Genomic DNA, 126,239 nt, shown 5'->3' with positions numbered 1-126,239 from the left:
GTGTCCCTCTGTATGGGAATCCCTTTTTATTTTCTAAAAAAAAGTCATTCGGGCCAGCGTTTGGCGGCTTTCCCTCGGGTTTTCTAGAAGCAGACGTAGTCTGCGTAAACGGGCGATAAGCACAGAAAGGCTTTCTCGGAACCGACCGGCAAGACACCGGTACACAGCTGGTACCTGATTAGCTAGTGTGTGCCACGCGGTCTTCCCCTCAGAGAGAAAGAGGTCAGGACAAGAGATAGAAAACGCGCCCCAGTCTGTGGCACGACGCAAACAGAAAAACAAGCCTGTTGAAAAAAGGCCACTCCGGCAATCAACGCCCGAGCAGGAGATCGAGATACGACAAAAAGCTTCCTTAATTGCGCGAAGCAGCGGGGCAAGAGGCACCGCCTCGTCCGCTAAAAAAGGCCAGCGACAGCCGCGCCTCGCTGCCGCAAGGTTCGATCTCGCATCGCGAGACTGGACTGGACGAGGTTGAAGGGCCTCGCATCCAGCGTCGCTGCTCGGCGACGATGCGGCTCATGTAGCCGATGCAAGCACCGAAGCCTTTTTCCGACAAAAAAGCCACGAACACAGAGACAAGAGAAGGCTTCTTCCCTGGCAGACGAGAGTGCCATATCTTCTCACCTTTCTAGAGCCGAAGAAACGAGGTGCGGGCGCGGCAAGAGCTGCTCGGAGGCTGCAATCGACGCTCGCTAGAAACGTAGTCTGGCGGACTGGCGAGACATATGGCGGAGATCCCCTAAAAGCTCTAAGTTGATTCGTACCTACTGCATTATTACGTAATGCTGGGTTGAAGCTGATCCATCCAAAAAAAAGGATTCCTATCTGCAGGAAACGGGGTATCCCTATGCTAAAACATACAAGGGCGTCAGCCTCCACATCCCTAGTGTGTGGCACTGCTGCTCCTTAGTTGTGGACCGACGGCATGCTCCTGTTACCAGCAGACAGCAACTGGTATTGCTGTGTCAAATGACGGTCCCGGAGAGCCAAAGGAAGACACGCGCAGTTCTAGAGAGAGTTAGCGGAACCGGGGGGAGGAGTGATAGCGTTGTTCGCGAGGGATACCTGAGAGCGACACAGAAAAGTCGATCGGTTCACGAGCTCGGTCTGAGAGAGACATCTGGCATGGTTAAGCGAACCCTCAGTGGTATAGACAGGGTAATCATAGATCACAAAACTTGTCGCAGGCACTTCGGGGTACGCAATGCAAAGATACGGAAGCAAAGCAGGCGTCGGGGGGCGTGCCTCAGGCTGGCGTCACAACAGTTGTAGACCCAGACTGCACGATGGGAACCCAGAGGCATGCGCACCTCACTGATGCTGAAGCAAAGAGGTTTGGAAGCCTGTGGGGATCGGGTTGGCTTATTACAGCGAATGAGAGTCTGTGTACAGGATCGGGCGTTCTGACTCGCGATCTACCCCTCTGCAAGTAAAACGCACAGGGGTCGACCAAGAGCTGCCGTCGTTATGTCGGCGGCAGGTTGGCCAGGGTGCTGGTTTTTTTCGCAGAGGCGTGGACAGGGAATTTGTCAGTTCTCTGTGGTCGGCGAAGTTGATACCCTTTACCTCGATGGAAACTACGCCGACGCCACACACCTCAGCCGGTGGCTGGCCCGTCCCACGAGCGGTTTCCGCACGAAGGAGGACGACAGTGTTTGTAGGAAAGGCCAGGCTTCTGAGCGCTTGAAAGGGCTGGAAAGGAATGAGAGGCAAGCAGCAGCTCGATGCCATCTACATCCATTCATTGCCCAGCGGCCGCGCTGCCTAGTCTTCAGTGCGGCGCTCCCAATGCAACCGAATACAGTAGGGGGGGGGGGGGGGGGGGCGGCACTCCAACATTCCGTAAGCCAGTCTTGCCGCTTGCCATGGAGGGGGTTGGTGGAGAATCGTGACGGACAACATGGCTACGCATGTGTGTTGCATTTACGAACGTTAACCAGAATAGTTTGTAAGCGTGCGCTCCCTGGCAACTAAAGAGCGGATCGACTGCTGCTGAGTTCTCACCACGTCGGTTGTCAACGGTGCGGCCCGACCAGCGGCGGCGTGACCAGCCCAAGTCACGCGTGAAACGGTAGAGTGCGGACACGTGAAAACAACGCGTTGGCCGTATCTGAGCGCCCCCAAGTGAAACGCGCACTTTTGAAGCGAAGCTATGTGTATTTGTGATAGCTGCGGATACTACCGTCTTCCCCGGTTAGAAGGCAGGTCGGTTTCAAAGAAGAGGGATATCGCTTAAATCATAAACAGGATCAACCCTTCCTAAGCGACTCGACAGGCACTATAAATAGCGTGAAAGCTCTTTTGATTTTCATGAACGGAGATATACAAGATATATTTCTATACTGCATGTTCAGTCTAATGTCCCATTACACAATATAGATCGCATGGCTACTGGATACGTTTCAATGCTAATTTACCAAATGCTGTCGGAGCGACGGTAATATGTAACGTCGTTCATGGAATCAAACGAGCTTTCACTGGTTGTATTCATGAAACGTGACTAGTTCGCCAAGCCAACACGATCCGGTTGTTTGCGAACAACCTGTAGATTTAAGGGATGAGTCGCAGATCATTTGAACAGAGACGATAGCTACTTATAATGTGATCATAAAGATACATGGCCTAGCGGTGAGCTTTATGTTCTTAACGCCTGTTTTGTACGGCGGATATGGCAACTTCTTTGTACATATATATATTGGTGGTTTTGAAGTCGTTTTCCCAAGAAGTGACGCGTTGTCCCAAGTGCAGAATCAAGATCGCCAGGATTACGAAAACCATTTAAATGTACATAGAAGATGTGTAGTTCAATTAGAATGCGACCTACAAAAGGTAATATACAGTGCAATACAAAGAATCCGTCCAATGTTACATAAGACACATAGTATGCACCGAATACGGTAGCCTGTCTCGGCGAACGGCGGAGGATGAGGATGCTCCTGCGGAGGATTGCGTTGCAGCAGAAGTGGTGACGCCCTATGGCCTTCATGAAGCTGAAAGACGCCCTGATGCCTCTGACCTCGAAAAATCGTTTCGGCGGGACCGACACTGTCATCTGTTGGGGTGTTCTGTCCACTGTGGCGGCTGTTTGCCGTGTGCATGTGAGCCGTGTAGTTCCTCCCGCGGCACGTGGTAAAGATTCTAAAGTGCCGTAGACAGGCGAAGGCGATTTCAATAGTTCAGGAAGGCTGTGCTTCCTCAACACTCACTGGTCCCTTACCGCCAGAATTCGGATCTCTCCATTGCGGCGGGAGCACGCACTGGTCTCAGTCGTTGTACTGGATGACTCGCCCGCCCCCCCTCCTTCTCCCCCAAGAGAGTGCTTTCCGCCGCCACCTACAGGAGAGCAACACGGACGGCGCGAGCCTGCATTTAACGCGTTCTCACCGCAAGATGCTGCTGTACTCTCCGTTGGTGTCTGATTTTCTGCCGATGCGTGACAGCAAACCTGACGCGATCAGTAGAGCGGAAGTAACGTGAACGTTCCATTACGCGCAACACCACTTGTCCCTCCGAGGCCAGAAGTAGTACTGCTCAGTGACAATTCTTGAGGCTGCGAGGTTTCTGTCCTACTTAAACCAAAGAAATGTGCATGTTTAACGGCCTCGTTGTATCATTGATGACTGCAGTTCTTCCATGCTAATACGATAAGGCCCGTTTTTCTACAGCGCATTGGAAACCGGCGCGATTCCAACTGTTAACGACCCGCCCCAGCATGCCGGGGGGTTTTCGAATATAAGGCGGGTTCCCTCCCGCCATTGACCAGTGTAGAAAGGCTGTCATCGATAGCTCGTCCTTTTCTGCGATTTTCTCTTGGCTTTTCTGTGGGGGTATGACACGGCACGTCACACCTTCGCCCCTTTCGTCTCACTATTTTCGGAGTTTTGTTATGTGTCCTTTCTTTTCCCCTCTGTGTTCCTTTGTCGGCCTTTCTTTCTTCCTTCTCCCCGCGACAAGATGAAGAGAGGTACGTTCTCGCTCCCATGTGGGGAAGGGGCCGACCGGCATCCCGTTTTTCACTTTTTTGGGGCGTTCGTTGCCTTCTGCGACCGGAAAGCAGCCTGTTTCGTTCCGGGTCTCTGAAGCTTGATTATTCGCCTCGGTGCCAGAGAGCAAAGTGTGGCGTGAGGTCCTCCTCCCAGATACCCTTCGCCCTTGCCGCAGTCTCCTGCGTCAAAATTCAACGGGCGCATGAGATTTTTCGAGAGCCCTAGGAAGCATGTTTCCATTTCCACTTCTCCGGCGCCACTTCAGAGTTGGCGCAGTTTTGTGACATTTTTTGTCCCCTAGAGAGGATGTAGTTTTACTGTGGTTTTCGTCTCTCCCGTGCGCCGTGTGCTTCGCGCCCGCGCGACGTTGGCGCGCCGAGAGGGGCGAACGAAGTACATCCCCGACTTTCGTGTGCAGAGCGAAGGATGGGGGTAGACCCTGCGGAGTCGGGCGAAAGCTTAAATGAAAGAGAGGCAACACATTTACCGTAGCTTGGACGTCTTACTCTCAAGTTTGTCGCTCCGTTAGGGGAGCGGGTCCGGGGCAGTCTCACACGAGAGGGCGGCCGCGTCGACCCCTTTCATGGTCTCTTGCGCGGAGGCACAGGACGAACTGGGCGTACACATCGTGGGATTTTGTGTTCGGCAGGGAGAGAGCCTCAGATTTCTGCTGCACGCTCACACCACCCGTGAGACTCTGTCCTATTCCTGTACGTCTTTGCCTGCGGTGTTGTTCTCTTTCAGGCAGAGGAGGTGCTGGTGGCAACAAAATGAGGGTGACCCTCGGTAAGTCGCACACCGGGAAAGTAAGATGGGATTCCGAGCACCTGGTTAGATGTTTGCTCACTCAGCTTCTCTATCGCTGGGCGGGCTGTCGCTCTGTCGGGCGTCCTCTCTTTTGCCTCGCTATCACAGCGTGTGTGTCTCGTGTGGCTCTTCTCCGCAGGTCTTCCCGTTGGCGCCCTGATCAACTGCTGCGACAACAGCGGTGCGAAGAACCTCTACATCATTGCCGTCAAGGTGCGTCCGGGAGAAGCGGCGGAGGCTGCCTTGCGGGCTTCATCCACCGCATGGAGAACTGAGCGGGACGCGGCCGTGGACCGGATGCTGCGTGGGAGGATGTAGCTCTCCGCCCCTGCAGATGCCTGGGGGATGCCTCGTAGCGCGTCTCGAGAGCCGAGACGATCATGGGGAGGAGCCTGGACTGCGCGTAACGCTGCTGTGTGTCGCGAGGAGTCGAGCCGCGAGGCCTGAGCACAGGCCCAGGCGCGGGGGGTCTCCGAGGCATTTGTGGCATTTGTGTGCCTTGTGCCTGCTTGCAGGGCTGGGGAAGCTGCCTCAACCGTCTGCCCGCGTGCTCGTTGGGCGATCTGGTTCTGGCGACCGTGAAGAAGGGAAAGCCCGACCTGAGAAAGAAGGTCCACATGGCGATCATCGTGCGTCAGAGGAGAGCCTGGCGCCGCGCAGAGGGCTACTTCATCTACTTCGAGGACAACGCCGGCGTCGTCGCCAACAACAAGGGAGAAATGAAGGGTTCCGCCGTCACCGGCCCCGTCGGCAAGGAGTGCGCTGAGCTCTGGCCCAAGATCTCTGCTGCAGCCACTGCCATTTGCTAAATAGCCTGCGTTGCATGCGTGTATATAGGCATTCTCGCGTGTGCGTATGTACATGGTTGTTTTGTCCCTTCTTCTGTCTTGTTCTTTCTCAACCAGGAGGTCACTTCTCTCGCGCGCCGCGCCTCCTGTGTGCTGTTCGCCTGCCGCTCTCTACGCCTACACTCGCTCTCTGGATGTCTGTACTCTGGGGCGTTCGTCATTCGCGCGAAGAGGGACGGAACGAGGGGCTTGGAGGTAGCAGTGAACAGCGCCCCGGGTGTGGCGACCTAGGGAGAATGAGGAAGTCTGGCGAGCGCTTTCCTTTTTTCTTCTGCTAAGAGAGAGACTTGAAGAGAGTGTATCCGATTAAATCTGTTACGAACTCCGAATCTTTATTGTTGACTCGTACCCCGTTCCCTCTCCTCTCCTTTGATGCGGGCTTCCTGCGAAGGAACGAAGGAAAACGCGAAACTTCTGACGCGTGTGGGCGCCCCTGCAGGTCGCGTCGCTTTCTTCGGCGTTTGAGCTGAGCCGCTCGACCCCCCGTGCGGCGAATTACGTGCGCATTGGCAGCTAGATTCCAGCACTGCGACTTGTTCGTTGACTCCACAGAATGAGAGACATGACGAGATGAGTTCGCCCGGTATGATGAGGCTGCTTGCCTACCTCTGCACTTGGTGGGGGGGGGGGAGGTGGGGGGGATGTTGCGGCGGTCGCTGGCTAGTGACCGGAGGCGTTGGAGGGCAATCACAAAACAAGTCCGCCGCGTGCACAGATGAAATAGTCTCAGGATTGCTCCGACTAGAGGCTGGGGACGAACGGGTCACGCAGTGACACCTTCTGCGGGAGGGAAGACCTTCGCACTCCCTCAGTGGTTTCCCCTGGTCAACGGCATTTGAGAACCTTCACTACGAAGCGGCCCGTGCAGCAAGTATCTGCATTCAGGCGCTTCCAGGGTTCTCTAGCAGCCCACACGTAGTTGCTTACGCTTTAGATTGGTGAAAGGTTAAGCGTGCACGCCGTCGCCATTTCTGAAATGTAGACGGAGGACCACGCTTGTGCCACCAAAGAGAAGAGAGGATTCTTTCCTGGACTTTGCAGTGACGACTCTCCACGGCGAGCCGAGAACATGTAGGGCCAGCGAGTGGAATTCGCGTCCAGTTCGGGCTGCGACATTCCAGGGGGGGAGACATGTAACGATGGAACTTCAGAAAATTTCCCGCATTCCCAAGTCATCTTTTACGCCAAACATCTATCCCAGAGACACTCTGCGCGGCGTTTGTTGGACCTTTCTACCTCTCCAGAGCTTCGGGTGACACTGTTTCTGCAGAGAAGCAGTCCCTCGAACGACACCATCATTGCTGACTTTCTACATATCTCTGTGTACGTACATTCCTCTACAGGCCAGCGTTACATTGAACCAGGTTGGTCGATATTTGATGCTCATTCCAGCTTCCGGGGGTCTGTCTCAGGGTCAGCCTTTCGTCGAGACGCATACCGATAACACTCGTTACCTAAGATGAGATACATTGCTGGCGGCCACGAATCGGTCGTTGGCTAGATGCGTATAAACAACTCTGATACGCGCGGCACGAATCTGTTACGCGGATATAGACAGCCACGAGTAAGGTACAGAGCAAGAGCAAGCTACGAGGTCTTCTCGCCAGCACGGGCTGGAGGCCGTTTTTCACGGAAATGACGCGCGCCACCGCTTTCCGTCGCGAATCTCACTGTTTGTGCGTATTCGGGGCTTGCTGCGTCCGGACGGTGCCCGCCGGTCGAGTCTCTTTGTCAAAGCGTCACTGAGCTGCATTTTAGGGGAGAGGCGGAGGAAAGGCGCCTCGGCCAGCGCATATCCTTCCTCCCTTTTCGAATTAAGGACGCGTGACGAAATTAGTTTTTCCGAGGAAGAAAGACATGAAAGACACAGCTCGCCCTCTCCTCGCCGGGTGTCTGCACACCCGCCCTCCTCCAGGTACCTGCTCCTCGTGCTACTTTTCTCCTCCCTCCCGTCCCGGTTTGTACCCCTCGGCCTCAATCGAGACTCTCTCTGTCGTCATTTGCCTGTCTTCTTTCTCTTTCGACACCTTCCGTCGCTCGCGAGGGAGACACGTTCTCACCTGAGCCGAAGAAGTGGGAAGACGAGCGTTTGCGGCCGTGAAGGCAGCACACTGTCCACAAGCCCTACGCACACATGGTCAGTTGCACATGCGGATGCATACACGAATCGAATGAGAAACAACGAATCTGCTTCTCTTTCGCTTCCCCTCCGACTCATCACAGGCGACACAAGGCTCGCTAAACTCACAAGCTCCGGAACCAGCTCTCAAATTCCTTTATTTACTTCCCTTTTGATTTGATCCAATCCATTGGACCCGGGGTCGCCTCGAGACCCTTCGCGGCGCCCAATAGAGAAAGCGTCTAATGTCTTGTGTTCATGCTCTTCTTCCGCCCCTTCCTTCTCCGCTGACTCCATCGAACGAGCTCTTTGTGCGCCGTATGATGCGTTTCGCTTTTTGTGCACCTCCGTGATTGCGGGTATGCTTCGTGAGGCTTCTTGCTCGCGCCTCCCGCTTTTCCCAAACTTTCTGTTCTCTCCTGCCGTGGCTGCCGGTCCTCGCGTAACTCACACCCGTCCTGCGCTCTTCTCCCTCGTTTTCTGAGCAGCGCCATAGGATGATTCGTCAGACGTCGCCCTTCCCTTGCGACCTCTGTCTCTTCCGCGCGCATTTCGCTTGTTTGCCACTGTACACCGCACGTGAGTTCTCAACTGCCCTCACATCTGCTTCTCCTGGAGCTGTTCGATTCTCTCCGCTCTTCCTCTCTGGCGGCTGGCTCAATTGCTGACGAAGGGGCTAATCATGCCAATGAGCAAACAACGCGAAGCGCCAGTAACTCCCGGTTCCAGTCGGCTTGTCTTCGCTCAGACTCGAGTTCTCTGCGTCGTGCTCTCTCGTCCAGCGCCAAACACACCTTTATCCTTTTCCCTTTCGCTCGCCCGCGCTTTGAGTCGCAGCCATGGCGGAGGAAGAGGATTTGTCGCTTCCCAAGAAGAAGACGTAGGTCGCTCTTGATGATTGAGGGGGGAAAGGGTGGGGGGGGAGGGGGGGGGGGAGGGCCTCGATTGGCGAGCTGCTGAGAATCGGCAGGTTCGCGCGGTAGGCGAAGCTCGGTTTGCGTGTTGATCCAGAGACTTTCCGCGTCGCCTTCTGTGCCCATAAAACGCGCTGGAAAGGTTGCATCGAGGTCTGCACTGAACCCTTGGGACGGTGCAGAGAGCGGGGAGGCGTAGACCACTTTCCATGTACCCATAGGACATGCAACAAAGGACCGCCCCCTCAATGCAGCAGCTCCACTTAGGCTGCCGTGCGTCCGTTTACAGGAGAGTCTGTATGTTCTGGTTCCTCCGTCAGTATGCGTGGAGGTGGTTAGCGGCGTAGACCGCTCTCCCCTGCGTCAACATGCGGCTCTCTTGCCTCCTTTGCCTTCGCAGCCGTCGCCTCCGACGTAGACTCACACTCCCCGACAGCAGCGACGAGGATGTCGACGCTCCTTCGAGCTCCACGGCGCGGGCGGCCGGCGAGGCATCCAGTGAAGAAGAGAGCGAGAGAGCGGACGCAGAAGGCGGCGCGCTGGGCAGCTCTGCGTCGAGCGCGGGGGACGTGCCGAAGGCGACAAGGCGACGCTGGCTGAAGCGGGGCTCGGGCGCGAGCGAGGAGGACCTGGAAAGCCGGAAGGGCGCGAGCGAGGACGAAGAGGCGCCGCACTCGCGTGTCGCCGCCGGCGCCAAGGAGGGCGCAGCCGACGCAGAGAGAGAAGACGACTCTGACGTGCGGCGGACGGAGACCCAGTCGAGAAAGAAGAAGAAGCGCGCACTCGCCAAGGAGGAAAAGAACAAGGACAATGAGAAGAAAAGCCGCCTGGACTCGCTGCGACGCAAGTTGCATGAGAAAGACAAGAAAAAGGAGAAGAAGGAACGCCAGCAGCGCGACTCAAGTGAAGAGGACTTCTCTGGAGGAGGGGGATCCGACTCGGACGAAGTAAGCACTCCCTCTCGCGTTTTCTCGTTGAGGTGCAGTTTCCCCGCGCCTTCTTTCACTCCACGAGGCTGATCTCAGTCTTGCGCCTCCTCGTCCCTCTCCGACTTCTTCGCTTTTTTTTGGCCTTTGGGTCTCGCTGCGACGTCTGCCTGTGCTCTGCGGTTCGATACTTGCCACCTCTCCGTGCCGGAGGTGGGACCTGTCGTTCACGCCGACCTTCTCTCCGCTTTGCTGCGTGCCAAGAGACTTGTTTCGGCTTCACGTACCACGTCCCGCCTGCATTTTCTGCGCCTCTCGCCGCTGCTTGTCTTTCCTCTCCAGTCTGCTGGGACAGACTCAAGCGACGAGCGGGCGGGCGCCTCCGAGGGCGCGCCGTCGTCGACCTCCTCACTCGCCTCTTCCGAAGACGAGAGCGACTCGGGCTCGCTCTCAGACGCCTCGGTTCCCCGTGGCCTCCAGCGGCGAGGCGTGCAGACCCGACGCAGCAGGCGCTCGCGAAAGACCTTCTGGCAAGAGACAGATGAGGAGGACGGCAGCGGCTCCGACGCAGGGGAGACGTTCCCAGACGACGACGTCGAAACCGCTGCCTGCACACTCGAAGACGCGCTCGCGTGGTGTCTGGACACCATCGAGAAGGAGGAAGAGGCAGGAAAGCTTCACGGCAAGAAACGCGCCACAGTCGAGAGTGCCCGGTTCCTCAGACGCGCCGAGCAGCTGCGCTGGGATGACGAGCTGACTTTAGGCGGAGCGGTGAGGGCACCCCGAAGCCAACGCGCAGGCTCCACACAGGCGCCTGCCCGGGCGATCTTTACGGATCTAGTGGCATATAGCTCGCGTGCAGGCAACCAAACGCGAACATCCTCGATGCGGCGATACAAGTCTGCTTCCACGAAGTTATGGTTTTGGGCTCGTGAGTGTCTCTCAATAACTATCTGAGTGCTTGTACGATAATTATATCAATGCAGTACACACCTCACCTGTCGGAGTGCATTCGAGCGCCTCTACCCCCTCGCTGCGCACCTTCGCGCCCGCTGTAGATATCGTATCGGTCTCTCAGAGGCTTGTCTTCTTCCTTGCACATGCGCTGTGGCACGCGACAGTTCCCGCTCCCGGGCTTAAAGGCTTTGCTGCGCTTGGCTTGAAGAGTTTTGTTCTGCTTTGTCGATTTTTTTCAGCGATCCATGCTAGAAGCCTTTGACTACCAGACCCCACGGCCCGTCACGACCCCGCAGCTGAGCGTCCTAACCAAGGAGCAGAAGGAGATCGTGTTCCTGGACTTTCCTAACGAAGTCTATAAGACGGAATACTTGCACTTGTAAGGCCCTGCCGTCTGGACACCGGCGTCCATCTCTTCGTGCTGTCTCCGTGCCGCGCAGTTGCGACGCCCTGCGCGGCCCCCTGGTGGCTTACCTTCGTTTCACCTGCCTCCGCTCGTTTTTTTTTCTTTCAGGCGCGTGTTCGACTGGCGCACTCGACGCGTCGTGGTGGCGAATCTGCTCAAGTGCGCGGCACAGCAGCAGACGGCCTGGCGGGACTTTGACCGCTGGACGCAGGAGTCGAAGCGATTCTGCGTGACGCGCGAGGAGAAGCTGAACAAGATGTTCCAGTGCAAAGTCGCGGAGCCCCGAGGCCTGAGAAAGGTACAGCAGTCTCGTGTGTTTCTCATTGCAGACTCGGGCGCATCTGATTTGCTCTACTTGCGCGTGGTGATTTTACCTCTCTCCTCGGCGGGGTTAGGCAAGGTGCAAGAACCCGCGCGCGATCGAGCGAGCCTGTGGGCTGGATGCGCGTTGTGTCTTCTCAGCTGCAGCATCTGCTCCTTCGCGCCGAGCAGTGTGGCTTGGTTGAGCGGTCTAAGTCGCTTCAAGTGAAGCGCTGTTTCGAAATCCCTGCGGCGCTCCTGGCGCCCGTCGACTGCAAGCGCACGACTCCTCGTAAGTCGAGCGGTTCCAGGGCCTGCCGCGCCGAGCGCAGGTCCAAGGCGGGCTGGAGGCTCTGGGCTGACACGAACACGCGCGTGCTTGAGTGCAGAGGGAGGCGGATAAGCGCAGCCGTGCACACGAACCCAGAGAGAGACGAGTGTAGGGAACTCTGCACCCCGGCAAAGGGACCATAGGCGAGTCTCGCGTTGGCTCCTCTGGGACGCTCCCATTTCTCTTCCTCCCGTTCTGCTGGCGTATCAGGCCACGTTCTCGTATGCTCTGCACGACCATCATGTTAGTGCAGCAAGGCACAGAGTTTTGATCACAGATACGTGTGTATGCGCGCTTCGTGTTCGATCGCAGAGAGCAACCTGCCTGCAGCGGCCTCCGGTCTCTGCCACGCGCGCTGCAGGATTGTTTTTTCGGCGTGCCTTTCGCTTCGTCTGGGTCTCTTCGGCGTAGCGGATCCGTATCAGTGCTCCGGCGGTCTGCAGTCTTGGCGTTTCCCGTGTGTTTTGTTTCGCGCCGCAGCGTCTCGGGTCAAGGGAGAAGTCAAAGACGAGCCGAAGCCCGGCGGGGCCTCCCTGTCGCAGCCTGCGGACCCTGTTGACGCAGCGTCGTCGCCGGCTGCGGCGTCGCTCACAGCCAGTTTGTCTTTGACCTCTCTGTCGCCGGATTTTTCCTCCTCGCTTTCGTCCGTCCCGCCCCCTTCGCTGCCTTCCTCGGTCCTCGACAGCTGCGGCGACTCGCTCGCCGCGACCCCGCCGCTGGGCGGTGACCGGCTTTTCGCGGCTGACGCTGAGGAGGGCCTGTTTGACACAGACGACGTGTTCGCAGAGAACGGCGAAGCAAGCTTCTTTGGCGACACATTCGATCTCTCCGCCAGCCGCTGGAACGCCTCATTCGACGGCAGCAAAGGCCCCAGCGGATGGGGCGCCCTCAAGCGCACAGTCAAGGGCGAGGGACAGACAGGCTCGGCGCCAAAGAGCGGCGACCAGGGTGAGGCGAAAACTGACAAAATACAGCGATGCCCCTCGACGGGAGGCGTGACGCGTAGAGGGCATCCTGCGACAGCGCAAGGAGTGGACCGCGCGCCGGAGAAAGGAGATTGCAGGGCTCCGCCTCGATATATATATATATATATATATATGCGCCTGCCGACCTTGCACATGCATATATATATATATATATATATATGTTTATATGTAGTAGTTGATGCGGCGGCGGTATCCGGTTCGGGAGCTCGTCATGTGAGCATTCGAGAGGTCTTTAGGCAGGGCGCTGCGGCTTCCTTCTAGAGTGTGCGTCTTTCTTCATGCCCATGGCTGATGGTTTTGGATTTGAGCACAGCGGGCTACCGCCTCTGCGCCGCAGGTCTGTGTGCGAGCTGGAGCCTCGGAAGAGGGAGACGTGTCGGCGTGAGGGGCTTCGCCAGTCGATTCGGGGTTCCGCGTGTGTGTCTGGGCTCGAGCAACGGTGCATGCGTCATTTTTCCAACTGCGCCAGCGGGCTTGTGTTTGTCTGTCTCAGTGGCCAGGGAGGTGGAGGACTTGAAGCTCCGAGAGAAGGAACTGAAGCGGCAGCGGCGGGAGAGGCGCGACGCGGAGAAGAAGGACGCGCGCAGAGAAGCCGTGAAGCACCAGTGGCGCGAGCTCCAGCGCACTGCCCGATGCACTCACGAAGGGTAGGCGACGGCGAGAGCGACTCGCAGTTCAAAGCGCTAGGGAATCCAGCAGACTCAAGGAGGCAGGCCCCCGGGTCCTTCAGAGAGAAGAGCTCGTCGCACAGGCAGAGGTGCGCCTCCGCCATCATGCGGGGGCCCAGCACAGGGGGGCGAGGCTCGCCACGGATCCTGCGGGAGCGCCGCACGCGAGCGATAGAGGAGATGCGAACGGGCGAAAAAGGGAAGAGTGCGAGATTGTGATGTGTGTGCAGGCCGCGGTTTCACCACCCGAGGCAGGAGGAACACGTCAAGGGCCAGGAGGAATACACGACCAAATTCAGGGTCTTCTCTCGAGAGGTGAGCGTGACGCAGACAGGCTATTTGCTCTAGGCGCGTGAAGCTAAATCGTTTGAACCTTTTGGAAGTCTTGGAGGGCGCCATGGTCGTTAGTTGCCAGGAAGGTTTAGTCAGCACACACGTCAAACATCACTGAGATTTTGCTGACACAAGCGTAAGAAACCGATTCATGCGCGTGCGTGGTGCTAAACCCTAAACCTGAAACCCTAAACCATAAACCTTAAATATATATATATATATATATATATATATATGCATACGCCTGCCGATCGGTGAATGTTCGCTGCTGAAGAACCTTGTCTTATTTTTGCCTAGTGCGAGTGCCGGTGCGTTCTGACCGGCATCTGTGAATGCCCGCCGAGTTCTTTCGGTATGTACATGCCTTCATACGTATTTATATGTAGTTTTGTATAAATATATTTGATGCACTTGCAGTGACGAGCTTTAAGGCAGCGCTGTGCTCGCCTTCTGCGGTGCGGCTCGCACTCTTCCTTGCGTGGCTCATGCCTGTCTGGTGTGCACAGGAACTGGTGTACATCCGCCCTCCGGAGGAGGTGCAGAACAAACCGAGAGAGGCGCTGGATCTTTATCTCGCTCAGCTGCGCCGCATGCAGCGGCTCCTCGAGGCTCCGCACAAGCTGGTGAGTTCCGTCGGTTTCTGGTGCACTCTGCGATCGGCGCGGGGCCGTGTAGTGCGCAGGTTCAAATACTCGATCTAAGCTAGGCTCTTGGACGCATCACCGGTTGTGAAGTGTTTGGCGTCTCTCAAATATCAAACTGCATTCGATTGCTTCCGGGCGTGGGCGCGCACCACTAGCTTCTCGCGCGCGGCTTCGTCGGTGTCTGGAGTCCTTCGTTAATAGACAGCGGGCAGCGGCTGGCTGCTTGCATCGCGTCGCACCCGTGTGTGCTGTCGCCGGCGTCTTTGCATGCGTTCGTGCCTCTTCTCTTTTCAGAAGCTTGCCGCGAAGTTCGGCCTGATCTCGACGCAGCCGAACGGCTCAGAGGATGGACTCGGAGCGCCGGCGGTGAAGCGGCTGAGGGCGAACGCCCCGTGGCTGTGCTCGTTCGAGAAAGAGAAAGCAGAGCAGGAGAGAGCCTGGAAGGACCTGGCGATGTCTTTCGGCCAAGAGCCCTGGAAGGTGCCTCTGCACTTCATCCCTGCGTCGATCCAGACGCAGTGGACCGAGAAGAGGAAACGCGAAGAAGCCGAGCAAAAGCGAGCGGAAAAACTGGAGGGCGAACGGCGGCGCCGCGAGCTAGCCGCGGATGCAGTATGTCCCAGCCGAACCAGCAGCCCTCTCAAGTCCAAACACCCCGCGGCGTCCTTCTCCGCGTCTGCACCGTCTTCCGAAGCCTCCTGTCCTTCTTCATCCTCTTCTTCAGCCTCTGTCTCTTCTCCACTTCGCGCTGCAAAGAGAGGCCGGGGAGGTGAGTCTGCAACCGAGTTGACGGCGACGCCTCAGAGCAGGAAGGAGAAACGAGTGAAGCACCTCGAGGACGACGCGGGAGCTCAGATGTCGTCCGCGGGTCCCCGCCCAGCCCGCGAGACAGGTGGCGCGACGGCGAACGAGGCCTCGACTCACTGTGCAAAGGGGGACGAACCACAGGGCCATGAGGCGAGCGCGAGAAAGGATAGTACAGGCGAGCAGGAGGGCGAGACGCGCACAGACGCGTTGGCGGACGCCGCGGCTGGGCAGCCCGAGGCACAGCTGGAGTCTCTCGAGCTTGAGGGAAGCTCTGCAGACGCGGCGAGCAGACAAGTTGGTGGAGAGGACTCTCCGCAGATGGCACGCAAGCCTACAGGCGCGGGGGGGGGGACGAAGGAGAGACAAACGACCCTGCAGAGAAGGCGGCGGAAGAGAAGCCAACGCCAGCATACGAGAGAGCTCGAGCGGAGCCCGAAACTCAAACGCAGTCGCCCTATCAGGCGGCGCCGTCGGAGCGATCGTGCCCACCTTCTGCACCTTCGTCTTCGGGCTCGGCGTACGTTCCAGTGTCCTACCAGCGACACCGCGGGCCCCGCCAGATGAAGCTGACCGAGCTGTTCCGATTGACTGTTGACAAAGCGAAGAAGAAGATGAATCTCGTGCTCCCCGCTCGTGTGCCGTCCAAGGTCGGGAAGAGGCTGAGCGCGCACGACGGCTCTCCTGCAGCGTCTGTACGTCCAGTCGTCGTGCTGGATGACGACGCCGATGAGCTCGCCAAGCAGCTAAAGGGAAAGAAGAGGCGCCGTCTCGTGACTGACGAGGGTGAAGAAGGACGCGACGAGCCGGACGTCGAAACGAACGACCCACGGGGGCCCTCAGGCAAAGAGGAGACCGAACTGCAGGCCATGCACATGCAGAAGAAATGCAGAGTCAACCCAGACGAGGAAGCGGAGCTGGTCGCCGAGGCAGAGGAGGCCGGGCATGACGCAGCCGCCAGAGAGGAAACACGAAACAGAAAGAAGACAGCGGCGGCAGCTCTCGGCGACCGCCTCAAAGAGGAGGCGCGGAAGGCGCGGCGGAAGGAAAGAAAGAGGTAAACTCCGTGCCCCAAGCTTTCCCGGTACTGGCTGAATGAAAGGGAGCTCCAGACCGTATCCGCCACTCCTTCGGAGTCTTGTTTGGTGTTGCACCGCGAGACTCTGGCTATCGCGGCGACGTCGACGCGCATGCACAGGCGACATGGACAGCGGCGGCCGCGCTGCAGGTGCCTTCAGCTGAACGTTCGAGAGCTTCGGCTCTCATGGTATGCTCAGCTTGCCGTGCCGCGTCGGTACCCGCCTTCTCTTCGCCGCTCTCTGTTCGACAGCCAAGGCTATGGACTCTGGCGCGTTTCCGCTTGTGGCTGCCGCAGTGCCGTTTGTCCCTCCGTCTCCGCGTCTTCGCGTTTGGTCTCTCCGCTTCTTGCGTTCGAGCGAGAGTGCGTTTGTCGATGCGTCTCGTCTCTGAGGCTTTGTCCGCTCGCTGTTCTCAGACAGATGCGGGAGTTAATCAGGCAGATGACCGAGTTTGAGGCGGAGGAAAACGAAGAAGAACTCGAAGGCGACGAAGAATACAAGTCTGCGCTCGCGGAGCTCCGCAGTCGGCTGATCGACCAGGAGGAGGAAGAAGATGAGTCCGACCTCGGTGACAGGTGAGAGGTGCCGGGAAACGAACCGAAGCAGAGGCCGCCAAGCCACTGGAAGAGCAAGGAGAAAGCCAGAGAAGCAGCGCGGTGAGACCGCGCCGCAAAAGGCACCGCGCGCCCCTTTCTCACTTGTGCGCCAGCACGGCAGAAAGGTGAAGGGAGAGTTGAAAGGAAGATCCTCCTGCCAGATCAAGCGGCGGAGGAGACGAAGACTGAAACGACTGCAGCGAGAGACGAAAGCCAAGGGTTAGTTTTCGGCGAAGGCGCCGCACGGCGAAGGCACTGCTGTGGGCGCAGGGCGATGCGGGCCTGGGAGCCCCATAGGAACCAGCGAGCCCGCAGAAGTGCCGGCGGCTACCAGGCAGCCCGCCGCCAGCGTGTGGGCGCGAGCATCCGCCTGCGCGAGCAGAGGGAGATGCGCCTTTGCCTGAGTGCCGTGCTTGCGGTTCGCGTGCCCAGTGGCCTCTCCGGTTGCTGTCTGCTGCCCTGTTTGACTCGCTGTGCTGTCTGGCGGCGTGTGCGCTTCGTTCAGTGACGAAGAGTTTCTCGAGGGTCTGTTCGCCGCTGCCGAGGACGAGGCGTTCGATGCGGAAGCTGAAGACACGGAGGCGATGCAGAGGAAACTCCAGCATGACCTGGAAGAGAGAGAAGACCAGATCTACGAGCGGCTCATTGGACGTAGGTTGACCGTGCGTTGCCCCGTTGTGTGTCCCTTCCACTACCTCTGTCGTCCATCGGCTTGCCTCCTTGGCCTCTCCTTTAATCGCCGTCTTGCTGTTGCGCCTCCGAGTCTTTTCAGTTGTTCGTGTCCGTCGCGTTCGCTCCTCCGCATCGCTCGCTGCTTCATTTTCCGGTAGCCTGTGAGCGCGCTCGCTCGCTTTCGCTGACCGCGTGGCTGGATCCCTGTCTCCGTGTCTCTGCCGGCCGCCTCGCTGCGTCTCAGGCTTCCAGAAGGGCGGAGAAAACGCGATGGAGCTGACCGAGGCGGAGCGCCGCGAGCTCCAGGAGGAGGAGAGACGACGACGCGAACGAATGCAGCGACGCAAGCGAGGCGACGAGCACTTGGAGGTATGCGGAGAAGTCAGGAGATCCCGAGATTTCAAACACCGTCACCAAAACTTCCACCTGTCGTGTTGCTTGCATGTCGGGTCGTCCCAGCATGCGAGGCATTGAGCGCCTCGCCTTGCCTATTTGCTTCGGATAGTTAGTTGTGCGTACGCTGAGCGGTGGTCACGACCTTCTTCTGCAACCCCATGCGCGCCATCTTCCTCGCAGGGGATTGAACTCGACGACTGGCTGTCGGACGACAGCGAGGCGTCTTCGTCTTCAGGCGAGGAGTCCGGCGAGGAGGAGGAGTCGATGACCTCGCTTTCCTCCGACCTCACCAAGTGGGCATCGTTGGACCAGCTTCCCGCAGCGTCGCTATCGGGCGCGGCTGTCTCTGCCGCCCCCTCTGCAGACGGCAACCCCTCGCTCCTGGTCGCGCAGTGCCGGCAGAATGCGGAGCGAAGAAGGAGGATTTTGGCAAGCCGGCAGCGGCGGAGGATGTGCGAGAGAGACCGGGAGGAAAGCAGTGAGGCCCGGAGCAATGCCTGCCCGAGTGTGCGCGCCAGCGGACGGACGGCAGCGAGGGAGCCGAGGCGAAGGAACGACGCGGAGCGAGAGCAGACAACTGAGCAGCGGCGAAGTCACCGAGGCGGCAGCGAGAAGACAGGCGCCCACAGTGGAGGCGAAAGACAGACTCACGACGGCAAAGACACCGAGAAAACGATGCGTGCGCATGGTGCATCCGCGCTTGATACAAATGAGGAGAAACGGAATGCTGAGGGCGCGTCGTCGACCATGTCTAAATCGTTGTCTGCGACTTCGGCGAAAGCGAAACTGTCTTTGGAAAAACGGAAGAGCCTTTCTTCGTCTTTTAAGTCTCGAATCCTAGGCCGGAGCGCAAGCAACTCCTTCCCGTCCTCGTCCTTTGGGATCTTCGGAACTTCGAGCCTGTCGTGCAGCGTGCGGTTCGCCGATGATGACAGTAGCTTTGGAATGCGGGGCGAGTTTGACAACAGCTTGGCGAGTGGAAGGTGAGTTGGCTCTGCGTCATTTCGGTATCCTGTTTCCGTGCGCTTTTCCGCGGCCGTTGAGACTCTCAGTTACGCTGTCATCGCGGGTTGCTTCTTCAAGCTGCACGCGTCCTGCGTGCGACCCTCTGTGCGTCTGTTTCGGCGCTTTTTCGCGGGCTTGACGGCGGCCGTGAGGACCCTCTCTGTGGGCTGTGTTCTTTCCTTTCGCTTCCCCGCTGGATGCTCGCACACTGGAGAGCACGCAGCAACGCGAATTCCTATCCGCCGCTTGCCATTCTGCGGCCTGTCGCGCGCGCGTGCGTTCCTCTGCCTTCAGCTTTCCGGCGGCTACGTTTCCGCCTCAGACAGGCTCCAGCGGGGGGGCGACAGGCGCTCGCAAGAAGAGTCAGGGATCCGCGGGCGAGAGACTTGACGGGTCCGAGGGCCGCCCAGCGAAGACCGGAATCGCAAAGGGGAAGTCCACAGGTGAGTTTTGAGCGACTCTTTGACAGTCGGCGGCAGCGGAGCCAGCGGAGGTAGCGAGGAAAAACAGGGTTCAAGGGCCGCGGAGAGGTTGTTTGAAAGGTGTCGCTTCAAAGTAGAAAGCGAACCTCAGGAAGGTGGCATGTGGCGAACGCAGCGAGAGGGAAGGAGCGGCAAGAGAAGACATGGACGGGATGGTGATGCAGAACTCTTGGGGGGACTGACCAGGGACGTTCGGAGTACGTTGTTGACGAGTCGACCGTAGTAGCACCCTGGGCGAGAGCAAGCGAAGAGGCGAGAAAGAGACAACAGCGAACAGCCGACTCGGTCGAACCATGTGCAGCTGCGCCCATGATGCGCTCAGGCTTCGCAGGGCTGCTCAAACGGTAGCAGCGAACTTGCACAGCAGAGACGCAGAAAAGAGGTCAGAAGGCAACTGAAGATGACGAACGCGAGAGGAAGCATGTGGCGGAAGCGGCGACCACGGCGCAAAGATGAGAGAAGATGCGCTGAAGGATGCGCAGCAGCCGACTTCAGCGTAGCGTGATTTCCACTGAGCATCCGCCTTCAGTTTCTCAGGGGAAGGCACCAGCATGCCTGCTTCGCCCATTTGCGTGGTCAAGCGATTCACTGATCTGAGGGGACCATACAGCAAAATTGAGGACGGTGACAAGACGAGTGGAGCGGGAAGTTAACGGGACGGACGCAGAGAGATGGAACAGGAGCCGCAAGCGTTGCCTGACGCAGGCTGTGGAAAAGCCTACCAACGTACTCGTGCTCATACAAAATCGATACACATTTGACTGCCCAAGGGGGGGGAAGGGAACAATCGCCGCCGCGGCTCTTTCAGATATGACTGTGGCGGAGGGAACGGGAGACGGAGCCCCCCGTTCTCGGCGACGTCGACCCCAAGCTCGGACCCCTTTCTCGCTTTGTCTCGTACCTCTCAGATGCCTCGTTCCTTCATACGCCTCGTTTGCATTCCCCTCTACTTCATCTGACACCGCTTCCCGCGGTGGTGTGTTGACGCTGTGTGGCGCACGCTTGGACGTGTTTCCTTTAATAATCTTGTTTGTGCACGTATGTAGATGTTACGCGTAATTCTTTCTTCAGCACGCGGATCGAGCAGCTTATTCCTATTGTGCCCCCGACCTTCGTCGCCTGTTTCCAATGCAGCAGTGTACGCGACAAGGGCTCCCGCCTGTTCCTGAGCCTGCATGTTGATAAATGCAAATATATTTGTGTGTTTGCGTATCGTGGGCCTTTCAAAAGACCGTGACGTCAGGATTCTGCTCGACTGCGAAGGGCTACTGAATGCCAGCTGGCTGTAACTCATCAGGAAAATCTGCAATTGTGGGCGCCCAGGGTCGGTACGGTCGGCATCGCCGTGTAGCCGGATGGTTGACTTGCACCCCGCGCTGACATCTGGCACGTTGTCCAGCGCGCGCCTGCAGCATATCTGAAAGTATAGTCTCTCATATAATTCCTTCTGTAGTGATAAAGCACAAAACTCAATCTTTAAAGCATCATCTGTCAAAGAACAGAAACGTAATTAACAGTGAGCTATGAGACGTTCATTTTCAGGCTCTCCACCTGTGCTACTGAGGCACCCACTACGACGATCAACATAAACCAGACTACATCGACGGCATAAAATGATAGGTGCCCGATTCCCTGTCAGACTCCGCCTCAGGGAGGAGGCCTGTTGTGGCTCGACGCCGCGTACCACGAACCGTCCATAGAGCGTCGCGCATTAGAGCGAGACGTTGTGACCAGTGATCCCCGTGCTCATTAAGCCGCATACAAGGTAACCGTTACCGCCTCTCTGGGAAAGCCCATGTACCACTACCGGAATCGCAGAGGGAAAGCGATTCCCTGCCCCCACCCCTAGGCCTTCACTCGCCCCGCTTGACCGTGGTGTCGCGAAGGGGCCGTTTTTTAAGCGACTGCAGTGGATAGAGCGATACCGATACACTCGGCGTCACGATAGACTGAAGCTTTAAGTCGGGTGGCATCACAGCTGGCGTGAGAGGAGTTTCCTGAGCCGACGCGAAACTTGACGACGCAGTCGCCTCGGAAACCGATGCGGGTTGGCGCACAGACGCTGAAACGGAGTCGAGAGAAACATCGTCTCGTGGCCGTCGTTTCTTTCCTCTGGATGCCAACATCACGCCAGATCCTGAAGTCTGCGAGTTTTCACACAGACTGCGAGGAGAGGGGGGTCGAGTGCGACACTGTTTCCGAGATCTCGGCCTGCCCGATCTGGTGGAGTGTGCTTTCAGCAGTGACACGAGAGTAACGGGCGAGAGCCAAAGCGGTAGCGGCGAATCCTCTGTAGCCTCATTTGAAGTTCTTCCTCCGGCATCCGCAATCTCTGTTGCAGACTGACGTGGCCCGGACAGATTCACCCTCTCTACAATAAGCTTTCTCCTACAGTCGGATTCTGCTCGTTACAGAGAGAGGGATCAAACACATGAAACTCTTGAAATCAGGCTCCTATGTTCTAGAACTGCGTCTTGAGAGAAACACAAGCACGAGTAAGAGCTTGCATGCGGTTTTCAGATGACAGATGTGCCGTGCCGCTCCCGCGGTGCCCAAATATGATGAAGAGGAGGACCAGGAGGTGGCAAGACTAGTCGGCGTCTGCGTTTGGAACGATACGGGGGCGCTACACAATTTTGACATCATATCCAATCGGAAGCGAAAAGTACTAGCAGACCAAGTTGCTAAGTTTGCAAAACGTCCCGCGCCGTTGTGCCTGAGGGGGCGAAGAGAGTCCTTTTCACACCTCGATCCCCTCGAGCGTGGACAAGCAAGCTCGTCCTCCATTCTGCTGGCTTCGTCCTCCACATGCCTCGCCTGCGCCTGCCTCCGGCCAGATTTTCTGTTGAACACGTCGGCGGATGCGTACACCCAGTACTTCAGTGCCCAGTCATTAGGGTTGGGTTGGCAGCTTCAGCATATTGAGCGCAACTCATCGACAGATATAGAACTCCTGTCTATGCCCCCACACCTGTTTTATAGTCCGAGCTTCGCTCCTCCGCTTGTTGATGGCTAGCGTCGCGAATGTGGTACTCGACGAAAATGCGTCGGACGGACGTATAACTCTAGACATTTGAGGTTGAGGGTAAGGCAGAGAGGACGTGCCCAGGAGACTATCTGGCGACTGATTGAGCAGGCTACTGCGCGCGTCGCCTCTTGACGCGTGGGTGTTCCACCCAGATGCTTGGCTGCTTCTGTATCAACTTGACGGGTGAAAGCCAAAGTGATAAAGCGCTGTGCTCTGGAACTAGGCGAGAGGGCCCTTCATCGGGGTCCTCCGGTCTCGGAGGGGCCTTTCGTCCGCCTGAAGAGGGCTCCCTCTCGGAGCTCTGTCTAACGTCGCCCTCAAACGGCACAGCACGTCACCATCACAGACACTGACAGGTTCAGGTTTTTCCTGATGACCGTGGCCAGCAATTCAGCAGCTGCAGGAGCGTAAACCTCCGTACCCGCACGGTTGTTGTCCTTGCAGTCGAAATTATGGAGGACATTCACCATACACAGAGACGAAAGAACCGCCTGTCCATGCCGTCACGACCATCCTGCGGTGTGCTGCAAATTCGCTAACCAACCGAGAAAGAGCGTCTTTTACCTTATAGGTGCAGAGATGCAGACACCAGCAGCTGAACCGGCTGGCTGTGCCTGCGGAGAAGACGTACCACCGGATAGGCGCGGGTCCAGCGATCCTTCTGCGTGCGCCCAAGTCTCCAGGACAGCGGTAGTTTCATTTTCAAGTTTGTTCGCTTGATCCTCCAATCTATGTGCGTGTTGCAGCCTTGAATGTGAACCTCGCCTGTACTTGCGCCGCCGCCAATCGGCGAGTGTTGAGGGGGTCGGACTGGGATTACCATCTCGCACCATTTTCCCCGCGATGCGCTGTGCAATGTAAGCGTCTAACCCACGGACCCAGTGCCTGCGTATACTGCTGGCCTCGTTCCTCAACTTGCTGACGCCGACATCAGCAAACGTCGTTGATTCACGAGTCCACCCCCTCGTTGGATCTGTATCACGGCAAGGGACACGTGGTGCATAAGGGCTATCGACCCGGGAACTCTCCGCGTCATTGTTGGATCGCGCCTGCTTTCCCGCATGCCCGAGCAACACATACAAAGTTTACCTTCGCTCAAGGATGCCTGCGACGCCCCTCTTCACAAGTATTCATGGAGACAACTGGTTTTCGTGACTACCGGCACAAATATGCGCTTGCCTCGATGGCAATGAGACATCTGCAAGATGGAACGACTGAGTGCTGGGCGATGTACACACCTGCTGGACGCGCACAAACACGCTCAAGAGCCGCCTGACTCAGATGGTTCTTTCCTGCTTTCGACGGTCCTCCAGTGTGTGAAAGCAGCACCCCGAGCGCAACCATCTGGGACTCAAGGGAATCCGCATACGCGATCAAGGTTGCCGCAGTTTGAAGTCTGAGCCTGCTGCGGTGTTCATATGTCTCTTTTGCCTGAACTTGCCACACGCCAATCTGCGCGGCTTCTGGATCCCTCGTACCCCCACTCAGCATACGAATCGCAATATGGTCTTCGATGTACGTCGCCTTGTAACCCCATGCTTTGAGTATATCGTCCGCCATCAGCCGCACTCCCTGGAGGACGAGCTCACAAAGTGTACTTCGCTAACGCCAGGGGTGTGAGTAGTGATGGCGAGAAGTGACCCACTAAAGTGGGTGTTCGGTGGACATGCCACTCGGAAGCTCTCTGTCGTGTCAGGTGGTGGACCACATCTGTTTCTAATAGGCCATCGGCATGGAGCTGGAGCACAGACACGCTGGAAACGCTTATGGCCAGCTGATATATAACTTGTCCTCACGGTTCTTATTAACGTTAGGGGCACTCGTCACTGCACCAAACCGACGCGCGCTGCGCCACGGTGCTTTGCGGTACTTGTGGACGGAGCCGCAAGTAAACGGAAACAAACTGACACCTCGGCGGAGAGAGCAAAGCGAGAACTACCGGAGGACACGTGAATTCGCCGGTGTCGCCCTGTTTTGGTTGGCCTGTTGAACACGAGATGCGCAGCCCCGCGCCCATGCAGCGGAAAAACGCACACTTCGCGCCTCGCTATGCTCATCTGTTCACCTTTTGTAAGAGAAATACCTTCAGAAGACGGCAAATGCCATGCTCCTTCTGCCAGGAATTGCTCAGCTTCCGCTATATGAGAGTCAATCTCTACGATACGCCTTTTCTTCGCAGGGGCCCGAACACGGTACTGCGCCCTCGCTCGGTTTCGCCACTCTGCCACGAGACGGTCACTCGGGTACTCGGTCTTAGAGTGGCTAATACTCTGCGCGACAGCGTATGCGGCAAGTAATTCTATCTCACCCCACCGTGACCTCTGGCGACAGTTGTTTTTTTTCATCCTTGCAATTCCACCCCGTACATATTCTATTACCGGCTCTCCATGGTCCTGCTCAGAGTTCTCCCCACACGCTGCACCAAGCTCATACACTCGACGCGGTGCAATTGAGGCCTTGAGATAGGGGTCTCTGTTTCTTGCTTTACCTCACGCTTGCAGCTACCAACAGTGAGTGATTTAGGCTCGGAATGCATCTCCAGTATATCGCCTGACTTTGGTGTGTATAGCCAAGGCCTGACGCGGTGGGCGTAGCGAAAGTCGGGGAGGCTCCAGCCTAGTGTTGGCTCCAGCTCGATACTTCCATTGCTGCAGTTGACGTGCCCTGTGCGGCGGCTCTGCGGGCTGCAACAGCGTATGGGAGATGACATTGGGTTGTGTGTGCGTCGGCTGTACCCCGACTTCAACTTGGCCCACTAAAGTGCTTGATTCTTCAGGTCCTTCTGCGACATGCGGTGCGCGCGGGGTCTCGCTGGGTGTCGCAACATGAATCCAGTTGCGTGCAGCCTCAGCTCCACCTCGGCTGCTTGTCTCTCCATCGTCGCAGCGGTACTGTGCCTCGAGCGCCACCGGAACTGAAACATCCTGCGTGCGGCGTCGATCCACCTTTCGAGCAGGTCGGTACTGGGAACTTTACGATACTTGATTATTTGGTAGCGGGTGTTCCACGGCACCTAGACCGCCTGGCCTGCCCAGTGACACCATATGTCGGCAGCCTCTTCCCTGAGCATCTCAAGTCCCAGCTCTCCGTACGTTTTGACCCCGAGACCTGGCACGTGAACGCTCAGAAAGAGAAACAGAGTCCCTGTCCGCGCCTGGTTCATAGTCTTTCACTCTATAGCGGCGACCAAACGACAACGGCAGGGGACGACACCGCAGTACCACATCAAGCGTGCGTGTGTGCCACAGCGAGTCTTTTTTTTTGGCGACCCGCTTGAAGGGTGCGCGGATCCAGCTATCTGATTGTCTGTGTGGGGGTAGCAAGAATCTTCCAAGGCCGGCGGCGCTTCAGGAATCTCCATTGTTCTGTTTTCGAGCGAGCTATGGCAAACAAAGCTCGCGTCAGCCGGTTAGAATGAATCGATCACGGCGTTTTCGGGGGTCTATGTTCCCCTCAGTGGCAACAGGCGCTTCAAGGCCCAGACAGGCGCTTCCGGGACGGTCTGCGTGAGGCGCGGGCACAAGGTCCAAGACGATGGGGGCGAGTGGGGTTTGTGGCCCAGATTCGCGGTATGCTTGATCACCGGGGTGCTCTTATCCCCGTCCGAAGCATCGGGTATATCGCTAGGAACACGAGACCCGAGTGCAGCCAGGAACAGTTGCAAAGCGACTCGGGGCGTGTGGTTCTCATGCAGGCGGCGTTCGGGCTTTGGGAAAGCTCGCCCGGGGCCGCCCAGTCCTCGGAGGACACCAAGCAGCTTGCTTGCCAAAGCAGCTGACGGCGGAGAGTCCAATCGCTAAGAGATGATGGCTGCGCACCATTTGTCAAAAGGCATTTCCCCCTGGAAGTGTGAATGCAGCCAGACAATGGGAATGTGCCACCGCGATTTCAGAAAGCGAACAGCGCGGCACATTTGCCAGCCGCCAGGCGTTTCCACTGCAGAGACACCCTGTCGGTAACACATGTGCACACAGAGAGGGCGTAAGGACACTCTTTTCCGGTACCGCCCCCAACATATTTCAATTCATAGAAGGAGGCCAACGCTGCGGAGCTCGAGATTTCCTGATATAAATTCAGCGTCAGCTGTACGCAAACTGTCAACGTGGAACTGACGGCATCCAAATCCCACACTCATGTGTCCCCATACGGCGATCCGTGCAATTGCGGCGGGGCGGCGGCGCTGCGGCGTGAAGCTGTATGGCAGCCCGGTTTGCAGCCGTTTGACGGCAAAATATAGTTTCGCCCGCAGCAGAGAAAATAAGGCCTCGCCTGTTGCTCGCTCCAGATGGGGCGCTACGGTGAAAGGAGTGACTGTTTGCATCTATCCTGGGTAGTTCGGGGGACGAATGGCCATGCCCTCCAGGCCATGCTTCGCAAGGCTACGAGGGGAACAACAACTCCGCCCGATCCGTCTCCAAGCTTCATCAGGGGGCATCGCTACACGATATCGTTGACGGCAGTGCCGGCGACACCACGGCAAGGAGCAGCGGACGATCATGCGAGATGGAAAAGCGGGCGGAGGCCGCAACTAAGCATCCGCCGGCTGAAACAGACGGCGACTATCATGTTTGGAGGTCGGAGTATATGCAAACACTTCACATGGCAGTCGCCTGAGGTAGCTCCTTCAACAAGAATGCGCCGCGTCTTCAAACATGATGATGAGCCTTGGTTCCTGGTATGATTCGTGAGTACCCATCGTACACTAACCAGATACGGGCCACCCGACTCCCGCGTCGACTGGTGAAAGGAAGTCCAGGGCCGCCATCAAGTACGTCGAAGGACCAGCTATATGAACTGACACTACCAGGGCAGAGGTGTATAGCCACAAAATGTTACGTGCGAATGGCACCGCGCTGCACAGCTCAAGTAGACTCTGCATGCCAGCGTAGTCACGCGAAACCTCAACCATGTCCTTTACGAATGCTTCAGTAGGTGCGGATCCACCTACAGACGTACAGCTGGAGAGGCAGTCGGAAAGGCGTCCTTTGAAGCAAGACGTACCGTTATCGAGAATATTTCTATGGCTTTGTGCCCCTGCGACTCGATGGAGATGGGGAGAGAAGCCATTTTACGAAAAAAGTCCCCGCCTCTCACGAATCCTAGCTATGCACGGTCCGTTACCGCTCGTTACCCTACGTGCCACGAAGATCATACAGACCGCCGCCGACACCCACGCTTTCCGTCAAGGTCTTACTGCTGAGGCTGATATGCCTGTTGGGGCCGGCTGACCTGATACGAGCGGCAATTAGCGCGCAGCCGTTTCAACAGCATACAGCGCAGACGCCTACGTTAGCCTGTTGCAAATATAACAGCGTACGCTTTGCCAAGCCTCCCCCCCTGCCCGAACGTTCGGAGAAACTGGACAGGTTAGACATCCCATCGGTAACGTCGTCTCTTCAAACGGAGGGAACAAAGTCGACGCCAGCTTGCTACACGTGCAACAGTCTGGGGTCGGCGCCTGACCCACCCAAGATACAAAACGAGTTTCAGCTTTTGGCGGGAGGATGTCACAGAGAGCCCGGAGACGCGCGATCTTCACTAGACGGCGTTTGCCACGGTGAAGGCCCGCATCGGTTTGCCGCGATGCCTCCTCTGCTTGGGGAAAAGGCCCTCCGTTGAGAATAGTGGTGACATATTCTGCCAGTAGCTCTGTTTAGCTGCGAATTGCAGGCACACTCCGTCTGTGATTAGCGGCCGAGGGTCTACGCTTCTGAGTCACTTAGAGTGGAACTGTGTGAGCCTTTACCCTGTGCTCTGCGTGCTACAACAACGTGTGACGAACGCTGTCCTGTGATTTCGTCCTGCTGCGGGATCGTTGTCGCCCGTGGCAGGACGAAACTTTTGTGGGCCTTGCAAGCGACCCCTTGATTTGAGGTCTGGCTGTCGAGAAACCATCTGCTAGACTTCAAGCGCGGTACCACTCAAAACTGTTGCTCGCTTGAGCGTCCACGGAGGCCAACACGAATTGCTCCGCGCCCCTCCGAACGCGTGGGACAGGCAACCGAGGCGGAGGAGTTGCACGTCCTTACCGGACTGCATCAGCGGCGCCAAAGCAAAGAAAAAAAACTTGCGATATGCAAGACATTACGTGCACACACAGACGACAGAAACGGGTGGTTCAGATAAACGCGGAGTCCACACAAGATCCCTCAGAAGACTACAAGACCTGGAAACTCTCCTGTGCAACGAGGCCACGCGATACATGACCCGCCTACAGAGGGATCCGTGCACGTTTCTCTTGTATGCGCCTCGCAGGCGAACAGAAGGCAGCGCGCAAGTCCCTACAGCGCTTGACTCCTCCAACGCGGTTCAGCAGGTACACACCGGAGAAGAACGAGAAAATACCGCAGGCGTGTCCCTGGCGGAAACCGAGACGCGCCAGAAGCCAATCAGCAAGCAACTGACGCAGTGTGCGTTTATGTGGATGAACCGCGCGGAACGAAGTGGGGGGAAAAGAGGGGGAGCGACCGGCAGGGAAAAGGAAGTGCAGTCCGGGAACCCCCTTGGTTGCGAGAAATGCCGCACAGGATCAGAATGCGAGACAAAGAACCAACGAGGGCACCTGCGTGAAGGACATCTGAGCAGGCGAAGACTACAAAAAAACAGGGAACAGAAACGGCCCCGAAAGAAGGAAACAGAGAAACAGTTAAACTGGATCGAGGGTCCTAGACAGTCAGAAAAACAGAGAACAGCGCCACGAACCCCCTCTGCGGCACCCTACGCCTCCACATACAACGCCACTCAAGCTTGCAAGGCGAGTGCGCCCTGTGAGACAGCTTGTTCCCTCCCCGGGTGTGCGTTGGAACCGCCAGCGAATGACACAAAACGGAAGAAACCGGGGACCAAAGATCCGGCGAAGCAGGCGGAAAAGCCCCACCGGACTCGCGCAGCATCACACGGGCGGGAGGACACCCGGGGCAAACCGCACCCTGTGCATAAGCACGCGGACGCGACCACGATTAAGCAAGAGACGCCTTGCCTCGCTCGTCGCCGTACGCCTCAGAAATGTGAATTAAAGGCCTCTGCGCATCCCCCAGACACTTGCCGGTCTACGAGCGCATGTCCCCGGCCCACTCCTCCCCCCGCGTCCTTGCTCACGCGCCTTCCCCGATTGGGGCCCCTCCAAAGTCTCGTCGCCATAAACGTCGGTTTCCATGCGAGAGTCCCCTTCACACGCCCTACGTGTGAAGCGCGTGCAAAGGCCCTCTTTCCTCGGAGTGCACGCCCGCGTCTGCCGCGGCGCACATGAAGCTGCTGCGCCTGAGCGGCTCACGCCGCCACCGTCGCGGCGGCTCCAGCGTCTGTCAGCAGCAACTCGCAGATCGTTGCTCAGCCAGCGCGCGGTGCTGCTCTGAGAACGCAACGCACGGGGCCTGAAAGGCTCCATTCAACGGCGCCGAGACGCGGCGCACGCGCGCAGCAACCTCCGCAGAAGGAAACAGCGGAAACACAGCCCGCAAGAGAGACGGACTGCGCGTGCAAAACGCGAAAACCAGTCTCCACACCGCACAAACATGCACACGCTGCGCCGAAGGAGACCAAACGGGCTGTCAACACTCCCACCGCTCAAAAACGCGCAGGCCGCCACGCCTGCAAGGCGGCAAGCCTCCCACGGCACCAGAGAAAACACGTCCACGTCGACGCTCCAAACGCGCGCTGCAGCAGCATCCTCCGCGTGAGAGCGCCACAATGGAAAGCGCCCCTCGAAGAGCCCCGAGGGCGGCCGCCCCGCGCAAAATCTCCCTCCAGCGTAGAAAAAAGATATAACTATCCACCGACGGGCATGCGCACCCTCATATATCTATCCCTATCCATCTATCCACCTATATATATATATATATATATGCATATGTATAAGTTCACGAGAGCGCAGAGAGTCGAGACGCGGGCGCGTTGGGGTGCAAAGTGACACGTGTGTGTCGGCTGCCGTAGTGTCTGCTTGCTGTGTATGCAGAGTTCGTGGAGTTTGCGAGAGGCACTGCGCTTCTCACCTGAACTCGGGTGGCCGCCGTACGCGTTGATAGGCCCGCATTTGATGCCGTGAGCCTCGTTGCTGAGATCGTAGATGCCTCGCTGGATGTTTTCGTAGATCTTTCGAGCTGTCAAGATGAACGCCTACGCAGCAGAACAAACCGGCCGCGACTCGCTCACACAACTCCGAAAGAACCGAGCTCGATTCCCGACTTCCACCCGCTCACGAAAAGAAAAGACACACCGGAAGTGAGTACCTCAAGAGCCCCCCCTGGCAGCGTACAGTAATCCAGCACACAGGCGTCCACACCGGACTCTAAGTTCACTCACTTCGTCTACGTTCTGCGCAGTCTTCGCCGAGGTCTCAAGAAAAATCAAGCCGTGCTGACGAGCGAAGGCTGCACCTGCAACGCGCGGCCGCACATCCATACAGATGCACGGTGAACGGATTTACATGCATGCGCAGAGACATGCACATAAGAAGGATACCCAAATCGGTCACCTCGCTGCACGACGAACCCTGTCGCGAGCATATGCGGACGCGACTCCAGCAAAGCCCTTCCTTCCGCGTCGCCTGCGGGACGACGCAAAAACGCGTCCGCATGTATCCACGCGCAGGCCACGGAACGGAAGGATGCTCGGGCGAGCCCACGAGAAGCGAGGCCTCGCATCCCCCGGCAGCCGAGGACACCCCGCCGCAACCCTATCCGAATCTTTTCAGGTTTCTGCGTACCTTCCTCGAAGCTCACTTCCCGGCGCTCAAGGTCGCATTTGTTGCCGATCAGCATGATGGTCATGTGCGGGTTCGAGTTTTGTCGGACTTCATCCAGCCACCTGGTCAGGTGGATAAACGTGTCGCGCCTGCACCGACCACACACACAGTCTCCACACGGCTATAGGCAATCTTAAAAATGACCTCTGCGCCATACGGACGATACGTAGAGAAGTACCAGATGCAAAGAACTGCGCCGATCTCGAACCATATTCATGTGCGCGGTCGGCGCTCGCTTAGCGTAGCTTCGCCGCCACCGACTGGGTTCGAGGCACCAAGTCCTCACCCGGCGGCTCACAATTCCTTGACCGCTTGTGACATGGCGCCCTCATCGCGGAAACTAAAAAAACTTCACTACAGAAAACAGGATCGCGAAAGCGAGCGGCATATGTACGCTCAATGATGAAATATAGGTCTGTGCAGCACGAGCAAGACTGAGACAGCAGCACGAGTACATGCACGCCCGACATGCATGCATATACATACTTATATACATAGGCAGGCGTCACGTAAGGACACGAGTGTCCGTCCACAAGTCACAGACAGAATGCAACGGGCGATCGGAGAAGTACGGGAGCCCTCTTCTCTCTCCTTGCAAATTGTCGATGCACACAGCGCACGCGCACTCATGCAGATAAGCGCGCACATTCACATATATGCATATACATATATATACATATATGTATAGTGGTGGAGTGCCTATTTAGAGAAGGCCTGGGTCAGAGCAGAGCAACGACGCTACCTGGTGATATCGTAGACTAGGAGGGCGCCCGCAGCCCCGCGGTAGTACGAGCGCGTAATCGAGCGAAACGACTCTTGACCGGCCCTGGGCGCACGAGAAGGCGGAAACGCAGAAGAACATAAGAAGCAGCGATTGCTTACACGCAGAACTCGATGATGGTCAAACGTGACACGCGCGGCTTGCCCACATAGACTCGAAACACTTCCGCGCGTGCTCTACATACTGAGCGAGGTTCTGCGGAAAACCTCGCTGACGTCGTCTGCCTGCCGGTATTCGTCTGCTTGTCCTTCGGCATTTATACGCCCGACTGCGTCCCTCTCCCTCCTTTCTCTCTTCTCTTCTGGCTGCCGCAGGCGTTGGTCGCCGCTTGAGCTGCCCCCCGTCTCTGAGTGAGTCCTCTCCTCCCCCTCTCCCTTCCGCTTGTGACCAGTTGCTGCCCCTGTCGCTGACAGGCCGCTCTCTTCGGCGGCCGCCTCGTGAGGATGGAATTCCTCCGTCGTTCCTTTTTGCTCCTTCCGGTTGGCTCACGTGTCCCATATTTGCAGCTTGACTTGTCGGCCGCCGATGGATATGAGTCGCGCACCGAACTCGACGCCAATCGTAAGATCGTGGTCTGTGCGGAAACGCTTGTCCGTGAACTGCAAGAGCAAGCAGCTCTTGCCTACGCCTGGAACCACACGAAGCACAACACAACGGGCCTCAAAGTTTCCCCTCGACCTCACGAAGCACGTGCGACAGCCGCGCCTCCCGCCCAGGGACCGGAGACACGAGGCACGGAATTCCGGCCACGTGTGAACGGAGGAAATTCCTGGAGCGACGCCAAACACCTGCCTAAACGCACATGCGTGATTCACTAACTAGAGTCCTTTCCAGCTGCAGAGTCCACAGCGAGAAGGTGCGACGAGGGGTTCCTCGTGGCCTTGCTGGTCACAGGATCACCAGACGACTCCTCGAAGGAGCACCGTGAGAAACGCAAATCCGAGAGACACGAGACGGCTCACTGCCTTTCAGCAGCGCAGCTATAGACTTGCCTGTGTCTCCGATGATGATGTATTTGAAAAGGTACTGATACGGCGACATTGTCGTCAGCTTCTGCGCAGAGACGAGTGGGCGCACGGGAAAGAGCCAGAGGGCGGCCGGTCAGATGCGAACTCTGCAGCCTCACTTCAAAAGAAATTACTAAAGTGGGAACTGGGCCGCCGCCCGTTCTCTCAGAACCCAGAAACTTGCTCGCCAAAGATATACAACGCCGGAAGGTCGGGTAAGAACGTGCGGTTTCGTCCGCCGGATATTCGTTTTGAGATGATGATGGCAGCGGCACGAGTGAGGCCTTGCAGAAACCGAAGTGGAAGACGAGGAGGAAAGGACTGTTGACAGGAAACAGAGAGGCGGCTCATTCGACGCAGATGACGTCGCTCGCGCTGCTAAAAGGAGACATTACAGATTGTGCTGCGGCTCATCAACGAAAATTTGCACTGGACCAGGAAACTCAAGCCAGATGGACGCCGGCGTGGACTACGGCAGTCGCCCGAAAAGAGAAGGTCGGGTTTTCCCCTGAAAACCGAGACAACTATCAACAGGATCCTTTGTCTCAGTCACGAATCGCCGAAAAGACGGGAAACCACCGAGCAACCAATTGAAAACTGACATCGGCACAAAAATGTCGTTGCATGGAGCGAAAAGAGCCGAGCCGCCGGGAATGCGGCAGCACGCCGTAGATACACTGGACAGGCGGATGAACGTACGACACTCCAGAAAGAAAGTCCCGAAAAACCCAAGGAAACTCAGTAGTCACTTGTTCAGAGCCAGGGACCCTGCGCGGAAGCAGGGCGAAGTCGAAACACTGGAGTAGAAAAGGAGGTAAAAGAAAAATCACATAGGGAACGGGTTCTGCAACAAGCGAGCGTCGCTATCTAGAGACACGAGAGCTTTCTTGGGGGTTAGATGCGTAGCTTTGCTCCCGTAGATGTTGAACTTTTACTAGTTACTTCACAACTCCACGGAACTTCGCTTTTGGTAAACGTGAAAGCGAAGCATAAGTGATTCCAGAGAGACAAAGAAGTCCGTTTCCCCGGCTCCCGGCGGCGGAGCAGACGAAACCACCAAGGCATGCCGGAGGAGGGGGGCATACTGAACGTGGATGCGCTGCAGTTGTAACTTTCGCGTTGCTTCACCTATTGAGAAATCCGTTTCATCTCGTCCGTACTTCCGTCTTTAGCAAGCCTACTGGCTTGCTAGGAGACTTTGTTTGGACACGAACGAGGTTCTATTGAGGCGCAGGCAGTGGCTGGCCTCCGTGGGGTAGCAGTCCCTCGGCTACCACGGGACGGCAGGTGAAGCGTGCGGCGGAAGTTTGCAGACGCTGCAGCAGCGGCACAAGCACGGGAAGCCGAGTTGTTTACAGGGATAGAGGAGCTCTTTACGGGACAGCCACCGGGGCTGAACTCAAATCAGGAGCTTCTCGTGCGCAAGGCATGACGGCGCTCGATGGGCACCCTTACTCCGTATGTCCCTGCCGCGCGGCGTGGCTTGAGCAGTTGTCTTGGACCCTGCTTTGCTCAAAGACAGATATTCGGTACGGGGATATTTTACTGGCACGTCCGCATTTACATCGCCCAAATCGTGTCCATATGCATGATACGCGTCTACGGTAGACTATCTCCAGCCCGTGTGGATCGCGGTAAAACTGTGCCGCTGGATCAACGAGCCCGTGTTCGCGCTCGGCGCTCGTACAGCGGCTTTCTACTCAGACGTTGACGTCCTATGTCGCTTCGACTGCTGCTGCTTAGAGGGGACAGACGTGAACAACATGCCTCTGAGGCCGCCCTCGCGACACTTCCTGCTCTGCGTGGACGCAGCTGAACGAGGCCGGCGAGGCACGAGACGACTAGCATGGAAATTTTTAGAGTATATCGAACGGAGATATCAAGGGGATGATTAAAGGTTTCAGGCGGCGCCGCTCCTCCCCAAACACAGGCCAAGGGGAGCCGTAATGGTTCAGCCTGAGATTTTTTTTAACGCGGTGTAGGTGCATGCTAGTAGTCTTGAGACAATGAATTCTTTGAGCCCTACCTGTTTTGTAAGAGAACCGGGAGAGCCCGTGACACAACTCAAATGTAAGTTAGCTCGCTGCATATATCCCACCTCACGCATCGACCTAGTGCCTAGCGGGAATATCTAGTATCTCCCGGTGCCGGAATAGACTGTCACTGTCTCCCGTAGTTGACATTGATCGTAGCTTGCTTGAAGAGAAGTATACACGACACCATTTGATCCTTCGAAAATGACTCAAACCGTCGAGTGAGTAGGAGAAATCGGGTCATTTTTCAAAGGCGAATCGAAGTGTACGGAATTCTTCCTCTGGTGTCGCGCGGTGCGAGCCAAGCCAGCATGACGCAGGCATGAGGCCTGTACGCCTCTTCGAACGTAAAGTCGGAGGCTTCCACGGAAAAAATTACAAAGAGCGATCTCCTTCGCAAGAGCAGGGCAGAAGCCACGGGAGTGAGTTGGTAGCAGAAGCCGTAGAAAAGTGGTAGAACTCAGAAAAACACCACTCTCCTGCTGCGCGTGTCTATCGCGCTCCCCCCTTCAGTTCTCACGCAAACGAAGGACGTCGACCGAGCTTGTTGGAAAGACACAGCGGCGACAGGTCTGTCCACATACCGCACTGGCGGAGCCTCCAGTGCCATCCCAAAGACTGGGAACGCGAGAGCTCTTCTCACCTGTTTGGCGGCTCAACCGCAACTCTTGACACCATTTGTGACAAAAACGAATACACAGACTGCAAGACATCTGATTTGCCGAGCGACACGAAACCAAACACACGCGTTTGTCTGGGCCAGGATAGCGAGACCTCTCTTTCGCGTCGACACACGCACCCCAAAGAAGAAAACAGGAAAATAAAAACAATATATATATATATATATATATATATATATATATGCGCACCGGTATCGTACATAATGAGACCTTGCCGAGGATGCGCGTCCACGTGCAATACCGCATCGGCGAATGCGGGGTTGCCTCCGCGCCGATATGTGCGAAGTGTGTCTGCGCGCCTGTCGCCTCTCGCACATTCGGCGCGAACGGCTCCCCAGCGACCTCACGCGCCGCAGCCTACTGAAGCGAATTTCTGTCGGCGCTGGGAAAGGAGAGCTCTTCGGCATCCCGAAGGCAGTTCTCGAGTGCGGCGACGCGCCAGTAGAGGGCGCAAACGAGCAGCAGGAGGAGGCCTGAGGAAAAGCAGACGCATGGAACAACGCGGCGCCTGTGCATCGCCACGACCGCTGCATGGCACACGAGACCACCTCGCAAGCCAAGTGACACACAGAGGCCCCACGACGCCCCGGCGCTCTTCCGGCGCTTACCTTCGAATGGCGTTGAGGGCAGGAGCTTAGCAGCGAAAGCCAGGAGAGACGACAAGCTGAGCAGCGTGCGGCAAAGATGCATGAACTCCTCCCAGCGCGCCGAGCCCTGCTCGCGCGCCCGCACCAGCGAAGGCGAGGCCAGCAAAGACCGCAGCGGAGACGAAAACGCAGAGACAAGGGACGAGGGCAGTCGCCCCGCGCGACCGTCACGCACCGCCCCTGCCGTCCCCCCCGCGGACACCGCGACAGCTGCGGCGGACTGTAAAACGCGAAGAGAACGGCCGCCAGAAGCCTGCACAGGCACGTGGAGATAGCGACAAGGACGGGAAACAAGACGCATGAAACATCTCACACGAAAGGAAACAAAGATGCCAGTGCGTCGTCGTGTAAGGACTTTGCTTCTCCCTCTGCCCCTCCTCCGCCCCGTCCCCTCGCCCGGCTCGCTTGGAAAAGCGTAGCAGTTCCCCTGCCTCTCCACACGGGCGTCACCGAATCTCAAGCCGCTCAGTTGCGTCTTCGCTCGCGTTTGTCCGATTTTTCCAACTTGTTGTTCTCTCTTTGTTTTCAGACGCCTTGGATTTACAGGCTCTGTCGTCCTCACGTCTCGTGCGTCTTCTGTCGGTTCGCCTGGGAGAGCCAAGCTCGCCTTCGCCGCGTCCGCCTCGACGGCTGCCTGGAGAGCCTCGCGGCTGAACTGGAGGAACTGCGCGAGCGTGTCAGCGACCTGCGCCTCTCCTTGAGAAGTAATTTTCCCCTACACACACGTGAGAAAGACGAGGCACACACGCTACACACGCGCCGGTTGTGCGTTCACGGGCAAAACCGCCGAAAGTTGAGTTCAAATCGGAAATGCAATCATATTAGCCATAGCAGACACATGAACTCGCGTATCTACCTCTAGACCGCGCAGACGCGGAGGCGAAGAATAAAGACATCGTCGCCTAACAGACACGGACGACTATGAACGAAAAAAGATCAGAGTTGCGACACAGCACACCGGTGGGTTTGAGTATAATTCAACTATTTATTTCCTTACATACACTACACACACACTATATATATATATATATATGCACTTGTATGTTTACCGAGAGACTGAGCAGGATACACGATCTCTTGGGGGATAATGGAGAGTGTGCGGCAGAAAGGAACTGTATGTGGAGCTCTCGGTGTTTCCCTTTACCTGAAGAAACGTGCTCTTGACAAAGACGACTTCATACTCGAAGTCGAGTTGCGTCTCGGGCGTCTCCAGCGCAGCGTCACGCGCGGCAGGTTCCTCCTCCCTCTCCCCGTTCGCTCGCTCGCTGTCCTTCAGAGGGCCCCCGAAGAAGGAGAGCCGCGCAGCCGCGTTCAACGCAGTGAGGCGGTATCGCACCCTAGTGAAGAAGCAGTCCGACAGCGGCAGCCCGTGGAGGTAAGCGTCTTTCTCGATGACAACGCAGGCCTCGGACACCATGAACACCGCGTGGCGCTCCTCGATGTTGCCGCGGGAAGGCAGCCCCAGCAGCCGGTTCAAGGTCGTCACAGGCACTGCGAACGCAACAGAAACCGCAGACAAACGCACGGGCGATTCCACGGAGACGCGAAAACACGAGGGCGTCGGCGAGTCACGGGCCCTCGGCTGCCTACGCAGAAGTGGCTCTCAGCCGGCACACACACCGCGAAAAAGGCATTCACGAGGAAAGTGAAACCGCGGCGGCAGGCCCTAGGCCCACAGACATCCGCGCTGTTGAGTGCGGAGTCAGAGTCGAAACGACTCAGAGACGAAAGAGCGGTCTGCGAGTCTGCGCCGTGCATTTCGATTTGTAGGACCTACAGCTCATCTCGTAAGCCAGCTCGCGCGACGGGCGCCTTTTCGCGAGCTCCAGAATGTCGGCTTGCCAGCTCGCTTCCTCCTGACGCTCTGCTCGCGCTTCTGCGCGATCGCCGACCTCGGAGTCCTGTGTGGCACCGTCACTCCGCTCTCGAGAAGCCCCAGAGACGCGTGCGGCGAGAGGGAGCCGAGGCATCCACGAGGGAAACGGAGGCCCGATAGACGCTTGCTGTGCCTCCATGGATCTGAGAGAAACGCGAAAAAACGAAGCGCAAGAGTGCACTGAGTGGAAGCCTAGTCCTGAGACGGAAGAAGGCACGAGGCACAAACTCGCCGAATGAATCGCCCTTCCTCGGAAACATAATCCAGCTGGCTCGCTCCTCCCGCACATCATCTCTTATCCCCATGTTGCCTTCAAAATGCAGGAATGGCAAGGCGCAGAGTCCTTTCTTCTCTTGTGTTTCTTCGCGCGCGTCCCCCGTGTTGATTCGTACCGGAAGAAGGGGTTTTTCGGATTGTCTAAGTCCACAAAGAGGATGCTGAGAACTTCTTCGAGCTTCATGTTATACTTTTCGCCGGGCACGACATTGCGGAGGGGGGCAGACGGGCACGCCTGCTTCGCCTCCTCTGTCGGATCATCCCTTTCTGCTTCTTTGCCATTCTGTGAACATTCTTCGCGCACGCTTTCTCCAGATTCAGTCGGATTGCCACGCTCGTCGTTCGCTGCCTCTCTCAATGTGGCGTCTTCCGAGCGGGCAGTTTCCGCCTGCGCTTGTCTGCTCGCCAGGATTCGCCTCTTGGCCTCGTCTATAAGTCGATCTGCAGCTCCGGGGTCGGCAGGGAACGCAGCTGCACTCTCCGCCTGAAGAGGAAGAAAAACGCTTCAGACTACCGATGAGGGGCGCGGAGACACAACTACGTGAAGCCCGATGTGTTCACACGGAGTAAGCTATGCCCAGGTGACAGTGGAGAACAACCACGCTCGAAACAGCGAGACACGCGTGAAACGGCAAAACGGATCTCACAAACAAGAGAGGAGATATGCGCGTACATGCATGCACACACATGCAAATACATTTACAGATACACATGTACACATCTATATATCTAAACGTGTGTGTACATATAAATGTATAGAAATGCATAGGTGGAAGCGGCGGAGGGAAAGAGTTGCGCGACGGCCGGAGTCTGAGCCTCACGTGAAGCGAGACGAAACCGGAAAAGATAGAGAGAAAAGAAGAGCGATGTGATTAAGAATAAAACGAAGATGAAGACCGGACCAAAAGGCAGAGCCAAGGGAACCACGCGTGAACCAGCACCATGCTGGAAACTCATCGGCCGCGCACCAACCTCACCTTAACTGCGACGAAGCGGCGGACAGACTTGAACTCCGACGGCGCGCGATCACGCGACGACGCCTCCAGCCCGTCCTCTCTCTCCTCAGAGGGGCTTCCCTCGCAAAACGGCGTCTCGAGTCGATCTTGGAGCTGCGAAAAAAGACGCGTAATGTGAAAACAACTGTCAGCTTTTCTGAGACACCAACGTCTTATGGCCCCGTTGCATACACACTGACGACGCATTTTCTCTCACATATATACAAAAATATATATACACATATATAAATATGTGGACGAATGTATTCGTCTTCTTCGACTGAGGCGCGCGAACAGCAGATCGTTCATAAGCACACGTCACGAAGGTTTGCGAGCTGACAAATACTGCTACATCAGACTGGTAAAAATACATATGTGCACCAGCTACTCGAGAAGCATTTTTTCCACCAAAGCGCGTATTGATGGATAGATGCGCCTGCCTGGGGAGCTAGCTAAAACTATAAACTCTGCACTGGCCGGCTGTCGCCTACCCCGTGCTCAACCATGCGCTTATGGATCTCCCAAAGCGCGAGAATGAAATCGTAGGCCTGCAAAGAAATACACGGCGAGAGAAAGAGACTCGTGGTTTCCACTGAGGTGCATGCGACGCGGCAGAGAGCCAAAATGGAAACGAGAAAAAAGACGATGCTTCTACGAAAGGGGCCCTTCGTTCGGAGAGGTCGGGCGTCTGGAACGTTGCGGAGGCGAGTTTGTCGAGGCGGAAAAAAACGCCAACATGCGCCGGAGAAGAGCATTCAGCGAAGGCCCTTTGCGATCTCACATCCCCGCTGAAGCCCGTGTCCTGCTCGCATCCGCTTCTTCGCCCTTACATCTTGTTCACGTCTCGGTTTTCCTCGCTTCTCCTGATTTTCAAACGGGCTCGCTTCCACTCCTTTTCCCCCACCCCATTCGCTCAGCTGACTTCGGGTTTTGAGATCTCCCTCGCTTCCTCCTCGCCCCGTGGCGAGTCTTTCGCTGTCGCGACCGCGTGAGATTCCACGCAGGCTCTCTGTCTCTGTCGTCTCTGTCGTCTCTGTCGTGGAGTCAGCTGCGTCCGCGGCCTGAGACGCGAATGCGACAGACTCCGCGTGCCGCCCACTGACGGCCGTGCGAGCAGAAGCGCGACGATCTCCGTTCTTTTGAGGGGGTCGCCTTGAATAATCGGGAGCGGGACGCGATTCTAAGTCACCTGCTAACTCGGATGGCTGAAGCGCGTGGAGGCCAGACGGCCGTGGCGGCGCAGCGAACGGCGAGGAGAACTGACGCGCGCACGCGACCGCAGACACCTCGCCGTTCGTCGGCAGCAGAGCGGCGCGCGGGGCGGGAGGCGCACTGTGTCCGGGGACAGGCAGCGCGGACGAATCGGCCGTCGCGGCGGGCGCAGGGGGAGGCGAAGTCGCAGCGGCAAAGGAGCACGGAGAAGGCGGAGGCGAGCAGCGAGGCGAGGAGACAAGTGCGGGAGACGCGCATGCAGAAGAGAGGCCGCGCGAGGGGTGGCGCTGGCTGCCTATGGACGAAGACGAGAGATCCGAATACGCAGTGGCGACGCCGATCCGAGAGAAAAAGTGAGGAACCTTGGGCGAGAGCGCAGCCGCGTCTTTCACGTGCGACGGCCCCCAGGCCACGTCTCTCAGATTTGGAAATGAAAGAAGACCGGCAGTTTCTTCCTTTTCACCTGCCTGCGCCCGCGTCGTCTCCGTCCCTGTGTTCGACGGGTTTCCTTTGCGATCGATTCCAAAGCCCGCTTCGCTTTCTCCCTCCTGAGCTGATTCGCGCTGAATTTGCTGCGATCGCCCTTCGCCTGCGCCTTCCGTCGGCGATCTCCGATTCGCTATCCGCATCATTCTGAGCTCCGCGTCATCAGTTGGGTCCTTCACCGTATCCTCCTCTCGCCCGCGGGCGGTCGCCTGACCTTCCTCCCACAAGCTGTCAACTGGCGGCGTCCCGCGGCTCCGCAGCTTCTCCCCTGCCGGCTCGCTCTGCATCTTCGCTTCTTCACGCGCGCATGAGTCTGGCTGGGCTTCAGCTACTAAGCGAGCCTGAGGAAGCAGCACCTTGGCGAGTCCGCTCGCGAGCAGCCTGGAAGCGGGGGCGCCCGACTCTACAGCTGCCTCCTGTTCGGCTCTCTGCGGCGCCGCGTCTTCGTTCGCGAGACCGGGGGCAGCCGCAGGCGGCGGCGGCGCCGCGGCGAAGCACGCGGACGCGCTGAGGGCGGAGACTTCCGACCGTCTTTGGCGAGCGACGGCGACGGCGACGGCTGCTCTCCGGACCGCCAGCGCCACGGCCTCGCGCGTGCACAGCGCGGAGCCGGTGGCAGCCGACGCGACGAACGACGAGGGAAAGGGTGACGCGGAAAACGGTGAACGACGGGGCGGAGGGGTCGAAGCACAGGCGAGAGACCCCGAGCGAGAGGCAGAGACTTCTTTGCGCGAAGAAAAGACGCAAGGAGATGCAGAGGCGCGACGCTGAGCGCCGGCCTCAGAAGCGGACTCCTCAGGCGGCACGGGTGCACCTCGCTGATCTCCTGAACTCGCCGGAGGCGCCTGCACCCGTGGAAGTGTGGGACCGCTCGCGGCGGGAGAGGCAAATCGCCCGGAATCGAAGAGAGACGGCAAAGGGACGGATGCGTCCCGCGCTCCGAAGACCCCAGAGATCTCCTCCATCGTATCACACGCCTCGCTTTCCACGCCACGGGAAAACTCGCGAGAACTTGAGATCGAAAACGCGCGCTGGCCAGGACGCGGCGCTCAAGAATGCGGCACGGTGCACACACGTTGGCGCTCGCCTATCGCTTCAAGCAGCGAGCTCCAAAAAGACTAAACCTGAAGCTGGGGCCGCGCGTGCGTGTGCTGCGGCGGGCGGGATAACCAAAGAGCTTCCTCACGGACGAGGGAAGAGACACAGGGCGCAGAGCCCACGAGAGAGCATCCTCGCCCGGAAACGGAGACAGCGAGGGACAGGAGACACCGCCCCCGACTGGGCCCCACACCCCACACCCGCCGGGATTGCCGCAGGTTCCTCTTGTTCAAAGAAAGACTCGAAACGGAGGACGACAGAAGCCCCATCCGATGCCAATGGACCGACACGAAATGAAGAAATCCGCCTGGCAGACGCTCGTACGAGGCGCGGAATCGGCTTCAGCTCTCCCTCTAGAACTCGCGCGCATGCAGCCCCGATCTCGCCAAGCGACGCGAACACGAACCTAACGCGCAAGGCTTGGGGGCACCGCGGCTCCCGCTGGTCTGCGGGCGTCTCGCCTCATACTCGGCTTTTACGAAAGAAGAGCACCATGTGTGGCATTGCGTCTCTCGGCTCTTCACCGCAGAAAAACACTCAGAGGCAGGGAAAACGAGCTTGAGACAAAGCCGCACAGATGTCTAGGAGAGAACGCGTAGAAAACAGAACGCTTGAGACACTGAAGGCGGAGACGCCGCTCTAGACGGAACCCCAGCCTACAGACGCACGCGACTGCAATGCGGTGGCAGACGCACACAGGCAGTGCGGCGTCGCCGACATGCAGAAAAGAGTTGAGCATGCAAGGCGTCGTCGCAGTTGAAGAACGGAGCTTAGCGTAGAGGCCGTACCTTATCGCGGTTTAGGAAGGTTGCGAAGAAGTGTCGCCGGTCGCCAGTTAGCTCAATTTCGATAGAATTGTCGAAGAAAAACGCGTTTACTTTCTTCCTGGAGCCACGGGGACATGTACACAGAGAAAGGAGGCAGGAACGTGTCGCTCGGGCCTGCAATCCCCCGCTGACAGAGGCGAGAGGCTGGACGTCGCCATGTTGTAAGAGGCCACGTATGCATACGTGTTCCGCAACATGCTTTACAACGCAGATACACACAGATCTACACACAAAAAGGCGGCAGATCAGTACGAGCGTCGCGGCGCAAGTGCGAATTCGTGGACTGCCCCGTCCAGCAGCCGTGTTGGCCTCTGGACGTGAGGAAAAAAATCGCGTACCGAATTGCAACGATCTCCTTCATCTTCATGATGAGCACAGTCTCGAGGCCGAAGATCGTCGTTTCGTTGAAGAAGGAGAAAAACGCGAGCGTGTTTTGCGTCACGTACAACCGACCCTGAAGAGGAGCAGTGCCATACGTCACACACACGCCCCAACTGTGGGACCGCCTCCCCCGGAGAGACGCTCGCTGAGCGAAAAGCTCCCTCGCAAGCCGTATTGTTGCTACGTTTCCTAACCACGGACATACACACTCGTGCTTCCAATAAAAACATATATATGTAGGATGTATGAGTACTTAAGAGCTCAGGTTTGCAGGGAGAGAATACCTGGAGCAGAATCCGCTTCGAGAGCGCGCAGCTGTACGACTGCAGAACGAACTCCGTCAAGCCAATTCTGAGGAAAAACATTCACGACCAGCGCAGGAATCCAGCCGCGCAGACTGCTCACGCGTCTAGGCAAGCGACACAAGCTCACGGCTCTGCAATCAGTCTACCAGACGCATACACATTTATATACGTATATACATATATATATGCGTGTGTCATGTGGATACACACGTCACGCAGGGAGACACGGAAAGACAAATGGGCGCATGCACGCGCAGTCTCAGAAACGACTCATCCAGATACGCCGCGACAGCGCTTGGGGAAAGTAGAGAGGTAGATGAACAAAAAGCACGAGAGAGAGCGAAGACGGATTTACAGAGACTGTCGATGGTGAAATACTCGCGAATCGCAACAGAGATGGATACCCAGCAGATGATGAGTACGTGTGACGCTCGTCCGCGCGGCCGCATGTATAACGCGCACAGATCCGCCGCGCGTTGCTAGACAGGAAGACAGACGGCGGCTCTGAGAGACACGCGACCGATGAAGTGGAAGAGGCGAAAAGACTAGGCAGGCTTCATACCTCTGCTTGAACTCCTCCTGGTGAAGACGGTCGTAGCTGCTCAGCGAGGCCACGGCTGCAGCAGCCGTCGCAGAGTCGCCAGTGGGCAGACTCTCTGAGCCGGCAGCGACCCCGAGACTCATCGTCCGCTCGCCTCGAGAAAGCTGAAGCATCTCGAAAATTGCAGAGACAGACAACCCACCCTTAGACGCGAGATGCACCAGGGAACAGGAACCAGCGCGCGAAGAGAACGCGGGCGCCACGACTCGAACCAGCCGAATGAAGCCGCAACGTCGGCTGCATCTACACCTCTCTCTGCCTCACTGATGGACGGCTCATGCCTTTCCTCGTTTTTCGGGTTCAAAACGAACTTCGGAGCCGAGACTCCGCAGAGCCTCTCTTGCCGCGCAACGCGCTACCTATTCTCTTCTTTTTCTCCTTCCTTGTGCGTTTTTCGGCGTCACTGGTCTCATCAAGCCCACTCAGAACCCCGTCCTCCCTCGCACGCGTCCCTCGCTGGCGCAGACTTTCTCCCGTTCTCCAGCGCGGTTAGGATTCGATGCGACGCGCTTCGCCGCACTTCAGCTCGACAGGTACCCCGGGATTTGAGTCCAAGAGGTACGGCTTCCCCCGTCTGTATTCGTCTTGTCTGCTTCCTGGGACTGAATGCGATTTCGTCTCTGCAATTTATTTGCGCCCTCCGTCTTTAGCGTCTCCGGTTGTACGTCTCTGGACAGCTTACTCGGTCGGCGTCCTCGTCGCCTTCGAAGCGCGGTGCGAGGCCAGGCAAGAGTCCGTCGTGGGCAGCTTCGCGCTTGAGCATGTCGCAGCTGCTTTCGCTGAAACCCTTCCGGTACATGGCTTTCCTTCGTTCGTCGTCTTCTCGCTCTTGCTGTTGCTCCTGGAGCGTCTCCTCTGCCTTCTGGGCTCCTCCGTCCTCCACCTCCTCAGCGCTTCGCGCGAGCCCCGGCTCCGCGGCCGCCGCGTCCACCCCCGCGCGCACCTCCTCGCAGGCGCTCGCGTCTCTCTTGCCGTCGCCGGCGGCTTTGTCGCCCGGCTCGTCGGTCGCCTCGCGCTTTTTCCGCTGCGGCTGGAGGCGACCCTTGGGCAGGAACGACGGCGGCTGCATCGCGCGAGTGGAGGAAGTGCGCCGCGGCTCCGAGGAGGAGAGCGTCTCCTCCTCTGCGAACTCGCCCGTCGACTCCGACTCCGTGTCCAGCCGCGACCCGGGGCACACGCGCGAGACACGCGGCGAAAAGCAAGGAAGCGCTGCAGCAAAGAAGACCCGAAACCCGCACAGAGGATGCAACTGTCCCCTAGCGCCAAATCGAGAGACTCACGCCGTCGCAATCGCCGCACCCGCCACGCTCCTTGCGCGTGGCGACCCGCGGACGCCCAGCCAGCCCACTCGCGCGGCGCGGAAGCAGCAGCGGCAGTGTCTCGCAGGACACGCAGCGCCGAGTCTATTTGAAAAAACACTTCGCCGAGATCTCCCCGAAACCCGTGACCCGCTTGTCCACACGGGGACTGGTGCGAGTGCAGCTGGTGCGAGCCGTTCCCTCGAGCTAGATGCCATCTCTGTCGCAAGCCCCTCCTCTCACCTGGCCTCTGGCGCCGCTTCGCATCGCCGGCTTCGCCCTTCTTTTCCTCTCTCTGCGCTGTCGCCTCAGTGTCCGCCGCGCCGGACCCCACACTCGCGGAGGCCGCGGAGGCAGCCAAGCCTGGTCGCGTGGAAGAAAAGAAGTCGAAGACGAGGCGCTCCAGAGTGCCTCTGTCCTTCTCCTGAAGCGCCGGGCGAGCCGCCCAGACGCTGTCCGCCGGCACAAAGACGCAGCTGCGAGAGCGACACGTCGCAACGAGCGAACACGGGAACTTGCGTTAGAGGACGCGAAAACACATGCATCTGTCAGTCTGTGTCGCCCCGGCGAGCGGCCTCTCTCACTCAGACTCGCAGCCGCGGCGCAACTTGATTCGTCGCGCCTCAAAGGCATCCTCGCTTCCCGTTGGCGAGCAGGGCTTCTTCGCCGCTCGCCCGCGGAACGGGGGTGAACCGCCAAAGTGCACTCGAGCGGGGGCGCAACCACTCCCGGCGCGCAGGAGCTGGCGCACGACGATTCAGCTGCTGCGCCAACACAGCAGAGGCCGCGGAAATGCGCCGCGGTCCACGCACCGCAGGTCCCAACGTGGCGCGCTGCCAGACTCTCACCTCGCAGGAAAGACGCCCTTGACTCCTCGAGGGTCGAGCCCTTCCCAGAGAGGCCCCACGGGGACTGTGACCCGCACGATGTCGCCCCGGCGGAAGAAGAACGAGCGGCTGCGGGGGACGTGAGGCACGTGTGTCGCGGCAGACGAGGAGGCCGAAGTGAGCGCGTCGAACTCCGAGCCGTCAAAGTCGCAGAGCGCCGCGCACTCCTGCGAAGGAAACGCCAGCCACACAGGCGGCGCCGCACAAGCGCAGAACGAACGGTCTGCCGCTCAGGAGAGGGACGCTGTCGCCTTTTGAGCCCTGGCGAACAGCCTGCAGCACGTCGCTGCCGCTGCAAGCTCCGTCGAACGAAGCGCCGCCCTCCTTGGACACCGAAACGAGGCGCAGCTCCCAGAGTCCGCAGGAAGTTGCTGTCGACTTTCCCAAGTTTCGCCTCTGTTGCGGCCGCCGCGCACGCTTGGTCAGAGCAACTTTCCATCTTCCATGCGTACGTGCAGCCACCCCCGGCTGCTTCCTCCTCCTCCCGTAAATGTGTGGTTCCTACGCCGAGACGAGGCGCTATCTGTCACTGTTCCTCGCCTGGCTTCGAAGCTGTGTGTCGGGGCTTACGAGCTTGACGACCCCTTCCTCGAGTGTCATGACCGCCGAGACCGGGAGCTCCTTTTCGTAGTCCTCCGCCGTTTTCTTCTCGCGCTCGGCTTTCTCTTCTGCAGCCGCGCCCGACTCCGGCGCGCCTGCATTCGCCTTCGGCGGCCCGCTCTCGCCGCCCAAGGTCCCCGGCCGCTCCGAGGGACAGGTGGAGCCGCTCGCGAGCGTGCTGCAGGACGTCGACGACGAGGAGGCAGACGAGGGAGAGGAAGCGGGCGGCGAGAGCGGCAACGAAATCTGCACCACGTCGCGCCACCAGACTGCTGCGCCGCAAAACGCGCAGAGACAGAGAGACAAGAGGACTACTTGCCCCGGCAACCAGAAGCTCCGCATCCCACCTCGCTTAAGGAGCTCGAAAGGCAGGGGCGACACACGCATAGAGTTGGGGGAGACATCGATGCACGCAGCAAAACAAATCAAGAGAGGTTATCCACACAGAGCACAGACCTGCCTCATGGACAGCTGTGTGAATCCACCCGGAGTCTACACGCGAAAAAAACTGGAGACTCCGCAGGCAAGCCCTCCGGCGACGCTCGCCCTGCGTTGCGGTGTTTAGTCTAGCCCCTTGACTTCCTGTCTTCCTTTCCATTTCCTCACGGGTCTTACCTGCGCATTCAACGCGTTTCATTCGGGCTGCAGCAGCCACGAGGGCGCTCGGTTGTTTGTCTCCCTCGCGGCGTCTCTGTCTATCCCCTTCGTCCCCTCTGTGTCCTCTGGGCTCCTCGTCTGGTCGCGCGAGCGTCGTGCGGCTCGCGTCTTCCAGGCCCTCTTCTCGGCAGGCGCTCGCGTCCTTTTCGTCTTCACTGTCTCGAGTTTTTTCATCGCGAAGGGACGCAGAGGAGGGAGACTTTGCGAGAGGAGAGCAAAACGAGAAGACAGGCGACGAAGAAGGCGAAGGCGAGCCCAACTCGGCTGAGAAGCTCGACGACAGCGCGCGCACCGGGGGGCGGCCGCGCTCGCCGCCCGCGTCCCCCCGCGCGGAGTTGCGGCGCCGCTCCCCGGTAGACGGCGGAGGAGACAGCGAGAGCGCGGAAGACGAGGGCGAAGGGGCACGCAAGGAAGCGGAGTGCCTTGGACTGGGCGAGCGGCCAGCGCAGGGCAAAGAGACGGAGGACGCTGTCTCGTCGCCTGCAGGCGCATCGGCCTTTCTTGAGCGCCTCCTGTCGCGCACTCTCCTCCTGTCGCTGCGTAAGTCGTCGCCACTCTGGACCTGCGAGCGTGAGCGACGAGTGAGGCCACGGTCTCCGAGGCTCAGCTCCACAGGACACGACAGCGGCGACCTGGGCACCGTGGCGACGCTCGCCTCAGAGAACGTTCGCCGCGAGAGCGAAGGACACGATGGAGACTCAACAGGTCCTGCGCCTTCCCCGCGCCCTGCCTCTTTTCCGCCCTCGCCGACGCTCCGCGCGCGCTTCTCTCCGTCTCCGCGGTCGCGTCTCTCGCGGCTTCCCCTGCGCCTCTTCTTCTCCTTCTTCTTGTGTCGCTCCTCCGCGTCGCCAGACTCGAGTCGGCGACCCCCACTCCGCATGCTCCCCGGGTCCGCGCCGTCCCCTTTGTCCGCGCGTTCGCTCCGGTAGGTCTCCAGGCGCCGGAGGGCGCCACGCTGGACGTCGGGGAAGACATCGGCGAGCCAGCGCAGGAAGGCCCGCGTCTCCCGAGCGCGATCCGCAAGCTGTTTGGCTGCGCGACACTCCGCAGCCGCGCCGGCCGCGGCCTCGATGCTTGAGCGGTGAACAGCTTTCGACTGCAAGAGAAGCAGACTGCAGCGTTGCGCCTCGCCCGCGCAAATCGTCTTCATCAGCTTCTTCAGCCGACCCGCCGCGATCACCTCCTGATCCGCCACGTTTCCAGTCAACGCCTGCAGCAACTCGAGAGACGCTGACCGCGACAGACACGCCGCAGCAGACGACGCCGGCTGAGAGGCCGAGGCAGGTAGGGCAGTGTCGGGATCGCTGGCGCCAGGGGAGTCGACGCCTCCTCCCGAGTCTCGATTTCCGCGCTCTTTGTCGCCGCCCAGCGTCCCCGCATCCGCACGTGGCGGGGCTGTGTCCGCGGATGAGCGCGCGGAGGGGCTGCGGCCGTCGCAGTCCTTGCGAGGACTGCGTCGCTCGGCGCCCTCTGTCTCTGCTGCACCGACGCGTTCGGCGAGCGCCGCGATCTGGCTGAGCGTCTCGGCCTTTGCAGCTCGGGAAGAGCTCAGCAGCCGGCGCATGTCGTCCTCTGCGGCGGAGAGCTTTTGGATGGCGCTTCGCTGCTGGGCGATGCTTTCGCTGAGAAGGCAGAGAAGGTACTCGCCGCAGCACGTCTCCAGCGTGTGGCAAACCTCCGCGACCTCCGCGACGCAGGCCTGCAGAAGAGCCGAGCCGCAGCCCGCCATGAGGAGCGGCTCCGCGCGGCGCCCGCTGGGCCAGCCGGCGCCGGTGGTGGGGGCCGAAGCGGCTGCCGCGCCCTCCTCGGCTCGCCCGCCGCCAGCTGAAGACGCGCGCGCCCCGCGAGGGACGGCCTCTGGCGAAGACGCCGCGCGCCGAGGATCTGCTGCGGCCGCGACGAGCGACGGCGACTCGGAGAGCGAAGCGGAGGGGAGAGATCCCGCGGCGGCCCCCAGCGCCTTGTGGTAGCTGCTGAAGGCCTGCATGACCAGCCGGACGACCTCCAACATACTCTGCATGCGGCGATTACTCGAGCGGAGGGGCTCGCAGAAGCTCCGCGCGTCCGCGAAGAGAGATGACAGCTCTTCGCCTGAAAACCGCAGAGGCGAAACAACAAGGAGCCACTCTGCGTTCTTGGAAGCGGGGAATGCATTCACACTACGAGTTACGAAGACGTGCACGCCGGTGGATAGTGGGGGGACGACACCTTCATCGCCGGGGCCTGCCGCATCGATACATTTGCGACGCACGACACAATCCGCCCAACCTGTGCGCTCGTCTAACTGCGCTAGCTCCCCCTCTCACCTGCCGTTGTCTCTCTGTCTTTCCCGCTCTCTGGAGCACCGCTCGCCTTCCTTCCGTCTGCTGCAGAAGCGGGATCTGACTTAAGGTGCACCGGCCCCTGACGCTCCGCGAGTTGCGAAGGACCCGAATTCGCTTCCTCTCGTTTTTCGCCCTCCTTTTCAACTCCGTTCCACAGGCAGCTGTCTTCTTCTCGGCATCCCTCCTTTCCTCCTGCGTCTGGCGCCGGCTCACTTCTTCCATCGCCGCCTTGAGACGCTGCGCCCACTGTGCGTGTCACTTCACCCTCGATCCCCGGAGGGGGCGTCTCCGCGCTCCCTCTTATGAAGACCTGCGGCGCGAGTCTCTCGCTCTCGCTGACGAGGCAGCGCGTGACAGCAGGCAAAAGTTCCTTCTGCGCTTCGGAGAGCGCAGCCTCGAGCGCCCGCTCCGCCTTCTCTTCCGCAGCAGCGAGCCTCGCAATCGCGCGAAACAGCCCGACCAGCGTTGCCTTCTGCTTCCTGAGGAACTCGCGCTCGATGAAATCCTGCTCTTCTGCGCAGAGATGCGCCACGACCGCCTGCAGCGACGTCGCGGCCTTCGCAGTTGCCACGCTGGCGGCCCCGTACTCGCGCCTCGCCTGTATGTACAGCTGAAACAGGAGGCTCGCGCGCTGCTGCTGTCTCTGCAGCTGGGGGAGCAGCGGCGAGACCACTGCGTGGGAGAGTCTGTCGCGGGCCACTCGTGCGCCTCCATCGCCGCTCTTGCCTCGCGCTGAAGGGACAGCAGACGCCGGCGAAGACTCAGAGCGAGGCTCCGTGGCGTCGGCCCCAGACGCGTGAGCCGAGGCGTGTCGGCTCCCGGGGGGCGACGCAGACACGACTAGCGGGGCGAACGGCGACGCCGACGCAGCGAGCACGTGCGAGGAGGCCGCAGCCGAGGCGGGCGCGGCGGAGGAGGCGCTGTTGAGATTTTGGGTTTTCAGGCGCTCCCGCATGAGGACGGCGCCCTCCGCGTCGGCGACGGCCTTCGCGTACCGCGAGAAAGCGCGGGCCTTTCGCGTGCTCGCGAGGCGAAAGGAGGCCGTCAGCTTCGGAACGAGCTGCTCCAGCCGCGCCTTCTCCGCCAGCAGGAGCCGCTGCTGGCTGGCCGTCGCCTTGGCTAGCGAGAGGAACGCCGCGCGAGCCTCGGCGTGCTGCTGCAGACGGCCGCAGACGAGGAGAAAGAGCGAACGCCCCACGCGACAGAGGACCTCCTCGCACGGCGCGTGCGCCTCGAGCAAGCTCCACCCGAACTCCGACCCTGGGCACGCGGCGGTGGAGGCGGGAGACGCAGCGGGACGCGACGGCGACAAGGAGCGCGCCAGGCGCGGAGGCGCAGCGCGAAGCCCGAGCTGCGGCGCAGAGCAAGCTGCGAGCGGAAACGAGCCAGACAGAGAACACGCAGCACTGACAGCCGTGGCTTCCTCGTCGGCGGCACATGCAGAGGCGTCAAGGCTGTCTCCTCTCTCTACCCCGGAAGCCTCGTGAAGAAGGCGGGCGCGAGGCGCAGAGGGATCCGACGAGTCGCCCTCTCCGGCAACCCCTGTCCCTCTCGCTCCTCCCTCCGGAGTCTCCTCGCGGCCGACGTCGGGGGCGAGCCCTCGCCCTGCCCCTGCCGCGCCGCAGACAGCAGTCGCCGAGGCGTCAGCCGCCGACAGAGCGGCGCGCGCCCTCTCGCGTTCACTCCTGCTTTGCCTGGTTTCGCTCTCGTCTTCGTGGCGCTCGCGCTCTCCAGGTTCTTCCTCCAGCGCCTCGTCGCCTCGCTCGGCCCTTCCCTCCACGGCCGAGCTCGACGCCAGCCAGAGGGACGCGGAAGACGAGGACGAAAAAGACGATGCAGAGGGGAAAGACGACGAAGAAGGAAACGAGGCGGAGGAGGCAAACGACGCGCTCGACGGCGCATGCGCGACAGGCGCCTCGGGCGGGGGAGGCTCCTGAAAGAAGTCGAGCTCCTGGAGGTGCTTGCGCGCGTCTTCGCGGAAGTACGTGGGCGCGCAGCTGTCTGCGGCGATCCCCTTCGCCTTCGAGAGGGCACAGATCAGGTCTTCTTCAGCGATCGCCAAATCCTGGCAGAAGCGCTCCAGCGTCTTCGAAGCAGTTTTTTGCTCGTTTAGAAGCTGCAGAAAGGGCTGCAGTGGGTTCTCGCAGTCCAGCCAGACGGCAGAAGCCGAGGGCGAGCGACGCGGCACACACGGAGACGGAGGTACCGACGCGAGAGAGGACGGCGAGCAGACCGAGGTCGGCGACGACGCAGAGCAGGACGAAGGCGACGCGGGCGAGGAGGAGCCGAGCAAAGAAGAGAGCGAGGGCTGAACTACCGGCACGGACGGCCGCGACATCTTGGAAACGAGGCCTCGTCGAACGGAAGAGAAAAACGGAAACAGACGGACCTACCCCACGCTGCTGCTTACACACGAGGGGCCTCATGCCCCGCGACACTGCATGGTCTGAAACTGGGGAAGCAGAGAAACTTTCGCGGGCGGGGCGCAGACGGAGCGCTCTGATAGACCGCGGAACAAGAGTCTAGACGAGAAGAGCTTGATAATATCCTGTCTTCGTCGCGGCGTCTTCGGTACGTCGTGCGATCGTCATTCGTTGTGGCACGCCGTCCGTATCTCTATCTCCTTGCTCGCCTTTCGCTTCATCGCTTCATCTCCACTGGGGCACTCGCGTGGAAACTCATGGAACATGCGCACAAGCAAAACAAAGCAGAAGATCCTCCCTTCTCCGAACTGAACTGCAACCTGAGGCGCGCAATACCACCGAAAATCTGGTCATGCAGTTACCTTGTCCTTCGCAAGCGGGGTGAAAAAAGACAGAACACCTCGTGCCTTTAAGCTCAGTCCAGAAAAAGACACTCGATGGATACGGTGGCGTGGTCGCCGTCTCCTGCATGCTTTCCTTTTTCATTTGAAGGGGCTTGCTCTGTCCGCAAGCAGCGCACCCTTTTATCCAGGCACGTCCAGCGAGCTGCTATTGAGGTCGAGGGGAGGAAACCCGGCAATGGCAAGACGCTACCGACCGAGAAACGGGGCTTATCGGGGCCTCCCCTCTCGAGAAGTCAGAAGGCATTGTGCCTTTGTGGGTCCCGAAACCGACTACACGGAAGTCGTACTAGCAAATGAGGAATTAGAGCACCTGAGAGTGCGACGGAGACAAGACGGCGAAGAAAGCCACCGTCCGCCTAAATAAAAGAAAATTACGCGCGAAAAACAAGGGGAGAAGAGAAGCAAGCGCGGTTGGGATACGTGAACCACCTTTAGAGCGAAGAAAATGCGTTCATGCCGTTCGCGCTTGCGCAATGTCAGGTGTACATACACCGGGGACGGTGAGATACAGCAAGCGGATAGTGGAAAACAGGCAGACAGGCCGCGGAACTGATGTTCGACGGGACCTCTCGGAGTCCGATTTGTCAGGCGAAGAGCGCTATTGATGTGCCGACCGGTGAGAATTGCTCGGAGAAGCAATCGAGCAGCGGGTCTTGGCTCAAAGTTCACCTTCCGTGCGCAAAGAAGGGCATGGAAAATTGCTCCAAAGCATGTAAATCCGGTCACCAGCTAGCAGGCACGGAGGCAATCGGACGAGCAGCGGAATCATAACGAAGCTCCTTCTATCTTGGACAATGCCATATGCCGTTCATTTTTCAACAAAGCGACTGATGGAAGAGATGCGGTAGTTTTCCCTCATTTCTCAAACGCTCTGCCGCCGGAGAAGACACACGCCACCTGCTCGGTGCGGTACTAGCGAAGGCGCGATCAACTTTTAGGCGGTAGCGCGTGAGCAGCCGGTCGCATGTTAAAGGGGAGCGTTAGTTTGAACGCTCTCATTCGCGCCATATTCCTCAGCTCACTAGAAACACACGTTTGGTGTCGAGTGAATATTTAGAGGCGTTTGTGCTCGACCCGTTGGAGGATTCAGCAAGGAATGAGAAGGCGGCCGCCCTCGTGTATGCGCGTTTCCCTACTGGCCACGCGGCGCCCGGGGCTCCGGGCTTGCTCCCTTTCTTGTCCTTCTCGCTCTCCTGTCCCCCTGAACTCTCTGTGTCTTCCACTGTCTCTCTCTCTCTGCAGGAGACTCTATTTCACGCGCGTCGCTGAGCGAACTGTGTCAGTCTAGCTGGCGTGTGCCACGGGTCGTGCAGCGAGTGTGTAGGTTTTGAAGAATAGCGCTGCTTACTCCGAAGAAACATGTTTAGTTTGTCTATGCAGCAAACCACGGAGGGATTGGGGACGCGCGCTGCGTCTCCGTGGTCAGCACAAACCAACCGCGGCATCCACTCTGCACATTTTGTCGAGGCTTGTTCGCTCTTGCGAACCCCGAATCTGCGGCCTCGCAAGTTCCTCGCATGCGCACGAAGCCGAAGAGCGTAACACTTTGATAGACGTGCCGCCAGCGCCGCAGGCAGGCAGTCAAGGTGCAGATTCATTTCCCACAGCACTGCAAGTATCACTGACTGGCTGAGCTTCATAGGCAAGACCGTCCAGGGGCGTCGACTGGTCGTACACGCTCTCAAGCAAAATGACAGGTCGCATCGTTCCAGTCTATGAGCCTTGGTAGATTCTAAAAGCGAGGCATTCTCGAGTGTTCGGGGGAAATGCCGACCATAGGGGTAACGAACTGCGAGTTAAGGAGCTACGGAACCAAATTGCTCGCGGTTCTCACAAGCCGCCGAGTAAGTGGATGAAACGGCCAGCCAAACGCTTTGCTTCCAAGACGCCACAAATCGAGCTCTTTAGGATTCTTTCCGACTCGCTCTCTACTGATACTCAGACAAGCACCTGTGCCTTCAGCTACCCATGTCCGCGAACCCTTATGAGGCAGCAGCTTCGCTTCGTGCCCAACGCGCTCTTCACAGAAAATCCGAAAGAGCGTGCTACCATTGAGCTGAATTCGGTTCTATCTCGGTGGCGTCTGGAACCGACTCGTGACTCATGCCGATCGCCGCAGCGAACCCGCAGGGACACTCGGAATGGCGGTGCCTCATTGTGCCAGAGAGATGGGCACGAAATTCGCCCGCGGCCATGGTCAACTGCGCATAATCCAGCCTGTATCGTTCTGCGCGCGCTCAGGTTCCGCACGCATATGCTGAAGTCCAGTCGGTCAACTGCCTCGCTCTGTGCTGTGTGGAGTTTTGAGGAGCGCACGCACCGATCTCTACGTACTCAAAAAATACAAGGAATTCCGTATCGACGAAGAGACGCGTTTCGCTGAGATGCAGGCTTGTCAACGAACAGACTGATGTGGAGCTACGGCAGCAGAAGTGCCGCAGCCACTGCAGCACTCGCAGGGCCTGCAGCCGCAGCGCGGGTGCAAGGCAGACACAAGCGACCGCCTCTGAGCGATGAAGCGGCGCCCGTCGGCGACCGACCAGCGTCGAGAACCTGCAAGCACGCGAAAAGCAGATTCGGTGCCTTCGACGTGTCAAGCCACGTATGCAAATAGCGGAACAGCTGCACATAAACATATATATGTGTATTTATGTATATCCGCATGCATTTACATACAAAAGTGGAAATGGATTGCCACACACGGAATGCAGCTCTGCCGGTACAGTTCAGACGTGCACGAGCGTCTGATCGCAGAGTCTCGGATGCCTGCAGATGTACTGATAGACGAAACCTCCAGGCGTCCGCAGTGATGTGCCGCAGCAGAGACGCGAATTGCACCAGACGCATCGCGCCTTCTGCTGTTTACAGAAAACATGTAGACGATACATCGGCAGGCACGCGCTCATGCGGAGTGCCCGCCGCGGCGGAGATATTCTGTCGACTTACCGTCCGCTGACTCGCGTCCCATAGACTCGCATCGCTAAAGGCGGCCTTATCGCATGCGCCTTGGAGACAGACGCCGCAGAGCCGCGTGCGCGCGCTTTTTTCCTTCACCGAAAGCACCTCGCCGCGCGCTTCATTCTGTCCCCATGCAGCTTGCCGCGAGCCCTGCGCAGTTTCCATGCTTTCGCGCTTGCTGGCGTCTGCATTTGCAGCTGTCGGCTCTGTGCCGGAGGCGGCGGGGGACGCGAAAGGGTGCTCGTGGCCTGAGGCGAGCAGCGAAGACACGCAGGACGCGGGCGCCGCCTTCTGTGAGGTCTTCAGCACATTCGAAATCGTGGAGGGGAAGTTCGCTTGAAGATCAAGCAGGAATGACCGAATGAGAAAACTAAGCGGCAGCGGCCGGACGGCGAGCGCGGAGGCCCGGCAAGCAGAGGCCGCGGGCGACGCCGCATCTGGAGCCTCCCCAGCCGCTGTGACAGGTGCCGTAGACAGGAGCTGAAGGAGCGACGCGGACAGAGGTGCAGGAGGAGGCAGCCAGAGAGCCACGCTGTACGGATGCGCCGTGAGGAAAGGCACGCCGGTGTATCGGCAGTACAGAGCCGCTTCCTTGGCTGAAATCGACGTGGCAGGGCGCGAGAGTAAGAAATCTGGAAGAAACCTGAGCAGCGCAACGACACGCGCGCGGCCACAGAGAACGGTTCCGGTGAGGTTTGCAAGTTTAACGGTCGGCTAGTCACGAGCCAGGCTCCTCGCCTGGACGCCGAGAGCGAATTTCACACCCGACGCTACCGGCGAGGGTGCGTGCACAGCTGCTCGCGCTTCAGGCGGCTTTTGCGCCTTCCCACTGCCCCGCCAGGCTGCGCCCTGCGCTCGTCCCCTCGATGACCAACATGCATACACCGCTGACCTAACGTGCCGCCCTGTGTCTCCGTACCGCGTGTCGACAAGCTCAGCGTCTTGCTGCAGCGTCGCACCGTCGCCCTGGCACGCCTTCAGGAGGAGCCGCACCGCGAGGCGTGTGCTGCTGTCTCCGACGCAGAGGAGGCGAGGAAGACTCCAGTCGTCGATCTCCGTGCGGCTCGCTGGGTGCGCGTCAGCCTCGCAGCCTTCGCGACCGCTCTCAGGCGGCGTCTGGGTTTCAGGGGGGGCGCCGCCGCCGGCGTTAGAGGAGGCGCGCGCCGGCGCATGTCTACAGAATTGGGCGAGCGCTCGGAAGCTGCGGGACACACAGCAGGAACAACAAACACACGCAGGGAGAGACGAGATAGATAAGGCGTTCCCGCGCGCTGGGAGGGCGTGTGGTGCGAGTGTACACGCGCGCGGGCTCGGAGGGTGTGTGTGCGCCAAGCTCCCCATGCCCCTAAGCGCTCGCCAGAGTCGCGTGTAGAGAGCCAGGCGTAAGGGCGCATGCGCATCGGAGACGCGACGAGCAGGCGCCGGGGACCGAAGGAAGCTCAGCATCACAGAGATGACGCTCTCGATCGCGCGAAGACTCAGAGACAGAGAGGCACAGAGAGGGGGGTGGGAGAGGCTAGCTGTTTCCTCTGAGGTGCAACCGCGCACGAAGTGAAGCGAGCACCTACATGACGGCGCGGACGAGCGCTTCGAAGGCGTTGCTGTCCTCTGCGAGGACGCGATGCAAGTGGGCAACCAGAGCTTTCTCCAGTTCCAGCTCGCGTTCAGAGTCCAACGGCGAGAAGGCTCGAGCCGGAGGCGGCGGCCAGACAGACGCTGAGTCCGAAGAAGAAGACGACGCGCAGGGAAGCGCTGAAGAAGGCGAGGCAAAGAAGGCAGCCGTGGGGCGAATCACCCGAAGAGGAACTCCGATGGCGTCAAGCGCCGCACGCAGCTCCTGCGCGACAGCGTGCGGCCTTGCAGGCTCGCCGGTAGAGGCCGAGCTTGCACAGGGCGCGAGCGATTGAACGTCTACGTGGAGAGCAACAAGAGGCAGAGGCGAGGGCGGGGAGATGGCGGGCGAGGCTGCAGAGGACGTCGCGGATGAAGAAGCTGCGTCGTCCCGCGCGTCTCGCTCCCTTCGCCTCCGCTCCTCCTGCAGCTGCTTCCGCCGCTGGCCCTGCTGCTTCCTCTCCCACTTCCGCCGTCGCTCCTGGAGGAGATCTCGCAAGATGTGAATCAGAGCGAGCGACGAAGGGCCCCCGGAGACAGCCACGTACCAGATTCGCCGCTGGTCGCCTTCCTCTGCTTCCGCCTGAGTGTTTCTGTCGAAGCTCGGCTCCGCGCTCGCCCCGCTTCCGCGCGGCGGCTGCTGGCGTTGGGCCTCAGCCTCTCGCTCCAGCTTCCGCTGGCGCTCCTCGACTTTGCCGAGCTGCGCCACCGCCGTCGAGCGAACGAGGTTGAGGAAGCAGCTGCGGCAGGCCTTCTCTCTGTCGCCGCAGACCGCCAACGCCGACTTGCATTTGTAGCACAGAAAACGTCCGTTGTCGAGCGCCGTCCTCAGCGGCTTCTTCGGCAGCGAGGAGCCGCCGAGTCTGTGCTCGCCCACCGCGCTGGCGCCCGCGGAGGCCGCCGCCGAGGCCATTGTCGAAGCAGAGGGAGGACTGAAGCACGAGCGAAACGAGAGAGGCAAACGGGGCACTGAGGCCAAAGGAGGAGGAGGGAGGGAGGAAAATGACGGCGGATGCGCAGTGGACAGAGACGCGGATTGCCCATACAAAGTCAACTGCAGGGGAGACGCACCCACAGCGGACGAGGAAGACTCCACGCGAAATTCCCAGGAAGCGGGAAGGAGGGAGGAGGGCAAGGGAAAGCGAATAAGGCCAGAGCGCGAGAAAAAGACAACACAAACAGCATAGAATGCGCCGCGACGGCGCAGCACAAGGGCCTGAGCAATGCGCAAGGAATGGCGGCAGGAAGCAGACACGGAAAAGCTGAGAAATGTCGGAAAGAAACACACAGTAGAGGAGCAGTCCGCAGACTCGACCAAGTCCCTCTAAAAGGAGGGGAAACAGTCAAAAGAAATGAGTTCAGGAAACAAATCGACGTCGATCAATGCATGCGCTTGACGAAATCACGCGCGCATGCGCATGCACTGGCCACGGGCAGGTCGCGCCCTATCGAGGATCGCACTCTACACGCATATACATGTGCAGATATATGCAGGCGGCACTAAGCTACAATCGATACGCTGATGTGAACATCGGCCTCTAAGTGGCTGTATCAACTGTGCTGCGTCTCCGGTGCTGCAGGTAGTTTTCTCCACGATACGCGTGTGTGTATTAGGCTCTCTTGCCTGCGTTTTCTGCCTGTGCGTTAGTCTCGGGGGCAATGCCTCCGGAAGTCTCGAAAGGCCTCTCAAAAACTAAAAAGCAGCTCTGTCGCTTAAACTCACTTCGACCGAAAACGCTTGCCAGCAAGCCTGTGAGAGAGAAGAGTGCCTGTTGGTCGGCTGGATACGTGCACCGGAAGGCTCCGCTACTGCATCCGCGGGAGCGCCACGTAAAACCGGTTTGAGCCTGAGAGCGAGGCCTCTTCGCTTTGGTTGTCCGGCTTGTGGAGACGGCGCCTCCGTGAGACTGGGAGGAGTGGGGTGCGAGCCCGAAGCTGCTTGTTTAACGATGATGTCAAATACTTTGTAGAATTGTTCAAACGTAGATCCAAGAGCCTGGGGCGGTAGCCCTCGCGCAGGAGACAAGAGAGCGAGCTTCTCACGAGAAGGCGTTCAATACGTCACCCGAGCCAGAATCTAGACAATGAGCCGTCTGCTTAGAAGGCCAGAAGCGCTAGTTGCAGCCGACACAGATGCGTCACCCGATGCACACACCGAAAACTACCCCAATCAACGTCGCGAATCGCGGTCAGGGAAATCTGCAGCGAAATCTTGCGAAATCGTTTCTCCCTCTAGTCTGCTCTCCCAGACGTGTGTTAGGTCGCTACGCGTTTCTCGTGGGCAGTGGTGGTGCCGGCCGCGCCGCCTCCACGCCAAACACAAAGAACAACAGCCAGCGTCTCCCGACATCGCCCGAGGGTCTGGTTCTGTGACCCGCGGAGACCGAGCGCCGAAGGCATGAGGCGTTCAGCTTCTGCAGCACGTTTGCGAAGCTTCCCTGACGTTTTCTCGTGAAAACTGTTCATATGCTGCCCCCGAGTGTGAGCCCCTAGGTGCCTCGGGGGAGCTCCGTCCCGCACAAGCCACATCAGACGGGCGCGCGCTGCACACGCATCACGCCGCTGCCGCTTCCCTTGCCTTCTGCAACAAGACGCGCAGGAAGAAGACGAAGCCGTTCCGCTGCTCTTCTTGCCTGCACACACAGACACACATTCGTCCGCACGCATGTGGAGCGGACACACACTCACAGTTTGACTCGATGGCGCAGCTGACTCCACACGCCCCACGGCGACCGAAAGCGACGGGGGGGTCTCAGGACGGCGGCCCCCCAGACCACAAGCCAGCAGTGGGCGAAAACGTCTCTGTGCCTGGCGCGTGTCGTGCCCTGTCGGAACCGCTGTTCGTTGCTGCGTGTTCGCCAGCCCGCGGAGTCTCCGCAGCCGAGACGCACACAGCGAAACGCGAGGCTGCGGCGATTCCAAAGTGCTGCAGTCGGCAGACGTACACGAAGACGAGCGAGAGAGTCCGGCCGGCAGGAAGGTGAACGACCGTGCAGAGCTTGGGTGACGGGCTGCAGAAGGGGAACGTAGACAGACACCCCCTAAGAAACTAAGCGCTTCCGAAGGCAGCTTCGGAGAGGCGGCGTCTCTTGGCGAAAAAGAGCTAACCACATCCAGCGCCGGAAAGCGCGGCTATTTTCCAGCCGATATCCCAGACGGCTCAAATGTGCAGACGAGCGCTGAGGGGTATCACTCGCCTGAAGAGGGACACCTCGAGTACGGCCGCCTAGCTGAGTCAATCCGGGCGCGCGTGCGCCAGCCTCGCTTCTTCGCAGCCAGGCAGAGGTCGGCGTGTGGACTCCTCGCACCACGGGGCTGAGCAGGCGTGTCTGGCGATAGAATGCTAGAGTGCCAGGATGACGAGTTCGACTGACGGTAACAGGAGCTCGTGTCTCAATCTTACAAGTTTTCCTTCGCCTCCAGGCCGTCTTTGACGCGTTTCTCCATGGCTTGGAATTCCCGTGATGCCCTTCCGAGCTGGACGGATTCAATGGACGTGAGAGCGGCGGTTCGAGGGTTGATGCTCTTGTTGAGGAAGTTGTGGGGCTGCGAGATGGTCATGCGCTGAAAAAAAGAAAACATAGGACAGCCGCGCATACTTGGACCTGGATAACATGGGGCGCGCCTTGGTTTCTTGGCCGTCGACGCGTCCGCGAAGCCACAGCGCGAAGCAGAGAGAGCAGGAAGCTCGAAGCGCGACCCGCCGACATGTAGCAACCTCTGTCGAGGCTAGAAAAAGCGTGCCAAGACCCAGTCCTGACTAGAGTGCCGAACCACGTTTGACGCGTTAAAGTTTTTACACGACGGAGTACTGGACGGAACTCAGGGAGAGGTCTCTATCTATCTGCACCGTGATCTTCTTTTTCGGAACAGGAACCACTTCCTCCCCTACAGTGAGAGTCCGGTAACGACTGAAGTTTAGCGCTCGTTCGCTTACGAAATCCTTGATTGTAACGTTTCGAATGAAGCCCACTCCGAGAGCGTTGACCTTGACGAGGATCACGCCGTGCGCGTATCCAGCCTCCATGCTCGCCATCCAGGAAAGAAGGTTGTTTCCGACGAATTCGCGTTGCATATCGTTGAGAGCTGAGTAGACAGACGCAAGACGCAGAGGGGAATCTACACTGACGTGCTCCAACAAGCCCCCCGACCTCGCTTCCGGATACGCACACATGGGTGAGGTATGTGTGTGACGTAGGTCTTGGATGTACTCCGCGAGAGAGGAACTACAACTTTTCGCTCTCACAGCAAAGACACGATTCATGGTACACATTTCATGGCCTCTGTCCTACCAGATTGAGCATACGGAAAGCTTGAACAACCGCGAAAGGGTAGGCATTCTTTGTCAGAATCGGAGTGTTTCCGTGGGTACCTCGTCTTGCGTGGGAATTGTGTCTGCTGCTGCCTGAAAAGACATCGCCTGTTAAGGACGTCCGCAGTCTTCCCGAGGGGTCTACCTGAAGAGAGTCTAGGGCATTTTACGCTGTGTTTGTTCCGCTACGAACGGGCTCCAAGCGAAGGGTCACAGCCTACTGTTCACATCGTCGATAGTAAAATCATCGTCATCTTCGTCTTCGTCGTCATTCTCGTCGAAGTCGTCTCCGGCGGACTGGGCAGCGTGTTCGGCGATTTTGGCAAGCTGTTCGCGCTGCTGGGGATCTTGGAGCCCAGGGGCGACGCTGTATCGCTTAATGGCTTGATCAACGACTGCGGCGTCATCGAGTTGCTCGCGAGTGACGATATCCTCAGGCAGCTGCTCAGCCTCCGCCTCAATATTGGCTATTGCGTCCAAAAGCTGCTCGCGGTTCTGCTCAGCGAAGATGGACTTGCCTCTCTCAGTCCTTAGTGCATCAGGGACGTCTGCGAACTTATGTTCCCACCCTTCGTCTCCAGAGTCGTCGTTCTGTCCCTGGATGCCCGAAAAAACCTTCCGGAGGCGGCTTTCGCTCTCCTTCTCCGGCAAGGCCTCGAAATCCGGTCTCAGCTTGAACACCGAGTTACGGGCGTCCGCTCGTGGGCCTGCGCGAGCCTCCGACACGAAGTGAATCGCGCTTTCGTCCACATACACGCGCTGCTGTCTGAGGACTCGCATCAACTCCCCGCAGCCTTTTGTGCTCTTTCGACGACCCGCCCTCGCCTCTTGGAGTGCGCGCAGTTTGTTGAACGTTCGGGTCTGGTCTGACGTCGCCATCGTCGCCAACAGAGCGATCTGTAAAGCACACGAAGCACATCTCGAGCGAAACCAAGGGGAGCCTCTACGCAGCGACGAAGGCGCAGGGGTCGCTAGAGAGGGAAACCGCCAACTCGAGGACTACGACGCCGCAACGGCTAGGCGGGCCCTCCGGCGTGCAAGAGCAGCTGTGCAGGCCGTCCTCGCGACCCATCCAGACGGAACAGAATTCGAATCAGCACAGAGAAACAAGCAGCAGACATAAGGGCACCACACATTGGCTCTGCGCTTGCAGCAGCCATGTCGAAACCACAGCCGCGGATGTGTAGGGCACGTTGAGGGAAGCTGGTCCTTCAGCTGCACACATCACACCCACTGCGTCTCGAGGGAGCGCGGTCGGTGAAGGACTCATCTAAAACCCAGTCGCTCAAAGCTTGGAGACGAGTATGAAAGCTGGTCGGTGCGAGGTGGCCTCTGTCCCCAGGGAGACATTCTGAACTAATTCGAGTCCAGCTAGAGAATCCGCGGCCGCGCCCGGGGCCGGAAACGTGTTGCGGTGCACGCGGGTTCTTACCCGGGTCAGGGGCGGAGCAAATTGGAGGAAACAGATCCTGTGGGGGCACAGGGAGGCACCAGAAAACCACGCTGAACAGCAAAAAACTCGATCGAGCGTTTCTTCTCTCTGTTTTTGGACCGCAAGCAAGGGCTCGGTACGATCTGGAGGTGCCTCTCGCCGCTGCAGCAAGGATGCGATTCTCGCGAGCGCTGCGCGCCGGGGACCTCTCGCTAGCAGAGGGTCGATGAGACCCCCCGGAGTGATGGCGCAGGCGCGGGCGAAACCGCGGCACACCGTTCCTGCGTAGACCGCCTCCTTGGGATTCACACCCCTTTTACTTGCCCCGTTGCTTACTGCTTGCACTTTCATCGTTTCTCAGGGACTCTCCATTGCTTACTCGCTACCCTGGAGCACGGGAACTTGACCGGTCGAATCGACCGCGCTAGCCGCGGGTCGCCACCCACCCACTTGGATCCTCACAGAGTTTAATCCTTGTAACACCTGGTGTCAGTGCAGAAAACAAGGTACACCTTTCGGAGAGGCCCGTTGTACTCCGTGATGTCCCCTATTGATCCATTCTTGGGGTTCGCTTGCTCGGACGGACTGCCGAGTCCGCATGTGCGCGGTGCTGTGCTCCCCGCGGCGCCTGGGAGGGGCGGTGTCGCTCCCGCTGAAGAACCACGACTTTCATGTCCGAGGTAATGGAGCAACCGCAAGAGTCAGAACAGGGTACGTCCCCTCTACAGAAGAGGAATAGCAGCGACACGGAGCCTTTCCTAACAAGAGGTCTTGTCCCTGTGCAGTTGTTCGTGGTAAACGCTGTTAACGTCAGCAGTAAATGAAAGCTCTATGCACAGTGTGGCGTTTTCTCACCGCACCGATTCTAGAGGCACCCAAGAGGCCCTCGCAAGGTCTTCTCTCGCAGGAGGGTTTTACACCTTGATTCTCTGGCACAGAGACCAGAGTGCCAAGCGCTCTCGGGGTCAGCGGAAGACAATCACAGTACACGTGCAGGTGTGTGCATGGTGAAGAAGACCAGAGACCAAAAAAATCTTGGGGAGTCTCTAGTTGCCATGGAATTTCAGAAGGGTGAGACACGTGTCTGTATTATGACCTCACTTGGCACGGAGAGCCGGGACCGGGCTGTCAATCGAGAGACCGCCTAAACTGGGCGAAATCTACGCTTCGGGGCGCAATTGCCTTCCTGCTCTTGGTCCGCAGCAAACCTGTGTTCCTGCCTCGTCTGAGTTGCGGCGCATTGGTCTGCGACTTCGGCCTCAGCTGTGTAGCACAAATCGATAGTTTTAGATGTGCGCTGGTGTGCGAATCCGAGCTAGCGCATCAAACGAGACGGCGGCTCTCTGCCATGCGACTCACTCCTTTGAGCGGAGTGGAGCCCACCAGGGACGCATCTCTTAGCTCTGAACAAAGTAAACCTTGTGATACTCTTAATCGGTTTCTCCCTCCGACAATATTGTCATTCTGATTCTGTGGCGTGTAACGCGTTTCCCTGGTGTGCTGCGCTCCCGCTCGATCCACCGGAGAGGCGTAGTTCAGCGACACATATGCTCATTTTCACAGACTTAGTCTCTGGCGTGACTTATAAGACTAGTTCACAGATCTGCCTTTCCGGATGAATATATGCTACTGCACGTGTGATTGCATCGCGAGGACAACTCGCGTTTGCCAAGGACGCTAGTCCAGGGTACCTATATACAGCCTGAGCGAACCATGCGGTGTCGGGCTTGATCGCAAAACTTCCTGACAGCTGCGATTAAACGCATCGGCAGCAGCAAGCCAACGGAACGACCCGTGCATCCCGCGGCGATAGTAGACAGATCTGCAGTAGATGCTCAAACGTATAACCCGCGCCGCGCTCGTGTATTGCTGCCGTTCGAGCTTGGCCATACCGCACGCCGTATGAGCGGCGACAGGCACACGCCTGATTTCTGGTCGTACGCGTCTCTAGAAATACCCTGCACAAGTCCTCACGTTAGTACACACATTTCCTCCTCAGCGACCGCTAGCCGTGTGCAGCTGGAGTATTTTCGTCAGGACAAGAACCCCGGCGCCGGAAGAAAGACGGGCAAGCGTTGCACCCGTCTCCAGGCAGCCCTCTGCAGCTCTAGGAAGCGCCCCGCACAGAATGACATAGAGCTGGGGACACTATGTTCTCACGCAGATACACGCGGTTTCGTCCTTGTAAAATAGTGATAACGTTCATTTTTGCTGAAAGGCCACGGGCAGCATCGGACGACGTGCATGCAACTCGGCTGCAGTCAGCAAGCGAAGGGCTGGGCGGGCATGGCACGCGACAGCTGACAGACGGCTGACGGCTGCATATCGGTTGTCTTCTCTAGAAGAGATTCATATCGGTTGTATGTGCTCGGTGCGACGAAAGTGAGGTTTGGAGACGGCTATTTCTTCACTGAAAACTCCCCAGATAAGTCTACGTCAGCAGGTGTAGCTGACGAGACACAGGGGTTGCGTCCTACCGTGCCGCCCGATTTTTTCGTGGGCCTCATCTGCAATTCATCTGGTCTTGTGTGGTTTTCGTCTTGTTTTCTCAAACTTGCAGACTGCAAGACTCAGGCAGCGAGCTCTTCCGGTCAACAACGGCAACGGAGTTCCGCCAGCGCTGTGCGACCTAGGTGTAGCCGGTGTGTCTTGTACGCGCCGCTGTTGCCTTCTCAGTCGCACTTTCTCACGACAGAACTCTTCTTTACTTACTTACCGGCGGGATTCGTTCCATCCCTCCTGAAAATTGGCACCGAAGCTGCACAGACCCGCCGGACGGCTGTCTTTTCGAGACAGTCTCCTCTTCGCGCTGGCAGTGTTCCCGGGCTTGTCTTCTCAAGCACTCTGGGGAATTGCCGCGTGCTCACGCGGGCGCCACCCCAGCTTTGCTTCTTTTTCACCCTTCCTCGAGCAGGGCTCAGGAATTGCGTCGTCTCCGGCGCTGGCAGTTAGCCAGTTCCTTTGTCTTCTGCTATTCGAGCCGAAGTCGGTGCGCTTCTCTCGAAGATGTCATGGAGAGGGTGCCGGTCGCTCCTCATTGTATTCTGGTGGGAACGTGCGGGACTGACAAGGAAACACAGCTAGAGAAGCACTACATTGAGTGATGAAAAAGGGCACTTGTGCCTTTCTTCTTCCAATTTTTGAAAATTCTTTCCTGAGGCCGTACAACTCACGATTTCCTGCGAGCCTCCGAGCTCTCAGCAAAGCGTGCGCCTTCAGCTCCTTCTGCATCGCAGGCCAACCATTTTCCGCTTTCTCTTGAACACTGAGTTTTTTCTCTCTTCATCCGCTCACAGCTGCAGCGTCGCGGCGCTTTGTTGTCAACGGGTATCGGCTGCTCGCGCCCGTTCCTCTTTCTGCGTTGACGTCGCCGCTGGGTCGTTGCCAGTCTCTGCTTGAGCTTCTTCCTGGGTTTTCTTTTTTCCATCGCATCGCCTTCACGCCCCCCTCCTTCAATCGCTCTTCTGCGCACCTTCTCTTTTTTCTCGCTCGTCGTCCGCGCGCTCGAGGCAGCATGGAGGCCCTTCTGGAGCCCGTGACCCTGTCCTCGAATTTGGGCGAGGCGCGACCTCGGCGGGCGACCGCTGCCGCGATCAGCCAGGATTCCGATGCCGACGCGGCGCCTGACGCCGATGTCGCCGCGAGGGACGCGTCGCCAAAGAAGCCGACGCTCTGGTCAAAGGCGGGTCGACAGACCCGACTGAATCTGCTCGCGTATGAGCCCAAAAAATGGCAGTACACCGATGAGAAAGGCGTCACCCAGGTACAGAAAACCCCACATGCCCCCGCGCATTCGCGTCTCTCCGAGTTGCATTCTCGCCCATTCTGCGCTCACCTGTATATGCGTACCAGCGTGCATTCGCACAAGTATCCAGCTGCGAGTTTCCGCACTTTCACCCGCCGCGGGCGTCCGTACCGGTCAGGAACGCACGCCTCACTGCCGATCTCGTGCTGCGGTAGGAAAGAATAAACTTCCTCCTATGTATATGTATGTATGTTATATGTATGTAGATGCGTGTATGTAAGCACGCCCCTGTACGCGAGTTTCCTTGGTATGGGAGGAGTCTCCGCGGTTTGAGCACGAGTTCTTTGCGGGCAGGTTTTCTTTTGAGTACTCATTTCTTTCTGCTTCTGTCTGAGCCACACCAGGGCCCAGCGTCGGCACTGAAAATTCTCAAGTGGCTGGAGGCAGGGCTTTTCAACGGACGCGGCGACGAGATTTTCTTCAGTGCCGTTGGCTCAAAGGACAAGCCTGCGTGTCTAGCCGACGCACTCCCAGCGATTTTGGAAGGTATGCGGAAACAGCCGAAAACGCATGGAAAAGAGCTGCTGCAGACGCAGACTCTTTCGGAAAGCCCGAGAGGCCGCAAAACGCTCGCGTGGAGGTTGCTTGCGTTTTGCGGCCGAGGGGAGAACAGCGGGGCGGGACGCAACACGTGGAAGACAACGGACAGCGCACTGACGAGCAAAGCAGAGTCGCTCCTGGACAAACCGGCGCGGAAGATGCCTGGCAAAACTCGCTTTCTCCGTTCACTTTCGACGAACGCAACAGAGACAACCGAGGTCCCTGTGGACTCGAAGCTGACTGGCGCCTTCTTGTTCTGAGTTTTTTTGTCTGGGTGGTGCAGATGCCTACTTTTCCATGGAGAAACAGATCGCGCCTCGGACCTTCGCTGAGGAAAAGCCGGAGGAGCCGGAAATTGTTGAGGAGCCGCCGATGCAGTTTGCAGAAGACGTCTTTTCCACGGAAGCTGCCTTGGACATCCAGAAGTACGTGGGACGCGAGGGCGCAGGCACTCTCGCCCGTCGAATCCAGAAACAACACTCTTCGCGTCTCCAAGTTCAGCTGCATCTCTGGCTTCGGCGCAAGGAGTTATTTCAGTATCTTTTGTTTTTGTTTCAAGCGAGGTAGCTCGCGTAGCCTCGAGAAGCCTGCCGCTCCGCTCGTGAGCAAAAAGGCCACTACGGCGCTCGAGTGAAGCGAGGCGGGGATGCACGGCAGCGTCACGAAGTGGGCGGCGCTTGAGCACATAAAATCTTATACGCCAGGCTCGCGCATCGGGCATAGCCGTGACGCTGCAGCGAGAGGGAGGGACTCCCCAGGGCGACCTGATGTAGCCGCGTTGCATCGGAAGAGGCCGGCTCTGTTGCGTGCCTCTGTGTCTCAACAGATTGCACAAGAGCTTCGGGTCTTGCGATCTCATGGTGTGGCTGGTGCCGCACCAGAAGCACCGCCTCGATGACGACGACGGCGGAGGACGAGAGGTGGGACGTCGCTGTGTTTTTTCCTTTTTTGTCTGATGGCTCCGTCGTCCTCGAGTTTGCCTCGTACGCCTCTCACGCTTTGGAGGTTTTCATCCGAAGCCTGTCCCTAGCGGTCTCCTGTCTCTTCTCCCTTCGCGTCTCGGGGCTGCTTTCCCGCGTTCTCCTGGCTTTCTCTCTCTGGCTTTCCTCGCCTGCGTCCTCAGTTCGTAAAGCCCCTCCATCGTCTCGACATCTCACTCTGCTGTCGCCGCCTGCCAGGTGATTCCTTCGTAGTTGACACGCTGTACGTCCTTTTCGTTTCTTCCCGTGCTTCTGCCTTCAGTTCCGGCAGCCGCCGAAGATCTACAAGATTCCCGTCCACAGCGCGCTGCTGCGCATTTCGTCGCCGATCTGGTTAAGTGAACTGACCGTCATCGAAGAGAGAATGCGAACGCGAATGAAATACCAGCGTAAGCCTCTTTGTCTCGGCGTGCTGCGCAGGCTCTATCGAAATCCTCGCTAGCCTCATGGGACTGTGCGCGTAGACGCACATGGGCATGCATGTGAAGTTCAAGGCGTGAGGTGGCGGGGGGAGAGACACCGCACATGCAGACAAAGGAATGCCAGTCCGAACTGCCGTCGCTGTCAGTTCTTCAGACTCGTCTCTACTCTCTTCATATTTTTGATTTATAGTTGCGCTCGCACATGCCGGCGGAGTCTACGGCTCTGCGTCGCCTCGTCTTGTATATATATGTATATATATGTATACAGGCGTGCTCACGAGTTCTGTATGAATACCCGCATAATGTACGCGTGGACTGCGCGCGAGTTCATGGCCGAAGCGGGGCTCTGAAAGGTCTTTTATGTTAATTCTCTTTAATGTTTTTTCAGAACTCGACGAGTCTCAGGTCATGATGAAGTACGTGATCGAGACGTCTTACCCCGCAGCCATTCGCGCTGTGATTCAATATATCTACGGGTGAGTTGGTTATTGTCTCTCGTCAGCCGCTTTCTTCCGACGCTGACAGATGGCTCATTCTTTTCACAGAGGAATGATTAGGTGCATCCGATAGTTCCTCCGATACCACACCTGCTCTTCGCGGTCTGCTTGAAAAGCATCTCCGTTCCATATTTCGGCGTTGGAATATCCAGTATATCCAGTTTAGCGTTTAGACACCTGCTTAGGGGCCTGCGCGTTCGCCGTCTACTCGGTGCGTGGGCGCCGCGCCTGCTCCGGCTCCTGCGCCTCCGTGAAATTTTGCGGTTGTGTCGCTTGCACCCGTCTCGCCCCTTTGTCTGAATCTCGCAGCTTGCATTCGTTCACCCGCGACACACGCGGCTGTCCACTCGGCCGCGAAAATCATGAGTGTAGCCTTTTGCCTCTGCACAAGCATCTGCGTCTGCTTGCATACCCATACTCGAATGCACATACATACTGATATTTATATATATGTATATGTGTAAGAGAGAGACAGCGAGGAAGAGAATGGCGAGGGCAGCAGTGGAATGTCTCTCGGCTCGCCGTATGAGCCACGTGGCCGCCAGAGGCGCCGGCCTTGAGCACAAACATGGATTCTGGAGTCTGCTTCGCTTCAGCTATCGCCAGGAGCTTCTCCAAGGAGATCCGTTTTTGATGGTGTCGGTGTACAAGGAAGCCGACAAACTCGAGATGCGACGCCTGCAGGCGGAAGTCCTCCGCGCGCTCAGTGTCCCCATGAGCATTGGGCCTCTCGTCGCGCTCGCCAGAGCTGCCGAAGTTCTCAAAGTCTACCCCCTCCTTTCCGAAATCATTCGAATCCTCGCGGACAGCGCCTACGCGCTCTTCTCGGGTACGCCTCCATCTCTCCCTCCCCATGTGCGAAAGCGCAAGCGCGTCCCTATATATATATATATATATATATATATATATATATATATATATATATATATATATATATATATATATATATATATATATATGGGTGCAAGTGTGTTTGTAGATCGTCTTGCATGAACGCATATGTATGGCTACGCGTATGTGCCTGTCTCCATGCAAGCGTGCGTGTGATCTCAGTTTCGCCACGGTTCCCAGAGACAGCAGCCCCCTCTGCACGTTTTGGCGTTGACGTATTTATATATATATATATCTACGTGTATCAGGATACATGAGTCTTCGCTCCACTTCGTAGGAAGTGTCATTTGCAGGGGTCAGGCGAGGGGACTCCACTCTCTGAGTTGGGTAGGATATCCGAGTGATGCCGCGTCCATGCTTTCCAAGCGGGAAAAACCCTTCGTTGCATGGGTCCTGCCCGCGGCTGTCGTTGTGCGCGTATGGGCTGCATGAGTCAGGGAGCGCGTTTAGATGTGGCGGGGACGGGGTAGCCTCTAGTGTTGATTCGCTCCTTCCACGTGCATTTCAGGGTATTTGCATCGCGGCGTCAAGCGCGAATCTCCGTCACTGACGGGGGCGCTGTTCGCGAGTCTCTTCACTGCGTTGCTCAGGCATGCGGCATCTGCAGCTGGGGCCCCGCGGGCTGCAGCTCCTGCTGAATCAGGACAACATTCAACTCGACGAGTTGCAGATCTACATCTGCGCGAGCGCGTGGCTGTCGCAGCAGGACATCCCACAGACATCGTGGTTTTACACAGTCGACTCGCCGCGGCCGATGTCTTCCCGTCCGCTGTCGCCCACCTCCGTGGCTTTGTCTGACTCTGGGCACTCAAGGGGCGCGGGCAGAAGCACGTCCAAGTCGAAGAAGGACAAGAAAGACAACGGGCTCTTCGCCGACGGCACCGAGGACACGCGACACGACAAAAAAGAGGATCCCAAAAATCGCAGAGAGGAAGTCGTCATGGTGCGTGAACGGCGCGCTGAAAGCGGCACGCGCTCTCCAGTTGCGGTTTGGGGGGTTTAGGGCTGAGACCCCGGGGCGGATGCCTCTTTTCCCGGCCTTCCTGTGCACGTCGCTCTCGCTGCCGCGCTGTCGCCCCTCTTCTGCCGCTCCGTCGCGGCTTCGTCCTTCAGGACCTTTCCGCGTCTCCGGTCTTCTCGCGGGTGTCTCTTGTTTTGTCTTTTTCTCGTCGCTTGGTTGTCGCTCTATCTATCTCGCGACGTGTGTGCCGCCTTGTGGGACTTTGCCCCCAGGCGGTTTACCAGTCCATCCGATTCGACGCGATGTCACCGACCCAGATCAACGCCTGCAGAGATCCGCGGCTGGACTCTCTTCTCCTGGACGCCTGTCTTCGGAAATTCGTCCACGCTGAGAAAAAAGCCCGCGTCTTCCCGTGGACGGTAAGGCCTGCGCGGCTCGTGGATAAAATACACCCTGTCTGCTCTCTCTCGCCTGTCTCAGCCTTGCTCCTCGGCCTGCCTTGAGCGTCAGATTTCTCAAATTCTCCGAGAGACACGCTTCGCGAGTCGCACCTCGCACGCGGTCCTCTCGTTCTTCGCGCCCCTGAATTCGTTTTCTGTGCGTACCGACCCGTGCCCCCCCCTCTAACGGGGCGTTCCGCGTCCCTGTTTTCCGCAACGAAGTGAGTCGCGTTTCTCTTCCTCCTCTCTCTGCCCATGCCGCACGCCCCACCTGGTCTCTGGCGTCCTTGTGGGCGTCGCCGGCGCTTGAGGCTTCCGGCGTTTTCTCGCTGGGGAGGTCGACGGCGGGCTGGCTCTGGAGCGCTGCAGAGGCGCGCCGTCTTCGCGTCAGTCCGCCCCAGTGTCTCGCGCGAGGCTGCGGCATCCACGCGTCGCCTCGCGTGTCTGCGTGTCGTTGCCTCTAGGCTAACGACCAGTTCGCCGTCGAGTGCGACGGCAGCATGTTTCCGGTGCTGGTCACGCGCAAGTCGCAGCTGACTGCGTCGAACAAGCGCACGAATCAGGGCTCGGCGACCTGGGCATGGACCGTCGGCGACCCGCGGCTGGTGAACGAGGCGATGTGGGCTGTGGAGGTCGTCCACACCGCCAAGGGACGGCTCCACTTGGGCATTGCCATCGAAGATCGCGTCTCCCACACCCGTAAGCAAACGGCTCACAGCTCACCCACCGCGCGTGCCGGGGCACTGAGACAAGGAGAAGGAACTCGACGACTGGAACGCAGAGGAAGATGTCGGCGGTGAACACGCCTCAGCGCCATGATACATACAGGCAAAGATGCTCGGGGGGGGCGGCAGCCGTCCGCGACGGAGGGCGGAGGAAGCGCAGTCGAGGGGGACACAGTGTGGAGAGACTCGCGATGTGCGTCGCCTCGTGTGTGAGGCCTTTGTGCGTGGGCGACCTTCCGGCTCAGCGTGCACTCGCCGCAGCGCCCGCAGGAGGGGGAGGGCGGCGCCGCAGTCGCGGCGCCTGAATTTCGTCAAGAAGCACTCGAAGTCGATGCTCCTTCTACGGGTGTTTGTCCTCTCAAAAACAAGTCTGCTGAGTGCGGCCGCGCCCTGCGCTTGCAAAGAATTGGCTCTCGCTCTCGCGTGGCAGACTCGTACTGCCCAGATCGCGGATGAGGCGCAAAACGCAGGCCGCTCTCCGTGCTGCCGCTTTGCAGGAATTGTCTGCTACCTCGACCCTGTCGAGAAGATCTTTGTGACCGGGACGATCACGAGCGACCCATCGTAAGTGGCGGGCCTGAGGAAGGAGGCATATTATTTCTTTGCGAAAGTGCGTTAGGTCGCGACAGCGAGAGCGTGTGCCGCGTTTCAGGAATCCGTTTCTCTGTGGCGCGACGCGCGACGCGCATGCGAGGTGTCTGTTCACTGCACCTGGAGTCTGTGTGTTTCCTTCCACTCAGCGCGGTTTCGTATCGCACGGCGCAGGCGGGGGGCTGCGTGAAGTGGTCCAGGAGGCTCGCGAGGGGCGACATCGTGATTGTCCGCGTCTCCGTCGCGATCTCCGTGCTTCACCTCACCATCCAAGTGCTTCGCTGCAAAAACATGACCGCGTCCTTCATGCTTCCTCTGCGGTCGCCCGTGGTGAGCGACGCGGCCGTCATCAAAGGCGAAAAAGCGAGGAAAAAACACAAACGCTCCTCTGGGTTCTGGCCGGAGTGGTGTCGAGCGAAAGAGACTCATCAGGGCGGATTTGCGTGCGGCTTTCTTCCTTCAAAGGGAGTCTCTCGATGGATCTTCGCTCCGCCGCGCTGAAAACTGCTAGCGAGCAGACACGCAGCACGAAGCGAAGAGATCAATCCTCAACTTTGGTAAAGCGCTGACCTCGTAGACTTCCGCGAGCGTCAAACCGGCAGACCGGAGGCGCCGCCGACTCAGCATAGGTCTCAAGCAGCGCTTCGGGATGGGACATTCTCTATCGGCCTGTTTCGAGACGTCGCAGCCGCGATGCGCATGTTGTCTGCCTTGTTTTCTGCAGAGGTTCCCGGGGCAGTTTCTGCAGCGGCCCTTCGTAACTGTTTGGCCTTTCCTTGAGGCGTTCGACTTCGGCGACACCCTCGGCGTCGCGGAGATTCAGCCGAACTCGATCGACATTCAGTGACGCGCGCACATCAGTGGCCTCTCCGCCGCTGGCCAATCCCTTTTCGACTATGGAAGACGCGAATAAGAATATGTGTGTAGGGTGTGGATGCGAGTGCGCAAGTCGAGGCCCGACTGCCTTGTGAAGGCGGGGGTCGGGCGCGACGCGTGAGCTGCGACGGAGATCGAGTCGGGCTCCGTCGCGCCTCAGACGCACACGCTTGCGTGGGAGCACAGAGTGCTTAATATGTCCAGTGGGAATATACGTTTCGATCTTTTGAAGCCCTGTTTGGCATACGAATACGGCGAGGCGCCGCGAGGTCCGAGCCCGCACCGGTACGCGAGGCAGAGCTGAGCCTATAGTCGCTTGTGGATGTTGTCCTTCGTAGATAAGGTATCAGGAGCGTGCGTGGATTCCGGCTCTTTCAGAACGCAGAAGTCGCTGCATGCGCGTGCATGCGTAGATGCGTGTGCAAGCTGTGGGTGGGAGTTCACTCGCATGCTTTCTGGCTGAATCGCGGAAGGCTCCCAAGGCGCTTTTCGCGCCGGCTGAAGTCCTACGCCGACCGTTTGCAGACTGGAGAACGGCGCAGTCGCTCTGCTTTGCGCAGTAGTCTTTCTTAGGCAGCTGAGACTGCGTCTTAACGAAAACAGACGATTTTCTTTTCCAAGTGTCGTGATGAACAATAGTCCAGGGCGTCTGCCGCTCGCGCGCGTCGTGTGCGGATGAAGCCCTCATCGTTCACGCGCGCGCCCTGTTGTTTTGCCCTCCGAAAATCTCTCCCGCATGTACCAGCAAAGCGATGTTTCTCGCGGCCTCAGAGTCACCTGTGCCGGCGTGTCTGTCCCATTTTCCCTTTCGTCGCGGTGTGGATACAGCGGGAGGAGGGCCTGTATCTGTTTCGCCAGGTTTGAGCTCTTTTGAATGCGTATGGGGAAACGAACGAGGTCTGGTGTCAGCGCCGAAAGCTGTAAACGGCGAAACGCAACGTCTGTCAAGTTTTTGAGTCGTTCTCATTGATCCAGGTTCTCTTTGGACCAAGCGCGCCCTGGAGTGAAACACACTGCAGAGAACGAAGCAAATGGAAAGACGGCAGATTTCCGGTGAAGGTACTGAGACTAACCCAAGGTTCCGCCGAGCTCGGATATTCAAACTGAAAATCCACAAACTCTTCTCATAAATACTGATTGTTGGTCCCAGCTAGCTAGTATGCGTTGGTATGGTCTACGAGATCGCTGAGTCCGAGTGCGGTAAAGACCGGTGTGACACAAATGACGGAGAACGCAGTTTGAGCTGACGTGATGCGGCATGTAGGGAAAATGCGGTACTTTCACCGCAAGGCGCCGAGTCCTTTGCGGATTAAAGAATGTTCGCCTTCATGCAGACGTGCAAAAGGGGGTGGCTGAGCTGCAAGCCCGTCAAACCTAGTTGTAGAGAGAGATAGGTGTGATACGGGTAGATCTAAAACTGGCATTCGTACGCGACTTCAGTCTGCAGACGTGAGCTTGGTCCGTTCCCTCTAGCTCTTCCCCGAGCTCCTTCGGCTCTCCGCTCTTCGTCTTCCCCCTGTATACGCGTGCCGTTTTATAACTTGGGCTTTATGAACAAAACTCCCAGCGTCTGCGCGGCATGCACTCTCTCGGCAATTTATGCAAGACGGAAATTCGCCTTTAACTGTTTCGCGAAAGAGGACTTGCTTAGGCATATTACCTAGCTTCGGCACCTGGCGGTCTGCCGTGACTTGCCAGTTAGGGCAGTTCCGCCTGTCGTAGAAAGTGAAAGAAATAAAGAAGTGACCAGTTGGTGTGGTGTGGATGTTTACTGGCAAAATCCCCCGTAGGACGGAAGGCAAACCCATTTTCTGCGTGTTCGCTTTTCCCGCAACGCTGTGCATGCAGCGCGCGTTTTCGCCGTGTGCGTAAAGAAGGTAGTCGCAGGCGGCGTGCGAGGAGCGCCTGGAAACAGAGAAGGCCAGAAAAAAGGAAAAGTAGGTGCTCTCTCTGAGTATCCAAGTCTTCACTTTTCTGCAGTCTTCTTCCAGGAGCTCCGCTGAGCGAAGGAGAAGAGAGAAGTCTTCGTCACCTGTGAATCGCGCTTTCTGGCCGCGCATCTTTTGTGGGGCCCGAAACGCGTTCCTACGGGTGTCTCCTTTTTTGTTGGTCTCCTTCTTGTCCCTTTCTTCCTTTTCTGTTCCCTTCCCCTTCTTTTCCTTTGCTGCCTCCCTCTTCTTGTTCGTTTTCTCGCCGTGGTTCCCCGCTCGGGTCTACGGGGGCTGTAGCAGCAGAAGCCATCGAACCTCGTCTCGCACCGCGTGTTCCAGTCCGGCTTGCCGTTCCCTTCATCTTCGCATCTGCCCCGTCTTCCATCGCCTTTGTGTGGAGCTCTAGCCTCTGGTCTTGCTCGCTTTTAGCTCTCTCATTCTTTCCAAGACCATGGGCAAACGCACCACCGACGAAAAGGTAAGCACGCGAAAGAAAGCACAGGATTGGGTTATCCTTCCGTTTATCGCCCTCTCCCGGTAGGTTGCCCTTGACACAGGCTGAAGGAGATCTCCCCGCGTGTGTCTGGACGAGCGCGATCATGCGTTTTTGGGCTGAACATAAATACATTTGCGTATTTGTGCAACATCTTTATTTTTGTTGGTAGTGGTATTCCACAAGCGACATATTTCCTATATGGTAGATTAGCTATCGTATATTCTTCCACCGGCTTGGTTCTATGCGTATCCTAAAGCAACAGTTATAATGCATCCAGCTTCCACGCAAACGTGGTTACCGTGATACTGAAATCTAACACCTCTAGCTGCATCTCATTCATCCTACATGGCGACCGTGCACGCGATTCGCCGTGGTGTTGCTGGATCGGATCTCTCTTTTCTCAGCACCTCTCCACAGAAAGTCACATTTATATATACATAGTGACAAATACGCTCTCTGGATACGCGTGTGTCCTTCTGCCTCTCATCAGCAGCCCCTTCAGTGTCTTTGAGTCTCTTCTGTCTTTCTTCCTGCGACTGCCTTGGCTGATTCGGGTTCTATTTGCGCAGCGCGACCGCGCCGTGGAGGGAGAAGACATCGAGCTCGACCTGGCCGCCTCGCCCGCTGGGCAGCCTGCGGAGAGAGAGCGGAAGCGGAAGATCAAGGAGGGTGAGACGCGTGCCGACGCGAAGGAAGAAGAAGAACTCGAGTTCGAGGATCCCTACGGCGACGAGTTTGATGAAGAGGAAGCTCTCGCGGCTGAGATGAACGACGCCGCAACATCGGAGAGCGACGAGGAAGAAGAAGACAACGACGGAGAAAAGGAAAAGGATGAGCTGGAAGTGAGCACGCGAGAGCCGCAGTCGAATCCTTTCTCCGCAGAACTTCCTCGCTCATAGGGCGCGTCGCCTGCTCGGGTCGACTTAAATCGTTTCCGCTCCTTGGAGTCTCCTGATTATTCGGATAGAGACATGGTCCTGATGCAGATGGACACAACTGCAAAGGAACGATGCGTATGCGCCGTGGTGACTCCGAGCGTCGCTTCTGCGAGCTAGTCGTCTTCGATGGCACCCGGTCATGCTCACCCGCGGTTGTGTCTTTTTTGTTCTCGCCGTCGTTTCGTTCCTCCGAGTCTTCCTCTCGTCCGTTTCGTGCTGGGCGGGGCGCCGTTCCTGCCTGCACGTGGCTCGGAGGCTGCATCGTTGCGTTTTATCGCCAGCCTGCTTTTTTCTCTCTCTCTCGCGACTCGCTGCTGCAGGTCGTCACGCGCGCTTGGCGACCAGGCGTCGACAGCCTCGCAGAAGGTGAGGAGCTTTCTCTCGATGTTTCTTCTTCACGTTCTGGGCTCACTGGCGTCCACGCGATTCGCCTTCTCTCTCCCCACGTCTTGCACGCCGTCTCTTGTCTCTTGCAAGTTTTTTTTGGAGGTATCCTTGGAGCTGCATGCGGGTATGCCGACACACGTGTGTCTCAGCGCTGCGGCGTCTCGAGGCGCACGTTGCTGTATGTGCGCGCGCTGCATGCGAGGAAGCGACGTCTGCTGGCGTAGGAGTATCCGTAGCCGACACGAATGGGTTGCGGCTGCAGTCGGGGGATGCGAGAAGGGCAGCGGACGCGCAGCGAGGATCCTTTTTCGGCGTTTAAAACGGCCTCGTGTTTGCGTTCTTGCCGTCGTCGTGCAGATGAAGAGCTCGACTTTGATCCTTCCGCCTACGAGATGCTGCATCGCGCCACCATGGAGTGGTCCTGTCTGTCCTTCGACATCATCCGCGATCCGCATGCAGCGGTACGGCCTCTCACAGAAGACGTGAAGCTCGCAGGGGGGAAGGGGGGGAGCAAAGCGTTCGGGGGAAGAAGGAAGACTGAGAGTTCGTCCTGGCGGTTAACCGCTCGGCAAGAAACCTGATGAGACACACAGCGTAGCGCTTGTGTCTAGGTTTCTGTCTGCGTCGCCGGCTTCTGGTGCCTCACGCATTCGTCTTCTGTGCGGATTTAGTGCTTTGGGGGTTTGCTCCGTGGGTGACGGACCACGGCCGCGAAGGGATGGGCCTTTCAGCGGTGTGATGTCTCTGCTACTGGAGGCACTGCTGTCGCTCTGCCTTCTACGAGAGTTCCTCTGATTCAGGGCGTTGACTCCCTACTTACCAGTCCGTTAGTGTCTGTCTCAGCTGTCTATCTACATATAAGTATATGTGTATATATACATTATCTGCTTCGCTGCATTCACACATTTGCGGTAGATTTCGGTTGTTCACGGCGTCTGGGTGCCTCGTTGTGTCGCGGTTCCACGTTCCCCTTCGAGCCTAGTTGCGACAGGTGTATCGTTTCCGTCCGTTTTGCGGTTTGAATTTCTCTTTTTTTGCAGCTGCGCACAAAGCCGCCGTACACCGCGTACGTAGTAGGCGGGACACAGGCAGAGACGGCCAGCGGCAACCGGCTGTTCATCATGAAGTGGAGCGACTTGCATAAGACGAACAAAGACGCCAAAGACAGCGACAACGACGACAGCGACGACGAAGTAGGTCCCCCCTTCTCTGTGAACCGCGGCGAATCCGGTCTCATCTTAACTGCCTCGCGAAGCAAGCAAACGATAGACATATACATACACATGTATATGTATATATACAGATATATGTGTATGTAGATGTGTGTGCGGCTCGTGGCTCGAGCGGTGCATCGAGTCCGTTTGGAGAGCTGCGGACGAGTCTCACGCGAGCGTGGAGCGGGTTTAGGGCTCAGGGCGACGCGTGAAAGGCCTGCAGGCAATGGAGGAAGTCGAGCGCAGCGCTGCGTGGCAGAAATGGATGCCGAGGAGCCGTCTGCTTACTGTGGACGTGGTGCGTTGTCGAGTTTTTTTCCTTCTGCATCGGGCTTCCCGGGAGGCCGGGGCTCTTTCTTCATCTGGTCTTCGCGCGGCTGGCGTGTTTGATGCAGAGCGATGATGAGGGGTCAGACGAGGACCCCAAGCTGGACTTCCGCATCATCGCGCATAGAGGCACGGTCAACCGCGTCAGGTGCTGCCCTCAGGTGAGAGATCCGAGGAGGCAGCCTGCGTTTGCGTGCGGCAAGACGGAGCTATTATGCGCATGCGTGCTAACATACGTGGACGCTGGGGCGTAACAACGGTGGCAGGTGGAGCGGACGGGCGTCGCGCGGCGGGCTCACGCGGCGCTAGAGCGGCTTCATGCAGCACTTGGTGTGACGGCAGACATCGCGGCTTGTATGTGCATCTGTTCGCCGAAACGTCGTCATAAGCTCTTTGCATGTCCTCTCATTCTGTTCCCGCGCGAAGCAGGAACAAAAAACGCTATGTATCCATATATACATCTCTGCAGCGCCGCTGCGTGTGCGGCAGTTTGTTCCTCGGTTGCAAGTCAGAGGCGTGTCCTGCGTGCACGTGGGAACCTTCTGCACCTCTTCTCCTCAGATGAACCGCCTCGTGGCGACCTGGTCAGACCTGGGCGAAGTGAACGTGTGGGACATTGACAAGCAGATTAAGCGTCTCGACGACCCCGGCGCTGCGGGTGAGAAAACAGCCGACGCTTCAGGCGTTTCAGCACTTCGTCACTTCCCTAGGTTTGTCTCGCGGCGGTCTTGTTCGCTCCGACTGTGTGTGTCGTTCACTGCGCGCCTGGGCTGCTGCCTTCGCGGCACGCTAGGCGCGCAGGCGCACTCAGTGCGCGTCTCCGATGTACCCCTGCGGGTGTCAGTCTCCGCCGCTGCTCGGGCTGTTTGCCCTAACGAGTTGGTTTTCCGTCCGCCGTGGGCGATCTTGCACTGCAGACTGAGGTGCATGCGTTGCCCGCAGGCCCCCCGCCGACGCCGCACCAGCCTCCAAAGTTCACGTACAAGGGCAGCGGCGTCGAGGGATACGCGGTCGACTGGAACCCTGTGCACGTGAGTGACCGTCGGCTTTCCGCGCGATGCTGCAGCTTCGTTCCTTCAGCTCGGATCCGCGTAGACCAGCTGGTGTCTGTTTCGCCTCGCCGCAGCGAACTCCGGTCGCGGCCGACTGCGCACGCGCTGTGTCGGGTGTGTCTGTCTCTGCGTCGCTCTGGCGGTCGCGGCCTTCCGCCGCTTCATTGCTGGCGCCAGCAGGCCTCCCGGACCGCGCGTCTCTCCTCCCAGGGGCTCTGTCTGGTGTCGCGGCAGCGCGCGCCGTTTCGTTGAGTCGTGTCGAGCTCTTTCTTATGGTGCTGCGCCTATCTTCGCGGACTCGCTCGCAGGCTCACATCTCTGTCCTCGCGTGTGCTTCGCCTCAGTCATTCGTTCCGCGTCTGCGTTCCTGACGTCTTCGGCTTCTCCTCTTCTGTCATCGAGGCCACTGGAGCCCCCTCGTTTGAGGCCTCTCTGTATGCACCTTTCGGCGGCGACATCCTCGGTTCATTTGCCGCTTTTTGTGCTTCGTTCTCAGACTGGCAAGCTGTTGACAGGCGACGTCGAGGGCAGCGTGTGTCTGTGGGAGCCGCAGGAGGGCGGCTGGGGTGTCTCGCGAATCATCAATCCGGCGAACAAGAAGAGCAAGAAAATGCCGGCTGCGCGGTTTGCCGGCGTGTCTGACGGCGCGACCGTGGAGGAAACTCAGTGGAAAATTGGAGGGAGTGGCGCCGGTGACGTCTTCGCGACAGCTTCCAACGACGGAGGAATTCGGTGCGACGACAAATATCATTGTAATACGTTTATAGATAGATATAGGTAGATATCGATATAGATGTAGACTGCTCTAGATAAGGATATAGATAGTTAGACAGATAGATATAGATAACTATAGATACATGCATGTCTGCTGTTGTCTGTGTGCGCTGGCGCTGCTTGTGTGTGCCTGAGTGTAGAATCTGCGCACGCATGTGTGTGTCTCTGCCTGTCTCTGCGTGCTGCGCGTTGTGTTGGTTAACCTTACCGGAAGATGTTTCTCAGCACCCCGAGGCGTTCGCGGTGCTCGCGCTGTGTGGGCGGCGGAGGTTGGATACTCTTTACCCTGCGATCCCAGTCTCGCTCTTGCGTTGTCTGCGTCTGCAACATCAGCATGTACGACACTCGCAGCAGCGCCTCCGCGCCTTCGCTGGCGCTCGTGCATGCCCACAACAGCGACGTCAACGCCCTCCGGTGGTCGCCAGTGCACCACGACCTCCTCCTTTCCGGTGCGTCCGCGGGACGATACACACGTCCTCAGCCATTGTCAGAAAGCAGAACTGACCTCCGCACACACAGACTCGAGAATTGCGAAGGCAGGAACCACGTGTGCAGTGGTGCGCATCCCGAGCGTCGCCCATCCCGCCGCTAAAGGCACAGTGCCGGCGGCGCCCCCACGAATACCATGCATATTCATACATACATACATACATACATACATACATACGTACATACGTACATACATACGTACATACATACACTTACATACACATACGTATACATACATATATGTACATATATATATAAGTATGTATATATATAGGTATTTATATACACAGCGTTATGTATGAGAACTATGGCATTCGCACGTAGTCCGTTGTTTGGCGGGGCAGATCAGTACAGCGTTTGTCTGCCTGTTGCGGTCGGCACGTGGACGAGTGACGTGGGGGCTGGTTGAGTGTCTGTGTGGTGCAGGAGACGAAGATGGCTGCGTCAAGGTCTGGGACGAGCGCTACGGCGAGGTGCCTCTCGTCGTCATGCACTGGCACAAGAAGCCGATCACCGTAAGGCAGACGTGCGCGTACTCGCGCAGGGAAATCCGAGTTAATTGGGAAAACCGAGCGCACTTCAGCTAGGCAGTCAGACCAATATATATAAATATGTATGTATAGTATGTGTGTGTGTGCGGCTACACGTATTTGTGTATCCAGCCCTGCTCTGTGGCGGCGTTCACTGTATCTGGAGCGGCCGTGTTCTTTGTGCCAGGTGGAGTGGCGTCTTCGTCATTCGGTCTTTCCAGTGCTTGCGAGCTGTCTGCTGGTCACCAGTCTCCTCGGCTGCGAGCTCCCTGCACGAACCTGAGGTCGTGGTTCGCACATTCGAGCATGCATTCATAGATACGTATATATATATATATATATATGTGTATATATGTATATGTAAAAGTACGTATTTGGCTGTCTTTGCGCTGGCGCGGCTACTCTGCCGGAGGCTGTGATTTCGGCGTGTGGGACATTTCCTTTTTTCAGTCTGTGGACTGGCACCCCACCGACGAGGCGACGTTTGCGACGTCCGCTCTCGACGACAGCGTGGCGCTGTGGGACATGTCGGTTGAAGTCGACGAAGACGCGGTGGAGCGCGAGAGGGCCTCCACAGGCGCCGCGAAGAACGACAAAGGTCGGCCGAACCTGAGCCTCCCAGGGGGGGGGGGGGGGCGGGCGAGGGCGGGGGGGGCTTGTCCCACGTAGATAGGCGGGTCACAGTCGGAGAGAGACATCGGCGAAGGGAGCAGCGTTCGCGCGCGCCAGGGTCTCCGCGAGCAACCTTCGCCTACAGGGAGGCGCGGAGAAAGCCGAGTAGCTAGATGTCGCAGGAGGACAGACAGACCTTTTTCGGCCCGCGCGTGGGTGGAACCTGGTGGGCGTAGTCTGTGTCTACAGAGACATAGTAGACGGCAGACAGCCGCCACACGAAGTACCATGTGGGGCGTCTCCACTGTGGCCTTTTGTGTCGGTAGCCGACTGCACCGAGTCGCGCGAGCAGAAGGCGGGACGCGCAGGCACTTTTTTTCTAAATGCAGGGATTCAGTCTGAGGCCTCGCGAACAATCGTGCCGCGTGACTTAGGTGGCCCTGTGGTAAGGTATTTAACCTCTTCTTCGGTTCACCGTGTGTGTTTTGCAGAAGACGAGAACACGATGCCCGAGCAGCTCATGTTCCTTCACTTGGGACAGGAGCACATCTCTGAAATCAAATTCCATCCGCAGATCCACGGCGTTGTGATTTCGACCGCATGCGACGGCTTCAACTTCTTCAAAACGTGCAACATCTGAGCTGCGCCCTTTCTCTCTCCCTCTCTCGCTCTCTCCGCCGCGACGCTCTCTTGTCTTGTCGAGTGCGGCGCGCGTTGTGCGTTGGTGGTGAAGAGAGATGCAAACTCTCTTCTAACTCATCTCATTGAGCAGGTGTGTGGTGAGCAACGCATCTGTATGAATATCGAGGCGAATCTGTATCCGTGCACCTGTATCGTCCCCCTGTCTGTCTGTATTGGCTGCACGCTCTGCACTGAAGCTTCTGCCTCGTGCTTGACGTCTGTGTTGGACTGGCTTCCTCGAGTAGCTCTTGTCTTTGCTTGCGCGGCGCCGGCCATCTGCTGTGCCGTTAGAAGTCCGCAGCTTCGCGCGCCGGGACGCGGCAGCGTAGACCTACGCTGCGATGACGTACTCTCGAGTCTAAATTGCGAAGCGCCTCAGTTCTGCCAGACACGTGACCGCAGCAGCCTCTCAAGCCTTCAGATTGCCACGCAGGAAAGAATCAACGCACCTCGAACGACTGGAGCCAGGTTCCGGCGCGTCCACCTGAGTCGCACACTCGTAACCACTCCCGGATGCGATGAACGTTGACATGGATGCGCGTTTGGCGTATCTCTCTGGTATAACACGGTCACTTAAATCGCGTAGAGTCCTCAGGTGCAAATAGGCGTCGGAATACGCAGGTATCTTTGTATTCGCAATGACGCGCGTTCGCGTGCGAGTAGACGCACGCAGAGCGTGTGTGCAGCTGGGCTTGCAGATATCTTTGCAAAATGGGCCTCACTTGCGCTCTAAGAACTGTCTCGCCGCGTCTTGCTCTGTGGAGCTGCGACGGGCTCAGCCTGTCGGAATCTCTATATGTGGAGCGAAGAAGGGAAGGAAGCGAGCAGCAGAAGTATGCGCGGCTGATGCGATCACGTAAGACAGCGAACAGAGAGACGGTAACGCGGGACAGAGAGACAGAGACTGAGAAAACGACACACACATTCGCGAAGTTTGAGGTCTGAGTTGAGGCGGGGTGCAAACCGCAAAGACCAAAGGTACACCTGGTTCAAAGGGCCAAGCGGGTCGTGGAAAAAAGCGACTCTGAAAACACCGTGGGAAGCCGCTCTCGTCGCCAGACCATCCCACGAAACGGGCTGCAAGAAGGCACTGCGGAAGTCTCTGCACGTCTCACGAAGTTGATGAAACGGTAGTCCGACCCTGAATGCGCTTCCTAGCATCAGACATCAAACCGAGGCCAGCGATTCAACTCCCCTTTCCTCATTGTGAAACCGTTCCTTTCCCCGCCGCCGTCGCGAGGTATTTTGTTTCCGCTAAGACGCCGCGCGCGCCCATCCAGCGGGACGCACTCGAGTCCAGCTGCGCGCCCTGATGAATTCGCCAGTTCGAGTCCTCTGCAACTTCTTGCTCCTCTCCGCGCAGGGTTCCTTCGTCCCCTCCAAAAGGCGAAGAGGCTCCGAGAGCGACGACCTGCGATGCTCTGGCCCCTGCCTTCCCCAGCCCCCCCCCCCCCCCCTCCAGCCAAGTAGACAGCCCGTGCGCCACCGGCGTAAATGCTTCAAGTTGCGCAATGACGATTCTCAACTCTGCAGCGCTTTCCTCGCCGGTCATAGAGCACACAGACGCGTAGTGCGGACACAGTCAGAAATCCAGACAGATACACACACAAAAACGATCCGCACCGCGCCTCGCGACCAGCCAGCAGGTTTCCTCGCTTCTGATCCTTGCAGACTGGAGCGCAGCGAGTCTCAGCCGAAGCATGGCCTCTTGGTAGACATGACTTGCTTTAGGCTACCATCTGCAAGGCCATGGACGGCAAGCCCCTGACCCCGCTGGAGAGCTCGCGAGACCGTCCCACTCCGTCCCCTGAGGCGAGGCTCTCTCGCGCCCGTTGACCTTCCCGCCTTTGACTTCCTGCCTCCCTGGGGGCTCGTCGCGAGACTCCCGTCGGCTCCATTTGCTGCAGCCATGCTTCACTCTGCCGCTGCTCTTCGAATTTCGCCTGTAGCGTGTCGCAGTGCCGGCTGTTTGTTGTGAGCGTCGTCACGCCCGTCTCCGCGCTCACTGCCGCTTCCCCCCCTTCAATCCCCGCCACGGTCTCCACGCGCGCATCTGTCTGCGTGTTGCGTATGCATTTTTTTCTTGCACTTTTTCTTCGTCTTTCCTTGGCGTCACGTCACGCTCCGGGGCCTCTGGAGGGTGGCGGGAGCTTGCCGAGGCCTCTCGCCTTGATGTGCTCGAAGTCTGGGTGGTTAAGTCTCAGCTCGCGGAGCCACTCAGTCACTTTCGCGACTTCGTTTTCCATCTTGTTTGTGAACTCGGTTGCAGCCCGCTCTGCGCGATCCACCTCTTCTCGCTCCTCTCGCTCTCGGCGCTCGCCATTCGCCTCGTCGCGGTCTCCTTCCCGCGGGCCTCGAGCCGGGTCGACCCGGCTCGAGGCCTCTTCGTCTTCGCAGGATACGCGCTCCACAGAGGCCGCCTTGCCCGCGAGTTTCACCCGCTGCTCGGCGATCTCTCGAACGGACGAGGCCAGCGGGGACTTCTGCACCGTTTCGTCTTCGCCGGCAAACGACGACGCACGCAGAGGCGCGTGATTCTTTATCAGAAACGGGAGGTCCAGCCGCGAGGGGACCGTGGCGAAGCGACGCAACGTGAACCGCTCACCTCGGTGCTCCCGCGTCGCGCGCAGGCGGTAATACACCAAGTACGAGGGAGCCGGCGTCATGCTGAAGTCCCGCTGGACCGCTTGCCAGTAGATGCACAGCCTGCAAAAAAAAACAGGCGGGGACCCGGGAAAGTCACGAGCGCACTGCCAACGCACACCGCTGACGTAATCCGCGATGCGGGGGGCTACACCGGTGGCGCTGCTGAATGCTGCTCAGGAAAGCTCGGAAGGATCAAAAACAGAACGACCATCACAAAACGGAAATATCTAGCTCGTTCCGAATAATTGAAGATTCTTTCTTACCATGAAATGTCCTGGTTGAGCTCATGCGACTGGGCGACGAGGAGATTGAGCAACTGGCTCTGCATGACCTCTTCACCTTGCAGCAGTCTCTCGATTTGCTGGTACAGAGGCCGGCGCTGGTAGAGAAGTCGAACCTCCATATACTTGAAGCTCGGGGCGGTCGCAGGGCGCGGTGCGCCAGCAGGGGCTGTTCGCCGCACTTCGACGGGAAGACTCAGAGGCAAAGGATCGCTCTCCTTCTTCTTTGCTTCATTCTTCCTTGCGTCCTCCGCGCCCGTTTTCCGCTCCTTCCGGCTGTCGGAACCCTTCGCCCCTCCTGCTCCCGACGCAGCCGCCGCGGGCTCGCCCTGGACCTGCGTCCGGCTCCAGCCGCGCGAGGAGACAGGTGTCCCCTGCTCGGAGACAGCTGCGGGAGGCAGAGGCGGCACTTGAGCCTCAGGCAGCAGAGGAGTCAGCGAGGGCGAAGGCGGAGACGCGGCGGGGTACAGATGCAGCGCGGAGATATAGGGAATGTAAACGACGTAGGAGAGGTTGTCGTGTGCATCCAGGAACGGGATCTCGAGACCGTATACACTCGCGTCCTCGAACGATTGCCACAGCGCCTCAAGCGAGAAGCTAATTTCTTCCATCGTGTCCGGAGCTGCACTGGAACACAAACATGGCGAGGCAGGCGGAGAAGCAGGTGAAGGCGACGAAGAAAGAGAAGATGGGAGAGGAGAGCTAGGGAACGAGGACGGAGCCTGCTCTACGCCGTTTCCAGTACGCTCCTTGCCAACGTCTTGCTCATCTCCGGTCGCGACCTGCAAGCGGGCTGCGTCTTGTTCAGCACAGCTCCCTTCTCGCGTCGCTTGTGTCCCTGAGGCGCTGTGGGGACCTGCGCCTGAACCAGGCCCCTCGCCTTTGGCAGAAGGGACGGTTTCAGCTTCCTGCGGCGTTGTCAGTTCGCCGCTTGCCCTCTCCAAGGCGTCCTGCGTCTCAAGCTCCTCGCACGTGCTGTCGTTTCGGCTGCAGCCTTGCGTCCGTCCCCCTTTCACGTCTTCCTGGCTCTCTTCGTCGCCGAGTCGGCTGCTTCGTGTGTCTTCTCCTGAGGTTGCCGTCTCGGCCTTCCTGCGTTGCGCTCCTTCGTCAGGGTCTGCCCCCGCATCTTCGCCTTTGGCTCGCTTCCCTCCTCGACGCTTGCTGCCCTCCTCTTGGCGCACAGAGCTCTCTTCTGGGCCTCGAAACCTGTCTTCCTCATGTTCATCCCCTCCAGTCCACGGGAGAAGCCCCGTGGGGGTCGTGATGACGTGGAACGCGCGGAGATTCAGCTCCGCTCTCTCGCCTCTTCGCAGCAGCCTGGCTGTCGTCGGCGACAGCGACTGCCGTCTCATGGCCTGAAGGCGCAGCCCTTCGTCTAGAGAGGCGTCGATGAGTGCGAGAGAAAGCGAAGGCGAAGCAGAGTCTTGAGACACAGACGCAGAGGAGATGCCCGCTGTGGAGGACCCGCGCGCCTCGCTGCAGCAGGGACACGCTGAGAGAGGCGCCTGTTTCTGTTTCTCTTCTCCATTCTCTCCAAGGGACGCTGGCGCGCGCTCGGCGCAACTGTCTGCCTGTCGCTTGCCGCTCGCGACGCTGGCGCTCTTCTTCGCCCCCCTCCTTTTCTCTTGTACGGCCACTGAAGGCGCCGGAGGCGGTGAAGCGGGCGACGCTCGGGATTTCTTGCCATCCTTCTTTCCTTCTCTCGCCGCCGCTCTCGGAGACGTCGCAGCGAGTGTCGCGTCGTCTGACGTCTCGAGGTCGTCGCCATCCTTGAACGGGCGCGGCTCAGGAGACAAAGAAGGCAACTTCGGCGACGCACAGGGCTCCCGGCGACGAGCGCTGCCCCAGGGGGTTTCGCCGGAAGCCGGCGAGGGAGACGACGCCGACGCGGCCCGTGACGACGCGCTCGGCGATTGGCACCCGAACATCTCCCCAGAGAGCACCGCCTCCCGCTTGGTCTGATTTCTTGTTCCCTCTTTCTCGTGCAGCCCTTTCACCTGGCGCTGTGGCGCGTCTTCTCCCTCAGCCGCAGCGGCTTCGGGTGGCGGCGACCAATCCGCAACGGACGGGGAAGCCCCGCGGGCCTCTGCCGCCCCCGACGAGCATGCGGAAGAGCATGAAGAAGCCTCAGGCGACCGGCGAGCCGGCGCGAGCCTCGCGCATGCGCGGGCCTCCGCCTTTTCGCGCGAGACACAGCAGGACGCGGCCTCAGACGAAGAAGGGGGGACAATAGGGGGCCATGGGAAGGAGCAGATGACGGCGACTGAGAGGCGGCGCAGCCGGCCGACGTCGAGGAAAGACAAGAAGACGACGGAGGCGAGCGAGCTGAGCCCGCGTCCCCTTCTGCCTGGAGCGACGCCTGAACAGGCTGCCCGGTGTCTTGGGGCGTGGTGAGGGAGCAGGAAGCAGCAGGCGCGGAAAAGGACGAAGGACACGGCGCGGTAAAGCGCCTGGGTTTGTCGCGGACACCCGTGAACCCGTTTGCAGCACCGCTGGGGACGCCACCAGCCGAGATATCTGCACGCTCGACCTCGCAGGGGGCTGCGACAGGAGCTGCCTGGTACGGTTCCGGCGTTCCGCATTCATGTTGCTGCGTGACTGGGTGAGGCGAGCCGCGCGCTCGATGCGCGGCCTCGCGTTCTTCTCGCGCGTCTTCCGCGGTTCCTGCAGGTGTCCGTCCGTGGGGTCCCAGCGGCTGCGCCTGGGCGTGTATGTCCGGTCTGGAAGCCTCTAGTGGGCTGGCAGCCCTCCACTCACCGTCTTCTGGCGCACTCTGCCCTGGCGACTGGGGGTCCTCCGCGCGAGCGGGGGGCGCCTTGCACGGGGCGGCGAGAGAGGGAGCGGAAGGAGAGGATGCCAGCCCTGTGGGGGGGGCAGCGCGGGCGTGTGGCGCGTCTCCCGCGCCACTCCGTTCGTCTCTCGTCCCTTCTCCGTCGCCCCTCTGCAGCTCTCCACAGGCGCACGGAGCCTGTCGCGCGGCGCAGGCGGCGCCAGCTGCACGACACGCCTGCGTGGGGTCCGCCGCTCGCCCCGTTCTGCACGCCCCTGAGCTTTCTGGGGTCTCTTTGGACGGCGCCCCGGCCCCGCGACCCGCCTCTGATTCCGCGGGCGGGGGCAGCCACGCAGGCGGGGCCGCGGGGCCGGTGCGCCGTCCAACGAGGGCAGTGGCAGGAGTCCGCGCACCTTCTGCACCAGGGGGAAGGGGCTGCTGAGACCCCGCCCGCGGCCCCTCGCCCGCTCTGGCGTTCCCCCTCCCCTGTGGAGGCAAGGCGCCGCCCCACGCGGCAGAAGTGTCGGGAGCGGGCGTCGCAGACAGAGGCGAGAGTTGCTGCGCTGGCCGCTCGGCGCCCGAAGGAGGAGCACAGGGCGGACAGACCGCGAAGTCACGAGCCTCGCCGCTTGCCGCGATGGCCGTGGGGTGCACGGGAGACTGGCGGCTTTGCGGGTGCGGCGAGACGCTCGCTGCGTTATGCGCGAAGGCGCTGGAAACCCATGGCGAGACCGCGGCGACGGCAGGCGATGACTGCGGCCCTGTCTCGAACGCGCCCTCCTTTCCGGGGCCCGACGCCGACGGCTGCATGCCTCTCGGGTCTCCAGCCGCGGCCACCGCGGGCGCCGGCGCGGGCCTCACGAAGGCAGCTGCGGGCACGTAGGAGGCGACGAAGCTCGCTGGCGTCCACGCGGCATGTGGCGGCGGCGGCGCGACCGCCCCGGCGTAGGGCAGATGCCGCAGAAGCACATGGGGGAGCGTCAAAGGGCCAAAACTCGCAGCCGCGTCACTGACCGGAGAAAAATGAGAAAAGCGAGGAAGCAGGACTGGGGGGCCCAGCGCTGGATGCACCGCGCCGATGTGAGTGTGCGCCCCCGCTGCACCCGAGGGCAGCGTGAGACCCCGGTCAGTCGGAACGAGACCTGAGAGACAGGGTGGGAAGCCTTGCAGCTGCGCGTAGGGGACGCTTCCCGGCGCGGCGAACGACTGCGGAGAATGGGGCAGGAAAGCGGCGAGAGGCAGCAGATGACCGCTTGTGGCAGGCGTCTGGATGGCGGGGAACGCCGGCGCGACTCCGGGGATGGAGGGCGACAGCCCCTTTTTCGCCCGTCGAGCATTGGCGCTGTCCTCAGCCCTCTGGGACTGTGGCGCGGGCGGCAAAGGATATAGGACGGGCTGAGACCCCACAGAGCACACATTTGCCAAGAAAGGGAGAGTGTAGTAAATCCAGGGCCAAGCGGGAACGAACGCTGCGGGCGGCCCCTGGGGACCGCCGCCTTCAGGCGCCAAGGTCGCTCCGCCTGGCGAGCAAAGCCCACTGAAGAAAAAAGGGTCGACCGCCCCCCTGGATTGAGCGCTGGCGGGGTGTGCAGCTCTGAAGGGCGCTGCCGCGACAGCTCTCGTGGACGCCGCCAGCGAAAACGGTCCCCCGCTCGCGCACGACGCCGAGGCTGCGGGCGCCGTCTGGGTCGCAGGGAGAAGCCCGTTCGGGGACGCAAGGGGCGTCGCAGGAGTCGAGGACGACAGCCCGCCGCCGGCAGGGGCATCCAGAAGCAGGGTCTTGGGTCGAGTATGTGCGCCTTCCATTTTCCGTCTCCCCTGCTCCAGAGAGTGTGACCGCCGCCCACAGCCCTCGCTTGCGTTCTGCCGCCGCGAGCGTTCGCTGGGCTCGGCTTCGCTGCCTGCTGCATCGTTCGTCTCCGCGCTGGCTCCTGCGTCTCCGTCGCGTTCCTGTTTCGGCTCACACCTCGCCGGTGCATCCTTGGAGGTCTGCGGGGGCGCCTGTCGTGGACGGTCGCCACTCGCAGGCTGCTCGCCATCGTCTCCGGACGAAGCCCCGCTCGCCTCCGCGCCTTCTCCGCTACCCCGGCTCCTCCTCTGCGTTCCCCTCTCAACAGACGGAAGTGCGGACCTGCCAGCGGCGCAGCGGACGCCAGGCAGGCAAGGCGCAGGCGCCTCCTCTAGCCCGTGAGGCTGACAAGGGAGCACCGGCTGAGACCACAGGCCTGCGGGTAGCGCCGACAGCGCCGGGTCGCTCCAGCACCGGACGCGCTCGGCGCCCAGAGGGAGGGGTGCCGACGGGGAGCAGGGGTGCACCAGGTATCCGCGATGGCGGTCGTGCGTCGTCGAGGGGCCCGCGGGGGCCGCAGAGGCGCCTGCGGCTCGCTCCTCGGTCTCCTTCTTTCCAGGCATGCTTCCCGACACCTCGCCCGAGACGCCTTCCTCCTGCGCGACGACGTGGCGTTGTGAGGGAGACAGGGCTGTGGGAACGCGAGAGGGGGGTAGGTGCGATTGGAGATGCTGATAAAACCGCGTCCACCAGGGCGCGTATTGCATCTGAGAGGCGCGACGGAGGTGGCGATGGTACTGCTCGCCCTCAAAGCGCTGCAAAAGTACCTGGTGCCAGTAAAGCTGTTGCCCTTGCCACGTGGCGTACATTTGCCGAAAGCGGTAGTCGTACTCCTGGCCTGCGCCTGGCGCTCCCATCACGACAGTAGACGGCGGCGCCACACAGACAGGCGCCGGCGACTGCAGCGAAGCAAACGGAAAGACCGAACCCTTCCAGCCCAGAGGCGACGAATACGGCTGAAGCAGCATATTCAACCGCGAAGCCTCTTGGTCCGCTTCCGCCCCGGCCTCCGACAACTCCGCAGCAGCAGCAGCGGTCCCAGGCCCACTGGCTGCACTTCTCGTCTCTCCATCTTCTCTCCCCTCCTCCCCACTCCCTCGGCCTCTGCTCAGCTCTCCGTCAGGTTGCGCCTGCCTCTCCGGAGACACGGGCACGCCCTGAGGGGCGTCGCTCGCACCCCGACCATCCGTTGACTCCTGTATCAAGGGGCCGCCTTCTCGCCTTCCAGCCAGAGCTCGCGGCGGCTCCAGCTCGTCTACAAATTCGGGTAAAGGCGCTGGATCGCTCTCACTGAGTAGCCCCGTCTCTAAATTTCCTTCTGCGCTCTCCACGGATGCAGGATCGGCGCGGCAGCCAGCCGGCGCCGGGAGGCTGAGTCGCTCTTGGTGCCGGTCGAGTCTCGACGAACTCTGCCTCTTCACGTGCGCCAACTCGGTCTCAGATGAGCCGCCACGAATAGTGGGCGCCGGGCTGCGTTCCTCTGCGGCCCTAATTCCGTCCGCAGGAGGCGAAAAGAAGAGCGGGAACGACGCCTCGACGCTTCCCCCGTCTTCGCAGGAGGACGCACTTCGGCTCCGCCCCGAGCCCTTTCCAGCCGCATCTCCAGGAGCAGAAGCTGTCGCCGTTTGGCCGTCAAGGGAGGAAGAACGAACAGCAGAAGAAGTCCGCGAGCGCGGCGCAGCGGATGCATTCGCCCACGCACCTCCGTGGCCCTGTGCGCGCGGCAACGACGAAAAGACGCCAGGCGCCGAGTCCGCGGAGTCCCCCCCGGAGAGGGGACTGGGGACTTTCTGGACCCCGCGCCTGTCCGTGCTCCCGTCCCGACGTCGGAGCCAGAGAACGGGGAGGGGCTGTGCGCGACTGTCCCCTGCAGCAGCCTGTTTGGGCGGGAAGAAGTAAAAAACAGGAAAAACCACTGCCCCGAGAAACAAGTTGACACTGGCAGGGTCTGTCGTGTCCTTGCCGCGCAACAGTTTCCCGTAGAAGCTGTCATACTGGAACGGTTTCCTCGAAAAACTGCGGCCCCTTTGCGTTTCTCGAGTGGCGCTCTCGCTGCGGCTCTCTACTCCAGCCTCGGTTCGCTGACCGCCAGGACATACAGAAGCGTGCACATCCTCCTCGTCAACGAACGCCAGCTGAACGGGATTCCACGGAAAGAGTGAGGCGGGGCGGCCTCCCTCGTGGCGCGTCTCTGTGCCCCGGCCCTCTCGACCCTCGGCGCAGCCGCGGAGGGCCTCCACGCACTGAGGATCTCGGCTGTCTTCGGGGGAGTCCCTCGTCGCCTCTGCGCCTGGCTTGGAAAGCAGAGGCCAGGCACTCCCAAAAGGGAAAGGTGCAATCTTCCAGTCAACGATGCGGACAAGCACGACGCAAAAAACAAGTTCCTTAACAACCAGTTCCTCCTCTCGTTCGGACGCCTGAGCGCTGGCGCCTTCCTCTGGCCCATGCGGCTCGCCTCCTGACTCGGCTTCGTCCTGCGGAGCCGCAGCCCGGAGGCCGTCCCCCCCGCGCATCTCTTCTTCGGCCCCCAGGGCACTCACCGGTCGCCAGGAGACGCGCGCAAACGCGCTGCCGCACGCGCTGAGGGCGAGCCACTGATCTGTCTCAGACATACAGGAGGCGGCGTCCCGCTGCCTGCTTCTCCGCCGTCGCTCGAAGCTCAGCAGGCGCGCAGCCGCTGACCGGCTCACATGAAACGCAGCGACGCACTCTGGACCATCCGCGGCCGCAGTGCGCCGCGCCAACAGAGAGAACAAGACGCCTCTCGCCTCTTCCGCAGCAGGCGTCTCGGTCTCCCTTCCTCGACTCCCATCACCGCCCAATCCGTGCAGAGCGTCGCCTCTGTCCAGCCGTGGCCTGTTGCGCGTCCCCGTCCCTCCCCGAGGGCCCAGAAGCAAGTTCTCAAGCGTGATCCAAGGAGGGGCGGCCGCTGCGCCCTCGCAAGAGGAGGCGTTAGCGCTCGAAGAATCCGCGCGACCGGCACCCGCATCGCCTTCCGCGGGGTCACTGTGGGTCTTCTGGGCCTCCACGTGGTCCGGCGAAGAGCCGCGTGAGGCGTCATCGGCCCTGGTCGGTGCCTCTCTCTCACTGGAGGCGCCAGCCGCCGCGTCCGCTGTGCATGGTTGGGAAGAGATGCGGCTTTCCTGTCTTCTCCACCTCCGAGGAAACCGCTGGCGGGGGCAAAAGCGGAGAAGCAGAAGTTGGGACGGAGGGCCGGACCGCCGCAGTCTCGACACGCTGACCTCGAGTACCGTGAAGGCATCGGGCGCAACCGGGCGGCCGCAGCAGCACGAGGCGCGTTGCCCGGTCTCGCCCTCCACGTTCTCCGAAGTCTGGCAGCGATTCGCACTCCCACAAGACACCTGGAGCTCCCCATCCGCGCGGGGCCTGGAAGTGGAAGAATGCCTATCAGCCGCGGCGTCGCTGGCAGGCGATCTCGCTTCATCGCGCGGATCGCCTGAAACGTCCCCGCTTCGCCCCGACGCCTCTGCCGAGCCGAGCAGGCTCGCACACGATTCACAACAACGTTTGGGGGGTACAAACAGGATTTTCCGCAGCTCAGCAAAGCTCCCAGTCGGCACAAGAAGTTGCTGCGGGGTCCCCAGAGACAGCCACGGCTCTTCCGCCGTACAGACTTCCCTCAGTCTCCGACATCGCTCTCCATCCCGCGAGCTTCCGCTCGCCGCGCACGCGCGCAAGGCCTCCCTGTCTGGGCCCAGCACTCTGGTCCGTCCACCAGCAGCGCCGGCACCAGCAACATCCGACCGAGATGCCTCGGTTCGGAGAACAGCACACGCTGCTGCCGTTCGCGAGTCCCTGCTTTCCTCTTGCTGGTCACGCAACGCAGGAGTCGCAGGCGCTGAGGGTCTAGCCTGATGAGTCTCCTCGACCGCCACGCTCCGGCGCTCCCTCCCGCGATTTTCGCCGCCCGAGCACGATGGCGCGTCACGAATGTCTTGGTGGTGAAGTTCGGCGACCCGCGTACGGTCTGCGCTCGTGCAAACGTTTTCCTCCACGGTCGGAGGGGCGCACGACGCGCTCACGTCGCGGGCCTCCTCGAGCGGAGCCAGACGCTGCGCCGGGGCTTCAGGCCCCGGCGCTCCTTGGAGCACGGGTCCGTGACTGTCAGCATCTGAGGCCGTCGGAGAGGCGGGGGGGGAAGAACACGAGGAGACATCCACGGCGACGATGTTCCACGTGACCGCCTGAAGGGCTCTGCTGCAGGCGCCGGCGTACACTGCCGCCGCAGCCGCGGCGCGGCTGTGTGCGGAAAGGTGCTGCACGCATCGGTGGGTCGCCTGGAATGGTTGACCGACCGCTGAGAAGGAGGAGCGGGGCCACGGCGCTGAGCGCGACATGAGCTGGATCTCGCGTCCTCCGTGGTTTTCCGCGCCCAGGATCTGCTGACAGGCGAGGCATGAAGGACCCCCCGCCGCGAATCGGCGCCCCCGCTGACCTTGGAACGTCTTCGCGATTCACTCTTCCCGACCGTCGCTGTCGATGAGCCTCTCGTCGTCTCTTCTCTAGCGGGCTCACAGCCACCGCAGCGGAGAGATTGCGGCAACAGGGAAGCGATGAAAGAAGACGCGGGTCGACAGGAGACAAGGCCACGAGTTACCCGCGGCAGCGAGCCGAGGCCTGCAGCACAGACGCCGAGAGGATGCGACAGGCGCGGCCCGCCAGATACGAACGAACGCGTGGATGACGAAAAGAAGGGACAGGCGCGGAAGTCAAAGGCCCCGCCATTGCTTCCACCGCTGGCGCGGGCTGGCACCCTGGCGCTCTGCACACGCCGCAGAAAAGGCCTCTGTCTCCGCGGTCGGTCGCCTATGAAAGCCTGGCGCCTGCACAAGTCAAAAAGCGGTGGACCGAGACTCCCCGCGGACCCGCGAAGAAGAAGACAAGGAGCGGCACTCACTGCTCTCAGACGAAGACGCCCGGCGGCGACTTTCTCCTCCCCCCAGACACGGGATATGACCCTCACACACGGGAGGCTCAGCAGCGCCTCCCAGCAGACAAAACCAAAGAATGGGGAGCTCTCCAGTGCGGCGAGGGGAGGCGTCAAAAAGGTTCTCCAGATGGCAGTGAGGGCTTCGTGAACCAGTCTGCCGCACGCTCAGTCTAAAATCCCATTGTGAAACACCGCCCTGTAGGAAAAAGGTGGATTCACTTCCGGTCGGCGCAGCGCTCAACGCACGTCCTTCCTCCGCGGAGCTGTGCCAAGAAAAGCGTTGCGCGAAATTCAGCGGCCCCCGCCAGCTGGTTCCGGCTTTGGTCACCCGCCTGCTACCCCGCGAGAGACAATGGACCGAAGGCGCGTCAGTTCAGCCTGAGAGGCCAGACTCATTGAACGTATCCTTTTCTAGTTCGTCGAGAGGAAGCTACGGGCACAAGTCGCAGCGCAGAGAAGGCCATAGAGTGAGCACAACGTCGTCGTCGACAGCAAGAATTGGGCCACAAGAGAACAAGGGACGCAGCCACGCACACTCAAAGCAAAGGCAGCGGGAATACAAAACTGGGCGTGAGGCAAAGATCGCTTGCAGTGAATCAAGACAAAGAGGAAATATCCAAGGTAGCAGTCGGGAAAGAAATAGAAAATTAGAAAGCCACCGAAGAGCGTTTCAAAGGACGAGCAGGGAACGAATCTACAGCAATACAAACGGGGGGTCGCTACCGCGATGCGAAAGACAACAGGCGGCTACGGCACGACACAGAAGGTAAAGCCGCCCGGAGCATACCAAGAAGCCCAACGAATGGAAAGGCGATAAAATACGCGTCAGACATGTGCTAGAATGTACAAAGCTACTCCTACAAGGCACTAGTTTGCTCACTGTACACGAGAGAAATAGGCAATTCTGACCGGAAGAGCAAAGAGTGACCAACAGCGTATTTATGAGGCAGCTGCGCCGAACGACACAAAGAATGTCCGAGCCGACAGCGCATCATTTCGTTTTTGTGGCCAAAATGCTTTTTGTATCGCGAAGGCTCGTCGAACGAGAGTGGGCGCCGCCCTCCTTCGGGGTACGCTCATACGAAGAAAAGGATGAGATGTTGCAAAAGATATGAACATGCGACACCCCCGGCGAGAGGTTCCACCCCCCCTATGTTACCATCGACACTGGGACATCAACTCCTTTTCAGTTCTAGGGGTCAACGTAGGGAAATTTGAACAGTAGATGCGAAAACGCAGCGCAAATGACAGGGTAGTGGTACTAAGAATGTCTGAGTTCGCAAGGCGGAGCCCTACTAAGCCGCGGCGATTGACATTCGTTAAATCTCCCGCTGTTTCGTTTCGTCCTGTTGGCGGAGCTTGGGGTTTGCATGTTCGAAATCCTGACTTCTCGAAAACAAGCTAGGATGGGGGAGGCTCTGTCGGAAGCGTAACGAAGGGACTGGGAACGGCCTAAAAGCCTAGAGTTTCTCTGTGGGGCCGGGATGTCTCGTTCGCGCATCTTCGCTCTCACCTGTCCTCCGTCCGCCGCGTTTGGGTGCTTTCCACGGTGGCGACTATCGTACCATTATCGAAGCGGACCTGTGCAGAAGGGAAGGACGACGCTGCATGTCCTCTTGAAAACCACGCTTGCACCTTGCCCTGGTTCCTGCCCATGAGGGCGGATGCTTCGACAGGCTCAGTCAGAACGGAGCCGGCATATGGGTCTTTCAGCTGTCGAGAGAACTCGTGTCGTTCACTCCTGACATTGCTGGCTAGGGCCGTCATGTTCCTAGGTGGAGCCGCTTATGAAGTTGGGGAGTGTGCGGGGTATCGCCAACGGCGGGCTGGCGTCTACCGACACCACGGTCACCGGTAAGAAACGCAGAACTCATGTAGTATCTCTCTGTCAGTTAGTGTGCCTCATGCATCGCAAGGCGTAAAGGAAAGTGGCAGAATTGGGAGGCACGCGCGGAGCAAGCACCCGTTCTGCCGAGCGCTGTCAAGATCGTTAGCCTCACCACTTGTGTTCCATTGGGAGGCGCTCCTCTTACGAGTCCACCATTAGTGATTAACGCGCAGTAAAATATCCGACAAAGCAAACTGTATGCAGAAAGTGCGACGCCGTTCGGCACTGCATCAGAGGCCCACACGCGCTCGCGCTAATGGTCTTCCACGCGAACGTTTTCGCTGAAGTTTGCACGTTGCACCCGCGGCATTAGCAACGTCCGCCCGATGTGTGCGACCCACGTTTCTTTTGTATGGCACTACGAGGAAGGGCGGGCGGTGCGCGAGCAGCAGGTACATACGCATGTGTCGGATTTCCACTGATAGGGAGCGACGCGGAAGTGTTCACTCAGTCGTGCTTCAATAATCGATTACAAATGACCCCAACGCAGGCAGAACGGCTCGTAGTTTAGTGTGCGCTGCGTTGTGATGCTTGTCGTCCGTAGCTCATGATATATCTGTTTTAAGGTTGTGATGGTCCGAACGTAGATGCCTTCACAAGCGAGTTTCACGGGAAGCAACCAACATGCGAAGCAAGAGGGGGACCGAGCTGAGCGCGACCCAACTACACTGCTGCAAGCGGGCTAGCACGATGGCGGCTGAACACGTTTCATCGCCCCCGGAACTGCCAAGGCTGTCTGCTGTTGTTTGGTGCCAACTTCCAGTTCCCCCGCGCTAAGGGAATGCGGCAACGCTTTGTCAACTACTGTTCTGTTGGACTGTGGCAGGCAACGAACGTTTCAGCTTCCTGGGGGCCTCAAGACGGCAACAAAACACATGTGCCCTTCCACAGCGCGGGTTTACATTTGGTTAGCTGGTACGGGCAGAGAAAATTCCCACATTTTCCCTTGTATCGCAACGCTGCCCAGTCTTCTTCGGTTCTAGAGGCTGTGCGTACCGCGTTCTGCAGCTGCCCGTGTGGTCCTCCGTATTCACACGAAAAACCACATGACAACGCATTACATGCATGCATATCTCAGTGGACAACTGCTGCACCTCCTGTGCGTAGGCAGGCCAATAAGATTGTTGGATCGTGGCACATGTTTGGGGTCATTTGCAGTTGCAACGGTGAACCAGAGGTACTTTTCTTTACGAAGTTTATCGTGGGAAGGCACCAGGTTCGCGCGCCGTCAGCAGGTAGGACCTACGTCACGTTCGGCAGTGCGACGCGGGGTCGCGTTGTATGGCAACTCAGACGGGTTGACACAGCTAGCAGCGAATGTTACAGGAATTCGTTCCGCACAAATTCTATGAAGGTTAAGGATTCGTAAAGCGGCATATGGCTCTTCATCTTTGCTGTGAACCCCCGATTTTCGTGCTGAACATTTGACAGGCCGTGTGCCCGGAGAAATGTTACGCGGAGCAACAGCGAGCTGTGTTGCTTGGCCGCAAAACTGCAGTTTTATTGCTGTCGAAGTTCGTTGTGATGCTGGTTCTTCTGTGCATGCCTATTCGGGACTTCCGTACAGAGCAAACGCTTTGAACAGGGGGACGAACCTGCGCGGTGCGTGTTTATTTAGAGCTTCTCTCGTGACGTGCCTGCTGGTGATTCAAAAGGATCGCGGGACTACCGCCAGTTGCTTTCCTATGCATAGCTGCAAGCACCCTATCGCCGCGGTGCGTATAATCAAGCAGGTGCCGCAACGGCAACATGCTATCGACACTCTCCAGTCAGCTGCCGCTCAGGAACATGGTGACCGGCGTGCGGCGGATAGGCGCATTCTTGTGCGTGCTTGAGTCAGTCCTCGCACTCATTGGATTTTACTCCTTGATCTCTATCGTGGTGAGGGGCTGCGAGTACAGCGACGCGACAGGACAGCCCCCTGTGCTGTCAGCGCACATTTAGGGACGAGCAGGCAATGGCTGAGTGCGATACTCTCTCTGTCATGGTCCGCACCATGTGTGCTCGGCGTGCGTTTACCCGAAAGTTGTTGCTTTGTAAACTAGAAGCATGAACGAGTCATCATGGCTTCTTCACGACACCTTACCGTACGCGCGGCCTCTCGAGCCAGCTCAGGCTGTCGACCACACCCTCTGTCGAGACTCTCAGTCTGTTCTAGAGACTACAGCGTGACACGAATAACATATTGGCAAAACTGATGAGCATGAAAAATAGAAAAATAGCATGTGCTGCCTGACTTTCCAACTGAACTCAGATCTCCGGTCCACCCTTCGCTTCGTCTGTTGCACCAGCAATCGTGCGGGAGGCAGGTACAGGAGACTCTTCCGGGGAGCATTGGCGTCGTCCGTGGGGCGCTTTTATTCACCGCGAGTCACCCCTAACCAGTACTGGCGAAAGCGATCTGTCGGAATCGAGCTGGGAGACTGTGGTAGAGATCGCGTGTGCTGCAAATTTCTTTCTGCTCTTGGGATCCATTCTGACGCGGGGAACGGTCACTGCTGCAATACCGAAGGCCCGTGGGGATAAAGAACCTGATAATTCTAGTGCTGGCGCGTCAGGAGCATCACGGCTTGTTGCATTACACAGGTGAGATCCCTGAGTCCAAGGTTATTCCGTCTCTGCTGACCCTCGCGTACCCGTAGTCATATACCTATGATTGGATAGTTCTTGGGCCGAGCAGTCATCTTTAGACGCCATAGGGAGTTGACAGAAACCTTGGGGCAAACTCCACTCTAGGATCCGTCGTGCGTACGTCGACTGCGCTTTGTTTACAGATGGGCTGGAATGCTGGTCTTCGGCTTGTTCCTTGGCTCGTGGGTACAGCACCTGTGGCGACTCACTATTCTTTGCGCGAGTCATCTTGATGGTCGCGAAGATTGGGATTACTGCTATGCCTCCAGTACCACTCTCGCTGGACCTCATTCATTCTTTGTGACATTCGTCCACTGCGTGGTATTTCCGTTTGTCATCTGCAAGTTCCTACCTAGCGAGTTCCCTGGGAACTGATATAGTCGCTCGTGTTGGACAGGGATGCTTCGTTGTTTCCGCCGTGGCTGGAGATTTCGTCTCAGCAACGCCGACGCAGGCTATACGTCGTGCTTAAGCGGAAGCTGCACAAAGGCAGTGGTCTTTCGACGTGGTGCAACGTTGCGGGGCGAATGTCTCGGCGCCGGCTGCTCTGAGTCTACGAAACCAATCTGTGAAACCGCGTACATAACTGGCTGCAGTCTCGTAACAAACTTGTAGCGGCACCTACCCGCCCGGCGCCGTAGCTACAGGTTCGGCCTGTGACTGCTTTTGGTTCACTAGAGAGCCGGGAAACTGCAGGAGAACGATGGATAGCTTCCAAAACCAGGCGGATGCACACGCAGCCCCACCGGCAGGCCCCTCCAAACTGAGTTACGCCTGACAGCGCACGCAGCCCGAGACCGGTGGAACAGCGCCACTGCTCCCGTAAACGATTATGTATTCATGTAGGCCGACGCGTTACAGTTCAATCCAAAGCAGCACTTTAAAAAGTGAGAGCTACTGCTGTGATTCATGGATAAGAAGTGAGTGTCTGCACGATATTATCAGTCATCAACTGCCATGCTCTCGTCAGCGTCAACGCTATGAAGTGATTTACCAAGACCAAGTGCCTCTAGCTCTTCGTCGTGTCGTTTCCGCATTGAAGAAATCTTCGCCTTTATCAACTTTCCAATCTTTTTTCTCTCTTCCCGCTCTGCTACAACTTTCTTTCTCAGTTTCTGCCGCTGCTTCTTTAATTGGGCAACTTCGCTCTTCATCTTCCGCCACTCCGCCGCTTGTCGCTGCAAACACAATTGGTACGCCAAGATCGTGAGACTGAATCAGAAGAAGCAGCATACGATCTGTACACGTTCAACACTCAAGCGCGACTGGCCAACCAAATTATTAGCACTTCCACGTTCGACGCAGCAACCGTGGCAGGGCGACGCTCGGATTCATTTCGAAGCACAGATAATGTGGCGCTTCTCCGTTCCACTCGCCACATCAATCCACGCTGCCTTACCTTGTGGATTTGCCTGCCTCCTGTGCCGGGCTCCTCCGCCTTATCGCCAGCGCCGTTCGCCTACGACGCAAGAAACAGAGCATGGCATCGCAGAGCCGGTTGAAGCTTAAAGGTTCCGCAAATTGAACATCGCATGCAGACTCCTTTCATCGAATGGACGAGCCAAGAGTCCACGAAAACTGTCGAGTTTCCATGTGCTTCAGAGGTTCTGCTATGGGCATGGGCGGCCGGCCTCTCCCTCATCTTCGCTCTGCCGCCACCTGGAAATCCAACCTCTCCAGAAGATACCCTGTTTCTGAGCAGGTGACAAATCCTCAAAGAGCCCTAGAAAGTTCAGAACACAGGGTTAGGCGTTTACCTGCTCCTTGGGCTGGGAAGTCAGCGTCGGGTCATCGACAGCATCATCCGGACTCGGGCCAGTCTCCGCCATCATGTCGACATCTCCGGCTTCGTAGGGCGCCGAGCGGTTCCCTCTATTTTTGCGTTGTTTCTTTGCTTTCCCCATTTTGTCCTTCTTAGGCAGACAACCTGTGGGAGGGACGAATAGACGAATGCGTCGATAGTCGAAATCGTCAAAAAAAGTGTGGGGACCCAGTTTCGTTCTGCTTCAACGCAAATACGGCCCCTTCAAGGGAACGCATAAGACACAGGAGAAAAGGCAGGAAAATAGAGGGAACCAGATGAAAGAGGCTCAAAGGGAAGTGTCGTGCATATCCGAAGGGCTCGTTAAAGGGAACCACTGCAACTGCAGAAACGGTAGCACGTAAAGAACTCCGTGCATGCTGCGCTGCCCGAGCATGCAACGATCCTCGCTAGAAGGAGATTATAGCTTTTCACGGTCATGCGGTAAGGCGGTCTCGTTGTGGAAAGTAGGTATCAAGCTGAGTTCGGGGGGGTGAAAGGGTAAGTGGAAAAAAACTAGAGAAAACGGTGGGGGCTACTGATCATCTCGAAGCACCTGGACTGCAAGCTGGCGTCACAGCTAACGCGGCAGCAAACACCTGCTCCGTCGTGAAACTGTGCATGTAATTTAAAGGGGAAACAGGGCTCCCCCTGGAAAACATCATGGGTGCAGAGCGCGCACAATTCTCGAAGGTGCACACACAGTGCACGGGACTACATCGGAGCTCGCATGCTGCAGTGCGGCTGCCATGTTAAACAACGGGCATCTACGACAAGGCAAGAACTGATGGGGAGGATTCGTCGTCATGCCATATTAAGGTGCACGCATCTTTCCGTCTTGCTCCTCGAGCCGGTGACAGTCTGAAACTGTCCGCTTTTTTTCTCGTCAGGGGAACGGTGTTGCTTGTCTCGCGGCTCTGGAGCCACCATCTGGGTAGTGACTCATGCAACGGACACGTACGGCACGCATCCGACGACAAGGAAACGTCTAGGGAACTTTCCTGCCTTACCTCGAGGAGCTTGGCGTGGGCAGATGAGGCGCCTGCGTCCCGTTCATCCGACCCGCATCACCTACTGCCCTCGGATAATCACTCCTCGCTAGCCGCATACAAAACTGGCACAAACTCAATTTGCCGCTTTCTTCTCTCTGCCTCAAGGAGGCTTGCGGGGTTACCACTCACTACCTCAACTCACACGCGATATACATCTCCTTGTGGTGCTTGTGAAAACTCCCGCTGATGCCTCATTGTATCTGGGCGGCACTTAGGCATGACAGTGAAGTGGCAACCGTCGATTCGCCAAAAGCACTGGACCCCTCTCATACTGGCGAAGCTACTCATTTATGAATTGTATTTTTATTTTATTAGTTTTGTCTGCTTGCTTGCGACGCCCAGTGTAGATTTTTTACGGTTTCATTCCTCATCTAGTGTCTCGTATTCGCACGGCAGCAGCATGCTGCCGTTTTCCACGCTTCGGCGGCTGGACTTGGTGCTGACGGCCTCCCCAACGCACAGCGATGACCTCGTGCGCTAACTCACTACTCCACTATATTGTGTGCTGCCATGTGGACAGCCGAGGGAAGGCAAAGGTGTCGAAGCATCCAACGCACTGAGCAAAACAGTTCGTACCACGGAGGACACTCTGTCCTCATCCACTGCGTTCTGTGGCATCTGCAGTAGTTTTCACCTCCGTCATCTCTTGATACACATCGTGGATGCATCGGCTCCGGCTTAATCCAATGTGGAATCCCAGCCTTGGGACGGAGTGTGCCGCATGGCTGCATTGCGCAGGCCGAGTTCAATCCGCAGCTTTGGGAATGCTTCTTCGAGCCCACGATGCGGCGTGTGTAAAAGATCTCTGAATATTCACTGCTGCCGTCAGTAGTCCGCATGATAAGGGGAGTACAGTACTATGTTTGCGCGTTCAACGCGATGTCGTCTTTCGGGTTATCAGCACTCGTCCGTTGTGTGCATTCATGAATACAGTCGTGGCAAGATTTCTCGCTGTCGGGAATTCGGATTGTTCATCAGGGCCACCGATTATCTTCCACTGTCGAAGCCTGTCCGAGTGTTTACACATTTCAGCTTCTCGAAAAACACCACGATGAAGACCGCAGGCAGCGATAACGAACAGGCCCATTTGGGTCTGAATGTCGCCACTTTGTGTCTTCCTATTCTGAAAGGCTTTGCGTATTGGAGAGAAGCAAATTGCTGATGTCTTGCAGTCAGTGTACGCGCGGAAGCCGGTGGCACCGGCACTTGCATCGAGTATCGGGCATCAAACCTAGCAGGTAGCAAACGCGCCTGAACCGGTGAGCTTCGGAGCGCTGGCGGGCGTCGTAGACCGCTCGACAAAGGGACAGGATTTGTTGAGCAAGTTAGCGTGATTTCCCATGATGTGCTTTAGTAGAAACTCCACAGTCGGTTTCGTGATAAATACACAGTGAACGATATTGTACCGAATTGAAATGCCTATTCAACAGCCTGAGCAGTCAGAGCTTATCGTCAATATGCTCTGAATCTATGTTCGTCGGATACCTCTGGTTCTCTAGTTGTTGTTAGTTGTGTACTCCAGATAAAAACGGGCATCACTCACGTACGTTTGATGCTGCTCTTGCATTCGATAGTGCGACGTCTAGTAAGAGAAGCAGCAGCAGCGACGTGGCATGCAACAAACAACTGTTTCTGGAGCTCCAGTGCCTAAAGCTATCAAGGGGTTGTCCCCGCTGGGGTAGCTGGGAAGTATTGTGCACGAAAGCTAAAGCGGAGCTTTCACAACTTTTAACTAGCGTGTGATGCCGCTCTGTCTTTTCTGCAGGCAGGCTGTAAGTCGACATACCAGTGAAAGCGCCAGCGATGGGTGAGAGTAGATCATTTGCGTCTTTACCATTTCTGTACAATCCACGCGTAGCAAAAATGTGTTTCCTAGGCTGTGATACTAGTAATAGGTGCGGGCCTGATTTGCCAAAGGTCGATGACCTCAAATATGGAAGGACGTGCTAGCGTGGAGTGCGCCGCTTGAACATATGCCATCTTCCGCCTACTCTCTCCTTCAGTTTCCGTCCCTTCTTCACCCCCGTGCCTTCCGGGCGCCGCGCATCGGTATTCAATTTGCCCTCAATGGCAACGCCTATGAACGTGACAAAAGGAGGCGATGAAACCGCTTGCCTGTGAAAACTTGTTCGAGTCACACAATCTGCCGTTTTGTGTGGAACGGCGCAAATGGAAGTAGAGCGCGAGAGTCGTCCTCTACTTTGCCGCAGTGCAGCAAGTGTGTACATGCATACTCTGTGCTCCCCACAGCGCACAGCAAAAACACATTATTTTCGCCATGAACCGCCGAAATTCTTGTCAATTTTTCACATGGTTTGGAACACGCTCGACCTTGTACGTGCGGGAAGCAGCTCAAAAAAATCTCCACTTGGCTCTGTCTACCTCGTTCTCTAGTCTTGGTTTGTAATTGGGTTCGCACGGGTTGCGTGCTCCCCGAGCAACGAGATCCACGTTATCATGGTTTAGGTAATAAAGAAGATGCGACCCTGGAAATTGCACGCTCGCTAATCTGGGAGGCCTGCGTAGCGGGGGGTACGGTATAAGCGGAAGGGGATTCCCGAGTGGCAGTCGTCGAATATACCGAAGGAGGAAAAGCGTCCGTGATGCACGTGTCTTTTATTCAGCTTATTGCTTGGTCATAATTGGAAGCTCCAAATGCTGACATGATCATTTGTAAGATGTTAGTGACTACGCCGCCAGCTTCCGTTCTTTTGCTTTCTCTTGCGAAATTCTGTTTTAGTACACCAACAGAGGGACTCTCTTTACCCCTTTCTCTGATGTCAGGTGTAGCTGCGTAGATATCCGTCGTGTGGTGACTGTGGGATGCGCAACCCTTCAGACCACTCGGCTTTAGTTTGCGCCAGATCTCGAAAACCTCTTGGGGGCAATCAATGAACGGTTTCAGGGCTCTGTTGCGCACGGCAGAAGGAGCTGTTGAACGGTCTGTAGCACCGTCACAGCGTCACACTAAGCGGGTCGAAGTGCTTGGGCAGTCGTTCATCAACAACAATGAACAGCCACGTCGCCGACGATGAAGACGAAGCGCGGGTCTTTAGTGATTATTCCTCTGAAAGTGGGTCTTCGGACGCGTCTGGAGTTTTCAAGCCACAGACGCCGGGGAAGGCTCCCAGCACGGCGTCAACGGGTGGAGATAGAAGTTTGGGCGCCGTGACTCGGTTGCAGCTCTTCGAACAGGCCCCCAGCGAAGACAGCGAAACTGAGTCAGACTCTGATGATGACCAAGATGCGCGGCAGAGTGCCGCTCGTTGGTCGCCTGCCGCCGATCGTTCGGTGACGCACGGCGAAGAGAGTGACAAATATCGATCTAGAGGGTCAGAGGAGCGGAAGAAAAATGAAGATGCAAGCGAGCGCACACAGCTTTTGGAACAGGACTCTGCTACGGCGGAAATACAACCTGACGCATGCTTCCTCTGCGGGAGATGTCCATGTGCGCAAACTATGAAGCAAGAAGAGCGGACGTAAGAGCGGCAAAGAGATAAAAGTGGTCGCTGGCACGAAGATGGCAAGCCGGTCCGTGCTTGCATTCTGAGACAGGCTTTTGTATCTGAAGTTGCTCACAATCTTACACTATAAGGGGAAACTGCAGACACACTTCCGCCACAAGTCATGCCGAACATTTCTTCTAATAGGGAGGTACTGTCAAATAGGATCGTGGCGTTTCATCAAGACCTGAGTAGGGCGAAACCGGCGCCCACCGAGGAGAATAGGCGAAGAAGTCATGCGTTCTGGATGCACATGCGCTGTTGTTGTGCCTTCTGTTCCTGGAAGTTCACAATCGCTTTGTCATTAACGGTTCTGGCGCGATCTTTGGGCGGTCTCCCAGATCGCTGCCTGGTCGCTGTGCGGCGACCTTCTGTCGCGAGTCCCCTCCGGGACGCAGCCCCTCCGCGTGCTTTGTATGTATGGGGATTCTCGTGCGCTGCTTGTTTGTAGGATGCGTTGGCTCGTCCTTGCTGGATTCTGCTTCTGCATCCCTTGGGGAATAGGTCCGCGGCGTGGCAATCGATCATTATCTGCGACTGCGTTTAGACGAATGGCACACACAGGGCGGGGGGGGTGGGGGGAAGGGGTGGACTTTCTTAGACATATCTATTTCTCCTAACCCGACTGGCACAGGTGTCAGGTTTTCCTGGAATCATAAGTTAGCACCGGCTTTCCACTCCGAGTTTTCGGAGGCAACTCGGCGCTCAATGCGCACGAACTCTGAGAAAGAAGCTGTTGCTGGGTTATGTCTTCATCATGATCCTGGTCCCTACAGGAACGTATCTTGGCTTATGCACATATCGGAGGAACGACCGTGGTTTGAGGCTGGTAAGCCGCTTGGATCCTTGGAGTCATCTGCAATAAGCAGTTGCAAGCTGGCGTCCACACAAAGCCCCTGGCGGTGCGGCCTGCTGCGGCCTTTGTTTTAATGCAGCTGGGGAGGCTTTCCGCTATCCTTTGGATGGCCGCGTGGGCTGTTTTTATTGCGTTCTGCATTGCCGCTGGCATCCTCGTTATGAGAGGTACGAGAAGTACGGAATGGTACTATGGCCTACTGCCTCTACCCGTTTCTGCGAGTTCAGCAAGAGGGTACCCCAGGAGTCGGTAATACACACACGCAGAAGGGAGAAATACGTGTAGGCCCTCAGAAAACGAGTGCACTGCAGAGTTTTCCATGTGGACTCCTTATCCACGTGGATAATTATGCCGTTTGAAACTTTTACTTACCATGAATTCCGTACCTGCCTTGCAGTTTGCGCAGAGTGACCTACGTCATACTTCGTCGGAGAGAGCACCCACCGCGGGCAGCCAAACGCGTAGGCGCACCGCTTTCAAAGCTGCTCACACGTGTGAATCTGAACTCATCCAGGCACTGGCGCAGTGTTGTGTTGTTCTAGGGGACACGCAGGTCCTGATGCCATTGAGATGGGATACCCCTTACAGCATGCGCCAGACCACAAGCTGCGGGATGTCAGCAGCATCTATTCACGTGGAGCACGAGGCAAGTAAGCCTGCTCCAGTGGTCAGTTGAGGAGGTGAAGTGAGCTCCCGTGTGTCGAAGCCACTGAACCCCCTCGGCGGGATGGGGGTAACTAGTGAAGCAAATAGGGGAGGCATATTCTGTTTCTCTAGCCTAGTCGGCCAAGCCGCGTAGCGTCGCTAACGAGCATGTGTATCAGAGAAGCATGTGGTGCGGAAAACGAGCTGATGCCCTTGCTGTCTGCACGCAGTGACGCACGTTCTCAGTGAAAAAGCGTATGGGACAGTGGTCTTCATGGGCCTGATGCCAGCGAGAACCTGGGCGGACGCCGACCTTCTCCATCGTAAGTGACTGGAGAGTGTCTAGCAAGTGGTGATCCAGAACGGCGGTTCACGCGGATGCTTCCTACCAAGTTTCATCCCCGCATTGCTCATCTCAGCCATTCTTCAGTGCTAGCTTAATTTTACTTTTGTCACACCAGCCTATATGCTCCACAAGGTTGACCAGCGGAGGACAGTATGACGGATGCAAGGGTTCCAGTGAGTCAAGCATATGCTACTACCGAAACTGAAATTAAACGATGCACAACAAATCCAAGAACCGTGAGGCTGCGAATTCCTTTCGCCGGTAGCGGCCTGCTTTGGTGGAGGTTGAGTATTGATCTATTTGCATTCATCGCGAAGCGAGTGATCGCCAGGATGTGCCGCACCTGGGAGGATGGATAGTCTTCTCGCCCTAGGCAACCTGCGGTCTCCTGTTCGCAGACGCCTACAGGCTCGGGTTTGACGCTGTCTCCATTTCGCCCCCTGGGATCGGGGGCACGACCAATATTACTTCCCAGAAAGGAGGCTTTTATACGGATGAGAATTTCCTTAGCCAAGTCCTCGAATCTTGTCTTGACATTCAACTGAACAGTACCGTGTTCGTGGCCCACAGCAATATCATCACGCGTCAGTTCTTCTTTCCCCTCCTCATGGTACTGCCTAAGATCTTTCCGGGGCAGATCCTCTTGCTCACAGACTTGTTCATATTCATAGAGGAGGGGGTCTACCAGCACAAGCGTCGAGTGAGTAGAAACTTTGTGTGAATTACCGTACCGCAATTATTTACTGACAGCTGCCGCAGCCTACTACCCGCGGCATCTGTCGAGCCCGAGCCCGATACGAATTCTTGCAGGCGTCCAGATCTCCTTCGGCCTGTAGTAGCGCCAGTGCTAAACAATCCAACAGTGGGGTATCAAAGTCTGCCATCATAATGACTCGGATACAACAATGCAGGCCCGAGAAGACGCTGTCCAATCCTTTTTCTAGTGTTCCATACGCCTTGGCCCCAGTTGAGCACAGCAGTCATACCAGCATTTGCTCGTGCACCACAATCGTGGCGAGGTGGAAGGAAGCAAAGCCGCTCTTCATCTGAGATCAGGCAGTCTTACGAGTTCCATGCTGCATCCGTAGGCCCACAGGGGATCTCTTGTGCCGTCAAAGTCCACGACTAGCAGCCGGTCACACACATCTATTTCTCTTGCAGCGTCGACCCCTGTTCGGCTTTGTCCTCTTCGATACATACGCGGGGCACGAGTGGATAACAGAAGTAAACCCAATGATGAACGATCACGAATACTACCAACCAAAGACTCGCAACTACCGCGTAAGACAACGGTCGCAAGTGATCCAACGGGAGATCCTTGTTCGACCAAACAAATCGACCGCAGCTCCGCAGCAGGGTTATTTTTGGGTTTTCACTTATTCAGGTACACATGTCAATGATATACCGATATCTGCAGATCATATTCGGGATTGGCTTCGCGGCTGCACAGAATGCGAGCCTATTTTCTTGCTTTTCGTCTGTTTTCTGGTGTTTCAGTACGTCGGCAACCGCAGGCTCTCCCACAATCCCAGTTCTGAGCAGCAGGACAAAAAAGCCATTGTACGTTTAACTTGCAGAATTCCATCGCGTGGTTCATGGACATGGCGAGAGCGAACCCTCGACCTCCCTTGTGCCGGCGGATTCTTCGATTTTGCCCTGTCTCCGAAGTCCAAGAAGCAGCACCAGCCGAACCGAATGTGGAGGGCAGCTTCATACGCCTCCAACACGGAATTTGCGAATCATAACGTACCTTAGTTTAGCAGTATGCGTTGGGATGATTTGAGGCCGTTTCCTTCTGGAACTACCACGTACATCAGACTCGTGCTCTGCGCTGGGAACACTTCATACGCGTGCGAAATGTGACCGCAGCCTCAGCGCGACGGAAAGCACTTGCATCTGTAGTCTCGATGGCGCGCAAATGGACACAAGATAAGGTCACTCTGAATGCACCGGCTCATGGGGATACGTCTGGCTGTAACATTTTTCTGGATCGGCTGGATCGGTGCTCGCCCTTGAAGATGTCCTTTCAGGTACCTGCCGTGCTTGAGCCGTCCACAAACGGAATACGTTTTCGTTTTCCGTTCAATCTCACTCTTTCGTGGCCTGGCAAACCAACATCGAAGCCCGTATCTGTTCCTCGCGTGCTGCGGGCTAGTCAATGTATTGCTGCTCCCACGGATGAAACCACCCAAAACTGGGACAGTGCCGAGCCAGGCCTACTGGGCCCCTTCCAGTTCTTCAGCGGGAAGTATAAAGTGAGCCACAGTTGCGACTGGTTGTCTGGCAAACACAGAAGCGACCACCAGGCGAAAGATCGGTTGAAGTGCAGCGCAACGGCAGGCACAGCCTGAAAGCGCGCAGATACGCAGAAAAAAGAAGAATTGACCCAAGCGGGGACTCTACGCGCGTCCGCCGATCACTTACGCCTAGTAGCTGCCGGAGCGGAGTTTCCGGCATCCGTCGCATGCGGAAAAGCTGTGTTGCGGGTTTGTTATCGCTCCGATCCAGGTTGCCGGTTGGGCGACAAAGGAGCAGGAGCTTCTCAGGAGGCCGCTCGACCCCCCTCCAAGCAAAAAAAAGTCCCTGCTCTCGATGCTGTCTTCTGGAGACTTGAGGGGTACATCTGAAACAAGTACGGCAGAAGCTGCGCAGCCGGAGGGCGTGGCTCGTGTCCGGGAAATACCCATCGAATACTTCGACGAGCTGAAAACGGTATTGAGCGAGTTTTTGAAAGAGATCAAAGACCGTGTGGACATTGGGGATTACTACCCTGAACGATTGCCCGTCGTCTTCCGCGGAGACAGAAGACAAGCCTATATTCACGCCCGGGAAGAAACAACGCTCATTCCGGAAAGTCAGATCTACTGCCTGTCCCTGGAAGCCTCCGGGGTAGCACCTGAAGATCTCCCACGCCGACGAGACGTGGCCAGCCACAGGAGTCCGTGGACAGACCTCGGAAAAGCTGACTTTGAAAGCAAGCCATCGCGCCCATCCGGAAGTTGGCTGCATGCTCTCAACCGGCTCGACGCGAAGACAGGCCAAGACTTGCATCTCCCGCCGCGACTACGAGGGAAGCGCGCACCCCAGCACACCACTACCAGCCTCGCAGGAAGAAATTGGCAGGGGCTTCCCGCACCTCCTGTCCATCCTGAGAGATTCTCTTCTGCCCAGAAGATACGGTTAAAGGAATACTATGCAAGGCTTGATCGCAAAAGAGAACGCCAGCGTCCCCAGAAGCAGAGCGACGGTTGACATCCTACATAAAAAGTTGCTCGACGACGAAAGACGTAGCAGAGGACTGGAGTGGAAGATGTGATTCATAGGGCAGTAGTGAAGAGCCTGAGGGTCTGCCTCCGAAAACCTCTGTGAAGTTGCACCGCAGTACACCATCTAACCCCAAGGGCAGTTCCGTGCGTATGCGTGGTAGCTGACTATGGGAATGAGCTGTTATGCTTGCTCCAGTAACTGCCACAAGACTTCAAGTGTCTCAACTAGACTTCAAGGTTCTTTACATGAGATATCCACGTCACAACACATTTCTGAGTTTAGTTTCCGGCGAATGATGCAATGTACCGTCTCCAATATCCTGAGATCAGAGCGAGGTAAGGAGAAGGCACCGTCCCGGGCACTATGGGAACTTTCGCATCCCTCTAAAACAGCTTTGCGGATGCGTTTCTGGAATCCTGTCAGCCTGCAAAACTTAAAACTGGCATACTAACACTTGCCCTCAGCAACTCTCGCGACAAGCGAATCCGGTGACGTTCCTGCCATCGAGTGATCATTTCCGCTCGCTGGTGGTCCTTCACACTTCCTCTGTCCTGCTCCAAGACCCTCTGTACGAACGAATGGCTCCACAGCAGCTCGTCCCGAATCAGCGTTTGGACATGCTGCGAGAAGCTTTCGGAACCATCCAAGCACGCGGCAGATTCACATTCTTTGCAATGCGCAGCCTTCTCGGACGCGAACGCAGCACAAAAGGGCACATCACGGTCTGCCGGCCGAAGCTGCTGGTCTGCAAAAGAAAAGGGAGACTGGCTCCCTACGTCTGCAGCCGAGTCTGCTCTGACGCCTTCGTAGACGCCGTGGTGTCTGCGATTGCCATCGCAGTCTGGAGGGCCATCCGTATTCTCAAAAGAGAAATCCCCGGCACACACGAAGCATCTGCGGATGTACGCTGCGAAAAGCGCTGCCCGTCCACACCATGGAGCCTCCGCGTGAGGGAAAATGTTAATGACGTCTGCATTGAACTGGAGAAAGTCAGACAGCAGACTGCGGGCAGCGCGGAGTTTCTGCGTCGTAAGTGTCGTCAAGGATGCCACGGGAGCACCGTCGCTGGCTCCGCCGCGAGAAGACATGTCAGAAAGCTCCTTGCGCGTAACTGGCTTCGAATGTGCCAAAGACAAGGCAGACGCCAGTGTGCTGTCGAACATTTTTGAAATGTGGTGGAACGGGGCATGGGAGTGAGCCAGGAGGCCGCACTGCGTTTTAACGAAAGATAGAAATTGCACCCTAGTCCTGTCCTGTAGCTCCGCTACGAAGCTCTTCTCTGGGGCTTCATCTGTCAGCAGCATCCCTTCCCGCCCGCATATCTGGCCTATGAGAGCAGTTTTAGGAGTTTTCTCATGCGTCTGCCTCGCAGCGGCCTGACAACTACGCCAGAACGCCTTCATTTCGTGTTCAAGTTTCGCAAAGTGTTCCCACGCGTGGTAGCTATGAGGTCTCTGAGTGGCGTGATCTGCCACGATCCCGAGCTCAGCATCTACAAAGGCCGCCAGCTCTGCCGCCAACCATGGGTCTTTCTCGACGCGTTCTGTCTCACCCCCTACTTGGATCGCGATATCGTCCGCGCGCACTCTGTTTTCGTGTCCAGAGGGTAGGACCGAACACCCCGAACTAGTTCGCCAGTCTTCCGCGCCAGAGGGCCCTGTGACGCAGCGCGGCAGGACACCCTTCTCGTACGCGGGCGCCTCGCGAGACGTAGGAGGTGTCTTGAATCGATGCTTGCTCAATTCCTTCGAGGGGGGTGTGAAGACCCCTGCCGGAGGAGATAAGCCACGCACGCGACTCCTCGAGCGAATTGCATGCTCGAGCAGGCGGAGAACGTTGCGGCACACGAATCGACGTGAAGCCCATAGCTCTCCGCATTTGGGGTGCAGCTCAAGCAAGACTTTGCTGAAAGCAAGCTCTTCTTTGATTCCCTCAAAAAGTTGGCAAAATGCAGATCGACTGTTGGTTCCCGTGGCTTCTCCTCCAGTTCTCGTTACTACGCCACTGACGTCTACGGGAGGTGGTTGGCGCTTCTCCTGTGATTCAGAGGCGCACTGGCTCGGCCGGGGTGTTTTCCATCTTTCCCTCTTCTCCCTGAATTCGCCCATCTGCGCTCCCGTGGCGTGGCATGCCAATCTAGTTGTAGCTGAGACTGCTTCAGCGTCTTCCGCATCCGTCAGCTCGCATGAGCAGTCCACCTCTTTCTCACTGTCATGTGTTCCGCTCCTCAGTCTCTGGCTAGCGGCGCCGATGACGAGCTCGGCCACCTGGTCACCGCGTTCCTGTATCTCTTGTTGACGCATGCGCACGCACTCCTCAGCAACCGCTAGAGGCAAAGGGGCGCATCCGTTCATTAGCAGGGCCAGGCGTGCCCACCTGATCTGATCTCGCTCCAGGGAAGCTTGTTCGGCTGGGGGAAGGCGCCGTTTGTCGTGTGAAAGACAGCGCAGCTGCGACAAAGCGACGGCGTACATGCTCTTCTGCTTGCACTGGCACACAGCCAGGTGTCTGAAAAGATCGTCTAAGCTGACCCCAACCCATTCATTGCCGAGTCCTGTTTCTTCCTCCGCAGTGGATGCATGCAAAAACTCTCCACCACAGTCCGCTTGTTGGCTACACGCCCCCCCACTGTCACAAACGTGGAAAGCAACCTCTAGTCGAGTCTCTCCTGGTGGCAGCACTGTACCCCCTGATTCGCCTTGGCTGCGTTTTGTGTGAGAGCCACGCGGTGGACGCAAGGAGATCCACGAGCGAGCCTGAGAGGGGGGGAAGAAGGCGTCAAAGGCTTCACAAGGAAGCACCGCAGCCTCGAGCAAAGGGGAAGGTGGCGCGAGTATGTCCGCCACGGCCGATGCGTACCAAACAGCCTCTGCAGCCACGCTGAGCGCCTCCTCCCGACTAGCACCGGAAGAAGAGAAAAGACACGGCCGATCCATAGGAATCAGGCACCGTACAGTATCTACTCTGCAAAGGACTTGAGGGTAGAAAATCACCTGGTGCGACCAGCGAGCTGTAGTAACCCCCTTCCGGTCGTACAGTATTGGTAGGCCGTTCGAGGTCGTGTACAGACTCCATATAAATTTCACAAAGGGCTGCCTAGCAGGGGAAGACGAATTTCATCGTGTGAACTCGGAAGGCGTCGTGTATGTAGCAAGCTTGTCATGATGGAAAAGGCATGCACTCCTGGGGAATTTCATGCACCGCATGCAGGAGCATCAGCACAGCCTGTTAGCCATTCTGTATCCGTCGTTTCTGTAAGACACGGGCACGTAAAAGTTGTCTATAGTTCATGACAGTTTTTGGCTTAATGTGGGCAAGCGGGTGGCTGCATCATTGTGGCCAAAATAAAAGTGCCGCCGGCTTTGGAAGGCGTTTAGCATGCTGTGCTCGCTTAAAGCAGGGGAACACGGGAGTCAGCCATTCTCGGCTTAGCCGTGCGACCACTTGAGGCAGGGATTGAGATGACGCTAACATCGCGGCTACGAAAATAAATAAACTAAATGAGAAAGAAGGCACATCCTAGTTTTGGTTGGGTGGGCACACGGAGAGTTGGCTGTGGAGAAAGCTGTCTGCAGCAACCCCTGCTCGTGCTACACAACTGGCAGCTGTCGCCTGTTACCGTCCAGCAAGTCATTTCGCCCTTCATCGCCCTCGACCTTTGTGACTAGTTGTTGAGACTTATACTCAGTGGTACATCCAGAACTACCCGAAACACATTTATATGTCTTGGATTTGCTCCGGGTGACCTAAACTCGCTCTTAGGCCACGTATTGGGTTCTCAAGCCGGGGAGACCCTTCGCATCAATGGCACCACAAAACGCCTCAGAGCAAACTGTTCCATATATCTACCTTTCTGATGTACGTCCGCACTGTAACGCTCTCCAGGCAGCTCGGACCTCGAAGGGCGCAAGGAATAAGCTCTGCGCCCTTGGAAGTCCGAGCGCACTTACTGTCGCAGGCGCTTTGTGACAATGGGGGCCGGGGGCGGAGCAATGGCATTGCCTGAGCCGCCTGGCAAAAGTGACAATTCAGCGCGTTTAGATTTCCACTGCGACGTTCCGGCTTTCCTCGTCCCTGTTCTTGTGAGATAGCTTGTTACCAGTGTTGGTGGCCGTGGCGGAGATGAGTCAGACCTCTGGAGGGAAAAAAAGCTATGGCGGTATCTTTCTACGCGCGCACGTCCGGGCGGGCATGGGCACGTATACCGTCCCCAAAAGGCGAATTACGCGCCTACCCTCGGTTAGATAACCAGCACAGAAAGGAGACGAGTCGAGAGGGCATGATAGTCCTACCTTCGCGGCGATTCTGCGCTCTGGATAGAAGGCGGCGACGCAAACTCGGCCTGTGGCATCACGCGGCTGGCACCGTGCAGCAACATATCAACATGAGCGGTTCAACGCAAACCATCACTGGAACTGCCACTGTGTACTGGCTGACGTATCCACCCTGTTAGGTTCAACCCAGAATATCGGCTCAAAGGTGTCGGGAAACTCCATTGTCGAGCTAACGTACTCCACGCCAACTACTGGAGAAAGCATTAACGGACAGAAAACTCTCTCAGTGTTTTACCGTCGCACTTTAAGCGAGCAGAAAAACTTGATGTAGGGCAGGTGACTCACGAATGGCGATCAAAAGCGGGTCATATCAAGTCTTCGCTGGAAAACGGTCGTCAGGCCCTCTTGTCAACCTCGGTGGACACAGAGTTTTTCGACGCTTTCGGGCTCGAACACAACCGTTTTCTTCGCGTGTGCTTGTATGTCCGTATATTACAGTACATCGTCGGATCCGTGAAGCCTCCTCTCCCGCTATTTCGCGTAGAGATAAAAGGCACGGTGAGCGCCCGGCAACGGGAGAGAAGGCTCTGCTCATATCCGGTTGCTGCCTCCAGTTTGCGGAATCAACCAGTGCCACACGTCGGCTGGAGGGCGACGGCGAGAACCCCGCGCAAAATGCTGTGGGATAGTTGTTGAAGCGGGGCGCAGGTGAGGCATTCTCTGCGCCTTTCGCTACATTTCGGTTTGTGGAAGGTTTCTGCTACCGTTAGACGCATTCGGATGACACCATCTCTTCGGCGTACCACATGCCATATCCGAGGGCTCTTGGACATTCAGCAAACCCGCGCAATGGGGCGGTAATTGACAATGCTGCATTGGCGACCAGAAACGGAACTCCACGCTGATGCCTTTTAGGAACCGCACTGCGGAAATTCCAGGCACAGCCAAATTTCTGTAGATTAGGCGTCTAGTTGTGTTCGCGAACGCGTTGGCCGTCGTCCGGGGGGGGGAGTTCTTGTATTGTGAAATGGGAACGAAGATGAGCATGACGTTGTAGTACTTCGGCCGAAGCTTCTGTGTGATGCATGTGCCGTGCGTGAGAAAGGCTCTGGCTGGTTATCTATCGGAAACGTTCAACAACAGCTAAGAACTTCGTGGGAACCAAAGCGGCTCCAGAGACAGGCGACAACGGAAGTTGATTCTTGGCAGCATGTTCTGACTACACGCAGGAAATGTCGAAATCAAAAATAAGCCACACAATGGTGGCATTATTCGCGGAAGAGACTGTGATTCTGGTAGTGAAGACACAGAGGGGCAACGCGCGTCTCGAGGGCTTTGAGCCCAACTACTCGAAGGGTGGATACGGAACTGACATCCAGGCTACCGCGCATGCGCCGCTTTTCCTTAAAGCCAGCGAGCTTGTTCGCCACTGTGACCGTATAGGTACGGCGGCTAGTATGGCTTAAAAAGAAATAGACGAGCGCCACTATGTTTGCTCCTCCGCTATACGACACTACGAAGGATCGTGTGGATCCGACAGCAAGAGCATCGAGGCCAGAAGCCCCGTTTCCCTGATTTCTTCCCGCAACCTTTTTCGTTTCTTCACACGTCGCTTTACCAGAGCAGAATCTGTTGTGGATCGTCCAGCGTGCTGGCGCCCACAGTCCCCGCACAACGGTGGTGACCCGTGTATTCAAGATTTCAGAGATCGTGGACCGCCTGCATTGTATCAATAGATAGAGATGGCAGTCATCCTCCATCGACGAGTGAGGGGCGGCCTTCTTCTCCGATCAAAAGGCTGTTTCGGTATCTGATAGCGGCTCCCGTGCCGTACATATGATGACGAGCGAACGTTTTCGTGTATGATCTCTCCTCAGTACCTGCAAAAATTGGGGACTCTTCGCCAAGGGGCCTATTGTGTCAAACAACTAGCTTGCATTATTGGCATGTAGAAACAAAATGAGCGTTGTAGGTTTCCGTACCGACCGCTGCGGTGCGGAGGAACCTCGTGAGGAGGAAGACAGCGAAACACGTAGCAGCTACGCAAGGGACCCTGGGTGTAGATCCTCGGAAGCAATTTCTGGGCGGCAGCGCAGCGTCAGCACACCCCTGGGTTCGTCAAGTATCGATTCAAGGGGTCCAAGCGAAGCTCTGTACGGGGCAAATTTAAGAATTCTTTGCTTGAACGCGTATCTTGTGCCACCATCGATATCGTGGAACCCTTATCTTTGGGCGCCCTTCTGGTCGTGCAAACGGCCGTACCAGCGGGCTGAGGAGGTAAGGTTCCGCCGCCGAGCAGGCAGCTCATTGACCCAGGAAAAGATGCGCCAGCGACGAACGGGAGAGCGGGACGGTTGTAGTTATCCGGTTTCAGCGGCATAAACCTGCGCAGGATTGGATGGCAGGGCGGAGATAATGATGAGGGGCCTCACGAGAACCCTGCTGCTCCCCCTTTATTGCTCTGTGGGACAGGGCGGCAACACCACGTATTCCTGTGCATCTGGAAGGGAACTAAACTAGCGGAGCTCTGTCTTTGCTGCTTGCCGAGAGGTCGTATGCCCTGATCTGCGCTGTGAGGACGCCTTTGAGCTGTGTTACCAGGTCCACTATGCCAGTAGAAAACTGTCCTCTTATGGTGATCCTGTGGTGCGATTTGCCTTGGCTGTTTCTGTGTATGTCTTCGTAGATCGGACGCCTCTCCACGCAGTATGATGTGACCTGCCTACAGGAGGTATGGGGGGCAAACGTGGCAGCAATGAATGCATACGTTCTACCCACCCACAGTATTCTTCCGGAGACCCAGTCGGGAAGCAGGTTTTCCTGCGTAGGGGAACTGATTGATCCAGTTCGATTTTTTTTCAACAAAACGGGAGGCCTTTGGTTTTCGTGGCGTCGCAGCAAGTGCGCGTTGATCAGTATGGCCAGGCACTACTTCCCTTCCGGAAGCCAGGTCCCTTTTTCAAACCAGAACGTGACGGCGATCGAGCTCGATGTTAGCCCGGTGTTCCCGAACCATCGGCTTGTAGTGCTCAATACTCACTTTTCAGTCCTTGGGCTGGAGCCGCGACGCCAAAACCTGGATGCACTCAAAACGTTTATCAAGGAACTTGCTTGGAAGGCGTATCTTTTGTACCTGGGAAGGCAGCTTGATGCGGGAATTGACACAGCGAACAGTTTAGCAGGTCCGAAAGTTCCTCCTTCTTTTTTGAAGGACGTTTCTGTGCTTTTATGCGGGGACTTTAACATCGATCCCGACAGAACTCCACGGCAGTATCGTCGGCTGACGACGTTAGATGGAGACGCTGTCTTTCGAGATCTTTTCCTCCCAGAAAATAATCCAAATTATCCTCACCAGTACACATATTTCACTCAAGAAACCCTAATAGAAATGAAGAAGAAGCACTCAGTTTCACGGAAGGGCAACTCCCTGTATCCTTGGCCATTCAGAGGTACGTCTTCCCCCCGCAACTGTCACCGCTCGATTGTTTCTTCCTTTCCATCTCGAACATCCCAGCGAGGCAGAAACGGACAAAAACACCGCGGCACTTCGGACAGCTGCACTGTCTGCAACATGCCGCTTTGTTGTCATTGTGCCCTTGTTAGGCAGAGTCGACTACATGTTTGCCGTCGATGAAGTGCGACTGTCAGCGAAGGAGGTTATAAGTCTCGTTCGAAAATTCCCTCCAGAGGCTGTTGTCGGCGACGATTATGAGGAGATGGATATCCCAGTTCTCAAAGATGGCTCCTTGACCATATCATTCGAACGCATCTACTGTTTGGGTAAGTGTTCAGCGTATGTTTCAGAATGTAAAGATGTTCTGGCAGATGCCCGCTTGGGGAATGTGTATCTCTAGGCAGCGGCTGCGGACTGGTGACGATTACGTTTCCGTGCCGCAGGCCGCCGCGTGCGGTGGTCACGTACGCGGTGATACTTTGGCGCCTGTACAGCATCTGTACGCGGCTGGAAGTCACACTTCATTTGTTGTGGCTGCCCCGGAAGTACTTGCTCTTTCTCGCTGACCTGAGGAGCGAGGTGCACATTTGGTAGCCTGAGGGCAATGGCGAGGGAGAAGGGAGGAGGAGGGGGGGACGAGGAAGGAAGTGTGGAGCGGAACCAGCAGTCTTCAGTAGGGAACCACTAGCTTTTTTCATTAGGCAGACAACCAGTGCGAGCACCAGCTACTTTGATGTCCGAAGTCCATGGGCGCTCCAACGTGTTTGACGTGTCGTACTTCCTGTGTGTGAGTTTGTTTTGTCGCAGTACGAGTAGGGCGTGGCCAGTGTACAGCCAGCTGGAAGTGGATGTATTAATGCAGCATCTTGATTTCATTCATGAGCCTTAGGCATGTGTAGGCAATCATTAAGTCTTTGGTTTCCCGTTCCTCGCTTTCCGTTGCGCTCATTTCTATCGCTGTCGGTTGGTGTTTCCTTCAGGGATGGATATTGTCGCACAGAAGCAGGGCTCAGAGTTATCGGACCATTGGCCACTGAGCGCGCGTATCACAGTTGGTGCTCCAACAATTGAAGTAGAGCAGCTTCCAAGGCCGCGAAAGTGGCAACTGCTTCGAGGCGATTCTTTTTGTTTTGACAGCTCATATGTAGGGGCAAGCACGGAGGGCGAGTCGGCTAACTTAGCAGATCACAGCACGACAGCCGAAAACCGGTGGCGACGGCGCCATGTAACGTCACTGAGAGACGAGCATATGAGTCCAGTGGAGAGAGCACACCATGTCCAGAAAGTCGGTTATAAGGAACGTTTTTCTATCGGGACACAAAACAAGCATCGTGCGCGGCAGCAGCGTTTAAGAACTGAACGAACACGGGGCTCGACAACGACAACTGCAAGAATAACGACGATACCAGACGAAGTCGTAGAATCAGATGATGAGGAAAAACGTAGGTGGGGAGGCGCGGAGTTGGCCTTTTTCGAGGCCGATGTGCCAACCTCTTCGGCAGTCACCACGGACGGTGGCGTGCTTCTAACAGCGCCTGCCACAGCATCCGAGCGTGGTGATCAGTCCAGCGGAAGTCTTTATGCCCAATACGAGGTCGAATCCGAGCCTGATGAGCCTTATTCATGAGTGGCTTTGACAACGCAATCCTCGAAGTGTGGAACGGCTTTGTGGACGACGTTGGAGTGGTTCCTCACCTGCTCTCGACTGGTGGAAAGGCGCGCCGCGCTATGCATTTTTTTGTTACTCGCATTCAATGAGAACCACACGTACGTTTGTAGAATCGATGGGAAGGACTCGACATGTTTGCTTGTGCTATACTGGTCCAGGATCAGATGTGGCACTTCTTTCCTGCGTTTGCACTGCGTGGTCTATCACATTTGCTCAGAACTCGGTACTCGAACCCCACGAGTTCCTCTCGCTATGCAGTGCGCGCGGGAAGTATAGGAGGCAGGGCGAAGGCACAGCACGTACACAAGCCACGAAGAGAGCTCCACCGGTCTACTATGCTTTTCTCATGTCTGGGAATCTTCCACTGTGCCTTTGGCTGTTGTATTTTTCGATTCACTATATAAAGATGCGCTCACATCGTCAAACCAAACGCTGTTTGGAAGACGATTTAAAAAAGTCCGCATTTGACATCTGTCAGCAGCAGGTCACGGGTGCCGAGTTGGCAGCGGCTTTGTCTTCTCTGTTCAGGATCGAGACAGCCAGCTCACTTGCATGCCGTTTGTGTCGCACTGTTATCGTATATTGCCTTCCGCGGAAGTGTGCTACACTGCGCAAGCGGTAGGCAATCAGCGCCAGCACACAAAAACCGCCTCGAAAACCACTCGTCAGTTGACTGCGGGGTTGATGAAGTCGAACTGTGACACAACGCCGGAAGAAACGGCGTGACTCAACTGCATACGTAAACAAACACGTACATTTCCCCTGTTCGATTGTTAAACTCGGTTTAAGAAAAGCATTGCGGGATGCCTATCGTGCAGATGGCGTCCGTACATGGAAAACACTAACGACATCGATCGAAGGGAGACGTGTGTCGTCCTTGAGAAGTGCGCCGGCCAGGACTTCAGCAGGGGAGGGAGACCCCTCGCTTCGTAGACAGATGGCTCCGTCTCCCTTTCTCCGCCTGGAGTTTTTTGTACACAGTAGCGCTATGATTTTGCGAAAATCCCTCGCTAGTGTGGAACGACCGCAGAACTAAGCCCTGGCTTTACGACATACGATCAACCGGTGTGACTGGCTATGCACCGACCGGCGCACGGCTGTGTGCGTGCCGTACAGAGCGCCACCAGTCGAATGGGCATGCGGGTAAGTGAGACCACTAAACTCTAGTGAACAAACGCAAGCTTTACCGCCATTTTCCCCGCGGAGCCCGCTCTATATACGCCATTCAACCGCACAATAGGCGGCGCATTACGGATACCCCAGCCGTATGTGTGCCAGGGGTTGGTCGTAGGGAAGAACCTGCCTGCTTGGTGGAGCACTGAGGGTCACGAAGCAACCACGTCATCCACCGGGACGGGAGTCCGCGTCCTGCTTGTGAAGTGGATGTGTACCAGCTGTGTAGTTGCTGTGCAACTGCGCACAGCACTGCAGCTCCACAAATGCCGCTTGGCGTAGGCCACCAGCACCGCGAATAGGCTGCGGATGTTGATTCTGCTTTAGCACTGCTCGCGCTATCCAGCACATGCCTTGTCGACGATCGCTGCATCTACCACTGCGGCGGGGAGCGTGGCAGCGTGGGCTAACAGTACGTACGCGGCACGAGCCCTACCAGCAACAACACGCAGAACCGTTGGTGCAAATCGAACCATCAGCACAAATCGAACCGTCGGATCGTGAACAAGATCGCCCAAACGCTTGCACTCCCTTCAGGTCACGCGTGCTGGTCGTGGGCGCGGTGACCTGGCAGGATGGTGGCGCTCGTGGTCTCTGGTGGTAATTCCGATAATCAATGAACGTGCACGCGAGTCGCGGCCAAGACGCAGACAGAGTCCCCCTCGTCTTGCGATTATGGCCCTGCGCGGGAGTGCGGACCAGTAGATGAATGTTTAGGTGAGGTGAACGTCGGGGTCAACGTCCTTCACCGTGTGGCGGCATTGGGTGTGCTGCTGCTGCTACAGCCGGTGACGGCAGCGCAACGCACCACAATTCCTGGGGACACCACGTGATGCGGCCATGCGATCATACTGGCTGGTATGCTTCGCGTGCATGTAGCGTTCGATATTTGGCGGCCCTAAACGAGTGGTAGACAAGGGGGTTCCACGACAGTGCGGCGGTGGGGGGCGTCCGGCAGCAGGTTGCGTGTGCTTTCAAATTGTCAGCTTGGCGTCGTTTGCCCCATCGAAGGATGTCAAAATGCCCCGACAGATTTGTGGTTAATCGGAGCAGGGGACAATGAATTGTCCCCTGCAATCGTCTGTACTAGCGGTTGGCACGAGCAGGTTTTCAGTCGTTGACTTGGCGCGGCTGTGGCAACCACGACTTCTACACTCCACGGTCTTGGCGTAATCGACGCCGCGTGCACACGTCAGGCCGATGAGACCTGTTTTAACCAGCGCAGCGTTGCACAGTTCTCTCCTGGCGTCTCCGTCTATTGACGTCTCTGCATCCCTTGATCATGCAAGACTCGCATGATTCCCGTCGCTTTGGCAACCACGGTCCTATCCTTTATCCTTTACACGACACCTGCCCCGCCTATGGCAACCTGTCCATGCCCGCGTTGCTCAACACTGAGTGTACGCAGTATACACCGGCGCGATGTGGGGAGCTTGCCGGCTAACCGTATACCGGACCCTCGGTTGCTGAAGTACTTGCCAGCGTGTGTGACACGCGCCCCCCCCACGTATCGGTACGAGTAGCTGTTGCAATGCCGATCCATTGTCGCATCGTATTCTGAATTCGTGCAAATGAGCGCAAGAACTGTAAATCGGCGTGACCAGTGCGCGCCGTGGACGCGTCCCTGTACAAACGGCACGGAGGCACTGCGGCAAAAGAGCAGTTCTGGGGAGCTGCGGTATGCTCTCCTGAGGCGACGTCCCGCTCGTCATGCTGTAGCAATTTCGCCGCGTGACGGTGAAACGATATAGGAACCACTTGAGCTGCTCTGGCCGAGGAATGCAGGCAAGGTGGCGCGGATCCTCGGCCGTGCGCTCACCTCTGCCTGAGCGGTGGTTGGTAAACAACGATCGACGGTCATTCAGATTCTTCACGACTGGACGCAAGTCAACGCCGTTACACCCGAAAGTATGCGATGCGTCAGTTCTTGGGGAAACGACTTCGGAAAAACCGAGATCACTGACTTGACACTTCACCAGCGGCGTGTCGCGTGAGTCTGCGATGGGCGCGGTTGTGGGGTAGTGCTCCCGTTCGTCTCATGTCGTGGATCGTTCCGTAGATGGTAACCCATCAAAAGTGGCAGAGGGCTCGTAAAGGGGGTGAGGTTCCCGGGAGAAGGAGCGTCTGTCGTCATAGATATAAAGCTGGGGAGCGTCGAGGGAACTCACCAGTCTGCGCTCGCCAGTCGTGCGGTGTGACATTCTTGCCCCACTCTCGATGAAGCATTTCTCTGTGCCTGCGGAACGTGTGCTGGAGACACTTGATGGCCTACAGCACCACCTCTTCTAGCATCGTTACTGCAATTGAAGTACGGCGTCCTTGCCACCCCCTCGCTCTACGTCGGACACTCACGGCTCTCCCGTCAGCTACTCGAGACGAACACCAGAACGCCCCAGCTGCACGCGTGCTGCAGTGGTTGTCCGGGATGCCTTCGGGTGATTTCCCCCACGATCACTGTCTTCGCCTGTTGCAAGGGGGCCGCCGCTTGCAACAGGCGTTCCTTCGCACCCGAGAAGCTCGGAATAAGAACGAATGTGAGGACAATGAGTGAAATCTAGCAGGGACCGCACATCCAGCCGGGGCATGCGGGCGGCCCATTCTGAAGTGCGCACTGCAGGCCGCCAGTACCGACGAGACACCAGGACACAGCCATGAGCTCGTTTTATAGAATCCAGCTGGCGGGCCGATTTTCAGACCTAGTCAGAGGCTTCGGGCGACGCCTCAGATGTGGGGCCGCGTAGTGGTCTCTTCTTCAGCGGCTACTGGCGGGCGCGGGCCTTTTCATCTGTTAAACCGAGCGTCGATGCTGCATGCTGCAGTGGAGCGGGCGGTGGCGCCGTCGATGAGAATGGAAGCCAACTCGCTCTGGGCGATGCGTGAGGGGAGCCGTCCCCAGCACTGGGCGACGTGTGGAGCAATGTTGCTGCAGATCCTGTCCCATTGCTCGCTGGTAGCCTCCGCTTTTTTTGGCGGGGGTCGGCTGAGCGGGGATTCGACGTTCTGTTAGAGCCAGTCCTGCATCTGTCATCTGCGCCTCTATGCTCGCAGCCTTCTTCATCAGCTGGACGGCGGTTTGGAGGCGGGCAGCGCTGCGGGCGGCAAATGTGATGCCTGCAGTCCGTCTCCAGGCCGCCACCTCTCCCGGCGATGGAGTTTTCTAGTTACCGCATTCCATACGATCTGGAATGGCGCGTAGCACGAACGCGTCTTTGTCTCCCCATTTTGCGCGTATGCGTGCCGCGTCGGTCCTCGTCTTTCGAATAGCAAGTTGCGCATAGCGCGCGCCGCCACACACATGAGCGCGACGTGCGCGGCAAGCACTGACATCCCTGGAGGGACTGGCAAAGGGGACGAGGAGGCCTCGGTTCCCTGCCGACGGGACCGAGAACCGGAAGGCAGCGGCACAAGTCGGTGTGAGCACCGCGCTTTGGAGACTGCGAAGAAGAACATGTCTCCCGCGCTGCAGAACAATGGGTCTATTGTTCATGTACCGACGTGTAACCGCTGCTCACTGGAAGCGCTCGATCCAGGAGCCGGATCGGCACCCTCTCCCGAGGCACTGGCCTCACGGGTCGACGCCCCAGCCTGGTCGCGAGCGGCGGTAGACACCGAGGGCGCATGCCGATCGGTTTCTTCATCCCGGCCAGACCCCGCTTCATCCAACTCGTCCCCCAGGTAGACGGTACACTGGCTCCCGGTGCGTCAGCTGCAATCGCCGCAAGACGCGCACTGCTACTGTGCGAATCAGGACCGAGCTCTACGCCTGGAGCACGGATCTGCAAGGAGAAAACAAAAGTACGCCAGGCGGTTTGGGGACCCCACGCTCGGCGCCCAGAAAAGCAGCTCACTGCTGCGAGGGTAATCCACACCAGGGGTAGGCAAG

At 58.0% G+C, this 126,239-nt stretch overlaps 15 protein-coding genes across 15 annotated transcripts; 6 read left to right on the top strand and 9 right to left on the bottom strand.

The window, feature by feature from the left end:
- Positions 1 to 4,569: 4,569 nt before the first annotated feature.
- Positions 4,570 to 5,602, top strand: BESB_073240 (ribosomal protein RPL23; the record flags this gene model as incomplete). Its single annotated transcript, XM_029365697.1, has 4 exons — positions 4,570 to 4,675; positions 4,731 to 4,772; positions 4,933 to 5,006; positions 5,309 to 5,602. 4 exons carry the CDS (start codon positions 4,570 to 4,572, stop codon positions 5,600 to 5,602), a joined length of 516 nt encoding a protein of 171 aa, XP_029218181.1.
- Positions 5,603 to 9,042: 3,440 nt separating this feature from the next.
- BESB_073230 (uncharacterized protein) lies at positions 9,043 to 19,912 on the top strand (the record flags this gene model as incomplete). The annotated part of the gene is made up of 18 exons (XM_029365696.1): positions 9,043 to 9,621; positions 9,943 to 10,371; positions 10,797 to 10,936; positions 11,072 to 11,261; positions 11,426 to 11,555; positions 12,075 to 12,542; positions 13,074 to 13,227; positions 13,479 to 13,563; positions 14,088 to 14,204; positions 14,520 to 15,549; positions 15,735 to 16,086; positions 16,525 to 16,683; positions 17,210 to 17,355; positions 17,621 to 17,745; positions 17,953 to 18,590; positions 18,627 to 18,755; positions 19,072 to 19,220; positions 19,797 to 19,912. The coding sequence occupies 18 exons, from the start codon at positions 9,043 to 9,045 to the stop codon at positions 19,910 to 19,912; spliced, it is 5,136 nt and encodes a 1,711-aa protein (XP_029218180.1).
- A 5,388-nt stretch (positions 19,913 to 25,300) lies between these two features.
- Positions 25,301 to 25,450, bottom strand: BESB_073220 (uncharacterized protein; the record flags this gene model as incomplete). The annotated part of the gene is made up of 1 exon (XM_029365695.1): positions 25,301 to 25,450. One exon carries the CDS (start codon positions 25,448 to 25,450, stop codon positions 25,301 to 25,303), a length of 150 nt encoding a protein of 49 aa, XP_029218179.1.
- Positions 25,451 to 29,591: 4,141 nt separating this feature from the next.
- BESB_073210 (putative small GTPase Rab2) lies at positions 29,592 to 32,852 on the bottom strand (the record flags this gene model as incomplete). The annotated part of the gene is made up of 7 exons (XM_029365694.1): positions 29,592 to 29,757; positions 30,200 to 30,402; positions 30,589 to 30,662; positions 30,992 to 31,119; positions 31,773 to 31,856; positions 32,301 to 32,439; positions 32,774 to 32,852. The coding sequence occupies 7 exons, from the start codon at positions 32,850 to 32,852 to the stop codon at positions 29,592 to 29,594; spliced, it is 873 nt and encodes a 290-aa protein (XP_029218178.1).
- Positions 32,853 to 35,888: 3,036 nt separating this feature from the next.
- BESB_073200 (uncharacterized protein) lies at positions 35,889 to 52,339 on the bottom strand (the record flags this gene model as incomplete). The annotated part of the gene is made up of 19 exons (XM_029365693.1): positions 35,889 to 36,004; positions 36,140 to 36,431; positions 36,741 to 36,893; positions 37,323 to 37,669; positions 37,956 to 38,197; positions 38,447 to 38,814; positions 39,308 to 39,439; positions 39,817 to 39,873; positions 40,156 to 42,054; positions 42,910 to 43,006; positions 43,287 to 43,402; positions 43,614 to 43,680; positions 44,197 to 44,348; positions 44,918 to 45,444; positions 45,777 to 46,009; positions 46,382 to 46,587; positions 46,991 to 47,292; positions 47,636 to 49,768; positions 49,984 to 52,339. 19 exons carry the CDS (start codon positions 52,337 to 52,339, stop codon positions 35,889 to 35,891), a joined length of 9,795 nt encoding a protein of 3,264 aa, XP_029218177.1.
- A 2,907-nt stretch (positions 52,340 to 55,246) lies between these two features.
- BESB_073190 (uncharacterized protein) lies at positions 55,247 to 58,310 on the bottom strand (the record flags this gene model as incomplete). The annotated part of the gene is made up of 4 exons (XM_029365692.1): positions 55,247 to 55,381; positions 55,775 to 56,429; positions 56,706 to 56,987; positions 57,355 to 58,310. The coding sequence occupies 4 exons, from the start codon at positions 58,308 to 58,310 to the stop codon at positions 55,247 to 55,249; spliced, it is 2,028 nt and encodes a 675-aa protein (XP_029218176.1).
- Positions 58,311 to 59,951: 1,641 nt separating this feature from the next.
- Positions 59,952 to 62,588, bottom strand: BESB_073180 (uncharacterized protein; the record flags this gene model as incomplete). The annotated part of the gene is made up of 5 exons (XM_029365691.1): positions 59,952 to 60,030; positions 60,343 to 60,408; positions 60,801 to 60,961; positions 61,335 to 61,483; positions 61,931 to 62,588. 5 exons carry the CDS (start codon positions 62,586 to 62,588, stop codon positions 59,952 to 59,954), a joined length of 1,113 nt encoding a protein of 370 aa, XP_029218175.1.
- Positions 62,589 to 66,655: 4,067 nt separating this feature from the next.
- BESB_073170 (uncharacterized protein) lies at positions 66,656 to 73,840 on the top strand (the record flags this gene model as incomplete). Its single annotated transcript, XM_029365690.1, has 13 exons — positions 66,656 to 66,904; positions 67,291 to 67,432; positions 67,770 to 67,911; positions 68,313 to 68,406; positions 68,729 to 68,855; positions 69,277 to 69,364; positions 69,982 to 70,214; positions 70,867 to 71,219; positions 71,510 to 71,656; positions 72,142 to 72,376; positions 72,900 to 72,966; positions 73,143 to 73,323; positions 73,718 to 73,840. 13 exons carry the CDS (start codon positions 66,656 to 66,658, stop codon positions 73,838 to 73,840), a joined length of 2,181 nt encoding a protein of 726 aa, XP_029218174.1.
- A 2,411-nt stretch (positions 73,841 to 76,251) lies between these two features.
- BESB_073160 (WD domain, G-beta repeat-containing protein) lies at positions 76,252 to 83,259 on the top strand (the record flags this gene model as incomplete). The annotated part of the gene is made up of 13 exons (XM_029365689.1): positions 76,252 to 76,278; positions 76,866 to 77,138; positions 77,555 to 77,600; positions 77,979 to 78,082; positions 78,662 to 78,814; positions 79,231 to 79,323; positions 79,724 to 79,820; positions 80,105 to 80,193; positions 80,711 to 80,946; positions 81,322 to 81,437; positions 81,904 to 81,992; positions 82,458 to 82,605; positions 83,111 to 83,259. The coding sequence occupies 13 exons, from the start codon at positions 76,252 to 76,254 to the stop codon at positions 83,257 to 83,259; spliced, it is 1,620 nt and encodes a 539-aa protein (XP_029218173.1).
- A 2,158-nt stretch (positions 83,260 to 85,417) lies between these two features.
- BESB_073150 (uncharacterized protein) lies at positions 85,418 to 88,155 on the bottom strand (the record flags this gene model as incomplete). Its single annotated transcript, XM_029365688.1, has 2 exons — positions 85,418 to 86,006; positions 86,210 to 88,155. 2 exons carry the CDS (start codon positions 88,153 to 88,155, stop codon positions 85,418 to 85,420), a joined length of 2,535 nt encoding a protein of 844 aa, XP_029218172.1.
- A 65-nt stretch (positions 88,156 to 88,220) lies between these two features.
- On the bottom strand, positions 88,221 to 97,453 carry BESB_073140 (uncharacterized protein; the record flags this gene model as incomplete). The annotated part of the gene is made up of 3 exons (XM_029365687.1): positions 88,221 to 95,249; positions 95,303 to 95,690; positions 97,311 to 97,453. The coding sequence occupies 3 exons, from the start codon at positions 97,451 to 97,453 to the stop codon at positions 88,221 to 88,223; spliced, it is 7,560 nt and encodes a 2,519-aa protein (XP_029218171.1).
- Positions 97,454 to 101,257: 3,804 nt separating this feature from the next.
- BESB_073130 (uncharacterized protein) lies at positions 101,258 to 102,220 on the bottom strand (the record flags this gene model as incomplete). The annotated part of the gene is made up of 3 exons (XM_029365686.1): positions 101,258 to 101,494; positions 101,716 to 101,775; positions 102,074 to 102,220. 3 exons carry the CDS (start codon positions 102,218 to 102,220, stop codon positions 101,258 to 101,260), a joined length of 444 nt encoding a protein of 147 aa, XP_029218170.1.
- Positions 102,221 to 106,178: 3,958 nt separating this feature from the next.
- Positions 106,179 to 111,771, top strand: BESB_073120 (uncharacterized protein; the record flags this gene model as incomplete). The annotated part of the gene is made up of 9 exons (XM_029365685.1): positions 106,179 to 106,438; positions 107,124 to 107,176; positions 107,449 to 107,501; positions 107,608 to 107,695; positions 108,404 to 108,496; positions 108,918 to 109,129; positions 109,681 to 109,887; positions 110,643 to 110,774; positions 111,028 to 111,771. 9 exons carry the CDS (start codon positions 106,179 to 106,181, stop codon positions 111,769 to 111,771), a joined length of 1,842 nt encoding a protein of 613 aa, XP_029218169.1.
- Positions 111,772 to 112,205: 434 nt separating this feature from the next.
- Positions 112,206 to 114,722, bottom strand: BESB_073110 (uncharacterized protein; the record flags this gene model as incomplete). The annotated part of the gene is made up of 1 exon (XM_029365684.1): positions 112,206 to 114,722. The coding sequence occupies one exon, from the start codon at positions 114,720 to 114,722 to the stop codon at positions 112,206 to 112,208; it is 2,517 nt and encodes an 838-aa protein (XP_029218168.1).
- A 2,597-nt stretch (positions 114,723 to 117,319) lies between these two features.
- On the top strand, positions 117,320 to 121,141 carry BESB_073100 (endonuclease/exonuclease/phosphatase family protein; the record flags this gene model as incomplete). Its single annotated transcript, XM_029365683.1, has 5 exons — positions 117,320 to 117,503; positions 118,033 to 118,337; positions 118,747 to 119,509; positions 119,664 to 119,840; positions 120,495 to 121,141. 5 exons carry the CDS (start codon positions 117,320 to 117,322, stop codon positions 121,139 to 121,141), a joined length of 2,076 nt encoding a protein of 691 aa, XP_029218167.1.
- Positions 121,142 to 126,239: the final 5,098 nt, after the last annotated feature.

Source organism: Besnoitia besnoiti, assembly GCF_002563875.1.
Source record: "Besnoitia besnoiti strain Bb-Ger1 chromosome Unknown contig00007, whole genome shotgun sequence".
Taxonomy (NCBI): Eukaryota; Apicomplexa; class Conoidasida; order Eucoccidiorida; family Sarcocystidae; genus Besnoitia; species Besnoitia besnoiti.
Note: the sequence above shows the minus strand (reverse complement) of the source record. Positions and strands in the feature narration are given on the sequence as shown.